The following is a 112,191-nucleotide window of genomic DNA, read 5'->3' as shown; positions in this document are numbered from 1 at the left end:
AAAATAATAACTCAAAATATAAATCAAAAACAAAAAAAGTAAAAAAATTAAAATGTTTCCTTCGTTGTCCCTGTTCCATAAAAAATAAAATAAAAAAAAACCACCAAGAAATCGAATCAAAACCGAAAAGTTGACGGAAATGAAACAAAAAGACAACCAAACCAAATCAACGAAATCAAAAAATCGATCAAAATGAAACTAAAAAAACTGAAACCGAACAAAAACGAAACTAAAAAAACGGACACAAACAAAACAAAAGACCAAAAACGAGTCCGGAATCGACCAAAAAGAAACCAAAACCCAACCCCTCATGTGTGAAAACTCGTGTTGGCTTGAAACCTGAACCCGGTCCAATCTCAAACTCGTTTCGTGCCGAAACCTGGCTCGTGTGGAAAACCGTTCCGATCTGAAACCTGTCACATTTTCTTATGACACTAACTCACATCGACCCATTTCTTTGAATATGGCGACCCAATTTGACCTGAAAATTACAAGATGAAATTTCAAATGACCCATTTTGTTAAAATCCTTGACCCAAACCAACCCATTTAATTTTTAAAATAACCCAAATTAACCCATTTGAAATGGTTTGGGAAAACAATCTTTAGTTTTAATGAAACTAATAGGAAAAGGTAATCTAGTTTGTTTAGCTTTGTGGCATGAATCACATATTGTATTTCTAGTTCTCAAAAAAACACCCTTAATAGAATATAGAGAAAAAGATTTATTGTTTGAAGTGTGACCTGGCCTTTTGTGCCACAACTCGAAAGTAACAATCATCACCCTTCTTTCACTCTCCACCATCTTGATTCGGTACAAACCTCGTTCGCATGACATAATAATTGATCCACCGACATAAAGTTGCATTTAAACTTCAGAACATGTAAAACTCCCTTGATTTTGGTTCCATTGGCGAAGTACAACTCCCCTTGCCATCAACAGGTATCAATCTTAAGGACTAAGTTATAACCAGGGCCGTCTCGGAGAACCTCTTGGAATTTTGGGGTCTGAGACGAGTAAAAAAACGGGCTTCTAAAATCGCATTCTCAATTACGTAATAGATAATTTTACAATTTTACCAATAAGATTGTCTTTCAAAACCCCATAACAAACAAATAATAATAAAATGCTACTAAAATGACATATAAAATGAATGTTTTTTTTTATAAAAAAACGCTAATAGTGGGAATCAAACCCATGACATTTGTTTCCATAGTTTAGAACATTTTTCATTTAACCAAAAAGTTAGGCTTTTGTGTTAAAACAAAATTATATATAATATAAAAATTTTATTTTTTTAACAATTATGAGCCTCTTGAGATAGTGGGCCTGGGTCCGTTGCCCTCCCTGCCATCCCCTTGGGCAGGGCATGGTTATAATAATAATAATAATAATATATCACCCCCTTAAATAAACTTGTATACTTTTTCATGCGTGACGTTTGTTCTCTGTTTCCTTATTATTACTGATATTCCAATGGAGGGTTTTGATCCTGCTTTTGTCAGTATTCATCATATTCATACCTTAAATACCTCATAATAATCATATTATCTTCTCTTCATTCATTCACACTCTCTGTATATCTTCTGATCACCACAGGTAACCTTGTTTTATTATTCCTTTTACAAATAATTTGACATGCCAATTTATCAAATACAAACTGTTATGTTATTATGTAGAAATAACCTAATATGATGGATGAAACCCATGGAAGTCTATCAAATTATAAACTGGGCAAAACCCTAGGCTTTGGAGCCTTTGGTAAAGTTAAAGTAGCTATTCATATCTTAACTGGGATCAGAGTTGCCATTAAGATTCTTGATCGTCAATCGATCGGTGGCTCCGATGGAGAAAAAGGTATTATTATGATTGGTTTATGCTCATTAATATTATATATTTATATCTTGTATTTAAATGTGTTGATGATTGTGTTTTCAGTGATAAGAGAGATCAAAATAATGAGGCTTTTTTCGCATCCGCATATTGTGAGGCTTTATGAAGTCATTGAGACACGGACAAACTTATATGTGATCATGGAGTATATGAACCGCGGTGAGTTGTTTGATTATATAACCGAGAACCGTAGGCTTGAGGAGGACCAGGCTCGCCGTTTCTTTCAACAAGTGAGTAATATATGTTGCAGTGTATTGTTTTTATGAAAATATTAAAAGAAGATATTTTGATATGATAGTTGTTACTATGTGTAGATTATCTCGGGTGTTGAGAGTTGTCATCTTCACAGGGTGGTTCATCGTGATCTTAAACCGGAAAACCTGCTTCTTGACTCGAAAGGGAACGTTAAAGTTGCTGATTTTGGTTTGGCTAATGTTATGCGGGACGGGCATCTTCTGAAAACAACTTGTGGTAGCCCTAATTATGCTTCACCAGAGGTAAAGATTTTTAGTCCACGTGGCATGTTTGTACAACTAGGATGCCACGTCAGCGAACCGACACTTGTTTTTTTTTTTATGTAGGTCATCTCGGGGCGGCTTTATGCTGGTCCTGAAGTTGATGTTTGGAGTTGTGGAGTTGTAATATATGCTCTTCTGTCTGGTTCTCTTCCTTTTGATGATGAGACGATACCTGTTCTGTACGAAAAGATAAAGGTTTTTTTATTTTTTATTTTTTATATATGGAGATTAAACTAGTACTGATATGATGTTTGTTGCTTCGTGTTAGAGTGGAATATTCACGTTTCCAAATTACTTTTCTCTTGGAGCGCGTGACTTAATCAAGCGGATGCTGACTGTTGATCTGGTTAACCGTATAACTATTCCTGAAATATACAAGCATCCATGGTTTCAAGTAGGTCTTCCACAATACATTGCAGACCACTCCCTTAATACTTCATGGAATGCAAGAAAGGTATTAAAATGATCCAACTCACGATAAAACATTCGGCTTGTCTTTTATCACAAACGCATCGGATTGAGTCTGCAAACAACCTCTTAAATAATTATATACAAAGATTTAGACTAATATTTGTTCTGCCATCATATGCATATGCATAAGTTGTTTACAAAGTTTGAAAATGCACAAAATGACTTGTTTATCTGCATTTCAAGGTTGATGCTCGAGTTTTAGAAGAAATGAATAACTTGGGATTTAATGTTCAAGAAGTGATCGTGTCTTTGAATAACATGTGGCAAAATCAGGTGTTAAAATTTCTCAACTGTTGAATTTTAGTTAATATCTTAACAGTAAAATTGAGACCCTATTATTTTTTTTTCCAGGCAACAGTTTCATATTGTATATTATTGCATAGGCGCTTGAATAATTGTACTTCCCATGAAGCCAATCTTCTAGGATCCTTGGTAACTTGACCCGTTTCTTTTGCAATTATGAATTAAAAATTTTAAGGGGTCTTTGGAACTGAATAATAGTGTTTCATGTTCAGATAACTAGATTCTGCTTCCAAGTATTTGATTATTTAGGTTCAAATAAGTAGTAACTGCAACGAAACTTATTATCAAATAGAAAATCATATTATCATTTGTCCATTATTTTAAAGTAATTTGTGATGCTTTTACTTTCATCTTTTAAGATTCTCTGTTATGGTAATTATATGTATTGATTTCTTAAAATAATCAGAATTTATTGAATATTGAAACAACTGAATATCTTTTTTTTATTCTTTTAGCCATCGGAAGGCACAGATCGTCGAGATATTTATGTAAGGCCGGTTTTTCCTGATCAAGGCAAGTGGGCACTTGGATTTGAGGTGATTCTCTTCTTTATGCATTTATGTACTTCAGTAGGTGAAAATTATATTTTATGAACAATTAATGCGTCAAATATGATTACAAAAACTATATCGTGTCATTGATAATCTGACATCTTGGAATACAATATTTAGAAGGTTTTAAAAAACTTTTAGTTATACATTGTTACATTGTTCATAGCCCTGCTTGCGGTGCGCACATATGATGTATATATGTGTGAACCCTCGGGTGGGCAAAAGTGAAATTGCACTAATTTTGACGTTATTTTACTAATCTCGTGAAAATAACGTTAAAAGTTACGGACGGTTAATCAGGCATCATGTAGTGGCGTTGATAGCCGAAAGACAATGGTACATGCACCGATCAGCCGGTCCCGATGATTGAGTGCTATGTGCCTTATGTCCAAGGCTTGATGCAAAACTACTATCGAGCCGGGGGTCTCACCGGAAGCAGCCTCTCTATCCTTATGGGGTAGAGGTAAGGCTGTCTACATCTTACCCTCCTCAGACCCTACCATAGCTTTGCTATTGGTGGGATATACTGAGTACGATGATGATGATGATGATGATGATTGTTGCATGAATGCAGTCTTGTTCATCGCCACATGAAACTATGAGAGATGTTTTAACCGTTTTCCAGAGATTAAACGTACAATGGAAGAAGATCGGGCCCTACAATGTGAAATGCTTGTGGAAGCCATCAGTTCAACACTATTCTTTGCCAAACGGTATGAATAGAATAAGTCTAACAGAAGACATCAACTGTGTGAATGGGTCACTCAAGACTTCAAACAATGAAACATTTGGTTTTTGTGATGCTGTCAAGTTTGAAATTCAGGTAAACAATCTGAATATACAGCCTGACGTGTATATTATTAAAATCTAACATGTATATTTTGGTTGGATCAGCTTTACAAGGGCAATGCAGAGTCTTATGTTTTGGATTGGCAAAGAGTTTGCGGGGATCCGTTTCTTTTTATTGAAGTTTGTGCTGCATTTCGTGCATGTGTGGTTGCATAACCATCATGTTTGCTTTTAACATATACTTGTAACATGATTAAAAACTTTTTTTTGGTATAATATATGGATTTATGCCTTAACATGTTGCAAGAAAAGAATAACTCCATCCGTTCTCGGATATCCTTATGATTAAATGGATTTATGCATCACATTGTCAAGTCCCAACATAATTTTTACAGCTAGAACAAATGTTTACAAGTATAAGCATGGAGAATTAAAACCCCAAGCTTATAACTGTCAAATAAATGTTTGCAAAACCATACAAAAACATTAAAAAATGTCTACACTTTAAAAATAGAGGACATGTCACATCAAATCACCCCGGTGCTAGTAAATTCTCTCTGCAGTTGAAACGGGCCGAAGAAACACCACAATTACTGTTATGTTATCATTACTGCCACACTGAGCAGCCTCCACCGCCAGTCTCTTGGCACACATTCCTGGCTCTTTCACCGTGTTCTTGATTATCTTAACAACTTCAAGATTACTTACAACATCCCAAAGTCCATCACTAGCTATCACCTGACATAATCAAAACCGACACATTGATAAAAAACTATATTATTATAATATTATCTTTTTTTTCTCATTGACACGTCGCGCTTGAACTATTCTTTTATTTAGCTCGTTAGAGATTATATATACGGTATATACCCCATATTGACATGTTCATGGGCAAATAGATGAAAAAATATGCCACCTTTAACATTTACCATTTTTTTTGGGTAAAACATTTAATTATAAATTTATAATATGCTGCAACTAATAAAGTGAAAAGAGATTAAAATCATCATACCAGATATTCATCATCATCTGAAAGTACAGTCTCGGTAATTTCTGGTTCTGCAGTCACCCAAGGCTTCAGATCATCATCACCAATAGACCGTGTAACCTATATGATTAAAAGTTACATACTTTTATAATATTTGACCATTTATAGTATATAAATGAAAGAAATGCCACCTGTAGGGCAGCAGGACCAACCCTCCAAGTATCATGCTGCCATTTGACTTGACCTCCTAGACCCGTAACGCGTTCTCTCTCTTCAAGAAAACTTGCAACATGGTCCTACAAAAAGTAATAATATTAATAATAACTATCGCAAACAAGTAAGAAATATGTTGATTATTTTGGGCTTATCTTATAATAAATGCGAATTAAGTAACAACCTTACTAAGAGGATAAGGGGAACCTGCCCGACATAATATCGCCCTGCAATCGCCAGCATTAGCAACATAAAGCCTGTTTTGAACTACAAGAGCAGCAATTGCTGTACAACCAGGATGATAATCTTTCTGGATAACCGCCTTAGATTTATGCTGATTATTTAATTCCTTTCTGAATGCGACATCCGTGTTGATGAATGCTTCTTTGAGTGCTTCTGCAGGACTGTATTATTATTAATATTAAAGATTAAACATAAATTTTCTTCTCAAACCGAACTAAATAAGTGCTGGATTGTCTCAAAGGTGGCATGTCGGTTGAAACAGACCATTTCAGTCGGGTTGACCCGTTTAAAAGCAAATGGGTTGACATTGCCACTTGTAAGCAAACTCATACAAACCTGCTGTTGCAATCCAGAGTTTGCAATAGTCTTGGGAGAGCTCGAGCAGAAAATTCAGCAGCTGCAGCACCTGCACGCACCCGATGTTAATACCAATATCACAATTAATGAAAAGAACAGTCATAGATGAACCCATATTGTCTCCATGTGTACCTCGATGACCATCAAAGATTCCAAATATATGAATATCATCTTCATTCCACAAATGGGGCATAAGAAAATGTGTATCTTCCATAGTCTCTCGTCTTCCACATGTAGCAAATGAACCCCAAGATAAAACCGGAGCATATAATGAAGATTTATCAGAATAACTACCCCAAGTTTTCACATCAAAACCGCTTTCATGATCGGTCTTCAATATATTATCACCTTGAGAAAACCAGTTGATGCTCTCTTTCAACGGTTGAACTGTTGATGATTCAGTGACAGTATTCTCATTAACTGTGAAGATCTTGCTATTTTCAGTTATTAGAGTGAGTTCTGTGATTATATCATCAAATGAAGGGCGGTTGTGGATGCCGGTGTCCCAGCATCTTTGGATTAGAGATAGTAATCTTGGTGGAGCACCTGATTCGGGTCCCGCAAGAGCAGGTCGGAGTCCTTCAGACACAACAGCTGCTGTGAGTTGTTGCTCAGTATAGTTCATTTCCAGCACCGTGTGAGCCTGTCAGTAGGGAATTTTGTTATTTAAAGAGGTAAAGAAAAATGTGACAGTTTGCTAAAGAAGATATTATTTTCACATATGTTAACAATTAAAAATAAGCCTTACAATGAAGTGTGCCAAATTCAAAACATCTAGAACTGGTACATAACATTACACAAAATTACATTAAAAAAAATTACTAACCTGTGCTTCAGTGCGAAGATCGGTATATGGGACGACACCTGTGAGAAGTTCACTGTAATGGGTTAAGATTGAAGTTTTATGTTTCTATTCATTCATGAAGGAAAGATATTTTAAGTTGGTATCCCATATCTCAAGAGAGATTTACCTTATTAAACCCAATTATTACTATGGTTAAAAGATAACCATATGATATATTAAGAGGATGGTAAAATTATGGTATATGTAACATCTGTTTTGATCATACACTAAATAATTTGGATAGATTACTTGGTGGTATTGTTGTGTGTGCGCGTGCAGAAACGAGTATATTACTTTATAGCTTCCTTATTTAGAAAAATTAGCACATCCAATGGATTTGGAAGTTTTCCTTTCTACACAAAAAGTTCTCACGTCAAAAGGTTCTCAAGTGTATTAGTGTATAAAATAAGTAAATAACATAGGCGGAAATGGATTTCTAGTTACAGAGACTTTTCTTTTAAAGGAGAATATCATTGAGGTCAAATCGTTTTATATGTAAATATATATTTAAACTAAAACAATGAATGGTAACCGCATGAGTGGTGCAATTTGCTGGTGATTACTTTAGCAGTGATTCTTAGCTCAGTTCTAGAATTGGTAATATTCTATTATCACAATACGGAAATTGGTGGAACTTATTGAAGGTTTGACAGGTCATTCATTCATCATAATATATTTGCCCTTATTAAATATAGATATTTAAATGTCTAAATATGGTTTACCTCCGTTCCTTTGCATATTTTGTAATGTTAAGATTACCTATTAACCGGCATCCCTGCATGCTATTGATGATAACTGGATTTGACCCACAGGATTCTATTTGCTCATCCTTAGAATATTATACTAATAGAACCGATTAGCAGTCAAAGTTTCTAACCCTTCTAATAAGCTACATATAAATTCAGTCAAAAGTTAACTTTTGTATGAATGATGGGAGTTTAGAAAGGCTTTAAATACTATAAACGGACTATCTAGTTACTAATTTCCATTATATAGATACGGTAAACTGTATATAACTTCTTGTAAAATATGATTCAGATTGTCATACGATTCTTACTTGATTGTTATTCCAAAACTGTACACGTCTGATTTTTCAGTATGAACCTCTTTCCTCAGTACTTCAGGTGCCATGTAAATAAGAGTGCCTACCATATTCTTCTTATGAAAACCACCAGTCGGCTTGCCAGATGATTTCCAGTTCTCCAGTGTGACCTTTTTAAGATCCTGTTTATATTCAGACAAACCAAAGTCTGCAAGATGCGGCCTCATGCTTTTGTCAAGCTGCATCAAAACGACATATCAAACTGTGACTAGATAATAAACATGTCAACAGTTTGAGATAATATAACTGCAATAACTTACAAGAACATTTGCTGGCTTCACATCTCTATGCACGATTCCGATGTTATGAAGATATTGCAAAGCACTTGCTGCAAAATGATTATCCAAAAGATATAATCAGATAACCAGAATCAGATTCATATTACCTGTGACATTCGTCAATTTCGGGTCTTATTTGTATTCGTTTTTGTATTTGTTTATTATGTAAACCGACCCGATTTGTAAACCGAAGCTTATGTTATAATCAAAATGATGGATTTATGTTACAATATTGTTTCACGCTTGTTTGTTGGGTCTTGAAAACATCCTACCTTTATTTTTATTTTTATTTATTTATTTATTTATTTTATTATTATTTTTTTGTTGTTTTGTGTTTTTGTCTTGATCCATTTTGCATGAAAACTCTTGTGTCTCACACCCATATTTGACCACCAACATTACCCTATATATACACCACCTTTCCTCTTCATTTTCCCTTGCTACAACTCCAAAAAAAAAAAAAACTCTCTCAAACATCAAAGATTCAAGGTTATCTTCTTAAGTGTTCTTGAAGGATTTTGGTCTTTCATCTTAATTAGTTTATGTAGCCTTATTAATACTTGTTTATGGTTGTGCAACATATATATAATATACACCCCTTGTTTACCTTTGGTAGTTACTTCTCCGATTCCGGTCGGTGAGGTTTCGGACCCCATAAGGCAAGGCTTCATGGAGGACTTCGTGTCCTTGATATATATACATCTATATAACTTGTTCATACATATTAATCTTGCTTATTTTAGTTTGTTGGTCATGTTTACAAGTTCCATGGTTATGGGTTTTTAAGAGTCTATGCTTCGGTTTAACCGTAAATAGCTCTAAACCGTAAACCGAACTTTGTTACTAGTTATGTTTGTTTAAACATACTTAGTGTTAGATCTAAGTTTCTAAAATCATTTTTACAAATTCTATGGTTATGGGTTTGTAGAATCTTACCTCGGTCTTAACCCGAAACACGATCCGAACCGAAAACCGAACTTTTGTTTAAAGACTTTATTGTTAACTTTTGGTATTTTTTTATTTGTACATCATTATACAAGTTATTTAGTGTTTGGACATGTGGAAACCATCTATGAACTTGTTGTAAGATGGAAACCGAACCAAACCGATTCTTGCTCGCTTAAGACACACAAGTGTGTTTTTTTTTTAGCCATCAAGACTTGTATATTTCTTTAAAAATAGTTACAAATTGATTTTTAAATATTTTCTTAAGTACTTGGAAATGTTGGATCCAACTTGATCTCATAACAAAGTTTGGACCGACAAAACCGAACACTCGCTTAACGTGCGTTGTTAGTTCTAAAACAATGGAACTACATACTTGGTTAAGTCTTATTAAATTTTATTGAGTTATCTCATAACATTCAATATTTTGGAAAGTTGACTTTGGGTTTGACCAATTATCAAGACCCGAACCGACAACCCGAACACTCGATAAAAAAAAACCCGTTTTAGTATCTTTATTCCAAAGGGATTTGCATTCTTGCATTTTACCCACCTTATTACTTAACATAGGTTGAGTAATTATTAAGGTTAGATACTTTAACTCGGTTTCGAGCAAACTTACATTTTTAAAAGGTTATTATTATAAATTCTTAAATAGTCACATTTTAAACCTTGAACTTTAATTATTTACATTTCTCAACATTTATTTTGTTTAAAGACCTTCAAGACAACCTTTCTAAATTCAAGACTTCTTTTCTTTTTAGACATTGTGCGTTAAACTCGTCGTTCCGACAAATCTCCAAATTATCATCTTTCAAGTTTACTACTTGAAGGTGAGTACTTCATACCCCATTTTCCATCTTTTATTTTGGGGGTGACATTTCATACTTATTCAACAAAATGCTTTATATTTGAATCTTAAACCACAAACGTTGTTGTATACTTTACCTAAATAATTGCTCGATTTGGTGTTCTATGCTTATATGCCTATGTGTTTATCGCTTTTGGTTGGTGGAACTATAAAATCCTAGACTATTTGGCATCCCCTTATAGCAAGGTGTCGTTAACGTAATGCAATTAACGATAACTATAAAATCCTAGACTATTTGGCATCCCCTTATAGCTAGGTGTCGCTAATGTGCTTAGCGATATCTATTTATCCAAATTACCACTTTTATTTATCGTTTCGTATGCAAGTTTTGTGGCTCTCTTTATTATATACTAATATGATTAAACTTATGAATTGCTCACCGACCTTTGTGTTGACAAACTTTATTTTATGAAATGTTGCAGGTTTGCATCTTGGTTGATTTATGATTGTGAAGAAAACGACATCAAAGACCTTAGGATATTAGTAAAAATGAACAATATCAATTTGCCATATTTTGTGATATCTTGTTTATGGTTATTTTATGGATAATTGTTATGTGACATTTTCGATGTTGTGAAATGAAATGAGTTTATTAAATACTGTCACTTTAATTAGTGTCATGTGCTTATGGACAATCGTTACACCTCGGCATGTTCCGCCGCCTTTGGTCGGGGTGTGACATTACCAAACATTTGAAGATGCATAATCAGATAATAATGTAGAAATCGGTTGATAAAGTACTGCAAGTGTTAACTTCACCTAGCTGTTTGATGATCATAAGTGCTTGGTCAATATGTGGACTCCATTCTTCAACATGCAACTTCTGAGAAAGATTCCCGAACTCATAAAACTTGAAGAAGAACATGTAGTTTGGTGGCCTTGCATGTGCTGCCACCAACGTCGCAATTCTTTCATGATCTAACTTGCTTCAAGTCCCAAATCATACAAACAATTTTAAACATCAAAAACAGTGTTGTAAAAATTGCAATTAGTCACCAACTAATCGGTGTGCTACCGATTCAATTTCACTAACCGGACCAACAAATCGGGCCAAAGTATTAAGCTGTTAACCAGAGTTCACAACCCGATCTGTGAACAAATATGTTAATGTTTGAACCTTTTCTCATTCATTTGTTAAGTTTACATTTAATTGTTTATGTTTGGACTATACTATGTAAACTTTAAAGTAGGGATCTGTTCAGTTTCGATCTTTTCTGTTTTCGTTTTGGTTTCGGTTCAGTTTCGGTTTATTCAGTTTTTGCCATTTGAGCTTGAAAATTTTAGGCCGAAAAAAAAAAATTGGCCCAAAATATTGAATTTAGTGTGCGTGTGTGTGTGTAATTTTGAAAAGTTATATATAAAAGTTGACATAAATACTTTAAAGTACTTATGTGGACTTTTATATTTAACTTTTCAAAATTTCACACACACTGACACACACACACACATATATAATTCTGAAAATTTACATATAAAAATACCAATCCGATTAATCCCTATTAATCTCTAGTCGGTCTGACTAGTGCCTAACAATTTCTACACCGCTAATCAAAACATCAAACAGTTGGTGTGCAGCACAAACTTAAACTCCAATTACAAAACCTTACAAAACTAACATAAATCAAGTCTGAAAATCATGTTCCAGCATCATAAAAGAATAAACAAACTCACCATAACAGCTGCAACTCCTTATGGAACTTATTAATGTCTTCAGAAGTCGATAAAACCGGTTTCTTAACAGCAACTCTTTCCCCATCCAGAGTAGCGTCATAAACAACACTCTCAGCTCCTAAAAATGTAAAATTGAATATCTTTCATATGCTAATTCGATATAACTTCAAATTAAAAATATGAAATTGTGCATACCTCTTGCAATTGGAAGCAAGATTGTGTGTGAAGAAGGAGGAAGATGAAGTGGGATTGAATCGCTGGTGCAGCAGCCTCTGATGCAAGTATTAGGCTCAATGATTTCTAGCCCCATGTTGGTTTTGATTTTGATTTGGGGTTTGAAGAGTAAATAATGATTGGTGTGTATATAATATTATGGTGTTGGTGGGAAATCATGTGAACGTTACATCAAGGTTCATGTTTTTATTTATTTATTTATTTATTTATATTTTGGGTAAAAAAATATTGTGTTACTAGTAGTCACATTTTTTCTTTCTAACAAAAGGGTTTATAGATAGTTATAATTATAGAAAGTTTTTATATATAGAAAATTAAAATATATGCTATTGTGGACACTAGACAATATAGATATATGATATTGTAACGACACCTATTCTACTCATATTATTATCAAACTTAGACACCTCAGGATTTAAACCTTTTAATTAATTGTACGTAAGGGAAAAAAACTCGTAGGGTCCACCATTGATTAAGTTTCTTAGGATTTCAAACATCAAAAAATTGTCAGGTCCATCTATATGACGATGATGTGACACGAAAAATTATCATTTTCAATTGAATCATTACAGATGCTCTAGCTCCTGAGTTTTCTTTACTCTTAGAGTTTATAATTGTTAGTAGAAGAGAATTTGCCAAATGCTTGTGCTTTAGCCAACTAGGCTACACTCTTGAGTTTCAGTGTGTGAGGCTTGGTGAACAAGTGTGAGTGTCTTTTTTTTTTCTTTTGCTTCTTTAAGTGTTACACGTTAATCATAATGGCTAATGTTAGAGTTGATTAGTTAACATGTTTGAGGAAGCTTCTTAAAGTCTTAAAGCAGATTGAGTCATAAGCTTCTCATAACTTCTACATGTTAAGTGTATGAAGTTTAGTATTCTTTACGAGAGTAATATGTACAGTGAAGAATTAAAGATTTAAAGATTTGAAGTACGTTTCTATAAAAGAGTAAGTTCAAATTCATATAGAGGTAGATACGAGATAAAAAGGAATCAACATCCGAGACAAATTAAAAAAGTCCAGTAAGGTAGTTTCTTTATTCCATAAAATTGTTCCAACGTCTGTTATCTTCATAGAGCCTATTATTTTTAAACTATCTTGAATCAATCATTAAATCAGATAGATCTTTTTCATCAACATCACTTTCATAAACACAAAATATAAACATAACTTTTGCAGTGTTTTGCTTTAGCCATATTATCATTGGCAAACAAGTGGTTTTGTCCCACTATGTTGTAAACTGCTAGACTATCAAGTCCCGATCGATAAACAAATACGAACTAAACGACTAACTCTCGTAATCAGAAAATATAACTCAAAAAACTGATTACAACGCTCTCAAACACTAACTCGGTTTGACTTTTGATAAACGCTAACCTGTTGCATTTAAATGAACCATAACTCAGCTAGATCTCGTGCGTATCTCTAGATGAACCCTAACTCGGTTGCATCTCACATGTTCTTTTAATGTCTAACCATGACTTGGTTTATATAGACAAATCTAACTTGTTAGTCAAGACATTACATATTATAATTACAGCACAAATTAAAAACATACCCAACTATGATTGACTTGTCAATATTCAAATTCACCGAATTATGACTTAGAGTACAGACTAGCACTTTAAAGTTTGTCGTCACTATTATCGGTTTATAATTTATCATTCTTCGTTGGCTTTTGAATTAAGATTTTAAAGATTTGCTATCAAAATCAATTTGATCTTTCCAAAATTCCCTTGTGTTTTAAAGCACATGAATAGTGTAATTATCCTATTCTACACACGTTAAAGGCATGCAGGTTGTTAACTTTATGAACCAACGTGATTTATAGCATTCGATTCAAGTATTCAACACACTACAAGTATAACTAAAACTAATTTCTTTGCATACAAATTGAAATGATACTTTGATCAATCAAAATACAAGTATACGCTTGACTTGTAATTCTCAAATGCTTCCTTTTTTATAATGGCCAACAAACAGAGAATTGCCAAGGTATTCCGTATGGGGTGACCCAATGGCAAAAGGCCACCATCAGCTGGCCCAACTCAGTCATACGGAGCCCTTAAGCGCATCCAAGTTATCTCTAGTTCTAGAAAAAACCGACCCACTCGAAGGCCCACTGGTGGTAAAACCCGGACGTCCTCAGAATCGAACCGGAGATCACAAAGATCTCGGTCTTCCTTCATTGAGCCACCCATGCCCTTCCCAAAGTGTTGAAAGTGGGAATCGAACCAGGTCTCCATTAAGAAACCCAAACTTCCTACCAGTACACCATATTAGAAAGGACATGAAATGCTTCCTTAAATTCGTAGCTTTGAATTATGAATCAATATTATGGTGTAGTTGTATTGCACTATTTGCATTTCATGATTTAACAATATCATCAAGGCCAAAATCCAGCCCGCAATCCCGCATAAACATAAAATTTTATGGGCCGAGCCCAAAAAGTATGGTATGCCATTAACCATTTTAGTTTTAAAATTTTAGCTTCATATCACACCTCACTTGATTTCCTTTACGTTTACAGGTTTGGATGTAGGTTTGTGCCACTGATTTTATTTACTTTAACTCAAATTCAAGTTGGGATTGATAGAAGTTATTACTTATTAAGCAAGGAAACACACATATTATTATATTGTTGTTTCATTTTATTATATTTATAAAGGCTTTTGATTATGGCTTAAAACTGAAAATAGACGTTTTTGTTCATTATTTTCTTCTCTTTTGTCACACACTCACCCCACAAGATACAACTATATTTATAAAGGCTTTTGAACATGGTTTTAAAGTTAGCGTTTGGTTTGTATCAGTGTTGGATAGTATTATACACAGGTTAGTCAATAATCATTTGATATCTTCAAAGATCACTTAAAAAAGATACACTATATGTGGCTTACGGTAAAGCATAAGAAAAACATTTTTTGTGCCTTTATGCCAACTTCGTATGCGTGTCGGTCCCACATACATGGTTTTTGGAACACAAGTCTTGGTGTACTAGAAAGTAGAAATGTATGTTTAGATCATCATCGGTATTGTATCTCCATGTACAAAATTATTTGTGGCTTGTGGTCACTCTAATAATATAAACGCGTGTTTCTTGCATGCATTAATATGGTCCCGCTAATAAGATAAAGCCATTTCACATATACTTGTTCTTGAGATTGCCTGTTCTTCAATATTTTAGACATTTTCTATTCTTGCTTATGAATCTATATATTGTGGTAACATCTTAAACCTCTATAAAATGAGAATATTCTGTTCGTTTAACCACAAACTTTATAAAAATTATAAATAATCCCGAGACCTTACAAAATCACACTTCAACAATTAAAAATGGCAAACTGAACATTATTACCGCTCTTTTTTACATAGTTACATTAGGGGATCCAGCAATTTTAACTCGTTTGACCCGTTAACCACTAAAACGTTTTTCAAATTATGATTGCTACAATTATTTCATAAAACTTTTATCTTTGAACTCAATCCAATCTCAAAACAGAGATACATTTTAGCTAGTGTTTGCTTTGTCTTTGGGTATGTTTGTAATCTATATTGTGTAGTTGATATTTCAAATGATGGATGATATTTAATTTCGTAGCAATCAATGAAACCGACTAGACCCTCAAACATGTTTTTGTTATGCTTTTGTCAAAATCAAAATTAAAAAGAAAGAATTGTATTCTGTGTTTTTATATCAAACAAAGAATAAGTAGGTTTTTGTTTGTATGTTAGTTGAAGGAGCACCAACCACACATGAAGGCACGTGCTAGACCACGTGGAAAAGTCTCCACTTGAATTACTTTTGTTTTAATTTTCTTTTTTTTCCTAAATTATGTAAGCAAATTATATAATGTTGTTATTACCTTTTAGTTGTTGTTTGTTTCTTCAGATGTAAAAATATTTGTAATTTGCGCATCGTATTTTTAGACATCTGTAGAAGAAGATGTTGATCAAACATCTGTTGTCTGCAAGAAGAAGACTGTTTGTTTTTTATACGCCTGTAGACTGCTAAAAGAATTAGTGGTGGTGTACGAACTATGGTAATGGTAGGCGGTGATGGATGATGATAGTGGTGGTGAACGGCGGTGGTAGACGATAGTGGTAGGTGAACAGTGGTGGTGGTGATGGACGGTGGTGGTGGTCGACGGTGGTGGTCAGCGGTGGTGGGTGGTGGTGGTGATGGACGGTAGTGGTGGTAGTGGCAAAAGGGGTGGTGGGTGGTGGTGGTAGCAGACGGTGGATGGTGGTGGATAGTAGAGTGTGAAGAAGTTTGAAGATGATGAATATTAGCTTATTTTTTAAGACAACAAACACACTTTTCATGTCTTTAAAAAAAAAAACAAACCGTCTTCAGAGGCTTTTGTCTGCGCGTTCACAGACACAAGCTCATTACAGACATTTTAAGTAAAAACAAATACAACCTTAGTGTCGATTTGCCATTCTCACTTTAATGAGATGATTACACGGTTAAAAGGTAAAATAGTAAGTCAGGAGTTTAATCTCAATAAAATATTAAAAAATTACTTGTATTTAATTAATGGACAATATATTACTCATTTAATATGGTAAATTCAATTCATCTTGTACAGATTTCGAATTATCTTGAAAAGAATCTCTATATAAATAATATTTAATATTTAATTCTTGAACTTAAAAACGTTTTGTTGGGCTACTAAATTATGACTAATGGAAGGTGACACAGCATAAAGCATAAATAAACGCACCTTATCAAGGAGACACTACATATGGATAATGTATAAAATTATTTAATTGATTTTTCCTAATATTGTACACATGTTAAAAAAAAGTTTAATAAGCCAGTGTAATATATAAATATCATTATATTGAATCAGACTTAACAAATGTTGAAAGACGAAAATAACACAAATTTGGAAAATATTACTTGGTTTTATAGTTTTGTAGAGTAAGATTAAAGAAAGATATAAATTCTAGATAAATAAATAATTCAACACGTTTTTTTGTCAGATTTTATAACATTATGCATGATAGATTTGATGAGCTATAAGTTGTTTCAAATGTTTGATAACAAAAGAAAAACATAAATGAGTGACATTCTTATATGTTCTTTTTACGAACAGTAAATTTCATTAAAAATTGGTCGAATCAACCAGAAACTCGACGTCAAAGAGACACAAGAGTTGAAAATAAAAAGAAAAATTACATCATTCTTTTCAACTCAAAACTTTAAACTTGAACCTACTTTTAATCAAGAGTTAATAGCCATTTTCGTTCCTGTGGTTTGCTACTTTCGCTATCTCAGTTCAAAGTTTGAAATTTTGTCAATTTAGTCCTTATAGTTTTTTAAAACATTAGCTAATTACGCCCCCCCCGTCTAACGGCATCCAACTATGCCGTTAGTTTAAGGGGTATTTTTGTCTTTCTCATGTTTATTTTTAGTTAATGGTCATTTTCGTCCCTGTGGTTTGATACTTTTGCTACTTCAGTTCAAATTTTGAAATTTTGTCAATTTAATGTTTAATTTAATTCAGTTTTTTTTTTGTCTCTATAATCCCTAAGAGCATAATCCAAACCCAAAACCATCGTGCATCGACCAAAACAGGTCTACATTTACCCTGTCGACAACAATAATCATACCCCCCCCCCCCCGTATTTAGTTTATAGGCATTTCCTAAACTCTCCCCCTATGGTGGAATTCATTGGTAAAGTGGTCGGGGTAATTCCCTAAAACCGAACTATATCGAAAAAACTAAAATCGTTTCTTCGATTAATGCATAATAGTTAGGGTTTAGAGATTAACATATTGTAGCAAACATCTGGGTCGAAATCAACATCAGAAGGTCGAATATCCCCACATGTCCATGTTTGCTCAAGAAATCGATACACTAAATCGTATATGTGTTCTTCAAATCGTGGTATTATTCTTGAATTCGTCGAATTCAACCCTAGAGTTGTTGTCGATTCGAAGAATTCAAGAACACCACGATTTGAAGAACACACATGCGATTTAGTGTATCGATTTCTTGAGAAAACATGAAAATGCGGGATATTCGACCTCCTGATGTTGATTTCGACCAAGATGTTGCTACGATATGTTAATCTCTAAACCCTAACTATTATGTATTAACCAAAGAAACGATTTTAGTTTTATCGGTATAGTACGGTTTCAAGGAATTACCTTGACCACTTTACCAATGAATTCCACCATGGGGGAAGTTTAGGAAATATCTAGAAACTAAATACGAGGGGGGGTATGATTCTTGTTGTCGATAGAGTAAATGTAGACCTGTTTTGGTCGATGCTTGATGGTTTTGGGTTTGGATTATGCTCTGAGGGATTATAGAGACAACAAAAAAAAACTGAAATTAAACATTAAATTGACAAAATTTCCAACTTTGGACTGAAATAGCAAAAATATCAAACCACAGAGACGAAAATGACCGTTAACTAAAAGTAAACAGGAGAAAGACAAAAATACCCCTTAAACTAACGGCATAGTTGGATGCCGTTAGACGGGGGGGACGTAATTGGCTAATATTTAAAACTATAAGGACTAAATTGCCAAAATTTTAAACTTTGAACTAAAGTGATAAAAGTAGCAAACCACATGGATGTGGACGAAAATGGCCATTAACTCAAAGAAAGTCTATTGACATCAAATATTTAATCACCTTAAGAGCCTATGATTCTTTGTTAGAAAACACTGCTTCATTCCTCGCTTTTTAAATGCAATAACATGCCACTAAAATAATACTGCAAATAATTTTCCTTTCTTTTATTGCACAAGGGAGCTAAAATATGCAAGGAAAGGAGGTCCCCAACAGGGAATATAATATTTCTAAATAAAATAGCACAGTTGTATTTTTGAAAATCAAGTAAAAACTATAAAATTTTAGAGCTGAAAAATAAAATCCGTAAGACAATCATCAATGCAAGATTAAAATCCTTACATTTGTGTTTGCCACTTAACCTAACTATTCACTCTTTTTTCAATTTTCCCTTTCTTCATATAAGAGCATCCACAACGCTAGACCTTCACAAATACATGAGTGTCAGATTAAATTTTAAAATTTTTCTTAAAAATCCTTTATTTTTTTCAACAACACCAAACCTTTACAAACACATTAAAAAATTAATAAAACTAAATATATAATAGAGAATTTATCAAAATCAACTTTTTTTTGTTTGTTATAATTTTTGACACACTTACAATGACCCTAGCCAATCTACTTATATTAAACAACTTCCTTAACATACTACGACTCAAACTCCAAATATTTAGACTAGATAAACTTATAAAACATTCAAAAACTAAATAGAGAATTTTAAACATTCGAACTATTAACTAAACTAATTACTCTTTCAACTTTTACTTTTTTTCAAAACCGGCCCGTTAACTTTTTTGATAGCCCGTTTCATGATTAACTCCTAATATTAACTCAAATAGCTTTTCGTAAAAAGGAAATCACAAAAGTAATAAGATAATATTTTCTATTAATATAATAAAGTTCGCTATTATGCATTTACTATTGCAACCGTTAAAAAAAACAAAGAAATAATTGCTATTGCAAGCCGTTTTCTATTAACAGGACATATGTATTGAGTTTTTTTTAGCATCCATAAGACTGTAGAGTGTAGACATCGACGACAGGTCACATCAACTAAAAAATATTAGTAACAAAACCTTTTTTTAGTAGTTTGTACATACAATTATTCAAGCTATTTAGGTAAAACTATATTAAGTAAAACATTGTGGATCATGAAGAGTCCGTGGCTCACTCCTTATTAGTCACCGCTTTCTATTCATAGTTATTTTGTTAGCATTTCTTGATTGATTGATTATTTTTACATAATTTCTTAAATTCATCTTTTTCTTTTTTGAAAAGTCAAATTTATAAAAGAAAAAAGAAACCCAAGTACCCAAAGAGTGCATAACATTAGTTACATGAGCCTCTTGTGATTGATTATTGCATGAATTTGTTTTGTGTTATTACTAATTACATGTTAAGTGATACTGTTTGTGTTGGTTGATATTAGGGATGAGCTCGGGATGGTACCGGTACCGACCCCGAATTTTTGGATACCAGTACCGGTATTTCGTATAAAATTCGGGAAATATCGATACCGTACCGAACCGTACTTATACCGAAAATGCTCATTCCTAGTTGATATTGATAGACGTATCATAGGGTTTGTGTGTTAAAACTTATTAAAATCCGTAGGTTCACCCCCTTTTAGTTGGACAAAGACATTAGGGGTTAGCTTATCCTCTTAGCTTAATTAATTTGGTGCAGCGAGACCACGTGCAGTTTCCTAGCTATTGAATAGGTTGAGTTGTAAATTGAGTTGTTTTGTCCTTAATAATGAATTACCACTTTCCCCATGTGATTGTAATGACTACGAGCCTTAGAGGGATTTGTGACTTAGTCATGGATCAAGTGATAAGTCATTAGGGCAGTGGCAGACCCAGGATTTTTTGCCAATGGAGTCTCATATTTTCGGTGTTAAAATTTTTTGGGTCGGTCGTTGTTCGGGTCAGGTTGAGGGGGAAGAACATAATGAAAAACAATATCATAATAAAACTTTCTTTTCAATCATCACCGCCTGAACGGGTCAAAATGGGTTGGATTGACACATAAACACTTTTTTTCCCTTTCTTTCAAATTATCAACTTTATGCTCCTTTCGACCAATCACTTTGTTTGACTATTTTCTTATTAACGCGTTTGAGATAGAATCTAGATCCTCCCTTTGTAAGCATGTGTCGAAAACCATTAACTTAAACTGGTGAAAATAAAACTGGTATTTAGAGGTGCTTGAATGTTTCCAAAGAAAACCATACATAAAGTTGAAAACAATGGTATGTATTTTCGAGGTGTTCGAATGTTTCCAAAGTTATTATTGCAACATTAACAATCAAATGATTGATCAATACTAAAAAGTTAACACAAAGAACCAAAAACTAAGCCTTGTAAGGCTTGAACCCATGACCTTTCAAAGATAAAACATGAGACTTTCCACCAAACCACATCAACAATAATAGTGTGGGTTCCAAGTATTAAATCTTATGGGGTCCTTAAAAAATTTAATATACCGCTTCTAATAAATTTTGAAAAAACATTGGTGTCCCAGGACCCTGATCCACACTACGTGGGTCCGTCCCTGCATTAGGGTACTTAGATAAACAACCATGATTTAAAAGCTATCTAGGCGTTGCTAAGGTTTTATGGTAAAACTGATTGTGGAGACCTAGTTGTCTTAGCTCTTTTAATACCCTTGAAAATTAACTTTAAATAGATAGAAATATCCATCTATTTTTTTTATTATTAAACTTGGCAATCATAAGTTACAGCAACTTAACAACATTTAACATCCATAAATATGGTCTTAAGCTCAACAAAATGCGGAAGTAACGAAGACGAGTCTTGTGTTGGGTTCGCATCACGACTTGATCTTCATTCGGTACCATAAGCCTTTAGTTACATGCTTGTTACCACCATAAAACATTCAGTAACTTATTATTTAAATGAGTTGTCGACTCTGAAGTATGAAATAATAAAACCATACAAATTGTCCGTCTCATAGCGCGACGGATTTTGGAACCAAGTTGTGATTTAACATGGCGCTCGATGAGTTGACTCGGGTCGGTTAACCATATCCCTCATGTTGCAAGTGTATATTGTTGCACTCTACTAAAGTTAGTAGGTGTATAGATTTGCACTCCTCTAATATTAGCAGGTGTTCAAATTTGCACCCCTCTTATATTAGCAAGTGTCCATATTTGCACCATTCTTATATTAGCAAGTGTATATGTTGCACTTCATTTAGGTTAACATGTGTTTAGATTTGCACTCCTCTAATATTAGCAAACATATTTGCACCTTGGGATGGCATATCGTGTATACCCGTACACGATAAGACACGAACATGATAAGACACAAACACGAAATTTGTATACCTGTACATGACTGATTGATGTCGAAAGGTCAATCAAAAACATTTATAAAATACCTTTACTAGCAAGGGCAAGTAATGTGTCGAATCCACAGGGAATCAGTGGAAAGTGCTAATCAAGTTAAATACTTAGTAATAATTATGTTAAACGGACAGACGATGTCAAGCAAGTTGAAAATTAATTTGGTTGTAAAACAATTTAAGAAAACAGTGACTACATTTCAGGTTCAGGTAATGCAATGAACTGATTGATGATAATTTATACCAATTGGGAAATCACATAGACATGATTCGTTTATTAGAATAGATAAATGATTACTAGACACAATAGTTTGGTTATGATGATTTACAGAACTTAATCCGAAGAATTGACACAACTGAACACGGTCTATCTAATTACCAGTTCATTAATACAAAACTAAGCATCTATCAATGATTAATGGTAAACGGTTCAATGACGATAAGAACTTAATCTTAAATGTTGATGAACACAAACCAGATAATTGATGATAAACAAAAGTCCCAAAACACAACTGTTTAATCAGTTCCAATAAACATATAGATTCAATTAACCAAAAGATTAATCAAACTAAATCCCAATACATGTAATGTTCAAAAAAATAATCAGTTCATATGCAAACCTTACACCTGAAGTGGTCACGAGTGGTTTAGCCTTGCCTCTTTATCATGATTAGCTCGATTATGGATTGGAAGGATGAAACAATGGATGATTATGGTGATTCGTAGGTGTTAGAATGGTGAAGAATGGCCTCAAAATCGCCCAAATATGTTAGGGTATGAAGCATAGCCGTCCTAGGGTTGAACCGGGCTTAAATATGCAACAAAAACCTAAAAATCGCGTTTTTTTGCCCAGGCCACCGTAGCCTACGCTCTCCCCCACCGTAAGCTACGGTGGGACCGTAGCCTACGGTCATCAGACTCTGTTTTACGATGGCAGCCCCCCCATACTGTTTTGCCCATAACTTCTTCGTTGTAGCTCCGTTTTACACACCGTTTTGGCCCACGTCTTCGTCTTCAAATTCTCTATCATTCCATGCAATAAAATCTTCATTTCCACTCCATCTCATATGCTCCAATTTAAATCCTTTAAGCTCCGCTCACCTGTAAACATAAAACTACTCAAAGTAATCGTGTTTATGGCATATAAATACACAAAACACACGCCATGACTCGTTTAACACACAATATTTCACCCATACATCAACGACACGAAAACTTATCATGTACCTATATCCCAAATACGAACACGAACATGTTACTACCTGGTATGCACGATAATACATGATAAACTTTAATGATATATAAACTAGATGAATAATAAGTAGGTACTAAATTCGATTCTAAGTAGAGAGATTACTAACTTACTAAGTAGGGTTAACGATTAGGCGGCAAGCTGTGACGAGTGATGATTGCAGGAAGCACCGGCGGCTGCAGAGCCAAAGTTCAGAGGTGGCGCTGATGGCTAGAGTTCAGAGGAGGAGCTGATGGTCGGAGAGGGAATGTCGTGAGTGGTGACGGCTGAGAAACAGAGATTGAGAATGATTTAGGAATTTAGGGTTTAGGATAACTTATAATTATATATGTATATATTTTTAATTATAAAAATCTAACCAGGTACTTAACATGTACTTAACAGGTAACCAGGTATTTTACCTGTTTAGACACGAAAATTAATAGGTAAATTCGTGTCTACCTGTTTTGTATACGAAACATGTTAAGGTCTTACCTGTTAAAGTCGTGTAGGTACGTGTCGTGTATTCGTGTCTCGTGTATAAATTGTCAACCCTATTTGCACCCCTCTTATATTAGCAAGTGTCCAGATTTGCATCATTCTTATATTAACAAGTGTATATGTTGCACTTCATTTAAGTCAACATGTGTCTAGATTTGCACTCCTCTAATATTAGCAGGTGTCTATATTTGCACCCCTATTATATTAGCAAGTGTCCAGATTTGCACTCCTGTAATATTAGCAAGTGTCCAGTTTTACACCCCTCTTATATTAGCAAGTGTCTGGGCTGTAATCCACTTAAGTTAACAGGTGTCTAGATTTGCGCTCCTCTAATATTTGCATGTGTCCAAGTCTACACCCTTCTTATATTAGCAAGTGTTTATACTGCAATACATTTAAGTTAACAGGTGTCTAGATTTGCACTTCTCTAATATTAGCAGGTGTCTATTTTACACCTCTCTTATATTAACAAGTTCTTGTTTTCTTTCCATTCTTGTTTCCGGTTTCTAGCCCGAATTAGTTCGCTCGTTAAGGGTATCTATGTCATTAATGCATTCTATTTACTTCAAGTAAAATCTCTTATTTTCATTCAAGAATAAAATACTTTATGGTTGGCATATAATCAAACCTCGACCTCTACGACGCCATGGTCGTTTATACCTTGGTTTCACTATCAATGTCGGTTTAAGGCCATATAGACCATAGACGACTCATTCGATTCATTCTTGTGATAGCCATCACTTGTGAATAAATCCAACGTCGTAATTTAATTCCTCCGTGGCCATAGCCATGCTTCATATACTTAGGACGTCACCTTCGTCTCTATGACTTCATAAGTCATTTACACATCAGTTTTGACAAGTCCTTTATTTAAATCGTGAAAACTTATTTTTTTTATTATTCAAACCAGTAATCGAACGTCTTCCAATTGTTATGTCAAGATACCTAAATTGATATAATTTCGTAACATAATAAAACGCAACATCTAGTCACGTACCTTAAAGTTTCCCTGTTTGTTTCGCATCCTGTCCAATTCAATCTTTCGAATTGTCACTCGAGTTGCTTACAAACCACAACCCAGTTACTCATGAGGATACTTTTCTTTTTATATCCTATTTTTAACATATACCAACAGCATCCAAATAGTTCATATCAACCTCCTTATGGCACGTTAGACATCATATTTCTCATTCAAGCATATTATCAAACACCTGTAGGCATGATTTCTAAATTGCACATTTAGTTAAATTTTATAACTTTCCACCACTTCATATAATCCTATTTTCATTCAAATCTCACAAACAAGCAATTTATATGTAAAAGTCAATTCAATCAAGGCTAATACACTACCTATTGTTTATGAAATTGGGGTTCTTCATCTTAAGGTTAAAACTCACTTCATAGTAGACTTGAACATTAACAAATAAGTAATTTGTCATAGGTAATTCACAATTTCAACATTTATGATGAATTTAAGTATTCATGTACTATCAGTTTCACCGTGTGATCATAATCCATTTACAAATTACAAGTATTCTATTTGTCAACTTTCACTACTATCATCAAATATAATTTCAAGACATACCTTATGATCACCAAGTTGGGATGATCAGAAATTTACCTACATGCAAGGGTTTAAACACAGATTTGTCTTTCAATTTTTGAGAATTAGGTGAACTAGAGGTTTTCCCCTCTTCTCCTTTCTGATGATCGACACACACATGTCTGTGTTTTCCCCAAATTTTACTTTACAAGATTTAGTTTGCTTATGTACATAATCAGCCCTTGTACTTTAATTAATTATTTAAAAGACCTCATTACACTTTAATCTAGTTAACTAGGTTAAATTCTTAGTTGCTACCATTCTTTTTTTTTCAAATAACACTTAATAGACGTATACGTTCAAGTATAATATTTTCGAGGTGTTACAGCTATGTCTATGTTAATTCATATTTAGAACCCGGCTTGATACACTTGTTAGCTCTCGAACCCATTCAATAATCGTTAATTCATCTTACCTAGGTGGTTTCATTTCTCATCATCAGTTAAGTCATTGTTAAGTTCTCTTAAATTTTCTGTTAGTTCAGTTAGTTAAGTTAGGTTAAATTGGTTTAAAAATAAAATAAAATAAGATTAAATATTTTTTTATGGCAAGACTTAGTTAAGGTTTAGTATCCAAGTCATCTTACGTGCCATTAAGTTGGATATCCAAACTTCCTTGTTAGTGCTACACGCGATCGATACATTTACCGTTTGTGTGAAGCTAGTTTAGGTTAAATTAAATGTTTTTAAAGCGTTATATATGAATTACCATAATTAATTGCTAGATGTTTTTTTTGCTAATCAATTATAATATTTAAAGTCACTGTACATGAACAATGGCTTTGTCTCGCATTACAAACTTTACCTTTAATGGTATATATAATAATTTTTAATTAAACAAAATAAACTAATAGTATCACTTTCGGATCGTATTAATTGAAAATAAAATAGAAGATATTAATTGATTAGATTCATAATTACATTTAATGCTTGTTAATGAAATAAAATATGTGATCAGGTTAATACTTTTTTTTATTTGTTTAACAGCTGAAGTTTTTTTTTCTTTTTTTTTTCACATATTTTATCATATGCCTCAAGTAATACTAAAATCAACAACCATTTGATTGTAAGTCGTATATCTTTGTCACTAAACTAAAAAGTTGGATATTATATGACTAAACTAATCATGCATATAAAATATATAATAATTTACTAATTACGTACAGAAGGGCCTTTGGCTTAGCGATAGTACGATACCAAACAGTTAAATAAGGTTTGTATTTCTAAGGGGTTGAAGGTTCAAATCTCACTGTTGTAAAATAATTGTAAAAAGTGTGTGAATTATTTTATTTAAACTTGTATATTTTATTTGTATTAAATGCCATTTTTAGTAATTTGGTTTATATGAAATGAAATAGTTGTAAAAAGGGGAATTTTTTCAGACCATAAGCATGATTTAATTGGCTTCGTATGACGTGTCAAGTGAAGATAGATAGATTGGTTTGGGTTGTGGGTGGGCCATAACTAAAGAGGGAGGCCAATACGGTCGAGCCGGGTTTTAGGTTTCTGGATATGGTGGGGTCCAATGGTCTTGCATGCAAAAAATATTATTGTATTTTTATATTCTTATTATTATAAGTAATTTTTTCTTTACTCTTTTTTAAAACCTCAATTGGAATTTGGAACAATGATATAAAGAACTTCAAATCGGAAACAAACGATTTGAACAAATGAACTAGCAAGTCAAAAAAACTTGAAATCATGCGTGATTCAGAAAAAAAAAAAACTGCAGACACAAGGAATAGACGAACAACGATCCAATAAACTTTAAATCGATTGAAATTTGTAACACACGAACTTGATTGGAATTAGTCAATTGTAAGAAATTGATTGGAAGTAGCGTCAACTGATGAAAAACAAATGTTGGACGGATTAGAGTTTACACTTTTTACATCGATATGAACTTGATGTGGGTTGAATCACTGGTTATACTAATAAGGTTAATTGCATCATTTTCTTTTTTAAACATTATAATTCCTTCAACAATATTACAAACCAAACCACAATATGAATTTTCAAAGGATTCCATTCAAATTTCAATTCATTTAAAATACATTTTGCGAACCAAACACCCACATTTTAAAGATGAAGACGTGGATGAATATTTGGTTGGAAATGCGAATATACATCAACAATACCCAAAAATCTCCTTACAAACTTTTCATAAATACCTCACATCATTTGATAAACCACATCACATTTCCATGGTAAAAAAAAAACAACTAATGACCAAACCTTGAACGGTTTTTAAAAACACCTCGCCCACAGACTTTAAACTCAAACCACACACAACGGGTGGTTATTGGTATCTTTATTCATTACTCTCATATGGGGTCATGAACCTTGCATTACAGATAGTCTAAGAAGTAAAAACACAAAATAAAATCAATATTACAAAAATTATCTTTTATTGAATAATGAACTTATGCAGTCTAAATTTAGATATTAGACAAGACTTAAACACTAAATCACTTGAAATTATGGGTGCAAATCATATCGGCTTGACATGCTGAATTAGCCCACCGTTCATTCGTACATACTTAAAATCGCGTAACTCAACACTACCCGTGTAACGTATTTACCAAAACCATTTAAATAAGTTGACGAGTTATAGTACGTAAGTTAAACAAGTCATAAACAATGTTAACAAACTGCCTTATAAAATTTACTCGCTTTTAATAGACTGATAAGCTAAAGATGTTTAATTAAACCAGATAAACAAGATCATACTAATCATTCTCACTTGTTATCCAAAATCAAAACTCCCATTTGATACACATCCAAGATAGATACCTTTAGGTCAAAGAGTTGCCTACATTCAACAAAAAAGTTAGAATTGTTTTCTTAAAAGAAACAAAAAAACCAAAGTACGAGGAACCAGATGAAACCTTAGGGTAAAAATGTTTCTTCAACAGATACCACTTTTCACTACTTTGCGTTGTTTTGTCTCACCTGCCCAAATCGAATAATAATAATAATAATAATAATAATAATAATAATAATAATAATAATAATAATACTCTCTCATTTACAGCCCCCCTCAATTGAACATTCAACACACCACAAACAAAGGCTACCAAAATATATTTTATTCTTCTTCAACCAAATAATCATAACAACAACCAATAATCTTTTCTTCATCATCGATTTCGATCTTCTTATCGGTTCTTGCATAAACCCCCATCTGGGTTATTCAAGATTTCCGTTTTACACCATAATTATAACGCTAAACATCACTTAATTTTTTTTTATATTTTTCATACAAATTCATCGATTTTCTGCATTTTTGCATAAATCTGACAACTTGCTGATATAATTCGATCGGTTTCGTTATCAGTTCTGCAATCGGACTGATTGTAGACGTAACTGAGCAATCAATTAACGTCAATTGTAAGTTTGTTCGATTCGATTGTTATCGCATTCTTCTGTTATACCCTAATTTGTTCATCAATTTAGGGTTTTCGGTTGTGGGTGCTGTCGAATCGGGTTAAAGTTTGGATTTTGATTACTGGGTCGAGTTCAAAGATCGAAATAAGAAGTGGGTTTTCGATCTTTTTGGATTCTGATTTGAGTTTGGTGGTTAATTATAATTACAATGGCAGCTTCTAAATCTGCTATGGGTTATTGGAGGGAGTATTTTAAGAACTCTAAAGGGGATATATTTGAAACAATTGAAAAAGCTATTGTTATTGCTGCTGCTGATTACCCGAAAGAGTTTGGAGTTAAGAGAGATGGGATTGCTCAAACTTTGTTTAGTTGTAAGTTGATCAAGTGTTTTGGGTGTGATAAGGTTGAATTGGGTGTTCCTGTAGTTGATGAACACCAAGATGGTGATGGTGATGATAAAAAGGAGGTTAATGTTGTTGGTAAGCATCAAGTTAGTGATTACAATTATGAAGTTGCCGAGGCGTTGACCGATGCAATGGAAGAGGAGTCCCTTGTGTTTGGTGAGGTTATGAGGATTAAAGAGATTGTTGACAACTATCAAGATGAGGTTTTTTTCTTGTTTTTTTTTTTTTTTTACTTTTGTTAATTTAGTTGAACAATGTTTGATTAAATGTTTGTTGTTTTCAGTCTGAAACGGTGTTGTACAACTCGTTGAGGAAGCTTCAGTTGATGGATTTATCAGTGGAAACTCTCAAGGTTTGGAGATAAATATGACTATAACTTAACCGAGCTTTAATCTTTTTGAAGTTGGCTAGTTAATTTTGTGTTGTTTGTTGTTGTTGTCATGGATGCTAATTATACTTCAGGCAACTGAGATTGGAAAATCTGTTAATAATATTCGCAAGCATGTGTTGAAGGACGTTAGAAGCATTGTAAAGACACTCATCGGGTATGGATTTCTCTTACTTTAGCTTTGAAATAATATTAATGTGACTTAATTCCTTTCATGAAGGAATAAAATAGTTGTAATTAGTTCACATGGATTATGTGCATGTTATATGATCTTTTAGAGTATAGATGCTCATCGTAACTAACTTGTTGATTAATGTGACTTGAAGTCGCAATATTTCTACTTTTTGCTTATTATTAACGGGACTATAAGAGTAAAGCGCGCGTTTTTATACAAAATTTTAAAGACTTTTACCCTCATTTAGCAATTTCTTCACAATAACTCACATATCTGATCATCTAATCATTACAAGTTCAAAAGGCGTAATAAAATCCAAACACTAACGGTCAAATCTGTTCTATTAGGGTTTAGGGTTGGTTATCTGATTCGGATAATTGAATGTCATACAATACAACCACTTTCAAAATGCATATCTAAACGCCCTTCCACCTAAAGTTCACATTTATATGCTTGCAAAAGTTATTTTTTACCTTTCTTGTTATAACGTATATCTAATAAATGATAAAAAAACATGCAGATGTTGGAAGGTTTTGGTGGATGAATATGTGGCGGCTGCTGAGAAAACAATAGTTTCTGAAGCTACATCCGACTCAATAAATCCGTCCGTTCTTGATGAAGAAGAAGGCCTTCCATCTCCGCCTTTAGATGATTTGACTTTCTTATACCCTCACGGGTCTTTGGAACTATCCGAGGTATAAAACTCTAATCTTGTTTTTTTTTTAATTTGGTTAAGAACCTTTCTTTTGTCTTTTTGTTGACTAATTATTAATAATGCTTGTTTTTTGACCGTTGGCGTATGAAGTTATTTGATGGAATGGATGAGTATGGAAGTAAGTTGAATTTATTTAAACCGACATTTGTTAAGTTTTTGCTATTCGGTTTGTTATTGAATTCTCCATGTTTTCCATTGTTTCAGATCCGGGAAACAGTGGGGGATTCAACAAGAACCAAAGCCCGCCAAAACTGAAACAGCAAAAACCATCAAATGTCACAAATACGGTTCGTAAAACCGAGCCTGATTCTGGTTTGATGAAGAAGAAACAACCAACCATTGTGAAACCAATCAAGCCTACGGTTCCTGAGTCTGGATCGGGTCAACGGATCAAACCCAACGTGGAAAGAAAGTTGCAAAATGTTCCAAAGAGACCGCCACAACAAATTGTGAGTTCTGACTTAAGAAAACAATTAAAAATAGAATAAAAATCCTTTCTTTATTATGTAGATTATTATTATTAATCTGACGATAATTGTTTTAAATTTGATTAACAGAAACAAAGGGTGTTAGGGGAGGCAATGGGTCAAGACAAATTTGAAGCAGCAAAAAGGAAGCTTCAGGAACGTTATCAACAAGCGGAAAACGGTTTGTGTTTCTTTCTTTGAATAATATGATTAATGTGTGGATTCGGCCCATATGCCTATAAATGTGTGGATTTTACTCAAAATTGTAACGCTAGAAAGTAATCGCTTTAATATAGAAAGTTAGGTTATTTCTGTAACCATATGGATAATAGAGTGTTTGGCTCATCTAGGAGTGTCAATCGTGTTGCAGGTTGAAATGTTTAACCCGAACACGACCCATATTTTTATTCGTGTCAATAACATCAAAACCTTAACTTGCACACACTTAAAATCGTGTAGCCCAACACGACCTGTTTAACCCGTTTATCTAAATGTGTCAAACAGGTTGACGGGCTGGTGGGTAATATTCAAGTTGTAAACTTGTTAATTGGGTTGTAAAAAGCTGTGTCAAACGGGTTAGTAGGTCGACCTGTTTAACTAAACCGGTCAACCCAAACACGACCCGTTTTTAAACCTAGGCCCAACCCAATTCGACTTTCACAAAAAAGTATCTGTTTTGACTTCTTACTCACGCAACCCGACTCGCAAGTTAGCGACCTCTAAAAATTACTTATTAGATTAGCATGTCGTTGATGGCGGTGTTTGTTTTGAACAGCAAAGAAACAAAGGACAATACAAGTAATGGAGCTGCATGATCTGCCAAAGCCCAAGGGCGCTCCTGTAAGAAATCAGCATAATGGCAGGCCCGGGAGCAACCACAACAGACATCGTTGAGATCAACATAACGGTGTCAAGAAATAAAGGCTGGTAGATAATGGTGATGAAGTTTTGTTTAGATTCTTCAAGTGCAAACAAACATAATAAGATTGAGACTTTTTATGGGTAAATTCAACTTTGAAGAGCCAGAGTTTAGTTGGTAGAAACTGGCCTTAATTATTAGTCAACCAAAATGTTTGGTTTTTTACTTTTTTTTTTATATAACTTGCACATGAACATGTGATTCTGTGACATCCTCTCTTTTGGTACATGGAAACATCTTGCAAGTTGAGTGAAGTCAACTTAGTTTTCATATTTTTTTTTGGTTATTTATTTTATGAGAAGCTTAACATATGACATATGTTTATTTTTATAGTAGTTAGAACTATAATAGTTTTAACTTTTAACATAAGTGCATCTACCCTGATTATTATTTTATCAGGTAATTTTAATTTAAGATGTTTTAAGTTACATGAAGGGTTTTGTTTGCATCGCTTAAATGTGTAATAATGTTTTAAGGTTTAAGACCAATTCATGTGTTAATGAAGGGTTTAACTACCTATAACACACTTAGAAAGTTGGAGAGACTCGGTGTTTCATGTGAACTGAGTTTGATTCCTGCCCTCAGCATTTAGTTTCAGAGACACCAGGGTGATGATGGAAGACTAGGCGAGTGGGTGACTTTCACTGGTTGGATCCTTGAACTGAACGGGTTTCATCTCACTGCACAGTCGTGCCTTCGGACGAGTGTTCACGGGCGTTGGCCTTAGGTTAGGGTTTTCCCGTTTGAAAGAGAAGTGGATCCCGATGTGATGAATTTAGCTAGTAGCCCATTTAGAAGATTCGTTGGTGGATAAAAAAGGAAAGTTGGAGGGTATTTTCAGTCATTTGGGTAGACTTAGTTAAATTCTGGTCAAAAGAGGAAGTTAGGTCAAACTTAGAAATCAAAAGAGAAATTTTAAATTTGTTTGCTTGGAGAGGAAGCTAACAAGGAAGAAGATGAGACTAGAATTCTTCTTATTAGGCTAAGGATAGTGGGGCGCGGATGGGGGGCGCGGCCACCTGGCTCGCGAACACCGCTACCACCTTGGCGCGGATGGGGGCGCGGTTGGCCGGCGCGAGCCCGTCCGCGTGGGAAATATACCCGTTGGTGGTTTTTAAAAAAAAAGTTTTTCTTTTTTTTGTTTAACCTATATATAAATACCAATTCACATACTCCATTTTAATTAAAACTCACCCCATACTCCATTTTAATTAAAACTCACCCCATTCTCTTTTATTCTCTTAAAAAACCATACTTTCCCTCTACCAAAACTATATTTCTCTCCATTTTTATAAATGGCATCGTCTTCATCTTCCGAAGAAGACAAACTCATTTGTCAAGCGGTTCAAACGACGATAAATTTTTTGATCGATCAAACACGCCCTCGAGCCCCATTATTCTGGCAACCACGTCTTCGTGATCGAAAGGCTGCTAATGAAACTTTGATACGTCACTATTTTAGCCCCGATCTCGCATATGGTGAGGAAAGTTTTAAAACTCGTTTTCGAATGACTAGACGATTATTCATGCGTCTAGCAAATGACTTGCCGGAGCACTTTGAGTATTTTCAACAAAGGGATGACGCTAGAGGTCATCCCGGGTTCACGCCTACTCAAAAAATTACCGCCGCTCTTCGGTAACTAGCGTATGGTGTTGGCTCGGACATGTTGGACGAGTATCTACAAATGGCTAAAAAGACCGTACGCGATTCGCTTAACCACTTTTGTAAAGGTATATAGTTTTATTTAAAATTTTATTATTTACATTTATTTATATAATTTTAAATAATTATATTTAGGGGTCATATCGCTATACAAGCGGAGATACTTACGTAAACCAACAATGTATGATATCCAATGCATATACGAGGTGCACGGTGAAAGGCATGGTTTCCCCGGGATGCTCGGTAGCCTCGATTGTATGCATGTTGGTTGGGCTATGTGTCCTACTGTTTGGCGAGGTCAATTCCACCGAGGTGATCACCCCGGCCCTACTATTATACTTGAGGCGGTGGCGTCACAGGATCTTTGGTTTTGGCATGCGTTTTTGGGGTTGCCGGGTCAAATAATGACCTCAATGTTATCGATCAACCACCGATATTCGATGACCTTATCGACGGGGTTGAACCCCCTCAGGCTTTTTTTGTAAATGGAGAATACTTCAAGTACGGGTACTACCTCGTTGATGGTATTTACAGCGAATGGGGGACACTAGTTCAAGTTTATGCATCTCCACTTTCTGACAAACGAAAATACTTCACGAAGAGACAAGAATCGGCCAGAAAAAATATTGAAAGGGCGTTTGGAGTCTTAAAGAAAAAATGGGCAATATTGGCGAATCCAATAAAATTTTGGACAAGGGAGAAGATAACGGAAGTCGTCTACACGTGTGTAATCCTACATAACATGATACTAGAAGACGAGGGTCACGCTATTTGTCAAAACTACCAAGGTGATATTCCAAGACAAGAATCGACGATCACTAATGAACAACGACTCGACAACTTAAATATCATCAAGAGCCGTGAGATACACGACAACCTTCGGCATGAGTTGGTTGAGCATTTGTGGGATAGAAGACCCGATAATCTTGTATTAGACTAGTAATATTTTAAATTATTATTAATGTAATGTTTTATATTATTATTAATGTAATGTTTTAAATTATTTAAAAAGAATAAAAAAAATTCAATCAAGCCCCGGATCACCTGGACCACTACACCCTCTAGGGCTTGATCCTGGGGCTTGATCATATGCCACGTCACCGCCTACGTGTCGTAAATATATTGAATCACTTGGGCTTGGATCAAGCCCCACTACCCTTAGCCTTAAAGTGTGAAATTAAAGAAACTAAGTGACCATGTGTAAACTTAGGGGTTAATGGAATATTCCTTGATGCATCCATGGGCTTTTTTGAAGTACAAAGTGGTTTAGGGTCTTAATATGAATTGAATGGATAAAGTGTGATAGGGTGATACATTAGAGTTAAGAAAAAAACTCTTTTATTGAATTTGTCATCATTATGGTTTCCCTATGCCAACTCTAACCCAAAATGTTAAATTTTTTTTAGGACTTGTGTTTTACAAATAACCTTCCAAAAATGGTATAGTTTTTTTTGGAGCCTTTCACTTTAGTGTAACCGTGGTCTCAAACCACGGTTTCTGTTGTTCTAGTCAAATATCCAGAGATAAGCGGATCTAGTCATCTGAAACAAACAAACTAGAGCCTGAAACAGAATGAAATTTTTTTTAAAGAAACCATGGTCTCAAACCACGGTTAGGTGTAAATAAAAGCAAACTGATGTCTCAAACTATAGATTACACTAAAGAGAAAAGTTGTCTTTTAGTGCAATCCATAGTTTAAGATCACGATTTGCTTTTATTTACATGTAACCATGGTTTAAGGTCACAATGTGTTTTTAACCATGCTTCAATTTGTCACATTTTAATATTATGTGTTATAGTTTTATGTATAAGACGTTAAGCATTAAAAAATTCAGTGCCCAATATAAAAAGAAATCAAACTTTTAAAATCATCTGTCTCGAGTATCACAAAATTATCTCTCTATTTTATCCAACTATTGGCACGTTCAGTATTATATTAGTATTAAACTATTAATATTTAGTATTGATGCATGTATAAGAAAGCACACGTTTATACCCATTATAGCTTTAATTAGTAAACTCCTTTTATTTATTTTATTGGTTTAAACTACTTATAAAATCTTTATTGTACATGAATTCGAACATCTTGTGAAACATTAATGTCATACGCAAGAGCAATACTCTTTGGTGGAGGATATGTTATAATGCTCTAGCTAGCAGCCACTAAGGATAATATATTTAAACAAAAGTGCATACGTTCAATCTTAAATCTCTATCCGATATTTTCAATTACTATGTTTGTAACACGTTTACCTAAACGAGCCAAATAGCTAAGTTGACGCATTGTAATAAAAAAGTTGAACAAGTCGTAATAGGGGTAACAAGTTGCCTTATAAAATTACATAAGAATTATGCATCGTCCTTCTTGAAATTAAATTTACACACAGCACGTACTACGCCAACGTCACCATAACAAGTTGCCTTATAAACATAGTATTTTTAGATGAGGCAATGGCAGCAATGCTGGGAATAAACTCCTATGGCATGATCATTAAATATGGAAAGTACAACCCAAAAACCCAAAGCTCATCCCAAAGTAAATCCACGATGTGACCGGGCTTCCATAAATGTTGAGCGTTACCTTGAAAGCAGACTGTTTAGCATCTGCATTTATGTTGTTACGTGTGCACTATCTCAAAAAGGTTTTTACACTGAGTGTAAATGACCATATTGCACCCGCTAATATAATGTGTTTATCATTATTAACTATAAACTAACACTAAACGTCATCCGTATGCAGAAAAGGCAAGGGTCAAGGTGAACATTTTTCTAAAGGCAAGGGGCAGGATAACAACCACAACCTAAGGCATGCCACATTTTATTATCACAAAATATTTCCTCACATTGAAATATACACGTCAGGGATAACCTTTTTGTTAGTTAGCAAATATGTAACAGGACACTATATGCATGTAAAACTTTAACAGTTCGCCTCATTGCCTACAACAAAACTAGAAACCGTTATAGGGCGCGGACACTACTACTTACTAGGATTTAAATGCCAAATAAAGATTGTATATTTTTTTTTTTTTGGAATTGCAAATGTATGTTTAATCTCATATGATAAAACCAACCAAACGATTTACAATGAAGTGGCAGGTAAGCGAGCAACAAGCTGCGCCGCAACCCCTTTTTGGATAGCAAACCTAATCCTACTAAAAACAAAGTTTTTGATTCTTATGAGCCGATAAGTTTTGATTGTATATATAAATATTTTTTTAACAAAAAATTTTTGAGCACCTAAATTTCGCATATACTTTGCACGTGTAAGGATTTAAATCCGTCATGCGAGAGGAGACTCCATTCCACTAGACCAAGGGTAATTAAGATGATAAATAGCTGGGAAGTAATACATTTGAAAACAAAGTCAAAATCTATAGCCACTTTCAGAATCTCGGAAAAGAAAACAAATAAAAAGTAACATTTGTGTAAAAAAAAAAAGACAAGACGGATGCGATACAACAAATGGAGTATTTGTCTTATTACAATCTGGAGTATTTGGAAAACGAGGAATGCGTTGGTTTTTGAGTTCTAGCCTGCTCGGATGCATAGTGTGATTGGTCATGAGATTAAATCTTTGGGTCTCTTGTGGGTTCGTAGCAGATCAAAAGACTCGAGCTTATCATGGGATAGATGGAACGCTCTTGATATGTAAGTGTTTTTGTATAGCTTGGTTTTTTGGTGGTTTTGTTTTTGGGTGGCAAGGCCACTGTTTGTAATAGGTTGGTGGCGATTTTTCTTTTGGTGTGACTAGTATTTTGCTAGTCGGGTTGTATGTTGCTTTCTTGAGTTATATATATTTTCTTTATTGGTCGTTCAAAAAAAAATACAACAACTGATTTATTATTATTGAAAAAGCTTATTTGGGCTTTTACTATTTTTTGTATGGGCCTTTGGTTTCAGTCCAGTCCAGTTCCGTCCAAGAACCATATAAAATCATATTATGATATTAAGCTAAATCATAATGGTTTCAAGCTCACAGTGCTTCAAATTGGCCTTGCGTTTAGATCGGTCACACATATATTAATATATACTGATAATATATGTGATGAATTTATGATTTAGAAGCGGGGAGAGAGGGGGGGGGGGGGGGGTTATTTTTAAAAAAATCTTGTTAGTAATGCCAAAGTGTTAACTTTTTTTTAATTAACTCAAGATTATGAACAAGCATGAAAATCGGTATTTTTACAATCAAAACTTAAAAGTTGATTAATAAAAAAGAGGCGTCATTCAGACCAAACTATAAAACATACATTAAATCCCTAAATTAATAAGAAACCATAAAACATACATTAAAGCCATAATACATGCATTAACACATAAATTCCCCATTACTCCTACACACCTAAACCATCAGCATCGGAGTCGTGATCTTCAACCAGAGCATCAGTAGCTGCCGCATACGTGGAGCCATGTCTAAGAAATGACCATGCGGTGATGTGTTTAAAACCATTGTTCATAAACTGCTTTTGGTGATGAAGATGTGCTCTATTAGTGCTCCTGCTTTGGGCAGCTTCGTACGTGCAACCACGTAGAATTGGTTGAATTTACTAACTTTAGTTTTCAAATTCCTCCACGTTGCACAAAGTTCATATGGGGTACGACCAGGTATACCATAAAGGGGTGCACCATAAGCGGCAAGAACTGTATACCAAAATAGGGTTTCTAAGTGTATGTTGTTGTGGTTCTTCACCTAAATCCAAGCCTCTACCAAACTGACCTTGTCATCATCAGTCCATTGAAAAAAATGTGGTCTCCGTATCATTTGTTGGTTTGATAGGGTTAGATTTATAGGGGAAATTTTGGATAATTGTATTTTAATCGATTTTTTATATCTACACATGGATTTAATATTTATAATTTTTTTATTATGATTTCCATCTATAAAACCCATATCTTCACCAATTAAACCCAAACCACCACCCCAACCTATACCTATAGTATGTAGTATGCCTTCTTCTAGGTCGATAAAACCTATACCTTTACCAATTAAACCCCAACGGTATTGGTACATAAATGGTTAAACCATTATATGAATCAGTAACCATGTTGGGTGTGGTTAAGGAGCAAGGTGAAAAGGTATGCAACATGTTTTATTCAGGTCTAATGTTACGAATAAAAATAATAACTTTAAATGAAATGCCAGGTTTTAAATTACTTATAATGAAGTATATTGAACTAACTGCATGAAACTTTTTTAATTTTAAGCTTGAAAGATTTCAAACTGACACATATTAAAGCGAAATGAATTTTTACACCACAATTCTAATCAAAGTAACCATAACTTTGACTCTTTGCTAGACAGCGTGCATCATGACATGAACTCTCACTAAATACATATATTAAACACATCGACATACAATAACGGAAAGATTAGAATCAGGGCCGCTGGGGCATAGGGCAAAGTGGCGACCGGCCGGGGCACTTAATTTTCGGGGTGTGTATATATATATATATATATATATCCAACTAATCTTAGATAGGTCGTTGGGGTTCGCCGCGGTTCATTGCTGTGCTTACACACAAGGCTACCCTTTTTCGAAAGCTCGTGGGACCACCTACCACTAGTCTTCGGCCGGAGGGGTTTATTGCGCAAAAACGCCGGGACGCAGGCTCCCGAAGAGGGAAGCAGAGCCCACGAGAATGTCAGATGCAAAGCCCCGCACCTCATTAAGATCATATTGGCATACTCTCCCAAAAAAGAAAGAGCAGACCCCATTGAAGATGAGAGTGAGGTACAACAAGGCCATTTCTGTCCACCGTCATTCTTACGGAGCCGTACGTGGACGTTACCGCTCATACAGCTCCCAGCCGGCAAGCAGTTAGCCCCCCTCAACAAGGAATGGAATTGTGGGTGAATCAACATCAAATAAAGGAATTCGCTTTTTCTTTTAGCAATAACATGAGAAGAGCATCCCTTTCACAAAAAACCTACAGACCTCTTATCCTTTCAGCACCTTGTGATCTTCTCAAAGATCATTACGAGCCCTCTCCTATATTTATTTCGAAAAATTTCATGGTGGATCAGGACGAGAATGAATCCGGTAATCCAGGAGACATACTCATCCTGGAGCTTATGCTCTCCGGCCGGGGAGGGGGTTTTTCTAGAGGAAAGGTAAGTCAAGGGTAGCCTCCTGCTTGGCCGATTTATAGTCGGAGGAAGATCTCTCATCCGATCATCCTGAACACGAAGGGGCTGCTCTCGATGTGAGATCAACAGCAAAAGAAAGAAGAAACGGGCTATGATCCTATGTTCGTTTTTGCCCTGCTGATGATGCGCTCCTTTTCGCGGAGCTACATACCGGAAAAAGAAAAGGATCTCTCTATTACTTTGAGAGGAGAATCGTTGGTTTTTTGACGGACTACACGGGGGGAAATACGAGATCTAGGCAAGCCGCTACCTGTTCTCCCCTTGCCCTTGAACGATAGAAGAACTACTTATCTTCTCTTAGAGCGGTCGGTTCAATCTTATGGCATCTTAATTAAAAGGTCCGCATCCATTCTTCTATACGATAAATCGCCATCTCGTAGCACCACGACACCGATTCCGACAAAACCCCCTCTTTCCCGAGAGTTAGATAGCTGATAGTAGTAGACGCTCTAAGGCCGCTATTACTAACAAGGTAGAGTAAGGCCTACTGATCTTGAGTTAATGAGTTAAGGAGTTTTTTTTATAAAAAACTTATCTGAAAGAAGGCTTTGCTGAGGAACGAATTCTTTGATTTGAAAAGCTCCTTTCCTAATCGACCTTCTGCCTTCCGTTATTTGATCCTTTTTTGGATCTTCTTATCTTAACGTAGCTAAATGAAGTATCATCAATTGAGAAATGACAATAAGTGATGTTCGATATCGCTTCTGTGCTAGAGAGTATCGAAAGAAATATATATGAAAAAACAAATATGTATATTTAATGTTTTACTCTAATTATAATCTAATTGTTTAAACCAAACAAAAAACCATTTGCATAAGGCCTAAATTTTTTTTTTGCTTATATTATTTCGTTACTCGTTAGTATCTACGAGCATTTTTATTTTGGTTCGACCGAGGCATATAAATTCTTGAAGATGGCCCTGATTAGAATCAGTCCAACAACAAACGGGTCATCTAAACCTTAAATAGATTTTTTCATAAAATATTTGTCCATAAATAATTAGCCGGGTTACTTGCACGCCAAACCCGGCTTCTTCTTCTATCCCAAGTCGCTCCACATTATATACAGCCACACCTTTCATTATTCTCATCCGATTAGGGTTGTTTGGATTATATCATTAATATTCAGGTTTGGTGATACTAATTTGTTGATTCTTGTTTGACTTGTTTCAATTTGGTGGTGATGTTTTTTTAGTAGTATAATAAATATTTGTGAAAAGTAAATAAAGTAGTTATTAATTAGCTAGGGTTTGATGATATCATTATTATACGTACTGTACACGCAGGACGACGAATCCTGTTAGATCCGTAGAAAACATTACTATAGAGGGGAGGAGGGGTAGAGGACGACCGAAATTGACTTGGGATGAGAGGATTAGGCATGATTTGATAGACCTAAACCTCTCCGAGGACATGGTTGAGGATAGGAATTCGTGGAGAAGTAGAATTAAAGTTAAGGATTTTTAGAGAGAATTGAATACCTTAGGGCTTAGACTTAACTTATTTAGTCCACATACCATAATGGTATTTCCCTTGCATATATTATTACTATTATTATTATTATTATTATTATTATTATTATTATTATTAGCTTTTATATAGCTGTTAAACTGTGATCTTATTATTAATATTATATAATAATATTAATATTAATATTAATATTATTATAATTAGTAGTAGTTTTTATATAACTGTTAAAATTTGATTTCCTTTATTTTGCTTTATTTTCCTTTATTTTGCTTCATACGCATGTTCTTAGAGCCGAGGGTCTCTCTGGAAGCCACCTCTTTATTCCTTTGGATAGAGGTACGGTGTGCCTACATCCCACCCTCCCCAGACCCTACTTATAGCTTTGCTGTCGGTGGGATTTTACTGGGCATGATTGATTGATTGATTGATTGTACTGTACACGCAGGACAGGGAGGATGTCTACTGATCCATCCAACGATGCTACTGCAAGAAAGCCAAAGCCATTACCTAATCCTGATGAACCCTGGCTCGGGTTTGTCGACGATTCCAATCCCGAATTCGATTCAGAGGACGAGCGTAAGTCCTACAATTTTTTTATTTTAATTGATGATTCATCCCGTTAATAATATGTACAATTATTAAGCAGAAGTTTTCAATGACTATTTACAGAACGGGCGGTATACTTTGAAATTTTGTTCCTGTAAGTTCCAAATCATCCATCATCTTTCATTCAATTACCTTACCACCACCGTATCCCATCATGTTAATTATTAGTTCTGGCCTCCTCTTAACTTTCATTCAATTACCTTACCACCAAGAATCGCTATTGTTTAATTAGTATTTCTTGACAAGGTTGGTGTAGATTTTTGTTGTAATTTTTGGATGTTGCCTTGTTGTTTGTTCACTTCCATGCTCTGCCACCAATGGCCACCCAATTACTGGCACTCCTTGGCTCAAACAGAGAAAAAAAAGAACCATAAATAACATTCTATCACCAAAGTATCACATTTCATTTCACTGTTGTCAAATCAAAATCTATCATTCAACACAAGCAAAACAAGGATCATTTACGCACAGCCAAATCCATTGACTGGACCTCAGGAGCTGTAATCTCTACCATGTTTGCATTCGGGTTTATATCCACAGACCGTTCACGGATCTCCCTATATTCTTGACATACAGCACACATATGACAACAAAGATGTGTTACAAAGTCCCCACACGGAGCTTCCTGCAACATATCAAACAATATCTCTTAAACCACTAATATGATTATAAACACTAAACAAACATATAAAATTACCTGCAAATTATACTTTGTCCTTAGTGCTTTACGGTAACCACACGCATAACACGCAGCAAAACAACCAGGAAATCCAAGAAGCAGACCGCCCGATGCCAGACAGCAACATGCGTTAACAAGACCACATATGATACAATGTGTTGTACATGATCCCATGAAAGTGTTGGATCCTAAAAACTCAGCATTCTTTCCGAAAAGATAGCAAGGGCATAGCGTACCAACAAAGCCTAATTAAGCACAGATTAAAGTATTCATTCATTTCATGTCGGCAGTCAGTCAGAAGCAACATTTCATAAAAACGAATGAATAAAGTTAGTTAGTTAGTTAGTTAACATACAGCTCTCCAAATCATCAAAACAAGCACATATTCCAGAAGACCACAGAACCGGGGCTTCGACACCATCAACAGTTTCTTTCTTTGAAGGCAATTGATCTGGAAGCATATGTTTCTCAAGATCCGACTCATCTTGTTCCGACTGTCCTATCGGAATGTAAGGAGGTGGTATATACCCGCTCTGTTCTTTCATTTTAATCTGAACATATAAAGTAGTAATGCATTTACATTACGGTAACATAAACAATTTTATTTAAGTAATAACCTAAGAGTATTATTGAGTAATGTGATTTTGGAGGTTGTATGCATAACAACAACGAACTCACCCCAAAACAATAATAAGGCAGTTCAAAAGTTTCATGACTCTCGGCTCGCTCGAAAATAGCTTGAATCTAAACGAGCTGGCTTGGCTCGTGGCTCAGTCTTGGCTCGGCTCGTTTACATTAAACCCTATATTTTAATATAATAATAATAGCATACAAAAAAATAAAATATAAAATAATACATATATTATGCCACTCTTGCTTTATAACATTAAATAAAAAAAAGAAGAAAATAAAACATATAATGTTATAAATTTTCTAGTTTATAAATTTTATATAATTGATGTAAAAAATCAAGTTTTTGTCATTTATATATCAATATCAGTAATATATATATATATATATATAAATAAATAAAAATTAAAGTAAAAGTAAACAAGCTCGGCTCAAGCTCTAAACGAGCCGAGCACGAGCTTGATTTTTCATCTTGATAAAGTTAACAAGCCGAGCTCGAGCCAGCCAGCTTAAGTTCGAGCCCCAGCTCAACCTTCTCGGGTCGATTATAGCCCTTTACTACTAATAACAATAAAATAAGAATAACAATAATAGAGTTTCCCCAATTTTGAAAACCCTAGAATGATGAAGTAGTTAATTTGATAGGGTAAAACAATATTATTGAATATCTGACTATCTAATGAAATATAAATTGAGGTCCGTCAGGTATAATGAGAAATGGAAGTAATGCAACACAAATTGAGATGAATTATGTGTTTGAGAAATTGTTCTAGGGGTAGAATTAGAAGTAAGGTTGAGTCGAATTAAAGGCTGTTGGGATGATAATGATGGTAGGGTTTTGTTGGGTGGAATTACGGAATTGGTGTTATTTGACAATTGAGTGACATAATTAAATAAAAACTTGCCTGAAACGATGGAACTTTGATAATTGTTGAGCAGTGGCAATGAAAGAAAGAAGAGATCGCAGCAGCAGCAGCAGCAGCAGCAGCAGGTTGACAGAGAGACGGAATGAATGAATGAATAGTTAAGGAATCAAATGATCTGATCTGAGGGATACATACATACATACATACAAACGTCCAGTAACTTCTTTTTTTAATTGTTTGGTTCGTCTGTGTCACTTGTTTGTTTTAACTTTTTAATACTTCATTACAAATGAAATATTGTGTGTATATAAATTAATTTAATGAAAAAGATATATCTGGTTTATTAAAAATATATAAAATTTTAATTATATTAACATAGAAACCTGTATATTTTTAATCTACTGTAATTCATGTAATTAGTTATTTGATTACAAGATGAGTTGATATATTTTGATTATACTGATATAAATATATTTTCATTAAAAGCATAAAATAGTTTGCGAGAAATTTAGAATAAAAATTAATCTTCAAGTGACATGTGCCATCAGTTATTTTTTTTATTATTATAATAGATAGATTATAACTTTACATGTTTTAATAGTGATCATTGGTGAAAGAGTACGATGTTAGGGTGATTAGGCTTAGCTTATCATATTCTTAGTTGACAAATGACATATTTATATTCTTTGGGTTCCTCAGGATTACTTTTGGGGTTTCCCTTCCGGGCCGTTATATGGTCCCTAGTTTGTTAGGGATTTCGAGTCATGCATCACTCTTTTTTTTTCCAGAAGTCGATTCAAGTATTCCATTAGTATCCTTTTATTGAAAATATACTTACTTTCTCATTTGGGTTTGTTTCTTATATGCATACAAGTTGTGTTGTCTTTTATTGTTCATTTTGGGCTCTCTTATAACTGGGCCGCCCCTATCATCTTCTCGCCGTGTTACTGAAATCAATCCTCATAGACCGTCTCCAATACAAACTCTACTGACACTCCAACGACTCGTTTTGCTAGCTTTCCTTGTTCGCGCGATTGATTGAAGTTTCCTTGTCCTTTGCTGCTCGAGTATATATATATAGTATCATCTAAATTATATTGATCAATATTTCTTCATATTATCTGTAATCGATCGGTAGATAACCTACTCGAGTCTTGATTACTCTTGTAGCGAAACCAATTTTTTCACACGCCTACTTAGGCGAATCTTGTTTTTAGATTAATTTTTCTATTCATATTCAACGCGTCGTTAGTAATACATTAGACCCGCTCCACTTGGATCACCCTTCCAGGGTGTTATCCAAAACAAGAGCCGGTGACGTAGAATTAATACCGCAAAACAAGTAAACAAGTCTTTAAGAGATCAATAATAAAAGTTGTCATTGTAAAAAAAGTGATTTTGTCTCGTATTATGATGTTAGTTAGGGTATGAATTAAAAAAAAATACGATAAATCGAAATAGATGTAGCATAATTGTAGTAGTAATAAATATATAGGGATGAGCAGTGGTAAGCGGCTGGAAGTACTGACCTCTCACATTTGTTCTTCTGCGATGGCGTCGGAGAAAGACGCCGCTCTTGCCGCCGTTCCATCCGATTCTCCCACTATGTATGCACTCTACTCTACTCTACTCTGCTCATGCTACATGATTATTATTATTATTATTATTATTAATTAACCTTGTTAAACATTTGGTTTCTTCATAGCTAGGGCGATTCATTTCTGTTATGAGCTTATTATACGTTTTAATTTGACACTTGATTGTATGATGAATGCTTTTCTACTGCTAATTAGATCAGGCTCTAGTGTCTTTTAGTTAGCCCTAGATTTTTAATTTAATAGGGATGAATTAGGGTTTCGATTGGGCTTACAAAAAACAGAATAAGCTGATGCTCATGAAGAAGCTAATGGAAAACCACTAAAAATTGCATATTATGTTGTTTCATAATATTTTTTTTTATATGTTACCCATCACTTTAGTTTTCTGGTATATTGCCCATCGTGTTATGCCCTTGGTCATGTTCTTTGTGGTCACCTCGTTTATTTTGCAGCTTTGACAAGATTATTAACAAGGAAATCCCAGCAAATGTGGTTTACGAGGATGATAAGGTAGCGGATTACTGTGCCTAATTTCTTAACGTCTTTTATTATCAACTAATATTGTGTATTATATGATTAAGTAGCTAAAAGGGAGTCAATATAGTTTTTTAGTTTATAATTCACTTAATAAGTCTATAATCTTTATCATATATTGTAAATCTGTAACAAATCAAGTCCTCCGATGTTTCTTCTTGGCAGGTTCTTGCATTCCGGGACATTTCTCCTCAAGCACCAACACACATTTTGCTTATTCCAAAAGTCAAGGATGGCTTGACAGGTCTTTCTAAGGTAATTAAGTATATTCAGACATAGTCGTATATTTGTTATGATTTATTATCCTTTCACATGATAAATCTACTTGGTTTTTTGTAAATTGATATAGCTTTTTGTGTGATGTTGTAGGCTGAGGAGAGGCATACTGAGATTCTTGGCCATCTTGTCTACACTGCAAAGGTTGTAGCAAAGCAAGAAGGTCTTGAAGAAGGATTCAGAGTTGTCATCAATGATGGACCAAATGGATGTATGCATATCCCTCTCTCTCTCTCTCCCTCTCTCTCAACACACAAACACACACACCTGTGCATGTTTATACATAACTAATTTGACGTAGAGAACTGTGAGAACTGCATAAGCACTTGTACGTAGTGCTTATCGGATACAGTGGGATTGCAGGAGAGATAAAGATAAGAGAGGCGGTTATGTGGTTACCTTATGCATCACAGTTAGTTGAAGCAATAAATACGTGTGTTTATACAGTTCTCTACTTAAAATTGGTTTATATTGAACAACACTACTATGTATAAACCATAAACACTTTTGCTTTGGGTCATACATAACCAATTTTAATCTGAGAACTACACGAATAGTAACCTTTTGCTTTCATTGTGATACATAAGGTGGCTATGTAAACGCAAAACTCGCTCTCTTAGTCTTCCCAATTATATGTTTAAAGTACTATTTACAAGTCTTAAGTTTTGTACTCAACATTGGTTAGAGTAATGAACATGTCCTTGTGCATTTTCGTTTACAATAATTTTTGGCAGGTCAATCTGTTTACCACATTCATGTTCACCTACTCGGGGGACGACAAATGAACTGGCCGCCTGGCTAATGTGCACCTGCTCAACAACTCAAAGCCTAGCAGTTTCGGATCATGCCTTTTCTAGTTTAATGTAAAACTTGTGAACTGAAGTATTGAACTATGTATGTTTGTGGGTTGGGTCCATCTTAAACATTGAACAATGGCATGCTTTTTCAACTGATGGTATTGTTGACAAACTCATATCCTATATCATAACAATAATAATGCTAGGTTGCGAGTATTAATAGCATGGTACTTTGTGATTTGTATGTTCTTTTGACTGTTTCATGAGATAACTCTTTTTAGGGGTGTAAGGTTTCACAATGTTTTCTATTAGCTAGGATGACAAAGCTTTAGCGATGATTAAATCAACTCTTTGGCAGCTACAATAGTTAATTGCTAGTAACAGTAAGCTAACAAATAAACTTACAAATTTATATAAAATATTGCTAATTTTGGTTTGGGCATCTTCTAACTAATCCTTAATTTTCTGTTCAACTCAATACCACGGCATAACCATTAATGAAAAAGTTCAAGAAGAAAAACAGAAAACGTACTATCATAGGTTTTAAAAGCCACCCATTTATAAAAAAACATTCCAAATAATATGTCTCATCAAAATCAACAAGAATCTTATAAACACAAATAAAGAAATATTTGATAACGATAAGTGGTTGGTGGGGTTGAATGACTAATTTGTTGATGCTTTCAAGTCTACCCATAGCATAACAGAACGGATAAGGTTTGCTTACGTATAAGCAAAGACAAATATGTTTATAATTTTCCTGTGATAATATTCGAACATCCAACTTTCGTCCAACTTCCGGTCAACTTCTTCTGAGGTAAATATTTTCTTCCAATCTCCATAGTACAGGGTTGACTTTTTGATCACTTATTGATTGCATACAACTTCATAAGTATAACTAGTTTTAACTCAAAGATCTTGATCATCATTGTATTGTTTTGTGTTATCATGACTGCATTAATTTTTATCTTGTTGTAAATTATAACAGAACACTGGAAAGTATTCAATGTTCATCAAAGAAGTAATAATGGGCTCAAGTAATAATATTATTCAAGCTCTCATACTTGTGCTTCTTATTGGATTTTCTTCTTTTATTCAATGCACGTCGACTTTGCTGGATACAAACGCGTTGCTGCTTGTAAACGCTTCTCAAGGATCCACAAAAAAGATGCCACAAAATCTGTTTGGTGTTTCCTTTGAGGTACACATTTTTTATTTAAACGTCTGTTTAACCTTTATTATTATTGTTATTATTAATGATTTTCTATGTCACAGGAGATCAACAATGCCGGTGCAGGCGGCTTGTGGGCAGAGTTAGTAAGCAACAGAGGTAATATTGTATATTTATATTTTTACTTCAAACAGAAAAACATTCTTGCTAAACAAAGTAAAGATCAAATGAATCTTCATCATTAAGATAATGTGTTTTCATGAAACTTTAAATTTTAAAACTACAGGTTTTGAAGCTGGTGGACTTCATTCTCCAGCGCTCATTGAACCTTGGTCACTTATCGGGGATTACTCGTTAATACGAGTAGTGACCGATTTTTCTTCATGTTTTAAGAGAAATCCCGTTGCACTTAGGATGGAGGTGCTTTGTGACATCAATGATTGTCCAGCTGGCGGGGTCGGTATATATAATCCTGGATATTGGGGAATGGTAAGAAATAATCATATCTTTTTAATAATCTTACCTTTGCATACGGTATGTTTTCTTAAACATTTGCAGAATATTGAGCAAGGGAAAACATACAAGTTAGTTTTGTATATTCGTTCATTAGATTCGGTAAATATGATAGTGTCATTAACCAACTCAACCGGAGGGGAAACACTTGCTTCGGCAAACATCAGGTGAGTGTTAAATATTAATAATGGATCAAATTTATAGGATTTAAGCGGGAATTATATTAAACTATTTTAATAATTGTTCTTGTAGAGCTACCGATGTTTCAAACTGGACGAAGGTGGTAATTGCATTGAAAGCAAAAGCAACTAATCATAATTCAAGACTAGAGTTTAAAACAAATAGAAAAGGAATCGTATGGTTTGATCAAGTTTCTCTGATGCCTGCTGATACATATAAGGTATATACTATGTTTCCCATGTTTTTACATGTTTTGTACGCGGTATTTTGTACATTTCTATTGTAAGAATGCATGCTATTTTCTTCTGTTTGGTTTATATCATTTCAATAATATGCCACCAATGTTTAATTTGTGAATATTTTATAAAAACAGCTAGATAAATTACATGGCAATAGTATTATGATAATATAGTACTTATGTTATATTATAACCAAGTGATGGTTTAATCATAACTAATTTGACTACCTTCTTTATTATAATGTCTTCAAAATCTTTCGGCATAACCTTCTTAGCAGTACTTTCTTAAATAACTGTTTTTTTTGGACCAGGGGCACGGTTTCCGAAACGATCTTTTTAAGATGGTTGCAGATTTAAAGCCCGGATTTATCAGGTTTCCAGGTAAATATTAACTTTGTTTTAAATAGCGTCAACCATCAATAAAGACTTTCAACTAGTTTCCTTTTGATTTTTTTTATTTGATACATTTGACGCATTAAAGATAGAATCTAACCCGATAAAACCGTTCATAAATAAATGCTGTAAAATTGCCATTCCTAAAAAAGTCTAATAATGATCATCTATGATGTATTGATATTACATGTTGTAAATTAGGTGGTGATTTTGCTAAAGGAAGATCTTTAGTAAGTGCATATTGGTGGAAGAATACCGTGGGCCCTTGGGAAGAGAGGCCCGGACATATGAATGACGTGTGGGCCTACTGGACCGATGATGGGCTTGGGTTCTTCGAATTTCTCCAGGTTACATGAGTTATGTTAATTATTAAACACTAAACATTTCATGATATATTATCTTTCACATTTGTTTTAAATATCTGGTTTTGTTACAGTTGGCAGAGGACTTAGATGCATCACCAGTATGGGTATTCAGCAGTGGTAAACTAATATAACATGTCAAAACTCACAATATTTTGTATATAATTCTGATCTTTTACGACGGTTGTTAATCCTCGTTTCCATAATTCATAGGATTCAGCTTAGAACAAGCAGTCAATCCATCCAACATTAAACTTTTGGTGCAGGCATGTTTTTTTCATTTTCTATAACATACATTAATACCTAAAGTATTCGTAAGAGGTTTATTATTATTAGTTATTAATTTTTATGCAGGATGTCCTTGATGGCATTGAATTTGCAAGAGGTGATCCCAGTTCTACATGGGGGACTCTTCGGGCCGATATGGGCCACACTGAACCGTTTAACTTGAAACATGTTGCTATCGGGAATCAAGATTGTTCAAGGGGCGGTTACCGTGGTATGCTTTAACTTTTTTGTTTTAATTTTTTATTTTTTATTTTCCATACTGGGAACCATTTGACTACTCTCAGTTTAATGCATGGTTGTGTTTTTTATATTTTGGTCAGAAAATTACCTTAAGTTCTATGCTGCTATAAAAGATGCTTATCCGGACATTAAAGTGGTCTCTAACTGTGATGGATCAAACACAAAACTGGACCACCCTGCAGATCTGTATGATTATCATGTAAGATTTTTTGTTTAAAACCATTCTTCACCAGATATTATGCAAATTTTGACCTGTTTGCTTATTAACAAATGGGCTGAAATAAGTTTTTATCACTAAAGGTTCATATGGTTAAACTAGAGGTGTACAAAAAACTGGCTTTTAATCCAAACTGGTTTTTAACCCAAACTGAAACCAGTTTGGGAGAACTTGGTTTCAACCGTCCATATTTGCACCTCTACTTGACATTGTAATTCCACAAAGTGTGTGTAAATTCATTAAAACTTTTAACTAATAGATCTTTTTAATAATATAGTTATTTGTCACATTTGATTATTTTAGTAAAAAATATTCAGTTTTTGTACAAAAGTGTTTTGGGTCAACCCAACCTGGTTGACATTTTTTGACCCGTTACACAACCTGCCGACCCGTTCATATTTCCACCTCTGCTTGATATTGCAATTCCAAAGAGAATTGGATTTACTAAAGATTTATGTTTTTCTTGTTAGCTTTATGCTGATGCGAAGACAATGTTTTCTATGGCTCATAAATTTGATCTCACATCACGCACCGGTCCAAAGGTTTGCAGATTCATATTCCAACTGATTATATTATATATGAAGCCAAACAAAATCCACATAAAAAGATGTGACACTCAATGATTTCAGGCTTTTGTAAGTGAGTATGCTGTGACTTATAACGATGCTCGTTTAGGAAACCTTCTAGCAGCATTAGCACAAGCTGGATTTCTTATGGGCATAGAGAAGAATTGGTCTGTCATCCAGTTTTATATATAAAAAAAAACATGTCACATGTATTTCTCACCTCATCAAAATCTTAGTGTTATAATGTGTTTTTTTTTGCAGTGATGTTGTGGGTATGGCAAGCAATGCACCTTTGTTTTTGAATGCTAATTCTCCTAGTTATAAAGGGTATTTTTTTTATTTTTATTATTTTTTTTCCAAGACTTCTATTTTACCTACTAAACTTCTAGTGACTGAAACTTATTTTATATTTGATTATTTCAGATTTAGGCCAGATGCCATAGTGTTCGATTCTTATCGGACTTATGGGACACCAACTTACTGGATGCAACAATTTTTCTCAATGTCGAATGATGCAACTCTTCTTGATTCAATGCTTCAAACCGATTCATCAAGTTCGCTTGTGGCATCCGCTATTTGGTTCGAGAATCCTGTAGATAACAAAAAATATTTGAGAGTTAAGGTAAAACGAACCATCTTTTCTCTAATGTGGTAAATGAGAAAAATAAGAGAACATAAATGAAAGATTATTTGATTTTCGAGAATACTTTTGAAATGGCTTTTCAGGTAGTAAATTATGGTAGCAACAACGTGAATTTGAAGATAACTTTTAAAGCGTTCAATCCTCGGTTAATCGATTATTCTAAGTCGTCAACGACTGTGCTCACCTCCACAAATGTTAATGATGAGAATTCATTTCAAAATCCAACCAAGGTATTTTTAATGGCATTGTTTTTTATTTACTAGTCACAGGTAGGTAACTTTTGTTGACGATGTAACGCGTGCAGGTCTCACTAGTTAAAAGCTTACTCAAGAAAAATAAGAATGACATCAATGTGACTCTCTCTCCAAATTCGTTGTCTTCTTTCGACCTGCTAATATCGTCTAAGAATAATAACGCACAGATCAATACAGAAAATGATATTTCTTATGCATCATCAATATGAAAGTGTATATCATTCACTAAATGAAGTGTAACTGTGACATGCATAGTGGATATAAATAAAAGTATGCATTTGTCAATCTTAGTGTTTGTGGGATTACATAATGAGTTGCTACACGCGAGGGCTAGCTTCGGATCACGACTTGTTACATGCTACTCTAATCTTAAAGGAAATTAATCGATGAAGACTAAAGAGAGAGAACACTTTACGACACGAAATAACTCAAATATTAATATATTATTATTAATTAAAGGTAGTTAGAAGCGCAAAATGTTTATTCATTGGAAACCGTTTCTGACTAGTGCGGTATGATGAAAATAATGTTTTTTTTTTCTTAAGGTTAAAATGTTAAAGTCATATTAGGGTATTTTGTTAAAGGGATAATGACAAAAATGTTCATTTGACTAGTTAACATATTGAAAGTGTCAATTTGACTAACATTTTTTGAAAAATGTTCATGTTAAAACCTAACAACTCGCTAGCTTTTTACTAACTCATTAGGAGTCAAAACAATCTCATCAAATGCAAAAAATATCATATCGAAAGCCAAAAAAATCTCGCCGGGCAACAAAATAATCCTGTCGGAATCTTGCATAATCTCGTCAGTGTTAGGACAAGTGGGAGAATATGGTTGACTAAAAATCATGTCGAGTTAATTATTAAAAGCCAACGGTTGACATGATTTAGCATGAACATTTTAGGAGGAGGTTGGTCAAATGGACATTCTCTTGATGTTGACTAGTCAAATAGTCATTTTGTCAATTATCCATTTTATTAACTAGAAAAACACAGGCCAAAGCGATAGATAGTGGTTGATTAAAGTGAGTGACCTCCAAGTTTATCCGGTTCTCTAGATTTTTTTTTCTTTTCTTTTTTTTTTTTCAAAATATAAAGCGTGAAACATTATCTAAATCAATAAACCTAGGCAACAAAACCCGTCACGTTGCGGTGACACAACAACGCGAATTCAGTCGGTATCAGTTAAATGATGATAACTATAGTAACAACAATCATCACCGTGTAAATCCCACCAATAGCAAAGTTATGGTAAGGTCCGAGAAGAGTAATACCCCATAGGAATAAATATGCTGTTTCCTGTGAGACCCTTAGCTTGATAGTAGTTTTGCATCAAGTCTTGGACATAAGACACATAACACTCAACCATTAGGACACTGACCGATTGGTGTTTACACCCTTGTCATTCGGCTATCAACACACTTTCCCCTCCATGAGGGCCCACACATATATCATCTAGATTAATAAACATAGGTAACGAAACTCGTCGCATTACGATAACACAACCTGCGAATTCGGTCAGTATAAGTTAAAAGATACAACAACCACAGTAGTAGTATCAGTAGTAATAGTAATAATAATAATAATAATAATAATAATAATAATAATATATCTCCCCAAATGATTAACGCAATTGGTCGCACTGCGATTGAAGCCCTAGCTGTAGCTTATACTCAGCTCACCCTGTATCACCTCACCATTGCCGTAGCGTAGCTCATCTTCAAATTCATCCGGTACGTTCACTCTCTCTAATCATCTTATCTTCTCGCTATATTCATTCATCTGCTTGTGCTTTACCGATTTACGCCGAAGCTAGCTCACGCTACTTAAAATAAAATGCGTGTTTACCGTATCACACACCACACACAACACTGTTTTAGGTCAAATTACGTGAATCGAACCTTTTAGGCTGCTCATATGAATTGATTATTAGTTAGTTTTAGACCCAAGGATTGTTAATGTTTAATTGACACTCTCTGCGACATATATCTAGTATTAATTAGGTCAACAATAAGATTTCCAGGTTTTTAGGGGTTTTTATATAATATATGTGCTTGTTGAATATAATACTATTTAATTAAGAGAACAATGACTTTAAGGAAGCTATTGAAAAACAAAAATGTCAAACTGATTAAAACTTTTTTCAAATTGATGAGTTTGTATAATTATATTGTGGATACAAGTTTTTGGAAATTAACTATTGTGATGGGTAGAATATAAATTAAAGTTTTTGGAGATTGATAACGCGCATATATTTGTCGTTTAGTCATTAATTGAAATGCGATATAAATGATGCGCTAGGAGCCAATGTGACTTTTGAATTTTATTTTAACAAATTTCTGTTGAATATGATTATAAGAGGTTATAAAATGATATTGTAGCTATGGAAGCTAATGAAATAGATAGACATTTTTGGAAATTAACTATGGCGAATATAATATAAATTACTGTTTTTGGGGACTGATAGCGCGCACATATTTGTTGTTTAGTCATTAATTGTATTGATATTAAGAATAAGTATTTTTCCTAGTAAGCTACAAAATTCATACCATTTAAATTCTAGCATAAAGTTTTTAATATATAAAGCCAAAAGTGAGTTATGGACGGATGAAGTGGTATGTGGACTAAAGATTGCCATGGGTGAAATTGAAATTGTTGAGTGGAGGATAACTAGCAATTTGAACTCAAGTTTTCACACTACTTATATAGAAAGTTTTGTCTGAATAGTTCGCTGCCATAACAAATTTGAATAATTCAGTATATGATGATCCAAAATGAAGCCATGGAGATTGAGTCGAAGAACCTTGTAAAGATAGCAAATGCTTTCTTAACATTTATTTTCACACAAAATACATAAAGTAATATCATGAAACTTGACCAAACCAGGCCCGTAAAGTAGAAATTTGTAAAGTTTTAAAGAAAAGGCAGAACAAACTGGGTTAGAACCATAAAAGATAGCAAATTAATGGGTCTATGAGTAAGTATCATTCCATTTCTATAGGGAACAAAAGAGTACTCATACCGATTAAATACATGGGTATCTTTTCTTATACCTATGCTAACTAGCCTATGTTAGAAGATCTTTTTTATCATTCCATTTTTGTTGCTGTCATAACGACGGCTGTGAGGGAATGCATCAAATCTGTCACGTGTCATCGTTTTGTGCTTATGAGGCATGATTATTGGTCAGCACTTGACACAATGCTAAATTGTTAATAGGAATATGTAATATCTTGCCGTATCGGTATGAACTCAATTTGGTGAAGGTATTATGCATTTTTTTGGGTTGTACATGGTGGGGAAGAAACAAAAAAATGATTATAACTGAAAATATAACATATGACGGACATTAATGTTTCTTCTTACCTGTAATTCATAGTTTCTTTGGTGGTTGCTACATGCTATCTGTTTGTTCCATTAAAATTGAGTTGCTATATGATATTAATCACTATTTGTATTAATGATTTGCAGGAATTTTGAATCTAGTTACATAGCTAGCAGGATGAGTGATGATGTTTTTGATGGACAAGCATTATCAGACAAGCTGCATAAACTCAACAGCTCTCAACAAAGTATAGAGTGTATCCTTTTGGCAGTTTAAGCCCATCATAAGTGGTGTTTAGATTGCAAATCAGGATAAGACATCTGGAGTTATACATTTAGCTCAAATATTATTTTTGGATGTCAAGTTGATTTTTTCTTCCAGACTATAATTTAATATTTGCACCTGGTGTTAATGCTTTTCCAATATCTTCTAGACTTTTTTGGTCTTGAAGTTGAGTTTTGTTATTCAACATTGACTTCCTTTGGCACTTGGGCTGTTAAGTCCTTACATTTGCTTTGTCCTACATTACTATGCAAACAAGAATGCATTGCAGTAACATCATCCTATTGTGTAACTGCGTGTTTACGTCGCGCGCCTTTATGTGTTTTATGTTTGTGAGTATTAAGCATTTTGATTTGATGGATAAGTTTTCATTGTGTTTTTCATTGAACTCATGATAAAACGTATTTTATCTTTTGCCGCTATAATTTTCCTTAATGCTAAATCAGCATTATCCCGTTCGTGTATTTCACAGAGGAAGAAAGCCAAGCAAATTGTTGAGATATGGCATAAATCATTTAAATCTGCTCAGCGTGAGCAACAAGTTTCTTTTCTGTATTTGGCCAATGACATCTTGCAAAATAGTAGGCGTAAGGGCAGTGAGTTTGTGACTGAATTTTGGAAGGTCATGCCTTCAGCCCTCAAATATGTTAATGAGCATGGTGATGATAATGGAAAGAAAGCAGCATCAAGACTGGTAATTTATGTTTTATTTTCTATACCCAAGTTGTTAATTTTGAGCTCTATATATTTTGAGCAATGTTGCTTCTATTACTTTAAAAGGTTGGAATATGGGATGAAAGGAGGGTGTTTGGATCTAGGGGTCAGAATTTGAAAGATGAAATGCTTGGTAAAAGTCCACCCACTCAGTTGACCAGCAATGGAAAGACTTCCAACTCTAACCCTAACACTAACACTATTCCTATCAAAATAGTGAAAAGGGATGCCAACTCATTGAGGCTTGTGAGTATTATATCTTGCTTCATTTCTGAATTGTTTGGGTATCTTTTAGCTTCATTTGATATCAAAATTTGATTAATGTTTTGGGCTTTCAGAAATTGGCTGTTGGGGGTACTCCAGAAAAGATAATGACTGCTTTCCATTTGGTGCATGATGACACTGCTACTGAAGATACCGCCTTAAACAACTGTGAAGGTGCAATTCGCAGGTTTGGAGATTTGGAAAGAGATATCGAAAGTCAGGGTAAAGGATGCATATCTATTCATTATCCATATTAAATATAGATTTTTAAGGAATTCGTTAATGTTTTGCGTTTTTCAGGAGTTGTACCAGGATCTTCATTGCTAGATGAAATCCAGGAGCAAGAAAGTGTGCTTCAAGATTGTGTCAACCAACTTGAAGCTGCAGAAAGGACCAGGACTTCATTGATTTCCCAGCTTAAAGAAGCTCTTCAGGATCAAGTATGATTGCATATTACTTCCTTGTGTCTAAAAACCAAATGTTATATTTGCTTTCTGTGTCAAATGGCGTACTTTTGCCAAATAATTTTTTCAAGACTTGTTTTTATCTTAGATTTCAGAAGTGCTATATTAGAAAGGCATAGGTCATTACAATGGAAGAACAAATTAAAATTAGAAACTTAAAACTTTGAAGACAGTTTAGAATATGAAAAGTTTAATGTTGGAATTACCAGACTCAAAAGTACTGCTTTTATTTTTGGTTTGGAAGGAGTATTACTTAAGACTAAAATTTCTTGTCATAATTTGTTTTTCAGGAATTGAAGCTGGATGTTATTCACAGTCAGTTGCAAGTACTCCCTCTCTCTCTGTCTTTCTTCCTCTCTTTTTCTCCATGCTCTATACTGTTTACAGTATAAAAGTGATGGTTACCTAAAGCTTTATTAACATGAACATCAATAAATCTGTTATGGTAATGGAAATTTGCCAATGTTGTTGTGTCTGTTATATATGTGACTTGTATCTTCTCCGGCTTCTGCAGAGTGTTGGCTTTTATATGATAGGGGCATGTCATGGAGGTACTAGTTGTCTTAGTGTCATGTTCTAATGATTCAATAGAACCTCAAGTATTAGGAGGCCGATCATTATCAACTTTTTATTTATCTTGTTTTAGTGTAGACTACCTAATTTATGGCGGATCTTAGACAGTCACAGGTCTCAAAATATGGGATCACGCCATAGTAGTCGAAGGTGCTAGGCGCACTCAAGGCACCTTTGACTACATAGGATCAAAGGTGATTTAGGAACATATTTGGTGACTTTGGTTTTTGTTACGAACCTGTTTAGCCACAAAAGGGAAAGAGATCAGATCTGATGCATCCAGGGGCAAATTCAAGAGACGTTTGCTGTTCCTGCATAAACACCCTTGACTGATTAAACACCCTTGATTGGAATTAATTGGTAGGAGGAAAAGCAGGGGCAGTTTTTTTTAAGTTTCTAGCTAGTAGCATCAGTACTAGTTGCTTTGTTTTTCTTTGTAATTCTCGTTCAAGTAATGTCTATCAAAATCGTATTTGATTTGGAGATATAGCCTATCTTGAATCTGGCCAGTTATCCTATATTTCATCAATTCAATTCCCAGGTTCTAACATTGATTCCCTTGCTGGGAAACTATGGCACCTTTCACGGTTTTACCCGGACGACCACCAAAGATGGCAGTTCCTTTATTAATTCCATTGTTGCCCAGTGTGTTTTTTTTGGTTATAGGGGACGGAACCCTGTAAAAACTAAACTAAAGAAAAAAGGAAATTACAAAACATGGCCTTGGGTATCCGGGGGACATTTTATATTGTTTCCTATATTGATTCCATTGTTGCCCAGTTGGCAGTCATTGCCTCATGCCTTGAAGCTATAGAATCTCATTTTAGGGATGAAATAGCGTCCTTGAAAGCGTCCTACGACCCATTGCCAGATCTGGTCAAAGAAGAAACCCTCGACAGCAGTCCCAGTAATGATGGACGGTCTGAGCATTTCTTGGGTATTCAATTGAAGATTGTTGATTTGGATCCACGTGATCACTCTAGGAAACCCAGCTAGTGACCAGAGACAAGATGCTAAATTGATGCCTACGAACTGCAAAAAGCCCAAGATCACATGAAAACCCAGGTTGATCTAAAGTGTTGTGAACTGAATTTTGAGGTTGGAGATGTGGCCTTTCAGCGAATTCAACCCTATTGACGAAAGAGGCTGTCTAAAAAAACGTTTTGAAAGATTGCCACCTAGGCGTTTTGGTCATTATCGCATCATTCGCAAGGCGGAGGCAGTTTTTTTTGAACTTGAATTACCATCGAACTCCCGGATCACTTGGTCTTCCTTGTATCCTTGCTGAAACCTGCACGGGTTCAAGTCTCAGCAACACCTATAGCCCCTCTGCTGATTACCAAGAATTGGGAAATCTACTTCAACCTCAGCCTTCAATTGAGTGGCTTATTGCCTGGCACAGCAATTCCTTTTATCCAACTTGAGGACGAGTTGTTCCTCCAGGGTGGAAGTATTGATACGAACTCGGTTACCGGTTACCCGCAAACGGGAAAGGGCTCAGATCTGATGCATTCAGGGGCAAATTCAAGAGATTCTGGTTGTTCCCGCCTAAACACCTTTTGACTGAAATTAAACACTCTTGATTGAAATTAATTTCTAGGAGGAAAAGTAGGGGTAGTTTTATTAGTTTCTAGCTAGTAGCATTAGTATTAATTGCTTTGTTTTTCTCTGTAATCACATTCAAGTATATTATCTATCAAAATCATATTTTGTTTTGGAGATCTAGCCTATCTCGAATCAGGCCAATTATCCTATATTTCATCAATTCGATTCCCAGGTTGTAACTGTTTTTGTTAAATTGGGAAACATATTTGTTATTTAATATTTGTACGTAAGTTTTTCTTTATTTATTTAGGTTTAACTAGAGTCATACTTTAATTACTCAAGTCTTTAGGATGTCAATCTTTTTAAACAACTCATGCTAACTTACATTTTGGATTTTGTGTTTTAAGTTCATGGAAATGAGAGAATTCTTTCCCAGGTAATCAGTAATATGCGATTGCAATTTGCCTGTTCACGACTTGAGTTTTGAATAAAATCTGTTGTTGCATGATGCACTTTACTTTATAATCACATCTTGAGCTCAATGATGTTACATCTAGTGCCTTAGCTATCCTTGAAATCCATCTGGATGCCACTTCCTTGTTTTTATCAGTTAAATTTGGGGCTTGACCCGAAGTTTGTAACAGTTTCTCAAAGTGACATGTTTAGTGGGTTTGTTGGTTTCAATTTCATCATCATCTCTTTCTTTACCCATGATATCCTCCACATCACCCTCAACCAAACCCGGTGACAAATTGGCTTTGTACTTTTTACCACTTCTCAACACACTAACATGATTAATAGGAACATTACGAGATGAGTTATGAGAAGGGTTTACCTTGGTGTCGCTTGGCAACTGACCTTTGTTTTTCTTCAATTCTGCCACTTCGGTTGCAAGTTGACCCATTTGTGTGGTCAATGATTGGATAGCCTTATCACGAACTTCATCCTTTTGCATTCGGGCTTCATCAAGTTGATTCCTTTTCTGCATATCTTGTTGCATCAACTTTAACATGTCCATCACTTAATAATCATTTGCATGCTTACGTCAGCAATAGGTCTATATACAGAAAATAGTTGTGTGTTCAGAACTAATGAAATAACTTGCCTATTTATTGAAGTTAGAAGGTATGGCTGTATGAAAAAGAACAGAGATAATGAAGAGATGACATGGATGGGCATGATGCAATTTGTTGGGGAATATGGCTACATACTAGGAGAAGCTTTTGGGTTTGATAAGCTTGAAAAGGAAACAAAATGTGCACAGTGTGGGATGCACATCATGACAATGGTGTCAAGGGTGGCTCCAGACTCTGAATATGCTATATAGTGTAATGTTGATACCTATTTGTCAAGGCAGTTGGCCAATAAAACATTTTTTACGGACTACTTAACCGATGCAGTTTTTAGGTATACTATGATCATCTTGTACAGGCTGTAAAAGCTTCATGATACATATAGAAGGCTACAACCCTCTGCATGTTCCCTTTTAAGGTTATGGAGCTCGGTAGGTCCTTTTAGAAGAGTATCTCTCACAGAGTATCTCTCACATGTTTGTTAGTAAAAAGTTTAATGAAGTTATAAGGTTTGTTCTGTTCCTTTGTGAATATCTGGTGTTTCCATTGTAATTTCTTCACTTCTCTCTATCACTGGCGGCACCATCATTTCTTTACCTCTCTCTCTCTCTTGCTCTGCTCATTTCAGTTTCTTTAATCATGGCCTACTTTTGCCGGTTCATATCATCAATTCCTTGAAGCTGTCTTTAGGGTCTTGATTTGAGCAACTTCATAAGTTGTTGCATTAATGATCTACTATAAGTTGCTCAATGTCAAGTTATTTGATGTGATTCTTAATAATTCCTCAGCCTTTATAGGAGATATATATTGTACATGTTTTCTCTTTCTTCTAAGTTTGAACAATGAATGCCAACTAGGAGTTGGTGTGTATTACTTTGAGGAATAGGATGTGTTCATAACATTGAGCCATGGTTTCTGATAGAGAGAAGACCATTTCTAAAACTAATCTGTTACATGTTTATTCTAGAAGGGGCAAAAGTGACTTTCCTAATAGTGACAAGGAGTTTGTTAGAGGAGAGATAGTATAAGTAGGAGAGAATAAGGTATGATGAGGTAGGCATGAGTTTGTTAGATTGTTTAGGCTCCTGCATGATGTATGGAGAGAGGGCATAGCCCTGGATTATCCTTGTAACTTTTCCTTCAAGTTTCTGTTATTAAATCTTTCTATCTTATTTTCCCTGTTTCTTCTCCAAACCCACAATCACAACATTCTAATTCCTGTCTGTTTCTCCTTGACCCCCATGAATATTTATGGGGATAAAGGTTCTTGGCCTCTCAATACCGTTCTTTTCTTCATCACTTTCATCCTCCATTTATCTAAAACTATAATTGTTACCAAAATTGCAACATTGCTATCGCTACTTCATTGCTATACTGCTATAGTAAGAAGAGAGAGTTATGGGGAAGAACCCTCAACATGAAGACAATTAGAAAATGAACCCTCTATTGTCTTTTATTTATTACCACGTAATTTACTCAAAAGGATTTTTGATCTCGAGAATCAAACTGAGGAAAACAGAGTCGCAGACTTGCAGTTCTTCCAAGTCTCCACAATCGCCTCAATAATAGGCAAGTTTTGCCATTGAACTCACATCACCATAACAATACAACGACCTTTCTTAGTAAGCTTACGGTCAGTAATTGACAATGGTTGTAGCTGGAACATGGGTGATAAAGGTAAATGTATCTTCTTTGAAGGAGGACTGTTAGCTCGCTTAAGAAGTGAGACGTGGAATGTGTGTTGCACCAGGTCTAGTCTATAGGCTAGAGAACACATCACACTTCTATGCACTGCCTAACCTGTTTAGACATACTCTTCCATGTAAACAACTCTTAATTCTTTTGATCTTCTGTACTGTCTTTTCCTACCATTACCATCCTGTTCTTAGTTAGAACATGACCATCCTGCTTATATCTAGTAGCTTCAATACTTTAATTGAGTTGTCAATACACTTCTTTTAAATGAAGATTTGCGTTTAATTTGATCAAAAGTAGAGGGTCAAAACTTGACATAGTCATGGTGAACAAGGTAGAACACTAGAACCTTGCATCCTTGTAAGAGCTTCAATACCTGGTTTTCTATCTCCTTATTGCACATTTTTTATAGTCATACTGTAGAATGTTAGAAAGCCAAACATGTTGTAGAGGTGTTGTTACCTTTTGATCCAAAGGTGCTTTAAGCCCTTTTGATATGTCATACCGTAGCATGTTAAATGACCCATTGACAATTAGTGATGCCAGTATTTTACAGCAAATAAAATGACAATTAACTTCTCGTCATACAGTAAGAACTTAATGAAAGCTAAAGGGTGAGAAGTTAACAATCACCTAATGTTTTTGAAAATTATGTCTTGATTTGAAATACGCATAACTTTTATGGTTTAGAATTGCATACACCAAATTGAATATGCATATCTGTTTTTATTCAACCAAAACCCTAAAAGTTGCTAATGAATTTGCAGGTTGCTCGACGCCAAATTGACGATGCTGCTAATTTAAGAAAGAAACTTATCTCCCCTTCTCGTCCTGCTGGTGAAGTGATAGTTCCTGCTGATAACCTCCCACAATCAATGCCTTTTGGAACCACCACACAAGCTACCGAAGAAGAAATCAAAAAAGCAGCTGCAGCTGCAGTTGCTGCAAAACTTGCAGCTTCAGCATCTTCTGCACAAATGCTTACATCTGTTCTTTCATCTCTAGTTGCAGAAGAAGCTGCCTCAATCACTAACGGCTTTAACGCACCACCTGGATTCAACTCCATATTCCCCGCAGAAAAGAGACCCAAACTAGAAAAACCAATGTCTGTCCCAGAACTAAACAATCCCGACCCTGTTACTTCAGGTTACTTCACCAATATCCAAACATCATATCCACAGCCACCACCGCCACCACCCTCTGTTGGTGACACAAGCTCTCCCGCTAATCAGTTTGTTCAGGCTTCTTCTGGTTTAATGATGGGTGGAATGCCATATGCATTCAGTGGTAGCCCCCTACCACCACCGCCGCCTCTGCCGCCACATATTGCAATGGGGATGATGAGGCCTGGCCACCAGCCGCCGCCTCAGCAGCAGCAGCAGCAGTCTCCGAGTGGTGGTGGTGGTTACTACAGGCCACCAGGTATTGGGTTTTACGGGCAAAACAATCAGCCGACACCACCGCCACCTGTACAAAGGCAGTGAGGTGGTTTGTTGTTTTGTACATTAATAGGAATATGTGCTAGACTTAAATACTCGTGGTTGATTATATTTTGACTTGCCTATGCTTGTATTGTACGATGTACTGTTGCATTCTAGGTGGGTATAACTGCAAGTAAGTTAAACGAGTCAAACTATGTCTTACTTTTTTTTTATATAGATTTCTTAATACTTTCAGCTTTCTTAGTGTTCTATAACCAAAAGGTTTGTTTTGGTTTTGCTCCACAACAAAACCTTTTGGTTCTTCTAGAAGTGGAACATTATTATAAAATTATATAAAAAAAATAGGCTTGAGTTTATTCAAAATTGTAAATAACTGAACGTGATACAATTCTTAAAGTCAAGACAATCTAGTTTATTTTAACATTTATAATGCAAACTTATTTTAACATAGGGATGAGCTCGGTACCGACCGATACCGGCACCAAAAATCTCGATCCTGAAAATCGCAAATTTTTGGTACCGGTACCAGTACCGAAATGTTCGGTTCGGTACCGGTATTTAAGATAAAATTCGGGAAATACCGGTACCAATTGGTACCATACCGATTTTGCCCATCCCTATTTCAACATTTATAACTTATATTGTTTATTTTTTTAATGCATTTATAAAAATGTTAATGTTGGGTGTCAAGGTTTTCAAAAACTTTTAATTGACTTTACATTCTTAATAAAAAAAAATATTAAGACTGGTTCTAATTAAAAATGATGGCAAGCAACTGATTTTTTTTCCCAATATATCCATAAAATATACTCTCTTTTTTATAATCTATAATTTTATTAAAAGTGTTTAATAATTAAAAATAATGAATTTCTAGAATGATTAATATTTATAACTAAAGTTTAAATTTACTAAATTATTATCTTAATTCAAAACACAAGAGTTTTATTGAATGAATTTGTGAAAAGTCACACATGCTAAGTCAACATCTACTCTACTAGCTGGTACAACACTCAACAGCTTTATTTCTATTTATCTTTTCCGTTATCTCTTCCAAAAATTAAAAATAAAAAAGGCTTTTGCATGTATTTAAGATACAAACAACACTCTGTTTCATCTTCTTTCTCGGTCTCATAAGAACACTAAGTGGTTTCTCCGACTCCCATCATCGGCGGAAGATGCAAACAACGAGCAATGGTACTTGCTTTTCGGGTCGGGTCGGTCATTGTTCTGATCTTTCGGTCCAAAACTGAGACCGAGACCGAACCCGAATATAGAATGAAATAGCAACCAAGTACAACCCGAACTATGCACTTTCGGTTCGGTTAGGTCATAAATCAGGTCGGGTATCGGGTATTTTTCGGGTTGAACCGATATTTGCACACCCCTAACCGAAACTCCAACTTATTGCTTTTAAATATTTGAACTCAACTGCATGCTTTGGGTTCGTCTCGAATCACTTCTCAAAATACAACGTACTTAAAAGTTTACGCTTTTGTGTTCTCCTAGTTGAGAGTTTTGCAACAAAGCTTAAACTGTTTAAAATGAGGCTATGCTGATTGAATGTTAATGCTCAAAGTAGTCTAGAATTTAGTGTTAAGAGCGCTAAGTTGATTGAATGTTAATGTTCAAAGGATTTTTTTTTTTAAAAAACTAGTCTATATGATTTCTAATAATTTGGGCGGCTAACTTTGTTTTTAATCACAAATGGGGTATTGGTTTTTAATAATGGAGAATAAGGTTTTGGGTATAGGTGTATAAGAGAATGTAAGAGGGTTTTCAGGTGAGAGAATCTTATTTGCATCTGATAGTGACGAATAAGGTTAATTGCGTTTGATAGTGACGAGTAAGAGTGAGGTCACGTGACCAGCTACTACTAGCAATTAGTAATGACGAATAACGTTAATTTCACTTGATATTGGCGATTAAGGGCCTATGATCAGGCAAGAGTTGTGTTGTCCATCACCATTTTCTTTCATTTTCAAGAGATTCTCGGTAAAGTTGTATCTTTTTTTATGTTTTAATTTATTTTCATAATTTTAGCATGTGAAGACAATATAGGTTTATTCGTAGCAGATCATAGGCCCTTAATCACCAATATCAAGTGAAATTAATGTTATTTGCCATTACTAAGTGCTAGTAGTAGCTGGTCACGTGACCTCATTCTTACTCGCCACTATCAAACGCAATGAACCTTACTCGCCGTCAAACGCAATTAACCTTATTTGCCACTATCAAACGCAGTTAATCTTATTTGCCACTATCAGATTCAAATAAAATTCTCTCATCTGACAATCCTTCTGCATTCTCTTACACACCTATACCCAAAACCTTATTCGTCACTATTAAAAACCAATACCCCATTTGTGATTAAAAAACAAAGCCAGCCCCCAAGTGAGTAGAAATCTTAAATATACACTATTTAAAAAAAATCTGCTCAAAGTAGTCTAGAATTTAGTGTTAAGAGCGGGATCCGCCTGGGAACGACCTTTTGGTGGTACGGAACCAAGAAATATGAAGGACATGCTGGTTTGAGGATCCAATGGTAAAAGGAAAGGGGGTCCTGATTCGGGACAAAGCTGTTTGACGCAAGAGTCTCATGTATGGTTTCTTTGAGAAGGAGCATTTCGTTTTCACGAAATACGAGAGGAGCACTTCGTTTTCGCGAAATCAAGAGAGTGTAGTCTCGTTCGTTACTGAACTTCTACTTTATCCCTACTCTTCAAAATAGTCGAATAAAGAAGAACCCAACGTGCCCCATGCATGTTAGTCCATCTATATTATGTCAATAGTTGTGGTTATTGTACCTTGTTTCCTGAGCGTGTGTAAAATGCAATGCCTTGTCGAACTCTTCAATGCTTCTTGGTTCTTCGATTTTTGCAGCTAAAGATACTGTTGGAGATACTGGTTAAAATTTTGTGCATTGTATATGTATTTCGTACTTATTTTAACGTGCTTTGTAAACGATATTGTATATTCAATATTGTTTGCCATAGAGAAAAATTAGATCTAGTTTCTCTATAGTCTTGAAACAAATTTATTGAAGCTAGATTGAAAGCCTTTCGGTTTTCAATCTTTAAGCTAAATTTTAATTGAAATTGTTGATAAAGTCTTCAAAGAATTATTGGGAAATATCATTTGTTGTACAAAATTATGTATTAGATTTTGAGAAGATTATTGTAAATCTTAAATCCTAATATCATGTAACAAAACCCAATTATTTTGATTCAGTTGGTTGGTTTTAAACGTTTTCTATTAACATCTTTTTCTCGTAACAAGTTTGCTTTGATACGTTCAAAGTTTTTAATGATCGTTCTGAAATTTATTTGTTTTGTTTGCATTTGTTATATCAAAATATAAACCGGAAATAATTTCGGAACCGTCTGTATAATGAAAACCTTTTGTTATAGATCAACATATTGCAGCCCTTTGATGAAACAAAACTGTCATGTCTTCAAACCAATCCAATGGTCAGGACCCAATTCTATGTTCCTCTTCTTAGTCTAAGACTCGTCGAAAAAAACTATACATTTATTTTTATCATTTTGAAAATATTCGACATTCATGCATACATGTACAACATATCCAAAATGATTTGAGACTTTCGTCATAACTAAGTGGATATATTGTTTACAAAGAGCGCGATATATTGTTTACTAGAGAAATGTTTACCGTAAAACTGAAATTTAAATAACATTGAACGTTGTGTTAAAACTCATTATGTTATGTTTTTATGCATCAAATTCCCGTGACCACGAACTCCATTCGTTGTGAATGTCACTTCGAAATCATGAAAATAGTGTTGTTAGTCACTTTGACATGTTCAAGACTTCTTCAAGAAACTCTCATTTGAAAGATTCCAACATGTTTATTGTGTGGGATATTGTTCATTCATTTGCAAATAAATTACAATACAAATGAAAAACAAATAAAACTAGAGTTAGATGGATTTTTACGTCTTAAATGCAACTAAACTTTTTTTTAGAGACAAGCTTCTTGAATCACATATGATCTTCCTCATAAGTGTTCTCATATTTCTTGTTTGTCATCAATGTAAGTTCCATTCAATCCGTCTATTTATCTTTCAAGTTGTGGATTTTGAATAAAATATTTGACATCTTTGGGTATATATAGGCAACAACACAAACGAAACCAATAACATTGAAACAACTGGAATTTTACGAACATCACCTTGTACTAAGCCTGTTTGTCACAATCTGAAGAATTTGATGGATTTTGTTGTTGTGGCGGTAGACCATGCAGTGGCTACCCAGATATATGCAAGAGAAAGTGTAAGGACGCAAAAAAATGTTGTTAGATGATATCATCATGGGATAATTATATATGCGACAAAAGAACAGATTGTTTTGTTCTACATAATAGATTGAAGTTTGTGACTATTGTTCATTGTATTATCAAGTATCGACTACATTGATCCAGAGGGAGTTAGTTGCAATTCGTTTCACAATTAAGCAACGGTTTCAATGCTTATTTGATAAAAAAAAGTTTGAATTTGTTAATCAATCTATTTGCCCCTCAATTCCACTCTATTAAATTATTTGTTGTTTTGACCCCATTTCAACCTTAATACTTTTTTTTTCGTATTTGAAATGAAATTTCAAAGTGACATGTTATTACCATATAATATTTTGTAAGAAAAAGTCATGAGAGCAACCAATCCTTTGTTAATTAACCAATTTTTTTAACCGCCAATAAATCTTTTAAACGAGCTACCGTCGAATTCACCACACCAGGATATATCCACTCACCTCCGAACCGATAAAAACCCAAACCTAGGGCCAACGCCCGTGAACACTCGCCCCAACGCACGACAGTGCGGTGAGTTAAAACCCGTTCAGCTCAATGACCGACCTAGCGATCGTCGCCTAGTAGTCTAGTCTCCTATCATCACTTGATGCTACCAGAGCGAATCCTTTGTTACTAAACTATTAACCAATTATTAGCATGATCCTTTGTTTTTATTAAACTATTGAAATAAATTTTCTTATTAATATTATTCTCTTTTAAGTCACATTTTTTTTAATTATAATATTATATAAAATTTTAATAAAAACAAAATAAAGAGGTGAAAGAAAGAAAAAAATAATTAGGTGTCATCTTCATTGGTCATCGACTCACTTTGGCCGGAGATCCGATCGGAGCACCAAAATCCGATAACCTAACCGCTTCACAACCACAGATCCGATCGGAACAACCAAATCCTCAATCAATTATGTCTCTGAACATGAAAACCCTAACCCAGGCCTTCGCAAAAACCGCTGCCGTAATCGAAAAGACCGTACAAGACGTCACCGGCCCCAAGCCTCTTCAGGACTACGAGCTTCTCGATCAGATCGGCTCCGCCGGTCCCGGCCTCGTCTGGAAGCTCTACTCCGCCAAGCCACGTGGCGGTTCCACCGTTATCTCGCAGCAGTACCCTACGGTTTGCGTTTGGGTGCTTGATAAGCGCGCGTTGTCGGAGGCTAGGGCACGCGCCGGCCTGTCTAAGGCGGCGGAGGACTCGTTTTTTGAGATTGTTAGGGCGGATGCCACGAGGTTGGTGAGGTTGAGGCATCCCGGAGTGGTGCATGTGGTTCAGGCGTTGGATGAGAATAAGAATGCCATGGCCATGGTCACTGAGCCGTTGTTTGCGTCCGTGGCCAATGCCGTTGGGATGTTGGATAATATTGCCAAAGTGCCGCGCGGGCTGCAAGGAATGGTAGGTTGTTTGTTTTGTTATTTGTGGAATTTGAGGTTATGATAATGTGTATGTATTGGTAACCTTGATGTTAATTATTGATTGCTAAGAGCCCATAGAGTGTGAATTAGGGGCTTAGGGCTTAGTATATATCGGTTCGGTTTAGTTATTCCGCTACACCGAAACGGAAAACCGAAATTTGGTTTTTGGAAAATCATCCACCAAAACTGATAACCTAAATCGGTTTGGTTAATTCGGTTGGTTTGTCAGTTTGTATCGGTTAATAAGCAAAACTAAACTTAGGTTAGAATTGTTTTGCTTAAAAGTACATGAAATGGAGGCATAAAACATGAAATGGAGGTATGAAAGCTAGAAATATATGAAATATGAATGGTTTGGTTCAGTTAATTGAGGGTACATGAAAAAACCAATAACTGATTTTCGGTTAGTTTCAGTTCGGTTTCATCGGTTAATGGTTCAGTTATTGCTCATCCCTAGACTATGAATGATAACTCTGTTTCATATCCCCTAAAATGTACACTCCTTTTGTAGGAAATGGGACTGTTGGAGGTAAAACATGGTTTGCTTCAGGTAGCAGAATCTTTGGACTTTCTACATAATAATGCTCACCTCGTTCATCGCGGTCTATCACCCGAGGTATACACAAGGTTATTTGATCTTACTTATTGATCGTTATAGTCAATGTTAGCATTTCATTTGATCATTTTCTTCGTTGGTTATTTGAGGCTGTGCTAATTAACTCGAGTGGAGCTTGGAAGCTTGGTGGATTCGGTTTTGCAATATCTGCAGACCAATCGTCTGCAGATCCATCTACTGTTCCGCCCTTTCATTATTCTGTGAGTGGTAACATTTGTGGAAATTATAAAACAATAATGTAAATATTCATTCTCTAGACTTATGTTTCACATGATTATGCTATATTAGGAATATGATGTTGAAGATTCACTGTTGCCACTTCAGCCATCACTGAACTACACTGCACCAGAGCTGGTCAGGGCCAAGGCTCCTTCGTTTGGATGCTCATCTGATATTTTTAGCTTTGCGTGTCTCGCATATCACTTAATTGCTAAAAAGCCTTTGTTTGACTGTCGCAACAATGTGAAAATGGTATTAGATTTAAAAGGATAAATGTCTTTATATAAGCCGTAACACAAGTTTTCCATTTTGTTTATTGGTAACTTTGTGTACTTTGATGCAGTACATGAATAAGTTGACATATTTATCCAGCGAGGCGTTTTCATCTATCCCCCCTGAACTAGTTTCTGATTTGAAGCAAATGCTTTCACCAAACGAGGCTTTAAGACCATCAGCTTTAGATTTTACAGGTAAAGTGCGACTTGCCTGTGTTGAGAGTAAAGGGCGGTTTTGATCTTTCACTTTGTATTTTATAGTTACTTATGATTTTCTTACTTCTCAGGTTCTCCCTTTTTTCGCGATGACACTAGGTTGCGAGCGCTTCGCTTCCTGGACCACATGCTTGTACGTGCGTGGGATTTAAGTTATTTATAATAATATTCTGAATTAGTATGATGTGTTATAAGATGCCTTTATGTTCATTTTTATTTGCTTTAGGAAAGGGATAACATGCAGAAGTCTGAGTTTTTAAAAGCACTGTTGGACATGTGGAAAGATTTTGATGCTCGCATATTACGTTACAAGGTTATTGTTTTGTTTAAAATTGTGGGCTATCAAATAATATTCATAACACAGTTTGTTTAATTTCACAAGTTTAACTTTGTTTCTGTTTGTGTAGGTTCTTCCGCCTCTATGTGCAGAGCTTAGGAATATGGTTATGCAACCAATGATTCTGCCCATGGTTTTAAAGATAGCCGACTCTCAGGTATCTTGTTTTAAAGTTAATGCAAAAAAATATCTAAATAATGGGTGGTTGGCAAATTTGTTTGTATATGAAATGCGTTTAATCAGTTGCATTATGTTTTTATTTCTTTTAAAAAAACACTAATTTGTGTTGATGTAATGCAGGATAAAGTTGATTTTGAGACTTCAACACTACCTGCTCTTGTTCCTGTCTTAACCACTGCTGCAGGTGAGACCCTACTGCTGCTTGTGAAGCATGCAGAGTTAATTGTCAATAAGGTAAGAAATTGACATTATTACCCTTCTTTTTTATGATGCGTGTTTTGTATGTTCTATTGGTGAAAGTTGAAACTGGCATTTTTCTTTTTATATGGACAAATTAGTAATTTGCCATTATAAAAGGTTCATTAAACAAGTAGTAGGGTCACCTTACCTTTGTGTTAATTGTCAATCTGGATATTGTTTGTTCATTTAGTTAAAACGATCAAACATGAACACATGTCTTGTTCATTCATTTATGTTTGTTCATTTACATTTATTTATGTTTGTTAGTTTACGCTTGTTTAAGTTTGTATATTTATTTAATACTTTTAGGTCCATTACAATTTAGTCTAGTTTTATGCAATATATTGATGTGGTTCCAACATTTAATCGTTGGCCAAAAGAAAATAGAGAGATTCCAGATTAGAGGAATAGAGAGAACATAGACTAATTTTATCAATTTTCATTCATTATCCTTCTCAACAATGGTTTTCCCTTTTTAAAGAGATACAAGAACCACGAGCACACGGAACACACTATTAGCCTAAAAAGCTGAAACATGGGAACCTGTTTCTCTTTATTTAACACAAACCCTAACCTACTGATGATTAGAAAAATAAACAAATGAATGATAAACATACAGCCTACTCCTCTGCGTGCATGGGCTCATGTTTTATGGGCTTGGGATCTTTGTCAGGTTCTTTCTGTATGGGCCCGGACAAATAACATATATCACTCATTACAATTTAGTCTAGTATTATTAATATTCTAGCCTAACCGATTGATGTTCATGTTTACCTTTAACTGGTGTTCGCTAAGTTATGCCTGTTCATCCATGTTCAGTTTTGTTCGTTTGCGTTTGTGAACCGTTCATTTATGCTGTTAATGAACGAACTTGGACAAGAAAATCCGGGCTTTTTATTAGAGTGTTTGATTGTTTGTTCTGTTTAAGTTTAACAAGCGGACATGAACATGCCCTGTTCGTTTTGGTTTAGTTTGTTTATAAGCCTAAGAAAAGTACGGAATTTACCCTTCTTGTGAATAAAATATGGATTATGGAACAAATGTAGCACAACCAAATAATTATAATAGTCGGGAAATATGTGGACCTTATAATATATGAAAAGTTAAATATTAGAATTAATGTTTTGATAAATTATTTCTGTAACTGCATCTAGTGATGTTTATAATGGCAGGCTAGTCAAGAGCACTTGATTTCTCATGTTTTACCGATGCTTGTGCGAGCCTATGATGACACTGATGCTCGCATGCAAGAAGAAGTGCTGAAAAAAACTGTAACTCTCGCTACAAAACTTGATCCTCATGTAAGTTTGTTTTATGTTAATTGATTAATTGTTTATAAAGGAAAATGTTAGATTGCTAGTTTAAGATTATGCTGACATCAGGTGTTTTGACTAAAATCCAGCTAGTAAAACAATCAATTTTGCCTCGTGTTCATGGCTTGGCCCTTAAGACAACAGTTGCTGCGGTATGTAATCTTTCTTAATATGAATATTTTAAGATGCAATAAGCTTAAATTTAAAATCCCTATCTGATATACCGATCTGGCAGGTGAGAGTGAATGCCTTGTTATGTTTAGGTGATATGGTTAATGTACTCGATAAGCCAGCTATTTTGGAAATCCTACAAACAATTCAACGTTGCACTGCTGTTGACCGTTCTGCCCCTACTCTTATGTGCACCCTCGGTGTTGCAAATTCCATTTTGAAAAAGGTCTCACATTTAATTTCTTTTTCTCTTTTTATTTATATATTCTGTTATAGACAACTGACATTTCTCTTTTTTCTGTTATTCTGTTATGTAGCATGGAGTTGACTTTGCCGTTGAACATGTTGTTCCATTACTTATCCCCCTTCTTCTTGCACAACAATTAAACGTTCAGCAGTTCGCCAAATACATGTCGTTTGTTAAAGGTGTCCTAAGGTATGCCCGTTTTTAGCAAAATGCAATTATTTATTTGAATAAATTACACAATTTTTTGTTTTATTTGCAGGAAAATTGAAGAGAAAAAGGGTGTAACAATGAACGATCCATCAGTTGAAATAAAGTCATTTCCTTTACCAAATGCATGTTTCTCACAACCGCCTTCTGTTAAAACCGTTCCAACTGTTTCACCCGCCATAAAAACGAACTCCACATGGGACGAAGATTGGTCCCAACCAAAAACATCTTCCACACAACCCAAATCATCATCAATAAACACACCACAAAATGTCCCGATCATGTCTATGTCTACATCCGTGCAACAAACACCAACATCGTGTGCAGCAGCCGATTTTGAGTGGCCCCCGCCGTTACCCTTCAATCAAGGTGGTGATAGTATAAAAGGCGGGTCTCCAAACGCTTCAAACGCAAGCTTTGATGATTTAGACCCGTTTGCAAACTGGCCTCCGGCAGCACCACAAGCTTCAAACGGTTTATCAAAACCAAACCCGTCTGTCAACCGAACCGCCACACATGCAGAAAGTCAACCAAACAGTAATACCAATACTGACTGGGTCAACAACCTTGACTTTCCTGGTATTGGTAGTCTGAACGGTGGAAGTTCTAGCCATAACTCAATTGGGTTCATGAGAAATGACCATGGTACATCAACTGGGGCTAAGACACCGGATCTTAGTTCCATATTTGCATCAACCAAGGGCTCGCAGGCAGCACCGAGACTGGCCCCACCACCTCAGAATGCTGTTGGTAGAGGGAGAGGTGGTGGTAGAGGCCAGGGGCAAAATCGCCAATCTCGTTCCACCAATGCAAAACCGGCATCTGAGCAGCCTCCGTTATTGGATTTGCTCTAGGTTTGAACCTTACCGCGGGCATGAATATGCATGCGTGTTCATATATTGTCACGTTTTAAAGTTTTGTTTTCTTTTAATAGTTTGATATACTTGTAGTCTGCTTTCTGTTATTAATAGCATATCGTATCACATTATATTTTATTTGTGTTGTTTGTATTAGTACATTACTTGTGATATACTCTGATTCAACTGGTTTAGTTGCTCAAGGCTACGATTCTTTATTCATAATGTAAAAGTATATTTTGCATCAAAATAGTGTTTTAAGTTTTAAAATGAACATGCCAGTTTGAATGGTTTTCTTGATAAGATTGAGATTAATGCAAATGAAGCTAAAACTCACTCATCGTGTTTGTTGAAATTTATACGAATGAAACTAAATCTTTCTTAGGAAGTTGCTACTGCTTGGTAGCAACTTAGTTCAAGCGGTATCAGTTTTGTCTATCAGTAACCAATGAGCTAAGTAGCAAATAAGATGTTCTAGCATCTTAAACTGCAGCCGGATCTTAGAACTTCAGTAGCAACAAATTTGCTACCGAGTGGAATGCAACTATCGTGGTTACATCCCAGCTGCCATAATTGTTTACAAAAAGCGGCGTTTTGCATGGACATTGTAACGATTCGACATCGAATAAAGAAATAATCTCGTCTAATTTCAACACTTCAAATTGGACAAAGGAGAACATCTCATTTTTTGATAGAAATTTTCTATCTTATCTTAAACGAAATATTTAATCTGAAAATAATTACACGACTGGAAAAGTTGTCTAAGATATCAAATTGAACAACGCGAAACCTACAATCAAGAGATGAGCTGCAACATTTATAAGGTTTCTGAGGTAATGGTCTTATGGACCATCATCCAACCATTAAATCATGTATTTGGTTGGATACAAATGGTAACCATTTAGAAGAGATGGGTAGTTGAAGGGTTAGGTTAAAATAAAAACACACTTGAGTTATGAAAACTTTAGAAACTCATTCTTAATCACATGTTTTTAATTAAAGTTTGAATTATGTGGTCCACAATTAAAGTTAATAAAAGATATAAACATAAATATAACTTTTTCTCTCTCCTGAAAACATATAAAAAAATTATTAAAAAAATGTTAAAAAATAGCAAAACAATTTTTTTCTATGTTTCGATGTTTTGTATTAAATGTTACAACATATATTACATGTGCAAAAAAAAAAATGATGTTACATAGGGTTTTCGCGGGTTTTCACAACTAAAATGAGTTTTCATTCTATACTTTCCCGGTAGTTGAATCCATAAACATAAACATCAAGTGGTTGTGTGGCCATCGTTTGTTTATTTGTCTAATGTACGTTGCCAATATCATCAACTTCGTTTCCCATTGGCTTCTTGACCTTCTAATACCAGATCTTAAATTTAAAATTTATATGTTTAGACCAATCTTATCTTATCTTATCTTACAAAACTAATAAAAGAAAATGTTAAAGCTTAGGTGTTTAACCCATATTTCACTTATTTCCTAATCTCTAATCTCATTCATTCTAGCTATTTATGGGTCATGGGTCAAACCATTTTGTCAAATGGGTTATAACACGGATTATATTCATTTTTAAATCAAGTGTCATTTTCATACTTAAGGTTTGACCAACTACACAACTTTAATACATTTTTTTTAAATTTCTTGCAAATCAACACCTGGTGTTTCCAAAATCATGTTATTTTAGTACTTTTCGTTAACCCTGTTTGTTTTTTCCATTAAGTCTACATTAAAGTAATTCATAAGTATTTTAAGAACCATAACTAAATAATAGACCTTATTTATCTTTATCATTTGACAAAATTCGTGTAATACACGGGTTCAAAAGCTAGTGATGGGATATTTTCATTTTATATGATTCATTTAAAAATTAAATGTTTGTTATGAATCATTTAAAACAGTCAAATTAAATAATATACATTATTCGCAAAAATACAAAGCAATCTAATTATTATTTAAATGGATCCACCTAACACGTAAATCTAACTTTTTCAATAATAATTCAACACACTCATGACATATACATTACATTCATATAACAAACTTTTTAGCATTTGTGAAATGTCACCTTATAAAAGTGATTATTGGTTAGTCTATGATACAAATATTCATGAATGTTCACTTATGCAATAATATGTTAATTTCATAGAAATATTGGTTATTATTTAGACAATCAATGGTTATTTTGCCTTAGAAACGCATTAATTATAATCCGTATGGTATAAGCTCCTAATGCAAAAGGTAAATAAAATTTAAAAAATATTTAAGTAAATAAATAATATGTTAAAACTAAATGAGATCCATAGAAGGTCATAGGTAAAAAAAAAATAAAGAGAATTTAGTATATTAAATCTAAGATTTCGACAAATAAAAGGGAGCCAAAACAATCTTTTCTTAATGTATTATTTTCAGAAAATTATAATAATCGTTCACGATTGGTTTAAAATTACGATTTCGTCTACACTTTTCTTTCTTACCAGCTACCACTCTCAGCTGCATTCATTTCTTTGTCATTTCAGTATTTGAAACTAAGCGCTACATTATATGTTGTAAAATGGAAAATATCACTTTCATTTTGCATGCAAGTTTTTAGCGAGAATTGACATTTTAACAACACACATATAATAACATTATGACTATAAAATATAATATCTTAATCAACAAATGGGACTCCATACTAATTAATCTTTTTATTTTTATGGTTTGTTTAAAATTATAGTCCCTCTTCATCCTTTTTTTTACGACTGTCAGTCAATAGTTTTATTTTTTTGTCATTCCAGTTTGAAACTAACCACCTAAAGTTTCAAATAAGAATGCACATTTTATCAACCAATATAATAACATTATAACCATAAAATATAATTTGTGTATTAGTTTTCATTAATCTCAAATATCATTTTTCGGTCGCTGTCGATCCCAACTAACGAGTTGGGTGCTGGCGGTCCCATCTTTTAATGTATTTCTTCCCAATGGTCCACGACTAACAGACACCTGACGTCATTACTCGTAGGTTGCCAGAAACGCTTTTGACCGAAAAGTCTATTTTTTCCCGGAAAACTCAACCTGAACACTACCACCACCACCACCACCAATAGCTGACTCACTACCAACCAACCAAACACCACCACTAAGCACACCAATCAATTCCGACGATGGTTCTAAAGTTCCGACAACCTCAATAATTGAGCCTTTTACTAGAAAAAAAGTTGCTAAATGTTATTTGAGACGGAAATGTTGAGTTTTCCGGAATAAATGTGCGTTTCCGGCGAAAAACGTTTTTCTGACGACTTGCAACAAACAGTGTTAAAATTCTGTTAGTCGCGGACCGTTGGAAACAAATATGATAAAAAATGAGTTCCTTATCAACCAATTCATTAAATTAATTAAGACCAAAAACGACCGAAAGATGATAGCTAGATTAATAAAAACCAATATGACAGTATAATAATATCATAATCAAGAAATGGGGCTCCATACATACTAGTAATTAAAGAGGGTGACTGAGAGTTGCTAAGTTGGGCAGAGGAGAAACACGCCTGTGTGGATCTTACAGGAGTGTCTCCTCTTGTTGGGCTCAGGGACCGTGGGTTTGTTGTGGGTCAGGCTGCGTTGAAGGCTGAATCGGGCAAAGTTGTTAAACACGAGAAAGCTTGTTTAGATAATCAACATGTCATTCTACCACTTGCCTTTGATACATTTGGTTTTCTGGCTCCAGAGGCTGTGAAATTTTTGAGTAGGGTTCAGCGCGTCGTACACGGAACCTCTTCAGCTTCTAGGTCCCAAAGCTTCGTTTTTAGCAGGATTGGCTTTGCTGTTCAAAAGGGGGTTGCGGCGCAGCTTGTTGCCCGTTTGCCTGCCACTAATCGTTTTATAGTAAATTGGTTAGTTGTAACTCAAATGAGTGGTTACATGGGTTACAGGTAATTGCTTACTTATGAATCCAGACAAAATCATTGTCATGGATCCCCTTATCATGTGTTAGTTACTTACTTACATCTTTCAACATTATCTTCCATCCACTCCACACATCCCAACATCATCCATCATCTGCAACTCATACCATGGCTTTTGCAGGCACAACCCAGAAATGTATGGCATGTGACAAGACTGTCTACCTTGTTGACAAACTCACTGCTGACAATAGGGTCTTCCACAAGGCATGCTTCAGCTGCCACCATTGCAATGGCACACTCAAGGTTGGATTTTCGATTGTTATATGTGTTTTTTTAGATCTGCACAGAAGGTGTTCGACCTAATGCCTCACTGAGTATAAACTTGTGATACCGACTAATTGTTGTCGAATTCGGGTGATTTGCAGCTCAGTAACTATAATTCCTTTGAGGGTGTGCTGTATTGCAGGCCACACTTTGATCAGTTGTTCAAGAAAACTGGGAGTTTAGATAAGAGCTTTGAAGGTACACCATCATCATTAATGGCTGATAATTAATAATTAATTAGTAAATAATTCAATACTCATGAATCCATGATCAAATTCACTGGTTTTTAATCATGTTACAGGCACACCAAAGATTGTGAAACCACAGAACCGATGGCGAGGTATGAGTTTAATCGAACACATCCGCCGTAAACTGAATCTAGATCTGATCTGTTTTGTTTGGATATTGAAACTGAAACTGATGAATCTTGAATTGTTTAACAGAAGCCTTTGGCTTATAAAGTCTCGAGTATGTTCGTGGGTACACGAGATAAGTGTTTGGGCTGTCAGAAAACGGTCTATCCAACTGAAAAGGTAAGATCTTTGAGCTTAAAGCAAGCTGATTCATCATTTCATTGTTTTATATGCTAAATATGTAGCAAATTGAATTAGGTTTCTGTAAATGGGACTGCATACCATAAGAGCTGCTTTAAGTGTAGCCATGGAGGTTGTACGATTAGCCCGTCGAATTATGTTGCACATGAAGGTCATCTGTACTGCAGACACCACCACACTCAGCTCATTAAAGAGAAGGGTAACCTGAGTCAGCTTGAGGGCGAGCGATCTGCCAGGGTTGCAGAAGCGGCACCTTGATTGTTGATTGATTGCCTTTTATGAGTTATGATGATCTTACAACCTGTGTTATGTTGTTGGTGTTGGGAGATTTGTATGCTTGATAAAGATATGGGAGTCTGTTTTCTTTTGCTTGTGACACTTTGAATGGAATATTGGAATTTAAGAGTGTTCTGCTTCCTGTTGTTCATGTTGAAAATTCTGAAATATTAATACAGGTTTGATGCAAGCTCGATCTCGATTTGCCTTGTAAGCTCTAAAATAGTTGTAAGAAACCATTCTCGATTCGATTGACTTGATGTAGTTCTACTTGAACAAGCTCTAGTAGAGTTCAAGCTATAAATGTTAACTCATTTGCATAGATATATATTACAGTATAATTTAAACAGGCTCTAGCTTGCATAGCTATGGTAAGCATGATTTAAAAAAGTGTGAGACGCTATGAGGCATTTAGGTCTAACACAACTCGGGCATTTGCGCTTGAAAGAGCCAGCTTTTGACCAATTTAGCTTATTTGATGAACGAGCCGCGCTGAATAGTGTAAAATGAGTTAACTAACGAGCTCAAGCATAAAACGAGTCACCCAACTTTCAAACTCCATGCATGCCCCGACATGGATTCAGCTCGACATATTCCTGTTTTTCCAGTAAATATCGAATTCACAATGCAGGGTAAGTGGTAAGGTTTGAGAAGGAAGGGATGATGGCAATTTTGGGATAAAGAGGCTTCTTTCACTGAGACTCTCGGCTCCAAAAACTTCGTTTTTTTTTCTTCTCTTTTTTTGACGCGAATATTATGCAGTCCAATAATTAGATATTATAAAATGCGGCTAAAAAAATATAACAATTTTGCAATATTTCAGTACATTGTGCTTTAAAAACAAGAAAATTATCCAATAAGAGCATGTACAAAGTACAACACACAAAATCTGTACATCAGCATTCAACCATGCATAAACATAAACATGAAAGAAAAAATACAGATTTTGCAAAGATCTGAAACTAAACAGATCAATAAAGTTTTAACTTATTTATCTAAAAAATCAATCATCAACCTTTTCATAAGGTAACCCAGATTGACTTCAAATCTGCAAACTACCACTGTAACCAAGAATTACCAAGCATCACAATGGTTGCACCGTGTCTAACAGACATCCATCAACCGCAATATGCTTCAGATCAATAATATGATTATCACGAAGAAACCCGAACCCAAATGTCCCATCGCCATACTCCCAAATCCTTCCCTCCACCTGATGAGGATTCGCAGAAGTGGGCCCCGCTAGTCCCGGTAACACAAGATCATAGCTTGAATTAATATAAAGAATACGCGACACAGATTCCATTTGTGAAGATGGAATCTCTCCGGGTGGAAGAAGATGTTCACGGGTTTCGTATATGTGTTCTTCCTCGGAAGAAAACGGGGATTCAAGAAATGTAGTGTTGGAAGTCCAAAACACAGGGGCACAACTGGAAAAAGGTTTGCAAGAATCCCCAATTTTTCTACATGCTATACCGCCAATGTCATCATATGCCACAAGATAAAAGTCCAGCTTTGCATCTTCACAAATACCCTGCACCAAGAAACTTTAAAAAACGGGCCGTGCTCGAGTTGACCTGTTTAACCGGTTAGTTAAACAGGTTGACACGCCAACCGATTCGGTTAAATAGCAAGTTTACGATTCGGACCCAGTTGCCAGTTTATGATTTATGACGCGTATAAACCCTTTTTACACAACCTACCAACCCATTTAGCAACAACTTTATTATTACACACCAGCCCATTTGACACGTTTATCAAAACAGGTTGGCAGGACGATTTTGGTTTGACATGTTTAGTCAGATAAGCCGTTGACTAACTAAATCTGATTATGATTTAACAACCCACTAATCTGATTATCAAGTTTACAGCTTCATTACACCAGGTCATGTTTGGTTTGACCTGTTTAGTTAAACAGGTCGACCTGCCAACATGTTCGGTTAAACAGGTTGATCCACTAACCCGTTTATGGCCCATTTTTTGCAGTCTACCAACCCGATCAACAAGTTTACAATTGTATTACTACCCGCCAACTAGGGGTGTGCAAGATACGGGTCTGACCGTTGAAACCGGCTCCGGTTAACTGGTATTTGAAAGCATGTACGGTTGGTTCCAGTTCTGAACATCAACCATAAATGCATACTCGGCGGAACAATGTTTGAACCGCGAACCCATGAAAATCAAAAGCCGCTGAATTTCTTGGGGGCATGCAGGATATAGAATGGATGCCATGCAAGAATGAACCTGAAAATATTCCATTTTATGTCACTGCTATGTATATAGTTGTAAGATCAAGATTGTTTTGATGATTTTGAAGTATACAGGTCAACATGTTTTAAGGTTTTTGACTTTTTGGTCAAAAGATGATTATGCTAACATCTTTATGTCGCATAATAAAATTTTCAGGTTCAACATCTACTGTTTTATGTGGCATAATATTATATCAACAGCTGGTCAGTTACACACATCACTAAGCGTCTAAGTTGCTGCAACTGCAACTGATCATGTGTGCTTAAAGCTCCCGCATCTTGAATCTTCTTAACAAACATTTGAAACCCACCAAACCGTTCCAGCATCCGGATTAAATATCCAGACCAAACCATTTGTAATAGGTGAGGTTCCGGGTTTATAACCGGTTTAAAGCTCCTGCATGATTTTTCAAACCCAAAAAAGGACCTATTACAAATGGGTTGGTCCGGGTATTTAAACCGGTTATGCGGGAACGAGTTGGCAGGTTTCCCAGGTTTGCTAACAAGAATCAGTATGCAGGAGCTTTATGCACACATAACCTGATCATATATCAATACAAACACGCATTATCAGTTGCAGCAACTTAGACCCTTAGTGATGTGTGTAACTGTGAATCTGTGATATAATATTATGCCACCACATAAAGCAGTAGATATTGAACCTGAAAACAATATATTATGCAAAGACAAAGATATTAATATAATCATCTTTTGACCAAAAGGTCAAAAACTTTAAACATGTTGACCTCTACTTCAAAATCATCAAAAAAATCTTGATCTTGCAACTATATACAAAATAGTGAGCATAAAATAGAATATTTTCAGGTTACTCTTGCATGAGATTCTTTCTTTATCCAGCACACCCCTAAGAAATTAAGCGGGCTTTTGATCTTCACAGTTCCAGCAGTGTTCCGCCAGATATGACCAGGACCGGAACCGTACTTGCTTTCAAATACCGGTTCCATTAAACCGGAACCGTAAACTGATTCACAGATTTCACGGGTCAGACCCGTATCCTGCACACCCCTACCGCCAACCCATTTAAATAAAGGGCTAAATGGTCTTGTTCAAGCTACAATTTTAAGTGTGTGCAGGGACGCAGGGTAGGGTTGATGTTCTTGACACAAATAAATACATGTGTCATGTACGGGTTGACCAGTTTAACCTGCTTATGACCCGTTTCATCCACTCTTTACAACCCACCAACCCAATCAACAAGTTTAGAACTTTATTATTACACGCCAACATGTTTAACACGTTTAAACAAGCCATGCTCAGGTTACAAAATTTAAAGTGTGTGTGGGCTAAAACTAATGTTTTTGGCACGGATAACAATACAGGCCGTGTTCAGGCTGAACAAATCAGCAAATCAACCCAACACAATTGACACCCAGAATTCTAAAGAATCCATGTTCATAGTTTTCAAACTCCACCGTAAATGATTAATAATTACCTTCCAAAGACCCTGTAACGGCCTCGAAGACGTGGGCGAGTGATTCACAATCTTAATAAAATGCTCAGACTCCCACTTCTTATTCCCATTCTTCTCTTTCTCTCTTCTCCTCTGTCTCCTCTCTCCCACCGGACTCGTCCGGTTCGCAAAATACTGATACATCTCCGACGTCAGCCGGTTCGGAGGCGATCCACTTTCCACCCCAATCAAATCCTCATTCATCACATTCGAATTCCTCGACCCACCGAAACCAACCCGCTCCTCGATTATTATATGGCTTTTCCCCAAATGATTCACATCCACCGAAACCAATTCGTTCCCGGAACCCGAAACTAACCCATTTTCACCCATCAAAATTGACCCGGGTTCCAATTGGAGCTCCGAATTCGGCTGCAGATAATTAACCATCTCGCCTTTATCCGAAATCCCCATGATCAAAAACGGCGACTTTACGACGTCGTAATTACCGTTACCGGACGGTGAAACCCTAGACCCGGTTATGAAAAACGGGCCCCACTCAAACAGCACCAAAGGTGGGGGCTTGTTGGGGATCGAATTGGGTGTTCTGGGTTGTGATTGGCTGGAGCTTAATCGCCAGAAGCCGATTAGGTTTTCGTAATGCTGGAGGGTGTTGTAGAGGTGCTTGAAGGAGATGGATCCGGAGCCCCATTTGGCGATGTGGGTGTTGGAGCCCCATCGGCGGTGGCACAAGGAGAACCAGAGGGTGGAGTCGCTGCGGCAGAGGGTTGAGAAGCGTTTGGAAGTGCAGGCGAATGAGGAGAGGTGGGGTGGGGTGAGGAAGGATAATATGCAGAGCTGGACGTCTTCCGGGAACTCGGAGAGTGGGATTGCGGTATCGTCGGTGGTGGACATTTTGTGGTGATTTGGGATTTGTGAGATGGGTTGAAGATTGAAGATGGAAGATGAAGATGAAGATGAAGATGTTGTCTGAGGATATTCGAAACAGATGTACGGATCCTTAAAATTTGGTTAAGGTTGTGTTTAAGGTTTAATTTTATTATTATCTATATTATATATAAAAAGAATCCTAAACAAACATTATAAACTTTACAAGTCTTGATGCATGTTTTAACTTCTTTTGGGGGTAAAGATGTCTTCTTTAGAGCATTCACAATCCATTCCCCATCCATATCCCTATAATTACACTACAAAACACTACATTTTTTTTCCTGTTTAATTAAATAATAATTTTTATACCTTTATTATTACAGTTTTCTCTCCCCTCTACTCACAACCTACTTAACAAATATTAAAAAATAAATAGGGGCAAACAATGTTCCCTAAATGTTTCCCCAAATTTACAAAAATCACTACATTTCTCTCTCCACTCTATAATTTACACTCACAGCCATTCAAAACTTTACCCTATAATTTACCAATCCCCCTCACATAATTATGGGGGATGGGTTGGGAAAGAGTAATTACATCTTTGGCCTCTTAATTTTATTCAACTTTAACTATATAAAACAATATTTACATTTTTGACCCCTTAAGTTAAACCAACTACCCCTCACGATTTTTAAACGATCATAACTAATGCATACATTAATATTTAAAAAAATAAACTACACCATAAAAACAAGAATTTTATTCTCTTTAATTTGAATTTAGTATTGTATACTTTGAAATTTTAAAAAATTCACATGTTTCGAGAATACGAGTTAGGACCGACAACCGGGTTCTGGCCAGGAGTTTAACATCGTCAGATTACACCAACACTGGTTAAACGTTCGATGTCGGGTTACATGCGTACCGACATATGTTACGAGTTGGTTGCCGCGTTACACACGTACCGACGCTAGATTTCGTGCGGCCAAGCACGGGTTACCCGCGTACCGAATCCGGTTACGTATCCGATGATGCGTTATGCGTTTATCGTCATCAAGTTACGCTCGTACCGGTACCGGCTATGTGGCCGGCGTTGAGTTACATGCGTATCAACATCGGTTACAAGTTTGATATCGCTTTATGCGACCGATGTGGGTTTATGTGCGTTCCAATGTTGGTTTACGCGCATAGCGACCCTGCTACGCGTTCCAATGTTGTTTTTTGTTCATAGCGGGTCGATGAAGTGTTCCATGTCGCATTACGTGCATGCTAATGTCGGGTTGTGCATGCCATATCAACATATTCTAATCATTTAGAAAAAAACACCACCTAATTCTCTAACCCGTTTGAAAAATAGCACCAACCCATTTTAACACGTACATAATAACGCAATATATGTTTGTAATATTGCACGTACATAATTACGTATAAACAAAAATAATTACACACCTTATACAATAATTATGCAATATATTTTCATAATTAAGCATGACTATAATCACACATATTATACGCACAACACACCTAGGTTTAAAGAAAATCATTTTTATATCTTTGAAAAAAAGTAGTATAGCAAAAAAGTGTAGTTTGTTTTTTTAGAAAAAAAAATACTTATATAGTTTTTTTAAAAAATGCTTGATTTTATGGTCTTGTTTTTTATATAATAATTCCGTTTAGAAAAGTTATCAATGCTTTAAAAGTGGAAGAATTGTGCTTAATTTTGGTTCTCGTATAAGGAGGAGAAATGCAAATAAAATTCAATGGTTTAGTAATTACAAGTGTTAAAACACATTAGAAATCTTACAAATAATTACAAGTTAAGTCTTTATAACAAGCAACTGACTTACTTAACTTTTTGGTTGAATAAAGTTTTAGAATTAATCCATCGACACGATTAAGTTATATGTTTGATATTTATGATAATAAATTGTAAAGTTGAGCCAAATTGTGCAAGCAAACAATCTCAAGTTTAATTTAGCGCCTACCCACGCCAGCTTTGAATGAAGTTCGAGTCCAATTTGAGCTAGCCTTGGTTTGGATCAGATTAGTTCATTAACAACCTTTAAATATTGTTACCCGCCGCATCGCGCGGGCACACTACTGGTGTATTTAAAATACTAGGTTACATCTGTGTTACACACGAACGGAAAATATATAAAACTTCATATATATACGTGTGTGTGTGTGTGCGCGCGCGTGCGCATGCGCGCATGTGTGTTATATACATTTTAACGAATTGTAAACGTCAGATAATCTATCATTATTATTATTATCACATTGTTATTTTAATTAAAAGAGCCCAACATACAAAAACAAATAGAGAAAAATAACAATTTAAAACATAATTCTAAGTTACGCCACATATTACTAACTTATACAAGGAAACAAAAAAGACATATTGGTTAAAACTTTATCATCTACTGAAGTCATATGCTGTAAACTATGAAGTGTAAACATGTAGATGTTGTAACATAAGTTGTGTGTTATAAAAACTATTTTTATTGAAATTATAAAACATTTAAGTACACAACAGAAAAATATGCTAAAATATGAATATAACAATGAGATATAATTGTAATTTTTATTTAACCGCGCATTTAATAGCAACAATATATCCCCCACTTGTGACCTAGTGGTAGGAGGTTTGAATTCTCCAGTAGAGACTCAAGTTCAAGTTCCAGTTATGTCACATTTGGGTGGATATTGGCAATGATAGATTTGAGCTAACCTTGTGCAAAGATTGCCAGTTTGAATCCTGAGCCCACCCGGGTTTTCGTCCCACCATGTGTTACGCCAGAGAGTTCTGTTCTTGTGGTGGCACAACGACTGTCAAGTGGCAGTCGGCGGTATGGTTTCCCGGGGGAACACCCAAACCAAACTCTGAAACCAGCGTGGGCTCGGTTAAGACAACATAGTTTGGCCAGAGTGCGGCTCTCCAATTTGAAGAATGCGGTAGCCTAAGTACAAGAAAGTCACCATTCTAAAGAAAAAATATAGCAACAATATAATCCAAACCTCGTGACTTAAACAACCATTTCAATCCAAACATCCAAGTCCAAACATTTATAAATAATTTCCTAAAATTCAAAAAAAATAAAATAACAAGGTCTCAAAATTTAAAAAAAAAACAATGAAAACAATTAATTATCTTTATTACTCAATAAATGATGATTATAGCAATTCTTTTTGAAACTTTCTTCATAAAATTAATGTTCAAATTAATATGTGGAAATTATATAAATGGAAAATTGATGAGTTGGAAACCTATGTGGACATACTACTTGAATGCCATGTAGGGCTGAGCACGGTTTGGTTCGGCTCTGTTATTAGGCAAAACCCAAACCGAAACTGAAGTAATCGGCTATTTGAATATGCAAACCGTTCGGTTTTCGATTTTCCAGTTTTTCGGTTAATTTCGGTTTCGGTTCGATTATTTTCGGTTTTTTTACAATTATGAGTCGACATTGAAAAAAAAACTAAAAAATGAAAATGAATATTTTAAGCTTGTATAAGAACGCGTTAGAGTACAACAGTCCACATATATATTGAATTCAAAAAACAAAAATAGGCACATGTTACACGGAACTATACGAATACAAAGTTGCTAAATAGAGTTTAAAAATTAAAAAGCATTAAAAGTTTAGTCCCGATCTTCATTCATCATCTTATTTATTTATCTTAAAACTTTAGTCTATTCCTCATCATCTTGATAATCTTTATCATCATCAATCGGTTAGGTTCGGTTTTTTTCAGTTTTTTAAAAATGGATAACCAAATCAAAACCGAAATTTCGGAATTTCAAAAAAACAAAAAATTAACCATCGGTTAATGCTTCGGTTCAGTTTTTTTTATGCGGTTTTTCGGTTAATTCGGATTCGATTTGGTTAATTCGGTTTTCTGCTCACCCCTACCTTGTATTGCTTTAATAGTATAGTAAGATTTACTTAATTACATGGATTGGATTAGGGATGAACTCGGTACCGGGGTACCGATACCGAAAATCCTGATCCCGAAAATCGCATATTTTTGGTACCGGTACCGAAATGTTCAGTTCGGTATCAGTACGGTACCGGTATTTAAGATAAAAGTATGGTACCGGTCCCAAAAACTCAAAACCTTGGTACCGATTCGGTACCGACGGTACCAATCGGTACCATACCGATTTTTGCTCATCCCTAGATTGGATCATGTTGTATGATATGTGAAATGGTGTTGTATGCTTTACGTAGGCAATTATGGGTTTTACGCTTCACACCCACTCGGTGGCGAAGCTTAGACGAGAGGCCTAAAATGTATTAGAAAAATCATAAGCGAGGGGGGCCAGACTCAAATTTTCGGTCAGAAACAGTAAATTTACAATGCGTATAATAATTTTTGGACGAAAAACGAGTAAATTTACACTGTTGCGTAAAAAAACAGGGGTGGCCCTTGCCCTAAAGAAGCTCCATCATTGCACCCACTTGCATACAGTGTTTTAAAAACCGGTTTAAACCGATCGGTCGAACCGGTTAAACCGGATTTCGTATAGCATGCCGATATTTTGAGCCCGGTATTTTTGGCCGGTTTGCTAGAACATCGTACCGGCGGTTTTTTTCTAAAATACCGGTTTCTACCGACAAACCGGTTTTAAGTCTGAGAAATTTTTGATATTTACAGCCCATATTTTATCAAAATTACTTTTGACCCAACAATTAACATAAAACGTGTAAACTTTAGGACTATTTTTTTTAAACTTGAGTGCTTTTGAATTATTTTTTTTAATATGGATTAACTTTAATTTGGATTATTTTTTGTTATGGAATCATTAACTTTTGGTTATTTTTAGAGTTGAAGTTGCATTTATAGGAAATATAAGGTAAACTATTCAACTGGTTGAACCTCCCGGTATAACCCGGTTTAACCGGTTATACCATTTTTTAGTTCAATCCGGTACGAGTAAAAAACCGGTTTTTAAAACATTGCTTGCATATGTTATGATGGATGAATGTAGGGGTGTAAATAGGGAATCTGGGCTCAAGTTCGGGATATTTTGAGTAGCGAGAGCTTGATTTATTTCGACCCATTTTTCTAAAACTGTAAAACTAGAGCTCGGCTCGCGAATGTTTTTCATGTTTGGGCTCGGTTCGTTTACTGATTTTAATTCATTTATATATGTTGTTAATTACCTTTTTATATATTTTTTAAGAAGATGATGTTATTTGAGTCAGGGGATATTTGATACAGATGTGCGTATGGATTCTTAAAATCTATTTATAGGCGGAAGACTCTCATTGTTAAAATCGGTATTAGGAAGTTTGTACCTATATATGACGTTGGAAAAAGTCAATTGACTTATTGCAAAACAATTGGGTGGGCATGGAGTGGCCTCGTTAAACGACTAACATGCCTATGTTAACTAATATGACTAAAATGTATAATCTATCTATTTAATTTACTACATAAAAATTATGATGTGGTTGCTCCCTACTCCTTTTGGGCCACCGGATTGCTTCATTCCTGAATTGTGGCTTTTTACGCGTTTCACCCAATTTTCGCGGGCATGAGCCTTATCAAACCCGGATAATCCTTAAACATGTTATAACATCTCATTTATTTATAAAACTTTTCATCATCAACAATAATTTTTGCGGGTCATGGGTCTCACCAAACCCGAATAATTCTTAAATGGGTTATAACATCTCAATTATTTGTGAAACCCCTTACTCATCAAACAATAATTTTCACGGGTCATGGGTCTCACCAAACCTAGATGACACTTAAACGGGTTATAAAGCCCCATTTATTTGTGAAACCCTTTTAACATTAAACCTTAACATAATTTCTCTCATTTACATATTCACTGTTGCTGGTCTATCCTCTTAATCACCGGTTTACTTATGATTATCATCAACCATCGTCAACCTCCTATCTCATGCATCAATTACCATCGTAACCTCCATTAGTTGCCCCTTTTTCATAAGACAAATATTTGTGTTCATGTTGGTTCGTTTTAAAAAATTAGCATATTCATGTTCGTTTATGTTGGTTCATTAAAAATCTAAGAAACCTACGCATATAAATTGAAATAGCCCTAAAGTTAAATAAATATAATTAACGTAACAAACTACCATATACGTATTAAATTTAAACAAAGCTACGCTAAAAAATAAAACAAATCATTAAAAAATATATAAAAATAACAAAACGATTAAAAACAAAAACCTAAAACCCCAATTGGTGATTAATAATGAGCTGAATATGAAACACAATTTTATAAAATTATATGAAAATAGAGTTACCGGTACAAGACATTCTTAGAAAAAAAAACTGGGTAAATTAACGACTCATTTAAATCGGTAAATATCAATAAGAAAAATCTTGAGATTAGTTTATTTGAAGCTCCATAACCATAAGTGAAGCCCAGGTCACGTCCCAAGTCCTCCGAACTCCTTAGCTCAATGGAAGTCTTTAACTAGCCAGTTTCAATTCGGTAAACTGTTGAGTTGGTTTAAACGCCTGATTGTAATACGGATCCATAAATCTATTCTGCTCCCACTAGATGATGATGATTATTATTATTGTAGAAAATAAGTATATTCTATATACTAAAAAAAAGTTATATAAATAACATGCTTGTTTAAGCTTGCACGCCGGCTCGAGCTCGATAAGCTTATCTTTAGGCTGGAGTTCAGGCTCTTTTAAGCTCGGCTCTATTCAAACTTTTAGTACGGATCTTGAGTAGCTCATGAGCGGCTTGGCTCGTTTACACCCCGGTTAGCTAGTAAGTTATTCTTGTTATGGAGACAAATAGGTTAGTTATGTATGAAATAAACCAAACAAAAGATATTATCTTTGAAAACGTTGGTGATTTAAGGTGTTGACAAGTGATGACTGAGTAACATTTTTAGGATATTTACTAATATACCGTAACTTCACAAGAATATTAATTCACCGATAGTGAAAAAATATTCATTTGACTTATAGAGGTTATTAATATACTGTAACTCCACAAGAATATTAATTTCATAAAAACACACACCAAAACGTACATGTAAAGTACAAGCAGACTAGAAACACAACACTTGAACAACTATGGTAATGCGATTAGATTGGGGGAATTAAACATTACGAATGGCGGGATTCGTTCTCACACAAAAAATATGACGTGCAAACTTGCAGTTGGAGCACTTATAGATCTGACGATATCGCAATTGTTTATCACAGACAGTGCATTGGCCGTCAACCCCTTGTGCAAAGGTGACAGGATGTGGATGATCATCGATTTCGAATGTTCCTCCAAACTTGACATTGAGAAATGCATAGAGAGAATAAGCAACCATGGAATATGTTGAATGCTCATAGTGAAGTTTTAGGGGGGCACAAGCAGTGTGCATAGACGAGGCACACATGTTGCACCATCTTTCTGGGTCAAATTCATCCTCACAAACTTCACAAAAGTATTCACCAATATAGTTTTCAGCTGGATAATATCTTAGAATCAATGGATGTTTATCGTGCTTGTGCTGAATCGTTTTAGGCAATAACAAAGCACAATATGTATGTATATAGAAATCACAAGCGGGACAATAAAACCCCAATTGTTTTCTCATCGTATACCTACACGTCCTACAAAACCTCCTTGAGTCTGATGAAGCTTTAAATCTTAGCAAAAGATGGTTAGGATGAGCTTCATGTGTGATTACATTAGGTATGAACCCACAATTGATGTCCAAATAATAATCACATTGCACACATCCATACGAGAAGCCATTGCAACCTGAAGGACAAATATTACAATTAAACACACCTAAGGAATTTTTAGGGATCTTTGGCAAGAGCACAAGCTTATGCTCCGGATGGCCATGGTGGTCTGGTATTTCAGAGGGTAGTCTGGTGCACCACTCATGAAGCACAAAACCACAATCATGTTCGGAACACTTGTAAAATGGCGCATCTGTAATTGGTCTCACACATCCATCACACAACAGTTCCACGTGTTTCATGGGATCATGAAGAGAAACTGATTCATTAAGGAGTGCGTCAGTAAGAATTAGCGGATGCTGGTGACAGGAATGTCTGAACGTCTCGGTATCGTCAATCTTTCCTTTAGTAATAAATTCATCTTTATTGAAAAATAGGTGCTTCAAAAGGTTGAAACTTTCATCAGGAAATGGACAATGGATTAGATTAGGATAATCATCGTCTTTGAAGTTTTTAGAAATTTTACCAAGGCCTAATCAATGACACATATATTTAAAGTTAAAAAACTAAACTTCCAAGGATAATATATAGTATTAAAATAAAGGAAAGTTATATTACTCACCAGGACGCATGAGGATAGACATAAATGCCTCTCTCTTCGAAGTTGCACAATCATAATGGACGTAATATTGACATTTATTGCATCTATAGTGCCACTCGTAGGTACTGAAACCACCTTCACAAACTCTACAACAGGGATAGAACTTAGCCCTTTTCTCAATTAAAGGAAACGAATAAGCAATGTTAAGCAAGTGAGTATGACTGAAAATATCGTTTGTATATTCTTGAATAGATAACTTGGATGGAAGCAAAGCACAATCCAATTGGATCCCGAACCAAGAACAAGCGGTACAAGTATAGAAGGTTCCACTATGTTCCTTACCACAAGCACAACAGACATCGCCCGGCTGAAAGTTCGCTGCAATTGGTGAGGGTGACTTGGGTGGTTCATCTTTTGTTCGGACATAGTGGCGCAGATTATGTCCACTCTAAAATCGCATACAAAGCAATAGTAATTGTAGAGCCTACTTCTATTTTTGCAAATGACGCATGTCCATCCAGCATCACCACTGGATGTGGAATGGTGATACTGAAACCCCTCGGACAACGTAAGATTGTGGCCGGGATGTAATGGGTGATTTTGTTGGATTATGGGCAGTTGTGCACAAAATTTGTGTAGAGAGTAGTCACTCTCTTTGCAGGAGTAGTAGCATAGATGAAATGAATAAATTTCTTCCTTGCACATTTTGCATGTGCCAACATGACGATTTTCCACAACAAAGTCATCTTCGTCTTCATCTTCATCTTGCTTATCAGAGTTTTCATTATTATGGTCAAGCTGCAATTCGACAAGGCTAAGGAGAGACTTTTCATTATTATGGTCGGATTGCAATTCGACAAGGCTAAGGATATGCTCATGACTAAAGTGTTGGAGTTGCACCATTGCAACTACATTTAACAAAATATGTGTTAAACAAAGTCATGTAGCTAGGCCTGTAAACGAAACGAACGTTCGGTGAACTATTCGTGAATCGTTCGACGGGAAGCTCGTTTATGTTCGTTTATTTATGTTCATTTATGTCTGTTCATTTATGTTCGTTTATGTATTAATAGAAACTAATTAAATATTATCTAGATAGGTCATCTGCTTATATTTGTTAATTTGTGTTCATTTAGGTGTTTTCATCGAAGTTCGTTTATGTTTGTTTGAGTTCATTTACATTTGTTCATGTATGTTCGTTTATCTTTGTTCAGTTATGATCATTTAGATTTTAAACAAACGGACACAAATGTCCCTTTTTAAATAAACGAACATGAACATAAATATTTGTTCGATTAAGTGCCCGTGTTCTTTTAAAGTTAAATGAAAGAACACGAACATACCATTTTTTCGTGTTCATTCGATCCGTTTACATGCTTTCATTATTCAGACTGATGAATAAATCAATCTCAGTCTCTAGGCTTTGCCGATTTTATTTGTGTTCATTTGTGTTCGTGAACCGTTCGTGAACACATTAATTTCCTTAACGAACGAACACGAACATAAAATCTGGTTCGCTAAGTGTTTGTAAACACATTATTTTCTTAACGAACGAACATGAACAAGGCCTTGTTCGTGTTCGTTCGGTTCGTTTACAGCCCCACATGTAGCCACAAAAATTTTTGTTTTGCAATAAGATTTCGGAAGGCATTGTAGTTGTAGCTACTTGTTAGAATCTCAATTTAAGCAGTACGTAGCATCAACAGTATTATAAGGCACATTTATTTGCCATCTTCATCATTTAATCGTCCAAAGAATTAGAAAATTTTCACTTCTATACCTAATAAATAAAGAAATGGTCGCGTCACAGGGTTGTTCACAAGCCGAGCCGAATCAAGCGAAGGCTTGCTCGTTTACAACCGAACCGAACGGTTGAAATTCGAACCGAGCGAAAATCGAAACAAGCCAAAATCGAATCGAGCATTTTTCGATCAAACATCAAGCGATATAGAGCATTATTTATTTCTGTTTCACTCTAGAAGCTTCAATAAGAAACAAGTTTGAATGTCGTAAATAATATATTTTGTAAACAAATTAGTAGTTTTAAAACAAATATGTAATAGGTTGTAAATTTTTAGGAGAAATAAGTTTAAAGTGAGATATAATGAATATGTAAACAAATATAATGTTCTGAAAACTTGAATCGAACTAATGAAACTATAAAATTGACAGAATAAGAAAAATTTTAAAGGGGGTTTGAAAAATTATATATTTATATTTTATGTGTGTAGTCTATATATTTATATATTTGTCCATATATAATTATATATAAAATAAAATAAAAATATTCGAGTCGAACCTAACCGAGCAAACCTTTGCTCGTTTCTTGGCTCGTTTACAAACCGAAACCGAGCAGAGCAGTTCAAATCGAGTGAAAAAACGAGCAAGTATTTTCCGAGCGAGCGGCGAACGAGTTCGTGGGCGAGCGGTTTGGACGGCCCTATCGCGTCATAATTCTGTGAGCCGAAGATTCTTTTTCTCGATTCTCTTATTTCACCGTTTTGTAACTACAATAATAAAACATAATACCATATCCGAAGGAAGGCATTTGCTCCATGCATTTGATGGTATGGCAAAGAAAGCAACAAATGTTGCATTTGTGAAATTTTAATGTGATAACTAGACGTGCTTATAGGTGTTGCATTGTTGATGGTGTAATATATTAAATACAGTAATTTATGTGAGGTATTAGGTATTTGACTTCAATGCGTTAAATTATTAGTTTGAAAGATATATATAACTAGGTTATTAACCGTGTACTATACGGGTAAAAATTAGTAAAAAATTGTCAATTAAACATTATGTTTATTTCTTTAAAGATATATATTAACTTGCATTAATATGAACAGATAAATTTACATATAAAGGATAAGTTAGTATTTAAAAAGGTCTAAAGAAAACATGTATTTTAAGGCTAATAATGACAATTATTAATCAGTTTTATAAGGTAGTCAAAACTTTTTATGCTGAATTAGCAATTTAGTTCATTCCAATTTAAATTTAAATAAATGCAATAATTATTATAATTTTTCCTACAATTCAACTTTCTTTAATTATCTATAAATTATAACCGCCTTATGTTTAACTTTACTTGAATTTTCATTTAGTGATATAAATCACTTACTCTATAACAATCATCTAATATTACGAATAAGTTTCACAATACAAAAATTATTGAATTTAACATAATTAAATTGTTAAATTTGAAAAACACATTTTTCTAATTATTAGCTTATTTAACCATTTATTAGGATTTGAAAGGAATAATGATTTAAACCATTATTAACAATCTATATATTATATTATTACGTCATAAGCACAAGTTTAAATAGCCTCTTGATGTAACACAAAGTGTACATCTTATTACACCAAATTTTCCTCATATTTTAGCCGAACTCCATGCAAATTCATTGTTTTTGGTACTTATTTGAGTTATTTGTGAATTTGCAGGTCCGGGCGCCCGCCAGACAAAGAAAACAAGAAAAGAGGGCATTTCGTGGACAAAATCAGCAATCTGCCGACCCCGCACGACCGTGCAAGATCTTGCACGACCGTGCTTCCCGGAGATGCAAGCCAGTGCCGCAAAAATTCAAAAGTGCACGACCGTGCATTGTCGTGCGGATGCCCGTGCATGACTTGCACGGCCGTGCGGGCCCGTGCCGATGACCGTGCCAGAACAGAGAAGTCTGACCTTTTGGTCAGACTAAAGCAGGGTGTTGACTTTCCACTTATATGCACGACTGTGCATGCCCGTGCATGGGCCCGTGCCAGACGTCCAGAAAGCTTAAATACACCTCCATTACTCCCATTTCAAGGAGGATCCTTAGGGGAATTCTCAAACTTGCTGGAAAATTATTGTGTGTTTGCTAGAGAGAATTCAAGGCTTCCATCTTTGTGTGATCATCCTTTCAAGTAGCAATCATCATTCATCTTATTTTGCAATCTTTTGTTCTTGACAATGATTTGTAAGATTACTTTGATTTTGGTTGTTGTATTAAGCCTTATGGGCTAAATACTCTTGTTACTTAGATTATGTTGAAACTTCTACTTATGTGATATTTATCTATGCATGATTTTGGTAAATTGGTGTTCTTCAAGTTTATGACATGTTCTTGAATAAAGTTTAATGGTTGAATGCTTGTTTTAATTCCTAATCTTGTTAGTTTGATAGATGCTTAGCCATAATATGTTGGAAAACTATGTGTTGAGTATTTGTTTATGAACTTAGTTTGTGTATGCATACTTTGTTTATATCACTAAGTTAGGAATGACTAGTGGAAATTAACTTGGTTATGAATTTTAACAAGCATGAAACCTATCACTTGATATTGGAAAATTGTATGGTGATAATATGATTCTTTGAGTTGGTTAATGTTTGCTAGAGATTAAGGCTATAATCCTTAGTTTATATTTTGCTAATTTGAAAGACTCATGTGTTTAACTAGAGTTCTTGAACTTGTCTATTTTACATGATTCTAGGTGGCTAGTTTGTTGTTTTCATGCTAGCTTTCCTTTAATTGTGAGATTAGGTAGTTTTGACAAACTTACTAATCTATGGTTATTAACTTGTTGAATACCCATCATGATGTTTTGTTGTTAGTATTAGGTTGCCTTGATTGGAATTTGATATTGATGCTTAATACATGATGTTTGCCATTATCATTGTCATTTTATCACTAAGTTTAAGTGGATGCATAGTCTAAGCAGCTTTGTTTGGATTAATTGTTAGTTGTATTTTATTTGCTTTGTTATTGTTGTAATGCTAATTTAGTTACTTGAAAAATTATTTGGATTGTTTGTTTGGTTAAATTAATTACAAAGATTTAGTATCAAAAGTTAGCCGTGTCCATGGATTGACACTCGGTTCTTACTGATACTTTGCTATAAACGATAGGTACACTTGCCTTTCGTGTGTGGTTTGGTTGTTGGTGAAAACCATTTTTAAAACCCGATTTGTATGAAACTTTTATTCAAATTTTATATATATATTCGCACACGTCACCTCTCAAAAAAAAATATTAAGTTTACACAATTTGAAAAGCGGTTTTACTATCTAAATACTCGTATAAAAACATTACATTTTAGGGTATTACAAAAATCAGAACGTGTCGGGTTTCGGGTTCAAAAATTGACGAATGCCACACTTTACAAAATCATACAATAAGAACATGAATTATCAATTATCAATTATCTCATATAACTAACAATGGGCCACGAAATATTCAGATTAAATAGTTCATGGGTTATAAGATATAGTAAAGGGGTGCATTCAATAGGAGGTTTTTTTAATTTAATATAAAATTATTTTAATAGTAAGTTATTTATGAAAAATAGTCAAATTAACCAATAGGAAAGGCCCAAAAAGGGCCTTGCTATATATATATATATATATATATATATATATATATATATATATATATATATATATATAATTTGATTATGAGTCGTTGCGTAAGAAAACGGTTATGTGTTAAAAAATAATTTAATTTAATTAATTATAATTTAGATTGTTCATAAAAATATTAAAAATAATAAATGATGTTTTAAAGATCCATCTTGACTATAGTAATGCATTTTAAGATAGTTAATCCATTGACTATGATTTAAAGATAGTTAATTTATTGACTATGATTTAAAAATACGTCTAATAGTCATATGATATAAGTTGGCATTCAATATGAATTTAGAATTATTTAAATGCGAATAAAATCTAGGAAGACTTGCTATTTTATTTTCTTTTTGAATTATTTAATTGTGAAGAAAATCACAGAAGTGTTTGTTATTTATGAAAGCAATAGGGTTGAACCAATAAGAAAAGACCATATGTTCAAAAACTCTATTGTTTTAATAGTATAGTTAGATTTCAATTGTATCTTGTCTTAATATAACGCTTTGTAATTTCTCATTCTTATTACTAACTATTTGAAATTTTATTTATTCAATTGGTCAAGCTATGTAATACACAAGTTTTTTAGTAGTGCAATTATATATAATTACTTCAAATGAAAAAAAAAGTAATATAACACAGGAAATGATATATAAACATTTTTGTTCATTCTATGTGAGGCATAAATCTTTGAATTATCATAGCTAGAAATAAAATAACCTAGGAAATGGCTTTAATTTTTTTGAAACAAAATACAAAAACTGAAACAATATGGAATTGTATCCTATACACCGTATGATAATCACTACCAAAATATACGCATATATCGATTTAATCACCTAGCATAGAGTTCGAAAACATATATCTTATGACAATTTGTATCTTAATTTTTTTTTATAATTACAAAATGCATATATAAGATCCTAAAATTTTGAAGAAAATTGGACTTACGTGATGTAATGCAAATGAAAGTATGAAACTTCTTCCTCAAGAAAATTATTGAATATAAAATTAAAATGATTGATGTTTTGGCATGTAATAGAAATGCACCATATATAGGGATTAATAAGAATATATTTGGTTACAATAAAGGTATTAAGAATAATTATGCACTAAGAAACAAGTTATATTCCTCATTATTATATTTTCAACTTGTTTTAATAGATTGGCTTTGAGAATAGTTTAATCTTAATGAGAACCCTTTTGAATTGGTAAACCTAATACCGACATCAATTTTCATACTTCATATACACCGTGTCAACGAACGTGGAGGTCTAAACCAAATTAAGATTTTGGAGCCTTTTTATGACAATTGTTAAGGAAAAGAAAATTGCTTACTACAAGTTTTGAACTCATGACCTATATGTTGGTAACAACCAAGCCTACCATCATACCAGTTTATTACTTTGAATATACTTTACCCATTATAATATATCGATATATAATGTTTTTTTTACTTGGAGGCCTTAATTAAGTGTGGACCTAAAGCCCTAACTTGTTTTCGGTGGTTCACGGGCCAGCCCTGGACATACGTATAACATTTTTAACACAACACAAATATGCTAGTTTTTTTTTATTAACGGCTTCTATAACGAAAGCTAGCAAAACACTATAAGAAAACGATAATTAACAATATAGAAATTTTAAACCATTTAGACATCGGTATGTAAAATTCTGATAAGAAATATTTAGAGTTAGCTGTCATTTTCATACCCATGGTTTGTACAATTACCGTTTTTAAATTTGTTGCGACAGGATATTTCACGTTTCAAAAACATGTTATTTTAGTATCTTTTTGTAAACATGTCTATTTTGTTTGTTAAGTTAGGGGTAAAACGGTCATTTTGTATTTTTTAAATCTGGAGTTAAGTGTCATTATCATACGTACTTTTTGGCCAACTACGCAACTTCAGTACTTCGTAAATTTTTTTTGCAATTAAACACTTGACGTTTAAAGTTCGTATTTTTCACTAACCCCGTCTATTTTGGGCATTAAGTCGGGCAAACAATTATTTATTTATTTTTTAATTTCACATTTCTTTTAACCCCTTTATATCAGTTTATCATGTTAACTAAACCCTAACACAACTTCATTCTTCAAACTCAATCGACAACTTAATTGAAACTTTAACTCATAATTTTGGTTCTTCGATTCCTCACATGTAAGACCCCTCTTGAATGTTATTTGTGCTGAGCAATGGTCCAAGCATACGTGTGAAGAATTGAATAACCCAAATTCTGAGTTTGATTGAGTTTGAGCGTCAATTAAATTGTCGATTGAGTTTGAGGAATGGATTTGTGTTATTGTTTAGTTAACATGATAAATTGAAATAAGGGTTTAAAGAAATGAGAAATAAAAGAAAAACAATTACAAAATGATCGTTTTATCCCTGACTTAACGACCAAAATAGACAGGGTTAGTGAAAGGTACGAAAATTGCATGATTTTTGAAACATCAAGCTGCAAAAAAATTAAAAAGCATACTGAAGTCGCGTAGTTGGATAAACTTTAGGTATGAAAATGACACTTAACTCCAGGATTAAAGACAGAATTACGATGCTGGTCCATGGCGTTTCCCTAAAGCTTTAAGTACTAAGGTTTAAAGGTCACATATATACGTACTCAGTGGCGAAGCCAGTAAATTTTTTCTATGGTTTCGGGATTTTTCGGTGCTCGATCTTTTCCGACGTCAAAGATTTCGGGCCCAAATAGGTTGGGTTGGTCATTCGGTGAGATAAATAAACTAAAATATCACTATAATAATACAAAGTCATATTTAATATATATATATATATATATTACATATTATAATTATTTCCTACACATTTTCATGTTTTGAAAACAATTCATAGCATCTTCAATCGGCTTTAAAAAATAAATCATTTTCAATATAACAAATGCAAGCATCATATATAGTTGTCACTAATTTAATTATGAAGAATCAAAGAAAGGTTTGTCGTGAGGGGTGGATCGATTGAAAGCTTAAAGCAAACAAAGAAAGAGTCGGTCAGCCGGTCGTTCTTATCGTCTGGTTGAAGTCCGGCAGGTAAGGTGATGGTTGAAGTCTTGAGATGCAATGTAGCGATGGTTGTTTGGTCGATAGAAACATAATTTATCGGTCACTGAGACATAGATGTTGTTTATTCTTTTATTAAATTTTCAGTTAAGTATTATGTTTAAGAATGTTAATTAGGTTGTGTTTGCTCGACAATTCTATGAATAATTTGGAACTTTTTTTATAATCTATATATGAGTTATTACTGGTCAATTTATAATGTTTGTTAAAAAAAATTTGAAATTTTTTTTATATATTTTTTTTAAATATTCCTTTAAAAAAATATTTTAACTATAATTTTCATAATTAATGGGTTCGAATACCTTTTTTTAAATGGCACTGGGTTCGCTCGTCGAAGAAGAATGGGTTCGCTCGTTGGTTCGAGATTATAGGTTATATATGGAACCGGAAAAAGACCGGGTTCGGCCGAATCCGGTGACCACAATGTGGCTCCGCCACTGTATGTACTAAAGTTTTAATTTTATAACAATGTTAAGTAATAACTTTAACTTTCGTTAAATGTTAACAGAAAGTGCAAAAAAGCTTAGGGCATTATTGTCATTACACATTCACATTAAAATGTTTGGCATATCTGTGTTTTGGAATATTTTGGAATTTCACATTCTGATTAGTATGACAACTAGTAATTTACTCGTGCGTTACGCATTGAATTCGGTCGGTAAAACTTAGGCGTTGCAGCTGCGAGTTAACGCTTTCGGTTTACTACGTTCGTAATGGTACTAGAACTAAACCCAAAAAATAAATTCATCAAATCAACATACTTAAAATAGAAAATAATAAAAAAAACGGCGCTCGTATAGTGTATTATTTTTAAAATTACCATATTTAAGACAATATTTATTTTGTCGATAAAACTTGGGCGATGTGTTGTGGCGACGAGTTGAGGTGTGTTCGGTTGGTATTGGTTATGCTTGTAACGATACCTTAATAACAAGATATAAATTTGTTTAATTAACATATAAGAATATTAAAGTATTTAAAACGATGTTTATCCGGGTCAGTAAAAATTGGGCGTTACTAAAACCCGAGTGTTGAAGCCTAGGCGTTGGTAAACCCGAATGCTATGATGGAGAGTTGATGCAAATTGTTTTAACTTTTAACGGAGGTTAAAGCTAGTACCTAACATTGTTACAAAATTAAATCTTTGTACCTATACTTGTAACTTTTAAACCTTAGTACATAATCTTGTTGCTTTAGAGAAACGTCAGGGACTAGCTGCGTAATTGTGTTTAAAATAATTACAAATGATCATTTTACCCTTGACTTAATGACAAAATAGACGCGAGTTAGAAAAAAAAACTATAATGGTATGTTTTTGAAGCCTGAAGTATCCAGTTATAATGAACTCAAAAACAATACTTAGGTAATTGAACAAACCATATGTGTGAAAATAATATTTAACTCTAATATTTATATGTAAATGTAAAACATGAATTAAATAATAAAAGTATTTAGCCTTAAACAATGGAACATGCCTTTAGTTTGAATGATGAAGCATATATCTTCATGGAAGCAATCAATATGATATAAAATTGCAAAAAGAAGCAATAAATATGATATAAAAATTGCAAAAAGACTGATGTTACAAAGAAGAAGGTTGTATGATATAGAGAAATGCATAGGAATATGTTTGGTTACAGTTACACGAAAAGAATCAAAGAAACTTAATTCCTTCAAAAGTTTATATTTTATTCCATTCTTTGCTTGAATAAAAATCAAATTATTCTAATTTGCGCTATTATCTTTTAATTAATAATTATCTTTGGTCAGTTTTATGGGACTAAAGTGAGATATACGATTACTTTTTTTTCACAACTAAATTAAAAACAGTTATTAACTAAAAAATTAAACATAAACAATGTGAAAGAGACAGTTTGTCAAATTTGCTTCTTTTACTTCGTTTTTTACGTACGTCATCTTACAATTAAAAAAAAGGACATCGAATATGTTAATGACAAATGTTACCTATATTCTATTTCACATCAATCATTTTAAACTATTAATTTGCAAAAGTTTGAGCGTAAAACCTCTCTTGCCCAGTTTGTTGTGTTGCTTAAAGCTACAAGATCGAGGGACAACAACTTGACCGATGATGAAGCCACACATGAATAAATGACACATGAACAAGACAAAAGAGGGTTGAGCACAAAGAGAACAAATCGAGAAGTATATATAACTTTTCTTTGTTAATATGTGACTTTAGAAGACGATAAGCCTTTGATCTTTTAAAGCGGTCATGTGACAACGGCGTGAACATTTTCAAGTATTAATGCATTTTAAAAGTTTTCATACAAAAGTTGAAAAGAACATAGTTCACTTATGCAACGAGCTCTTAAACTTGTTTGTTACGCAAAAAAGAAGTATGAAAATCACATATTCATATATTCTCTTAACTGCAATTTACCTTATGGATTCAAGTTCCAGTATTTATTCATATAAAGATAAATTTGTGTATAATATAAACTCAAGAGATAAAATCAAATATACTTGCACATACGTAATACAATCATTAAACGATATCAATATGTATTCGACCACAAAGTAGTTGCCACCATGTTACGTGTTAATCTTTTCATCGTATGATTATATCAGGTGTGAATCACAGTTCTCATTTTAAGGGTGAAATATGGTCACAATTTCATGTGTGAATCAAATTCACTACTTAACTTGATCAAAGATCTCAATTAACCAAATTATGAAAATCTTAGTTCTCAATTTACACTACTTGTTTCAACTAGAGTAATTATTATATAAGTAGTGTAATTATTGTGTCTGCTTCTTCTTCTTTCAAAATCATGATGGTTCAAAAATCACCCTGTAGCTACAAAAATTGATTGGCAAATCGCACAATGCTCCATAACAAACAGTCTGAGCACTAGCATCTCCTTCATTAATCGTAACAACAGTTCGACGAAATTGAGCTTTACAATTGAGCAGTCATTAATTGTCGTTTTACAGATACGATTGAAACAGAGATGCGACTTAATGGTTTGGGCTCGTAAATCGTAACTGACGCCATTAATTGCATCTCTAATTGATAGGTTTTCCTTTTGAATTGATCGAGTCCATGTTTCAATTGATAGGTTGTTTTTTGAAGAAGAGAGGTTAATTACAAAATTGCCACCGCTCTTTTCTAATTTTCTTCAATTCGCATGATTAGTACGTTTATTTAATTTGTATATGATCCAAACTCGTTGTTTAAACATATTAGACAAGTATCTTATTTAGATTATGGTTATCATTTAAAAAAAAGGTAGCTTATATGTAATTTGTAATTCAGTTTGTCAAACAATGGACTTGTTTAATCTGCAATAGTTTACAGTTTTCTTCCTTTTTCAAACAGAAATGATAATCAATATATACACATACTAATCCGCAATAGCCTAACATCATGTCATCGTTCGAGCTTTTTATCAAAGTGTGCATTCGAAGTCTACCTAAACTTTGCTTTCTTTTATACAGACATGCGTCTTTTTTTGTTCAGTTTCCATAAAGGAGCAAGCGTGATTGAAACCATTGTTGCAATATCTGCAACGGGGAAAGAACTTAGCCGTAATACGAGGAAATAAATATGCAAGGGTAAGTAAACGAGAACAAGTGAAACCCCATTCGTATACGATTATATGAGTTACTTAGCTGGAAGTAGCAACATAGACGAAATGAATAGATCCTTTCCGTGCACATCTTGCATGTACCAACATGGTGATCTTCCACCACAATCTTTATGTACATCTTCATCTTCCATGTCAGAGTTTTCAATGCTCTGGTGAGGTTGCAAGAGATGATATTAAGATATTAAACAATGGGATTTTCGGTTGCATCTTGCAAATATTTTTGTCATCTCCATCGGTTCAACATCCTAGATGAGGTTAATATTTTATAACTTGGATTGCTTTAATTTACATCTAATTTTTTTTAATAATGACTTCTCTATATCTATCATCCTGAAAATCAATCAATGCAGATTTAGATTTTCAGTACTAATGAACTTTTTATTTACTTATCATAAAATCCTTAGCCATAGTTTTACATCTAATTTATGTTTAGTAATTACAATTTGGTCACGTATCATGTATTATTCATTCAATGCTTTTTATCATGTATTATTCATTTAATGAATGAATAATGAAATTCTTTCACTTGTGGATTTATTTTTTCTTAGTAATTTCAATTTAGTTTATTTGATTTCGATTAAACCCGTACCTGTATGTAAAGTTCTTTACACTTCCGTTCACATAGAAATATGATCCATCCGAAACTATGCTGCAGTTGGTGAGGGTGACTTGGGTGGTCCTTTTGTTCAGACGTAGTAGCACATATCATGTCCATGGTTGAAGAGGTAGGTCCCAGCAGAGCCCAGTTGGACCCGCAAGACTCACCTTGAACAGGGACGTCTGCGCAATGACCAACTGCTCCAGCAGGACCCACCATGCTCAGAGAACCTTACGCGCAGTACGCCAGCTGTACCCGCAGGGAAAGCCTCCCAATGGTGAAGTACCCCGCATGTTCCCGCAGCTGCGGATACAAGCCATCAGGGAAGGCTACCCGCACTAACAGCAAGGCTACACGCACAAGGCATTAGCTACTTCAGTAGTCACATGAAGGAATGAGCAAGGCGGGAATACTCCCGCCTAAATGAGCCAGTCCGTATGCTTCTGGAAGGTCTTTCGTACTATACCTACTAAGGTATGGGCAGAACAGACGATTTGACCAGAACAGCCCATGAACCAATCACAGGGTGACAGCTCACCGACAACAGTACGAGGAGGAGCACCCTCTAGTACTGTTTGTCACTATTAGCCGCTGCCTACTCACCAACCCTTACAATGGGACGTGCGCAGCCTACAGTTGGTGGAACAGTGCATAGCCGGCAGTAAAAGAACAGTGTACAGCCGACCTTGTTACTGTTGGCCGTAGCCTATCCACCAACCAGCATGGCCTGTGCGTAGTCCACTGTTGGTAGAACAGGAATACTATTCAGCCGGCTGTACCTTCTAGGAAACCTACCTTCGGCTATAAATACTCAAACACCTTGGAATGGTAAGGACATCATCTGATATCTCATCTTATCTAGCAATCTCTTAATATACACTTATATTCAGAGCAATCTAGTCTGATTCTCACGCCGGAGGGTGGTCACAAGGAGGAACCCCCCCCCCCTTCTCAGTGACGAGCTTACGGTGTCTGTTTTGCAGGTCATCTGAAGAACAATCTTCTCTGCTGAACCTCATTCTCGTGGGAAACATTACTTAACCCCCAGATTATCTATAATCTGCCCCGGGTCACTTAGTGTTTCTTCATTGGCGCCATCCGTGCATAAAAGCTAGAACTAATTCTTAGTTTTTTCAAAGTTTCTGAAGAAATGGTTAACGTTACTCCGGTCCCAAAGCCAGTAAGTGACCAAGAAACCCCGGTGACCACAACCCCAGTAACTGGGAACACCGGCGGTTATACAAATCTTACGAACACTACCCCGGCTACCCAAGCCGGGGCAAGTGCTGTAAATATTCCACTGGGGTTCACTGATGCCCATTTGGAGAAACGAACGAGGGTCCCTCGCCAAACACTAGATCAAGTTAAGGCGTGGGCCGAAGCACGTCAGAAAGAGTTCCAGGCTGAGTTGGATGAACGCTTGCGTTCAGTTCAACAGGCTGACGAATTCGGCAGTACTCGCCAACATCTCAATATGAACAGTAAGTGCGAGTACTCAGACGATGAGCGGGAAGAATCCGATACCGACGCAAACTCTCGCCATAAGGCAAAAGGGAAGCGTAAGGAAACGGACTTCCAGCCAAGGAATTTTGGGGAAGCCTTTAAACCAACAAATGCGGAGAGAAACCCGCGTGACTTCTCCAAAACCTTTGGACCAACTGCTGCAAATGCAGGAAAGTCTAAATTCGCAAGGGACATTGCGGAAGCAATCGCCCCGAGAAGTGCCAAACAAATGTCCAACATCGGCACTTATGATGGTCTATCCGACCCAGACGACCACTTGAACAGATTCATTGCGGGGGCAACCGTCAGTAACTGGACGGAACCCACGTGGTGTTATATGTTCCAGATGACTCTGGTTGGAGCGGCCAGGGCATGGTTCGATCGTTTACCGGTCCACCACATTTATGATTGGGCGGACTTTCAGAACAAGTTCAGCCAGCACTTCAGCCAGCAGAGGAAATATACTGAAGAACAGTGGACGATCCTCAATTGCGTTAGAGAGGAGGATGAATCTTTACTAGACTTCATCACCCGCTTCAACTCCAAAAAGCTAAGTCTCGGCAACATAGGTAAAGATCTTGTTCGCGCCGCTTTCATCCATGGCGCCGAATACCCAGAGCTTATCCGCACATTGACGGGTAAGGATGGCATGCCATCAACATGGGATGCCATCATGACGGCGGCCAAGCGCTTTGCCGAGACGGAGAAGCAACTGGGAATGGATCTTCCCCAGAGTACACACCTCTACACGCATAGGACAAGAGAGAACAATGTTCGGATCGCCCGGCAGAACAAAAAGAGGAAGCTAGGTATGGCAGTCAAGGGTAAACTTTGACACCTCATCCAGCTCTCACCCTCTTGTTGGCGGAAGAAATCACACACACCCTTCAAGCCAAAAGCACCGGTGGACGCCACTCACCAAAAGCGTCACGGAGATATTTGCCACTGAAAAGCTACCATGGCCAAAAGCTCCAATGATCCGGCAGCGACCTAATGCGGATCAGAGTAAATCCTGTGACTTCCACGGGACAAAAGGTCATAGTACGGAAGAGTGTACATCCTTGAAGGATATTGTTGAAGCATTCGTCAAGGATGGAAGACTGGCACACCTGGTGGCATCAATCAAGAAGGGAGGAAGGAACGACAACCGGTACCGAGGCAACGGACGAAAGCCCGTTGACATCAGCATCAACATGGTTCATGGTAAGATCAGAGGAAGAAAAAGGCGAACGACAGAACCATGTGCGTGGAAGGAAGCTGAGGTGCGCTTCCCGCGAGTGCCAGGAGGACCCAGCAAAGAAGGCCCTATCGTCATCAAAAGCCAGCTGGGGCACTACATCACTTCTCGCACTCTTGCTGACAACGGCGCCTCGTCAACGGTGATGTACAGGCAGTTCTTCGACAAGCTAGATGACGAAGACAAGGAACGCCTGGAAACGATCTGCGCCTCGATGGAAGGGTTTGATGGCAGCACAAACACCCCCTGGGTATCCTATCTTTCCCCGTCACTCTTACGGATGGGAAACACTCCCGCACAGAAGATGTGGACTTTGTCGTGATGAGGAAGCCACACCACACATACGACATTCTCTTCGGGAGAGACGGGATGGCAAGATTCAACGCCGTGGTATCCTCAGTCCACGGCATGATGGGATGGCCAACAGCTGAGGGTGTAGCGATGATCACCGGCATTCCCCAGAATTTGGTGAGCGATAACGGCACCAACTTTGCTGACAAGAAGCTACAACAGTGGCTGAAAGAACTTCAAATCACCCACACCTTTACCTCAGTGGCACACCCGCAAGGTAATGGTGAGGTGGAAAGAGCAAATAAGAGCATCGTCGAAGGCATCAAGAAAAGACTCTTGGAACACAGATCCGGCTGGGTGGACGAGCTTCCGCACGTCCTTTGGGCAAACAGAACGCTAAAGAAGGCCAGTACGGGAGAAACCCCGTTCAGTCTCACTTATGGCACTGAAGCCATGGTCCCGGTCGAAATTGGTTTACCCTCACCAAGGGTCTTGATTCAGCCAGAAGACAATGATGCGGAAAGACGGTTGGACCTTATGCTAACCGAGGAACGCAGAGACTTAGCCGCAGTACGTGAAGAGAACTACAAGCGACAAATGCAAAAGTACTACAACACGCGGGTAAAACTCTGCAACTTCAATGTAGGAGACTACATACTGCGTAACAACGAAGCTTCGAACCAAGAACGCCCGGGAAAGCTGGCCCCGGTCTGGGAAGGGCCATACATTATCAAAGAAGTCCTGGGAAAGGGCGCATACCGGCTCGAAAGGCTCGATGGCACTCCCATCCCAAGAACATGGAATGGAGCTCAATTACGCAAATGTTATATGTAGATCAATTCCAAACTTGTAAAGAAAAGGCCTAGAGCCACTTCTAATGGAAATGATTCTCCTTTCACAATGTGTTGATAGCCTTACCTTTATACTTATGAACTTCCCGCACTAATGTGCCGGTATTCACCGCATAAATGGGGGAAGAAGTAAGTCGTTACGTGTGGAAGGCGGCAAAACCCGCATAAACACAACGCTAGAAATCTCAAATTTTAAGGAAAACCTACACGCAGGTCAGATGTAAGTAAAGTCTAGCCATCCTTGTAAGTGTAAGTGACGGTCTTACCCGCACAATCACGAACAAGGAAGCAAAACTTCAACCTACCATCTACCACGTTCAAAGGTTAACTTATTCTGAACACTTTGAAAATTTCAAAGGAAAAGATGAGGAAAACTTCCACGCATGTCAGATATAAGTAAATCCTACTAAGTGTAAGTGACGGTCATACCCGCACAATCATGAAAGAGGAAGCGAAACAAACTTATAATTTACCACGTTAAAAAGTTAACTTATCTAAGTACTAAAGAAATTGCTAAGTTAGATCAAAACATGCGTAAAATAAACAAGGCAAAGAACTAACACAATCTTTATTCCATCAAATTCAAATATTACAAAGATAGCTATACAAAAGCAAAAATCTACGCTAATGGTGGAAAGGGATCTTCAGAATCAAGCTTCAGGACCACTTCCACTTGGACCCGCTCCATCAGTAGAGCGTGGTGGTTCAAGGAAAGCTTTGAGAATAGCTAGCCCATCATCAGCAGCAGCGACTTCGTTCACCTTCTCCACCACCGGATGCGGGAAGGCGACATACTGGTTCACTGCTTGGTCGTAAATAGCTTCAGTATCCACATCATACAAAGGGAAGTTGGAAGGCGGGATGCCTTTCTCAACGAACCCTAGACCAAGCAGGAAGCCGGCCTTTTCCCCATCCTCATGAGAAGCGTTGAGGGCTGCGCTCATAGCATCGTCATAAGACGTCTCTGAGAAGACCTGATGCACAACCCACAAAGAAAAAATACAAGTATCAGAACCTTTTCTATTTACAAAGAAAAGCGTAAAGACATGAAAAGCTTACCTGAGACAACGCTTCTCGAAGAAGCCATTCCTTGGCAACCAGAGCTTCTTGGAGGGCGGCTTGAGCTTGGGTACAGGCGCGTTCGGCTTCACTTTTATTAAGGTTGGCAAGCAACACTTCCTTTGCAGCAGCCTCTTCGACGCCCTTTAGCTTCCGCTCAGTGTGGTCAAGCACGCCCCTCTGGTCCAGGATTTCTTGGAGCTTCTTCGCGTCCTCCATCGCCAAGGCATCATGAGCCTGCTGGAGAGCCTCTAATTTGGCTTTAAGCTCTTCATTCTCCAGGCGTAGAGGCTCAGCAACAGCTTCAGCCTTGGTGGCCCTTTCAGTTGCGTTCCTAGCACTTTCCTTAGCCAGCCGAAGCTGTTCATTAACAGCTTGGGCAGCCTTGGAGCGAGCCTCGAGACGGGCCTGAACCTCAACTTCAAGGGCCTTGAACGCCTTCTCCTTCTCCGCCGCCGCGGCGGAAAGCCTCCTATTCTCCTCCCGGACAGCCCGCGCCTGAGCTACTTTCTGAAGGCGAGCTGCTTTTAACTTGTCGTTTTCACGACAAAGCAGCTCGACGCGCGGCTGCATCCGGGCCAGGAGAACCCGAAGCTCATTGCTTAGCCTACCCTCCTGGTAGCTAGCCATGGCTTCCCCCAACGCACCACTAGGAGCAGCGTGACGAGCCCACTCCACGCACTCCACAGGGGTGCGAAGGGTTGTTCCTCGGCGAATGTTCCATCGTGGAACATACACTTCATTGGAATCCGACACTGCAAAAAACAAAGAGCAGTTAGGAAAAGATGATTGAAAAATATAAAATAGGCCAAAAGAACCCTACGCGCCAGTAGGGTCAATAACAGGCCGATAGCCGCCGAACCCATCACCTGAACCCAAGGGAAATCCATCCAAGAGGTCAGGCAGATGGGAAGGTGGCAGAGTTTGGCGATACGCCCCATGCATACCTGAAGGATCGGCCGTCGTTGCCGATAACGGAGGAGGCATGGTAGCGGCCGCCGCGGTCGCCGCTGCGGAATCCGCAGCAATAGTAACCGCCGGCTCGGTGAAAGATGCTGTAAAAATAGCACTCACAGCCGGCGGTGACGTCATCACAGCTGGAACAGTCGGCTCAAAGGAGTGAGCAACTGAACCAGCGGAAGCAGGCGCAGGCGCCTGGGTCGACGCCTCAGGTAGGCTGACCAAGCCTACCGTCATTGGCGGAGAGGTACTCCTCTGTGCTCCACCCTGGAATGCGTCAACATCCACGCCTGCACAAAGAAGACAAGTATTAATGATGGAAAACTATGAAAAAGATAAAAGGAAGTTTGTACTTACGGGTTTTCTTGAGCCTAAAGGTACGGAGAGGCGGGGACGAACCCGATGGAGCTGGCCTCTTTGCGCCGCTCACCGTCGTCTTCTTGGGCTCTCCGGAGGTGACAGTCGCAGCCTCCGGAGCGGTGGTCTTGTCACCACCGGGATTCCCCGCCACCTCGTCGCTCTCGGTCTCCGAATCAGACCGAGGCACCGGATCGGCAGTGGAGGCCACCTTCTCCTTCCCCTTCCCGCCGGCAGCCTTCTTCTTCCGCACCAACGGAGGACCATCTGCGGATTCCTCATCAGAACATACGATTAGAGGAATTCCAGCAGAGGTTTCAACATTGAGGGGTCGAGGGTTGAATAGCGCCTTACCTGGCCGCCTGGCGCTCAGGATCTCGTGGCCTAGCGGGTAGACCTCCACGAACCGATCCGCCGTTTGTTCTAGGATGGGCAACTCGTTCTCGTCTAGAGCGCGAGTACCCATCCGAGCGGGACTGTCAGCCTTCCGCGGGTTCAGGAGGGACTGCAAGTCGTTCCCCTCTGAAATAAACAGGAAAGAAGTTAGAAGAAATTCAAAATCAACAAAAAGAAACAAAGCATACCGTAAGGAACAGAGTTCGAACCGTATTCAAGGACGATTGGGATCTTTTGCGCATCCGCCTCCTTCCACACTCGGCTCATCCCCAGCATCACCATCCCGGACTCCGCAAACCGGTAAACCGGAGATTGGACCCGGGATATCTTCGAAAACCATTCCGCCTCCTCGTAGTTGGAGGCGTGAAGGCTGGGAAGTGCTTGCCCGTTCTTGAATTTCATGGCAAGTGGGATGGCGCGAGCGGAGATGTAGAAGAACTCCCGCTTCCACGAGCGAAGACTGCGCTCGGTTGCGCAGATTTTCAAACCCTTAATCCGGGTTATCAGTGTATACCACCCCTGGATGCACCTCCAAGTGTAGAAGGTCATCAGGCGGTCAACATAGGGCTCAATGCCCAGAATCCGGCACACCCACTCGAAGTGCCGAATCTTGGCAATCGCCATCGGGTGCACCT

General features: G+C 35.6%; 8 protein-coding genes and 2 pseudogenes across 10 annotated transcripts; 7 read left to right on the top strand and 3 right to left on the bottom strand.

Moving 5' to 3' along the window:
* Positions 1-1,939: 1,939 nt before the first annotated feature.
* On the top strand, positions 1,940-4,774 carry LOC143545100 (SNF1-related protein kinase catalytic subunit alpha KIN10-like). The gene is made up of 9 exons (XM_077037043.1): positions 1,940-2,123; positions 2,208-2,390; positions 2,475-2,606; positions 2,680-2,865; positions 3,066-3,155; positions 3,234-3,314; positions 3,641-3,721; positions 4,311-4,559; positions 4,631-4,774. The coding sequence occupies exons 1-9, from the start codon at positions 1,959-1,961 to the stop codon at positions 4,739-4,741; spliced, it is 1,278 nt and encodes a 425-aa protein (XP_076893158.1). The 5' UTR covers positions 1,940-1,958; the 3' UTR covers positions 4,742-4,774.
* Positions 4,775-5,052: 278 nt separating this feature from the next.
* On the bottom strand, positions 5,053-12,391 carry LOC143545099 (protein kinase and PP2C-like domain-containing protein). The gene is made up of 12 exons (XM_077037042.1): positions 12,233-12,391; positions 12,038-12,155; positions 11,126-11,292; positions 8,533-8,600; positions 8,228-8,451; positions 7,153-7,204; positions 6,459-6,969; positions 6,306-6,375; positions 5,911-6,130; positions 5,705-5,809; positions 5,538-5,633; positions 5,053-5,263 (listed from the first exon to the last, which is right to left on the bottom strand). Exons 1-12 carry the CDS (start codon positions 12,345-12,347, stop codon positions 5,069-5,071), a joined length of 1,941 nt encoding a protein of 646 aa, XP_076893157.1. The 5' UTR covers positions 12,348-12,391; the 3' UTR covers positions 5,053-5,068.
* Positions 12,392-28,804: 16,413 nt separating this feature from the next.
* On the top strand, positions 28,805-32,080 carry LOC143545098 (putative mediator of RNA polymerase II transcription subunit 26b). The gene is made up of 8 exons (XM_077037041.1): positions 28,805-29,553; positions 29,634-29,702; positions 29,813-29,895; positions 30,434-30,608; positions 30,719-30,746; positions 30,833-31,077; positions 31,186-31,276; positions 31,871-32,080. Exons 1-8 carry the CDS (start codon positions 29,155-29,157, stop codon positions 31,987-31,989), a joined length of 1,209 nt encoding a protein of 402 aa, XP_076893156.1. The 5' UTR covers positions 28,805-29,154; the 3' UTR covers positions 31,990-32,080.
* A 10,210-nt stretch (positions 32,081-42,290) lies between these two features.
* On the bottom strand, positions 42,291-43,127 carry LOC143545097 (protein PLANT CADMIUM RESISTANCE 10-like). Its single transcript, XM_077037040.1, has 3 exons — positions 42,938-43,127; positions 42,601-42,827; positions 42,291-42,528 (listed from the first exon to the last, which is right to left on the bottom strand). The coding sequence occupies exons 1-3, from the start codon at positions 43,125-43,127 to the stop codon at positions 42,361-42,363; spliced, it is 585 nt and encodes a 194-aa protein (XP_076893155.1). The 3' UTR covers positions 42,291-42,360.
* Positions 43,128-45,569: 2,442 nt separating this feature from the next.
* LOC143545096 (14 kDa zinc-binding protein-like) lies at positions 45,570-47,417 on the top strand. Its single transcript, XM_077037039.1, has 5 exons — positions 45,570-45,685; positions 46,129-46,186; positions 46,376-46,465; positions 46,580-46,697; positions 47,221-47,417. Exons 1-5 carry the CDS (start codon positions 45,576-45,578, stop codon positions 47,286-47,288), a joined length of 444 nt encoding a protein of 147 aa, XP_076893154.1. The 5' UTR covers positions 45,570-45,575; the 3' UTR covers positions 47,289-47,417.
* An 872-nt stretch (positions 47,418-48,289) lies between these two features.
* LOC143545114 (alpha-L-arabinofuranosidase 1-like) lies at positions 48,290-52,625 on the top strand. Its single transcript, XM_077037054.1, has 17 exons — positions 48,290-48,484; positions 48,559-48,613; positions 48,741-48,943; positions 49,013-49,134; positions 49,220-49,367; positions 49,697-49,766; positions 49,980-50,125; positions 50,215-50,260; positions 50,354-50,406; positions 50,495-50,639; positions 50,749-50,867; positions 51,356-51,427; positions 51,515-51,618; positions 51,713-51,778; positions 51,875-52,073; positions 52,178-52,324; positions 52,399-52,625. Exons 1-17 carry the CDS (start codon positions 48,290-48,292, stop codon positions 52,555-52,557), a joined length of 2,049 nt encoding a protein of 682 aa, XP_076893169.1. The 3' UTR covers positions 52,558-52,625.
* Positions 52,626-55,802: 3,177 nt separating this feature from the next.
* LOC143545115 (uncharacterized) lies at positions 55,803-63,919 on the top strand. Its single transcript, XM_077037055.1, has 7 exons — positions 55,803-55,931; positions 56,404-56,651; positions 56,738-56,917; positions 57,010-57,157; positions 57,236-57,375; positions 57,690-57,725; positions 63,053-63,919. Exons 1-7 carry the CDS (start codon positions 55,811-55,813, stop codon positions 63,767-63,769), a joined length of 1,590 nt encoding a protein of 529 aa, XP_076893170.1. The 5' UTR covers positions 55,803-55,810; the 3' UTR covers positions 63,770-63,919.
* Positions 63,920-68,875: 4,956 nt separating this feature from the next.
* LOC143545113 (SCY1-like protein 2 A) lies at positions 68,876-74,401 on the top strand. The gene is made up of 14 exons (XM_077037053.1): positions 68,876-69,443; positions 69,975-70,079; positions 70,169-70,279; positions 70,368-70,550; positions 70,642-70,768; positions 70,861-70,922; positions 71,016-71,102; positions 71,197-71,283; positions 71,427-71,540; positions 72,719-72,847; positions 72,949-73,011; positions 73,095-73,256; positions 73,348-73,466; positions 73,537-74,401. Exons 1-14 carry the CDS (start codon positions 68,958-68,960, stop codon positions 74,336-74,338), a joined length of 2,637 nt encoding a protein of 878 aa, XP_076893168.1. The 5' UTR covers positions 68,876-68,957; the 3' UTR covers positions 74,339-74,401.
* A 3,961-nt stretch (positions 74,402-78,362) lies between these two features.
* On the top strand, positions 78,363-79,545 carry LOC143545112 (LIM domain-containing protein WLIM1-like; annotated as a pseudogene). Its single transcript, XR_013137369.1, has 5 exons — positions 78,363-78,545; positions 78,668-78,764; positions 78,868-78,906; positions 79,010-79,099; positions 79,178-79,545. The product of XR_013137369.1 is annotated as an LIM domain-containing protein WLIM1-like (transcript).
* Positions 79,546-80,403: 858 nt separating this feature from the next.
* Positions 80,404-83,971, bottom strand: LOC143545086 (F-box protein At3g12350 pseudogene; annotated as a pseudogene). The gene is made up of 2 exons (XR_013137364.1): positions 83,099-83,971; positions 80,404-80,930 (listed from the first exon to the last, which is right to left on the bottom strand). The product of XR_013137364.1 is annotated as an F-box protein At3g12350 pseudogene (transcript).
* Positions 83,972-112,191: the final 28,220 nt, after the last annotated feature.

Source organism: Bidens hawaiensis, unplaced genomic scaffold (assembly GCF_021521415.1).
Source record: "Bidens hawaiensis isolate Kalapana, Puna unplaced genomic scaffold, B.hawaiensis_p1.1 tig00013821_1, whole genome shotgun sequence".
Lineage (NCBI taxonomy): Eukaryota > Viridiplantae > Streptophyta > Magnoliopsida > Asterales > Asteraceae > Bidens > Bidens hawaiensis.
The sequence above is the reverse complement of the archived record's forward strand: the minus strand, read 5'-3'. Positions and strand labels throughout refer to the sequence as shown.

Excerpts from the sequence above, each read along its gene's own strand:
- LOC143545100 (XM_077037043.1), top strand. The coding sequence starts at position 1,959 with ATGAGGCTTTTTTCGCATCCGCATATTGTGAGGCTTTATGAAGTCATT. Across the intron at positions 2,391-2,474 it reads CTAATTATGCTTCACCAGAG|GTCATCTCGGGGCGGCTTTA; the intron begins GTAAAGATTTTT and ends TTTTTTATGTAG. Across the intron at positions 4,560-4,630 it reads CTGTCAAGTTTGAAATTCAG|CTTTACAAGGGCAATGCAGA; the intron begins GTAAACAATCTG and ends TGGTTGGATCAG.
- LOC143545099 (XM_077037042.1), bottom strand. The coding sequence starts at position 12,347 with ATGGGGCTAGAAATCATTGAGCCTAATACTTGCATCAGAGGCTGCTGC. Across the intron at positions 8,601-11,125 it reads TATGATCATCAAACAGCTAG|CAAGTGCTTTGCAATATCTT; the intron begins GTGAAGTTAACA and ends ATCATTTTGCAG. Across the intron at positions 5,264-5,537 it reads CAGATGATGATGAATATCTG|GTGATAGCTAGTGATGGACT; the intron begins GTATGATGATTT and ends TGATTATGTCAG.
- LOC143545098 (XM_077037041.1), top strand. The coding sequence starts at position 29,155 with ATGGCAGCTTCTAAATCTGCTATGGGTTATTGGAGGGAGTATTTTAAG. Across the intron at positions 29,554-29,633 it reads TTGACAACTATCAAGATGAG|TCTGAAACGGTGTTGTACAA; the intron begins GTTTTTTTCTTG and ends TGTTGTTTTCAG. Across the intron at positions 31,078-31,185 it reads AGAGACCGCCACAACAAATT|AAACAAAGGGTGTTAGGGGA; the intron begins GTGAGTTCTGAC and ends TTTGATTAACAG.
- LOC143545097 (XM_077037040.1), bottom strand. The coding sequence starts at position 43,127 with ATGAAAGAACAGAGCGGGTATATACCACCTCCTTACATTCCGATAGGA. Across the intron at positions 42,828-42,937 it reads TTTTGATGATTTGGAGAGCT|GCTTTGTTGGTACGCTATGC; the intron begins GTATGTTAACTA and ends GTGCTTAATTAG. Across the intron at positions 42,529-42,600 it reads GGACAAAGTATAATTTGCAG|GAAGCTCCGTGTGGGGACTT; the intron begins GTAATTTTATAT and ends GATATGTTGCAG.
- LOC143545096 (XM_077037039.1), top strand. The coding sequence starts at position 45,576 with ATGAGCAGTGGTAAGCGGCTGGAAGTACTGACCTCTCACATTTGTTCT. Across the intron at positions 45,686-46,128 it reads CCATCCGATTCTCCCACTAT|CTTTGACAAGATTATTAACA; the intron begins GTATGCACTCTA and ends TTTATTTTGCAG. Across the intron at positions 46,187-46,375 it reads TGGTTTACGAGGATGATAAG|GTTCTTGCATTCCGGGACAT; the intron begins GTAGCGGATTAC and ends TCTTCTTGGCAG.
- LOC143545114 (XM_077037054.1), top strand. The coding sequence starts at position 48,290 with ATGTTCATCAAAGAAGTAATAATGGGCTCAAGTAATAATATTATTCAA. Across the intron at positions 48,944-49,012 it reads ATCCTGGATATTGGGGAATG|AATATTGAGCAAGGGAAAAC; the intron begins GTAAGAAATAAT and ends AAACATTTGCAG. Across the intron at positions 50,126-50,214 it reads GGTTCTTCGAATTTCTCCAG|TTGGCAGAGGACTTAGATGC; the intron begins GTTACATGAGTT and ends GTTTTGTTACAG.
- LOC143545115 (XM_077037055.1), top strand. The coding sequence starts at position 55,811 with ATGATTTGCAGGAATTTTGAATCTAGTTACATAGCTAGCAGGATGAGT. Across the intron at positions 55,932-56,403 it reads CTCTCAACAAAGTATAGAGT|CATTATCCCGTTCGTGTATT; the intron begins GTATCCTTTTGG and ends ATGCTAAATCAG. Across the intron at positions 57,158-57,235 it reads AAGAGATATCGAAAGTCAGG|GAGTTGTACCAGGATCTTCA; the intron begins GTAAAGGATGCA and ends TGCGTTTTTCAG.
- LOC143545113 (XM_077037053.1), top strand. The coding sequence starts at position 68,958 with ATGTCTCTGAACATGAAAACCCTAACCCAGGCCTTCGCAAAAACCGCT. Across the intron at positions 69,444-69,974 it reads CGCGCGGGCTGCAAGGAATG|GAAATGGGACTGTTGGAGGT; the intron begins GTAGGTTGTTTG and ends CTCCTTTTGTAG. Across the intron at positions 71,103-71,196 it reads CTCGCATATTACGTTACAAG|GTTCTTCCGCCTCTATGTGC; the intron begins GTTATTGTTTTG and ends CTGTTTGTGTAG.